Source organism: Oryza brachyantha, chromosome 5, assembly GCF_000231095.2.
Source record: "Oryza brachyantha chromosome 5, ObraRS2, whole genome shotgun sequence".
Classification (NCBI taxonomy): Eukaryota; Viridiplantae; Streptophyta; class Magnoliopsida; order Poales; family Poaceae; genus Oryza; species Oryza brachyantha.
In genome coordinates this window covers 3,237,992-3,376,731 of record NC_023167.2, presented here as the reverse complement: position 1 = coordinate 3,376,731, position 138,740 = coordinate 3,237,992, and the positions used below count along the sequence as shown (strand labels likewise).

General features: G+C 38.4%; 12 protein-coding genes across 15 annotated transcripts; 6 read left to right on the top strand and 6 right to left on the bottom strand.

The window, feature by feature from the left end:
* The first annotated feature begins 14,910 nt into the window (after positions 1 to 14,910).
* LOC121054396 (UDP-glycosyltransferase 75C1-like) lies at positions 14,911 to 17,271 on the top strand. Of its 2 annotated transcripts, none has more exons than XM_040523822.1 (2): positions 14,911 to 15,213; positions 15,319 to 17,271. In XM_040523822.1, exon 2 carries the CDS (start codon positions 15,523 to 15,525, stop codon positions 17,062 to 17,064), a length of 1,542 nt encoding a protein of 513 aa, XP_040379756.1. In that variant the 5' UTR covers positions 14,911 to 15,213; positions 15,319 to 15,522; the 3' UTR covers positions 17,065 to 17,271. The 2 variants fall into 2 exon arrangements, with proteins under 2 accessions (XP_040379756.1, XP_040379757.1); XM_040523823.1 differs by having other exon boundaries at positions 14,911 to 15,503; positions 15,588 to 17,271.
* Positions 17,272 to 24,168: 6,897 nt separating this feature from the next.
* On the top strand, positions 24,169 to 24,993 carry LOC102709566 (strigolactone esterase D14-like). Its single transcript, XM_006654991.2, has one exon. It carries the CDS (start codon positions 24,169 to 24,171, stop codon positions 24,991 to 24,993), a length of 825 nt encoding a protein of 274 aa, XP_006655054.2.
* A 2,933-nt stretch (positions 24,994 to 27,926) lies between these two features.
* On the bottom strand, positions 27,927 to 30,824 carry LOC102710403 (nucleolin-like). The gene is made up of 3 exons (XM_006654043.3): positions 30,196 to 30,824; positions 28,644 to 28,896; positions 27,927 to 28,459 (listed from the first exon to the last, which is right to left on the bottom strand). The coding sequence occupies exons 1-3, from the start codon at positions 30,520 to 30,522 to the stop codon at positions 28,095 to 28,097; spliced, it is 945 nt and encodes a 314-aa protein (XP_006654106.2). The 5' UTR covers positions 30,523 to 30,824; the 3' UTR covers positions 27,927 to 28,094.
* A 5,202-nt stretch (positions 30,825 to 36,026) lies between these two features.
* On the bottom strand, positions 36,027 to 38,404 carry LOC102710122 (60S ribosomal protein L19-1-like). Its single transcript, XM_006654042.3, has 5 exons — positions 38,189 to 38,404; positions 37,115 to 37,237; positions 36,719 to 37,032; positions 36,386 to 36,441; positions 36,027 to 36,300 (listed from the first exon to the last, which is right to left on the bottom strand). The coding sequence occupies exons 1-5, from the start codon at positions 38,298 to 38,300 to the stop codon at positions 36,276 to 36,278; spliced, it is 630 nt and encodes a 209-aa protein (XP_006654105.1). The 5' UTR covers positions 38,301 to 38,404; the 3' UTR covers positions 36,027 to 36,275.
* A 20,852-nt stretch (positions 38,405 to 59,256) lies between these two features.
* On the top strand, positions 59,257 to 61,261 carry LOC102709281 (acyl transferase 7). Its single transcript, XM_040524175.1, has 2 exons — positions 59,257 to 59,768; positions 59,861 to 61,261. Exons 1-2 carry the CDS (start codon positions 59,316 to 59,318, stop codon positions 60,710 to 60,712), a joined length of 1,305 nt encoding a protein of 434 aa, XP_040380109.1. The 5' UTR covers positions 59,257 to 59,315; the 3' UTR covers positions 60,713 to 61,261.
* A 16,232-nt stretch (positions 61,262 to 77,493) lies between these two features.
* On the bottom strand, positions 77,494 to 81,294 carry LOC102709842 (E3 ubiquitin-protein ligase At1g63170-like). Of its 3 annotated transcripts, none has more exons than XM_015837250.2 (6): positions 81,151 to 81,294; positions 80,782 to 80,861; positions 79,272 to 79,916; positions 78,745 to 78,870; positions 78,345 to 78,621; positions 77,494 to 78,253 (listed from the first exon to the last, which is right to left on the bottom strand). In XM_015837250.2, the coding sequence occupies exons 3-6, from the start codon at positions 79,859 to 79,861 to the stop codon at positions 78,026 to 78,028; spliced, it is 1,221 nt and encodes a 406-aa protein (XP_015692736.1). In that variant the 5' UTR covers positions 79,862 to 79,916; positions 80,782 to 80,861; positions 81,151 to 81,294; the 3' UTR covers positions 77,494 to 78,025. The 3 variants fall into 3 exon arrangements, with proteins under 3 accessions (XP_015692736.1, XP_006654104.1, XP_015692737.1); XM_006654041.3 differs by having other exon boundaries at positions 79,272 to 79,913; XM_015837251.2 differs by having other exon boundaries at positions 79,272 to 79,794.
* A 2,419-nt stretch (positions 81,295 to 83,713) lies between these two features.
* LOC102709562 (pre-mRNA splicing factor SR-like 1) lies at positions 83,714 to 87,787 on the bottom strand. Its single transcript, XM_006654040.3, has 5 exons — positions 87,512 to 87,787; positions 86,100 to 86,405; positions 85,615 to 85,695; positions 85,250 to 85,321; positions 83,714 to 84,628 (listed from the first exon to the last, which is right to left on the bottom strand). The coding sequence occupies exons 2-5, from the start codon at positions 86,385 to 86,387 to the stop codon at positions 83,834 to 83,836; spliced, it is 1,236 nt and encodes a 411-aa protein (XP_006654103.1). The 5' UTR covers positions 86,388 to 86,405; positions 87,512 to 87,787; the 3' UTR covers positions 83,714 to 83,833.
* A 9,695-nt stretch (positions 87,788 to 97,482) lies between these two features.
* Positions 97,483 to 98,325, top strand: LOC102709277 (auxin-responsive protein IAA15). The gene is made up of 3 exons (XM_006654039.3): positions 97,483 to 97,801; positions 97,893 to 98,101; positions 98,207 to 98,325. The coding sequence occupies exons 1-3, from the start codon at positions 97,605 to 97,607 to the stop codon at positions 98,323 to 98,325; spliced, it is 525 nt and encodes a 174-aa protein (XP_006654102.2). The 5' UTR covers positions 97,483 to 97,604.
* A 10,239-nt stretch (positions 98,326 to 108,564) lies between these two features.
* Positions 108,565 to 112,345, top strand: LOC102708995 (serine/threonine protein phosphatase 2A 57 kDa regulatory subunit B' kappa isoform-like). Its single transcript, XM_006654038.3, has 2 exons — positions 108,565 to 109,957; positions 111,690 to 112,345. Exons 1-2 carry the CDS (start codon positions 108,875 to 108,877, stop codon positions 112,056 to 112,058), a joined length of 1,452 nt encoding a protein of 483 aa, XP_006654101.1. The 5' UTR covers positions 108,565 to 108,874; the 3' UTR covers positions 112,059 to 112,345.
* A 5,724-nt stretch (positions 112,346 to 118,069) lies between these two features.
* Positions 118,070 to 119,707, top strand: LOC121054448 (gibberellin 3-beta-dioxygenase 1-like). The gene is made up of 3 exons (XM_040524179.1): positions 118,070 to 118,641; positions 118,713 to 118,868; positions 118,952 to 119,707. The coding sequence occupies exons 1-3, from the start codon at positions 118,130 to 118,132 to the stop codon at positions 119,424 to 119,426; spliced, it is 1,143 nt and encodes a 380-aa protein (XP_040380113.1). The 5' UTR covers positions 118,070 to 118,129; the 3' UTR covers positions 119,427 to 119,707.
* Positions 119,708 to 120,981: 1,274 nt separating this feature from the next.
* Positions 120,982 to 126,958, bottom strand: LOC121054410 (coleoptile phototropism protein 1-like). The gene is made up of 2 exons (XM_040523909.1): positions 126,107 to 126,958; positions 120,982 to 121,981 (listed from the first exon to the last, which is right to left on the bottom strand). Exons 1-2 carry the CDS (start codon positions 126,956 to 126,958, stop codon positions 121,373 to 121,375), a joined length of 1,461 nt encoding a protein of 486 aa, XP_040379843.1. The 3' UTR covers positions 120,982 to 121,372.
* Positions 126,959 to 136,243: 9,285 nt separating this feature from the next.
* On the bottom strand, positions 136,244 to 138,396 carry LOC102708720 (UDP-glycosyltransferase 73C3-like). The gene is made up of 2 exons (XM_006654988.3): positions 137,734 to 138,396; positions 136,244 to 137,393 (listed from the first exon to the last, which is right to left on the bottom strand). Exons 1-2 carry the CDS (start codon positions 138,204 to 138,206, stop codon positions 136,406 to 136,408), a joined length of 1,461 nt encoding a protein of 486 aa, XP_006655051.1. The 5' UTR covers positions 138,207 to 138,396; the 3' UTR covers positions 136,244 to 136,405.
* Positions 138,397 to 138,740: the final 344 nt, after the last annotated feature.

Sequence of the window (138,740 nt, the reverse complement as noted above, 5' to 3'; positions counted from 1 at the left end):
TAAAAATTACCATGTCATATTCATACTTACACTTATACTAAGAAAGAAAAAAAATAGAAAAAAAATGAGAGAAAAAAATAGTCTATAAATTTACAACGAGATACACCACGAGCTCTGAAACACCACAGTATATATAAGAGAGGTGGTTTATATATTAAAACACAGTATGGTTTATATATTGATGATATAGTATATATTTATGTGTAAATATTATATAGGTTGACTCTATATTAGCTTTTAATGACTTGAAAATATTTTGGAGCCAGTACTATTAACCTTGCTATTATGCAAATTGTTTTGGCGGTTAAGCAAAGCTTGTCGCTTTTGATACCCCCTTCCGTTCTGGGATTAAATAAATTACTAAACATGTGGCCGTACCATGGTTGAGAGCATGCTAATTACTACTACATGCAGTGGGGTTTATCTCTGACAAACAATCATTACCTCACCTCAATCAATAATCTTTTCACTCTTACTCCAGTCAAGACCGCTATACGGACCAACTACTTTTATGTTGTGACAAAAAAGAACTATGTTATTTCATTTTTGTTGTTTTTTTCTCAGAAAAAAATTCCAATTGACCCCAGCTTAACACAAGGACATGGGATTGGTAGAGAGGAACAAGGGGATGACTAATTTGGACATTTTGGAGAACATGTTTGAGCAGATAAAGTGACCGAAATAGACTCAAAGAGTATATCCGAAAAAAAAAAGGAAAAATGCATTTGAGCCCTTTCCTCCTCCTCGAGTTGTCGAGTACTTTAGTTACTAAGGCCTCTTTGTTTAGAAGGGAATGTAAAGAAATTTTTAAGATTTAAGTTTCTATAGTAATTCCAAATTAGCAAGAGCTGCAACCTTTTAAAAAAACTTTTCTGTTTATTTCTCTCACATGATTCCTATGTTTGTTTTTCGTCTACTCAAATGGTTTTTTACATATTTTTTTTAGTGTTTTTAAATTATCTATTTTCCACTTACATTTATATAGAATCCTATATATTTTATATTCCGGTGTTTCCAATGAGCCCTAAAGAAGTGTGAAATGTTCATCGAAGTTCTATCATGGGCTCATGGCTAACAGATATGTAGTGGTCACTCTCGGCGCATCCGTTGACCTAGTATGATTTTATGATCTGGGTAAGGTGTCATAATTTCTAGCATAGTATTTATACATCTCAATAATACTTCAGGTAATAGGAATACTAAATTTTACGTTGAAATTTTTAATTCCTCTCGGTGTGTCTCAAGAGCCATAAAATTTGTCGCTATACATAGTTCATCAAATAATTAAAATTTGAATACAAGTTATATATATTTATATTTAATTCAACTAGGCTGTTGGAACCACAAATTAATAACGACGATAGTAAGCAGTAAGCACGACCAGTGGACAAGAAAATGACAAGTTGTTGTTATATGTATGTAGGAGTACATGATCAAGACATGGACTATGGAGGTGTTTGGGACAAGTGGCTAAATTATTATAAATAGTAAATGTAGACTATTAATAAAACTCACTCATAATATTGGGCTAATTCGTGAGACGAATTTATTGAGCCTAATTAATCCATGATTAGCCTATGTGATGCTACAGTAAACATATTCTAATTATGGATTAATTAGGTTTAGAAAATTCGTCTCGCGGATTACCACTCATTTATGAAATTAGTTTTTTATTAGTCTATGTTTAATACTTCAAATTAATGTCCAAACATCTGATGTGGTACGGGGCTAAAAAGTTTAGCCCCATCTAAACAACCCATATTACACAACTTTGTCTTTAACTCAGATTTGTACAATTCATCTTGCCGCAGACGCGTTGGCGACCTGTTGTGTTCTGCCAACCATTTATTGATTTTTATAATGCTTGTGTACGTACTAGCCATATTTTGGGACTTTGTGTTAGTGAGCATAATCACTGTTTGACATTTTCCGAGGGACACTAGACTGTTGTTTGTACAGGTCCTATTCAATGGACTACTGGAATATTTAAGAAATTGCCACTATTAACAAGAGTTACATAATACGTATGATATTTTTTTACAATTCAGTTACGAACAAACGCGACGGCACGAGGACAACGCTGTTTCCGCTACGTTGCCATCAGCAGAACAGTTCGGCTCCATTCACGCCGCTCGTTCTCTGTACGATAATCGTAAGCTAAACTACGTACGCACAGCATTTTCCTATTAACAATGGTGTTTATTGATTTTTCCACATTATATGCATGTATATGTCATAGAGACCTGAATATCAAAATTTTAAGGGTTAATTAGATCCATGCCTTTATAAATTTGCTAGTTTTAAAATATGCTATTACTATTTAATTAATTGTAAGGATGTAATTATAATTTTAGAATTATTTAAAATATGCCACTTCATACCCTTTCGGTGTATTTTTTTTAAAAAAATTGGACCATATTGCCCCTCTGCTGTTCAATGCGCCCTTGGTATGTGCGAAGGGCAATTTGGTCTAAAATGGTATATCTGAAATAGTTCTAAAATTATAATGGCATCCTTATAATTAGTCGAATAGTAATGACATATTTTAAAACTGGCAAATTTATAATGATATAAATCTAATTAACCCAATTTTTAAAAGTAGTAGTATAGTAGTGACAAAAAGTTAAATGGCATATTCCTATAAAATTGTACTACTCAAATGAAAAATATTATTGTTTAGAACAAGATTTTGTTAAACTTTTAAAATTTTAACCATTAATTGTTTCTTAAATATTTAGTTGAAAAGGAAAAGAAATGATATACATGGATTTTCCTGAAAAGATACTATCATAAAATCAGTAACTTATTTGACTTTATAAATTTACTTTAACAAAAAATGGTTGTTAATGTTTGACTAAATCTTGTCATGAACGACAAATATTTTTGACCAAAGGAAGCATTACAGATGTTATACATATGGATGACATAAACAATGTTCTTAAATAAATTTGCTTTACTATGGGTCTATGGTATGTTTGGGGAGCTTCCAACAGCTATAATTTCTCATAGATTCTACAACTACTAAAAGCTCTCCCAAACAATACTCATATTTTGAGAATCTGTATTTGCAATTTAGAAAATGAATAAGAAAGGAACCTAGCCTTTTTAGATTCTTACAATATAGCTTCTTAGCAGCTGCTACTTAGAATTTTAAGTTCTCCAAACATGGCCTCTAGTAGTTTCTGCCAAATTTGCACCTAGCGCATATTTTCTAGAACCTCTAACACTTCTGGTAATCCTCATTTTCGTATCAATATTTTGTTTGAGAGTCATAGTCTGGACCATATTGTATTGTCAAGTTTCATTTTTGACCACCTTTACACTAGTCATATTTTTATTCTTTGTGCCAATCAAATGCCTTTTCTGGCTATGTGTATCCTCCCCTCCGATGAATATATGGCATGCACATACATGGGGAGTTTGTTGGTGTGTATAAGTTGATATACTTGAGGCCGTCGATGTACGACGAAGACGTTGTTCAGAGTGGTCCAAAAATATAAGAATAGAAAAATTACCTGCTTCAAAATCAAAAAAAAAAAGTTTAAGTATGTAGAAAGTGAAACCTTGACAATGAAAGATGTTCCAAAGTACACTTCACTCTATTTTTTATAAATTGTAGAGGAAAAAATTCCTTTTTTGCAAGAAGTGTGACTTGTGAAAGTAAGACTTTGCAATAAAAAAGTTCTAGTTAATAAGAATGAAGACACGTGTTGTTACTGATAAGGTTTTCTAGAAAAATGTGATTCAGGAGTGAAACCAAGCTAAAAGCTTTTCTCACTGCCACCAGAGGTATTCATCGAAGATGGGCCTCAAGAAAGTGGTGGCAGGGCCATTGCGGACTCCAATGACGGTGGCAACCTTCTAATGACGCCATCAATGAGTAATAGAGAGGTGATGTAGGTCTTGGCATGGTGTGCCTGTAGCAATGAGGGAGGAGGTGGGTTCAGCCAGTGATGAGGATGAACTAGTGAGGTGTGGAGATAAGAGGGGCCGACCGACGAGGAGGAGTCAGCATGAGAAGAGAGACCTAGAGCAGGGCCATCAATGGTGTTGTCCTAGTGGAGGCGGAGAGGTGCTCAACATGTCGTAGGGGCTGAGGGTGAGGCTAGTTGATTGTGCTAGGATAGCTGGAAGAGCTAGTAGCATGGGGTCATGCCATTGCCGTCGATTTCATCCCTAAGACATGCTAGTGGCATAGGGTCATGCTTATTCGTCAAGCATCCACATTGAAGGTTGTTGTCGTCAACTCTAGGGCCTACTCCTATATCACCCACTAGTCGATTGTGGTGCAGTTGCCAGCTTTGGCTATAGCATGGATTGGGATGACTAGACTTAGGGGTTATGATAGTATCCGACTGACATCGGTGCCATCTCTAGGTGCTACAAAACTCTTCTTGGAGGTAATATCGTGACACACTACGTCACTTTTGTGCCTTGAGTGGATTCTCTAGGTAATGGCCTAGTTTTGGATCCTTGAAATAGTGACAGTGGCATCTTACATGGCGTTACCTTCTTGAAGGTGTCGCATCGAAGATCTCTTATTGGTGCTGCTCCTTGGTGTTACAATCTCTATTAGATTGGCTTGGTTAGTATAATGGTGGTAATATCTGAACGAATGTTTGATTTGCAACTCAGTTACTCTTTGACCTTATCTTTCACTGTAGGACGATGTTAGTCGTTAGTGGTGATGTAAGTATAGTTCGATCGATATAATGATCAACCGTTAATTTTAGAGATTATGTTGGATGGTTTCAGTACAATTTACAAGCCATTAGGAAACACCAATTATAGGGATTCTTACTAAGATTATCCATGTATTTAGGTAAGTTTTTAAAGTAGTTTTAATTTTTTAATCAAGCTTGATTTTGTAGTTCGTAGTTGTTTGACCTAAATTAAACAACTGTGGTATTATAATTCACGGTTGTTCAACATTCAATATTTGTAATAATTGGTTATAGTTTGTTTGAAGTAAAGATCAGAATGAATTATTATTAACATAAAGACTTGGCAAAAGTCCGGTGCTTTAACTACACGTAAAATGTCAGCCCTCTAGCTATTTTCCACTACAAGCCTGCCAAGGACCAAGGTTACAAGGTTTGCCAGTGCTCTTATGGCATTTAATTTGGAAGCAATTAAGTATTTTACCTCCCTCTGTTTCATAAATACTCCTATTTGGCAACTTTAGCACTTAATGGTTCTAGTTTAAAATTGATACTTTAAAATCGTTTGATTACTATGAACTTGATTTATATTTATATTCTCCAGAACTATTCTTGACTGGAAGGGACACAAAGGCTTCTGCCCTTCCATCTCTTGGATACATATAATTTTGCTATGGCTATAAGTTTATTTAAAGAATAGGAGACTAAGACGATAAGAAGTCAAATATGCCAAGTACCCATTTTCATTTTGTTACGCTGGTTAGCTTAAAAGTTCGTACATTATGAAACAGAGGGAGTATCATGAAACACATAGAGTAGTTATTTAGGAGAATTTGATGAAAAAAAAGATGTTTGAATAAAATTTTACGATGTTCCAAACATGGCATAATGTGTAGGATAATTTGATCATTCCCCACTGCACCGAACCAAGCTAAGTTAGGATGAGGTGAAGATGGGCGTCATGTGCACCAAGAGACGGCATTGCTCAAGTGCATGCAGGCCAGACAGTAGAGAAAGAAAGCTCCATGGAGAGATTAACTTTTGGTTTCCATAAACCCCGCTTGCTGCTTCTCCTTGACTCTCTCTCTCTTTATCTCTCATATCTCTAGACTATGGCCCTGTTGAGTGGTAATTTTTTTTTTGGAAAAACGTCACATTGACGCGTACGGTTATATATTTGAAGTATTAAATGTAGCCTAACTATAAAACAAATTTCAGATTTTGCCCGAAAACCGTGAGACGAATCTTTTGAGTCTAATTAATCCATCATTAGCACATATTGATTACTGCAATACTTATGACTAATCATATACTAATTGGGCTTAAAAGGTTTATCTCACGATTTTTCCTATAACTGTGTAGTTAGTTTTAATGTTTATGTATATATTTAAGGGTTAATTAGATACATGCCATTATAATTTTACCAGTTTTGAAATATGCCATTACAATTCGACTAATTGTGAATATGCCATTATAATTTTAGAACTATTTCAGATATGCCATTTTTGGACCAAATTGCCCTTTGCACATGCCAAAGTCACAGTAACCAATAGATGGGCAATATGGTCCAAAAAATACACCGAAAGGGTACGGAGTGGCATATTTCTAATAGTTCTAAAATTATAATGTCATTCTTACAATTAGCCAAATTGTATTGGTATATTTTAAAACTTACAAATTTATAATGGCATAGATCTAATTAATCCTATATTTAATGTTTTATTTAAATGTATAAAGATTTGACGTGATATTTTCGACAAAAAACTTTATAAACTAAACTGGGACTATATATTTGTGGATTCTCAACATGCCAGGACGGGTAGCTGCCTTCCAGTGACAGGTGGCTACCAACAGTGCCAAGTGGGGCCCGGCCAAAGGTGGCCACCACTGTTGCCTGCAGTGCAGTGCAGTGCAGCTAGTGACCATCGATCTGTGCAGCAGCTGCAAATGCAAGTGCACGCGGTCGTTAAACCCCAGCCTTAATTACCACAGATGAAAACAAAACAAGATCTTCCATGGAGAAAGGCTATCAAATGATCAAATTCGCCGGGAGAACTAATACAGGCTTCCAAATCCACATTGCTGGCCAAATATGGACCGTCGCTCTGGCCCCACCTCCCTCTACCCAAGTAAATAATAATAATAATAATAATAACAACAATAATAATAATAATAATAATAATAATAATAATAATAATAATAATAATAGCAGCAGCAGCAGTAGTAGTAAATCATATTGAAATACACGATAATTATGTATAAAATGAATGGTTAAACTTAAGATTTAAAAGTAAATCACGTCATCTATTAGAAGAGATTATATTGCTAACTGTTATCCGAAAACGCCACAACCGACATAGTAAGTTTTTATAGAGAGAATTAAATTAAGGCGTCGACGATAAGGCCCTTGATGTTTTGCTTTTTCATAGAAAAATCTGAACGGTATATATTTATAATTAAAAAAATAATTTATGAATAAAACTTCTTGCTAATATAAAAGCAAACACTAAAAAATAAAATATGATAAAAAAACTCTAAAATCAACTCCAAATTAAAGGCTAATTAAAAAATTAAATTTAGCGAATGTTTAATTGGCAGAAATATTTGCCCAAAAGCATCACATCGAATCTTTCAACACATGCATGAAACATTACATATAGACTAAAAGAAAAACTAATTGCACAGTTTGCACGAAAATCACGAGACAAATCTTTTGAGCCTAATTAATCCACGATGAGTCATAAGTGTTACATTAACTAACATATGCTAATGACGGATTAATTAAACTTAATAAATTCGTCCGGTGGTTTATAAAATTAGTTTTTTTATTTGTGTCCAAAAACCCCTTCCGATGTCTGATCAAACGTTCGATATAATACCTAAATTTTTTTTCGTACACTAAATAGGGTTTTAGTATATAAGCATATCGAAAAGCGAAATGGTTGAAAGGACTATCAGATGAGGTGGAGCCGTCGGTGCGGGTGACAGGTGACAAGGATCGGATGCGTGAACATCCGTCACCTGTGCGTATATTGGTTGGCCCTATCATTGCCGCTAATTTTGTTGTGCAAACAACTGGCAGCCATCAAGTTGACAGAGGTCGGTTTACTCATCAGTTGCACCCGACGTACGAAAGGACGATATTAGGGACGCCCGCGTGCAGTGTTTCGGGCCCATGCTTGCTCGATCGGGTAAGATTGCATAGTCGAGTTGATAAAAGCCAATGGATGGAGAATTGACTGAAATACAAGCATAAACATAAACAGAAGTGAAAATGTTATAATGTGTTTTATTTATTTTATAACGTAAGACTTTCTGCTTCGGTCAAGTGGCTTTTTTTATGGTATGCTAGCTGGGTACTAGATCCTAGATATAATTATAATATTTAGCAGTTTTAGTCTATATTTATCATGTTGAAAATAAAAATATTATATGTATAATGACACCTACAAAACCTCTGATTATTTTTGTTCTGGATTCATCTCTAATCTTGTCTATAGATGATAATAAATTTGATACATATATAAACTAGTATATATTGTGATCAATAGATTAGTATAGATAAGTCTATAAAGATGTATGAAATGGAGGAGTATATTTTTAGTCTACCAACAAATAAATGCAAAGTCACAAAGACTGGAACGTTTTCACTTTTTGAATGCCAATTCTTTTGTCCTCTACCTTTTTAAATTCTAATATATATGTTCTTCATTTTACTAAATTAACTATAATGCAATAATTACACACATATGTATACACATATTTATACATATATGTACAAATATATGAAAATATATAATAGAACGTATTTTTCATATTCTAATATGGTGCACATATCGATATATGAAGGGCTAAGATTGTATGTGCACGTGAACATATGTTCTTAACATCCACACACGCACACACAAACATATGAAACTTCTAGAAGGTTGAATGAAACCAATGTTCAAATGTCATGGTTAAAAGTTAAAGCGATATTATTAAGCTGGTTCTATTTGAACGAATGAATTTTAATAAAGGGTTTTCATCTGGTTAGTTTAAGCTCCGTTAAGTTCTGGGAGAAGTCATACTCCGTTCTGAACGAGCCGTGAAGTGTGGGCTCTGTTGAAACACGTTGCAGGCAAACGGAACAATCACAGCCAACTTTACATCTGACAGTGCGATGCACTACACACAAAGGCAAAGGTATATATTCTACATTTCTACTGCGCTAGCTTTTGGGATTTGCAATCGCGGTGTCCATGAACCAGGCATACATGCATGCATGCTATTGCTAGCTATAGCCTGCTACTTACACTATACTCGGTCTGTCCCTAAATACTCGACGATGTTGATATTTTTATACATGTTTGACTATTTGTCTTATTTAAAAAAATTACATAATTATTAATTAATTTATTGTTAAATATACTTTTATGTATATATATAACTTTACGTATTTGAAAAAAAAATTAAATAAGACTTATAGTCAAACGTGTATAAAAGCGACGTCAAATATTTAGAGACGAAGTCCGTAACCGTAAAACGAACACGTGGTTCCCGAGCTCACTCGTGGATGACTTGGCTTTGCTTGTTTAAATTTGTTAACGAGTTGAGATAGGATTATTCCGTCACCAAGTTCTAAATCATCAAGGAACAAACACTTAGAGGACCCTGAGCTAGCCATTCTCTTCGATGAAAGGACCATGATGTCGCATAGTGTGGTGAATAGGCGTTCCGAAGAACACTCGCAACAAATTTAAATTCTTCATCAAAGTATCGGTCCCAAACACCAGACTCCGACCAACACGTTATGGTTGATATATATAACTGGTTGATAGGATTTCGTGGTTTTAAGTACAGGATATTCCGCCCCTAGGCGTATCCTTGGAGGGTGAACTCCTTTAACGGAAGGTTGGTCGACCATATTTTCGTGTTCGGCCCAAGTAGCATGAGAAAAGCTGTGGGCTGCAGATACCGTTGGATTAAATGTGTAGGAGAAGGAGGATATGAGGGAAAAAAATCCCATGAGCAACGCGATTATATAAGTTCGAGCCGTGCGGAGACACAGTACGCTACTCTCGTGGTGTTTATATGTTTTTTTGTTGGAATTATATGTATGAGAAAACTTAAGGTAGAGCTCCCCGCTCTATCGGTTATTTTTTTTCTCTTTTCTGTCTTCATTCAGGGATCTCCTCCCCCATAGGCATGGCCCTTGTGCATGTTAAATATGCATTTACTCAAAGTTTTCATCTTATAACATATCTATGGAATTTTAGTTATCGATTTCTTAATATTGATAGCTAGTTTAACTTTTTTTTGTTTAAATAATATTGTTTCGATATGCTAAATTTAGATGAGATTTGTATAAGGTGGTGTTCTGTGAAATATTTTGGCTATAAAACATACTCATAGTTTTTTGAAACTTTGACCGTAAATCATGGATCGTTTGAAATTTACTGTTATTTGGCGAAAAGAAATTTGCAAAAAATGAGAGAAAAGTAATTAGGAAACTTGTAAAACAATTTAGAAAAGTATGTTGTCAAGTGAGAGAGAAGGTATTTTTCTATCCGTTGGGCTTAAATGGGCATTGTGACTTTTTTTTCCCTCTTTGTTAGTTCCACCTCGTCTAAACAATTGAAACAAACTTTGTATTTTCATACCAGGTTTTCACCCGAGAGCACTAGAAATAGGCACTACTTATAGGAATTCTTTTGAATCTCTTTACTTTTTTGACTTTCGAATTCAAACAAATTTCTCCTAACAACCTTAGACGGTAAGTACGGTTACCGCGATAACCACCACAACAAAAACTATTGTCATATGTGTAGCTGCAGCTGAGGCCTGAGCATTTGGGTGCTTCGGCCCGGCCCATTTGGGTGCATCATGTAATATGTGTAGTCATAGCTGAGTGAGGCCTGAGCTGTTAATTAAGGAAGGCCAATGACAGCCCAACTTCATCCAAGTAATGGGCCGTAATTAATATGGTGGTAACTATCCTAGAAACGCAGACATTTCTTCATTTTTATATTTTATTTTTTTAATATTTATAAAAGTATATTTTTGTTTCATATATTTACATACCTATACCACACCTATACCACATTGACCTCTGAGAGTCTTCGTTAAGAAAAGCCCCATCTCAGATGACGTTTTTTTGGTGACGTGGCAGACGACTCTTAGGGTAACTTTAGATGTGGCGAACAATACGAGTGAATTTTGCAGGCAGTTCCCTTAGGGTACCTCCAATGCAGTGCTAAAGAGAGGTGCTTGTGTGAAAAATTGATATAGTGCTTAGCTTAATTATATTGTTAAGCACTTCACTAAGCACTCTGTATTGGAGGTGCCCTTAGAGCCATTTGTTAGGGTGGCAAAGGGCCTTTGTGTGAAATTCATGCCCTACTAATTTTGCAATCTGCATCTTGTTGTCCTTATACAGGGATGCAATGGGGCTGCGTATAGAATTCAAGCCATATCAGTTTTGCAGTCTGTACCTTGGCTAAATTAAAAAAGTCTTTTGCTAGGGTGGAAGGGTGGCACCTGCAAAATTCCCCGTCCCTTATATAGCTCGCCCAACGCCATCTGACATGCCACGAAGAGCGCTCTTTGAGAGTATGTTTTTTTTAAAAATAACAAGACCCTCAAATAGTGTTGGGGCATGGATATATAAATATATGAAATAAAAAAACATTTTTGTGTATTAATAAAAGAAATAAAAAAAATTCAAAAAGCATACTATTCCCTTCAAAGAAACATACTACAACTTCCGTTTCAACAGATAAATACATCGTATATTTAAATTTTATACCAAAATATAAGTATTTCTCCGTATTTACTGTACTTTGTCTAATGCACTTTGATTCGAAATTATTCCTATTTTATTCTCACCTACGCACGGCCACACCGATCAATTCATCATTTTTTAAGAGGGAATATATTTTTTCTCCTCAACTTTAATAGCTACTAAATAATCTAGAAATATTTATATTTTAGGACGAAGGTGGTAGTAGATTGTAGTACAACATATTTACACGATTCAAATTTTGAATCCCAGTATTCTTTTGATGCCAACGCTAAGTTTCCCGATTGGTTTCCTTCCTATATCGGTCTTATTCAAAGCAAGTAATTAACAAAAATACAACGATGCTTTTTAAAAAAATAATTGACATGATTCTAAATATAAATTCTAAATTTTAATTTGAAATGATCTATCTGATTGTGTCATCGTCACCATTTTGCAAATTATTCGCATGTTCAATAATTAATATTCAATTGTACACTTGTTGTACCGGACAATTCCTATCTATGATATGTGCGTATAAAAGTTCTTGGATTTATTCCTATGAAATCTGTAAAAAATATTCAGTCCTTCCAAATACCACCTTAGCTTTCAGTGAACCAGAACCATAATTAGAATCTTTAACTGAGAGTGAACCATTACAGTAGTTCTTGCCTTTGTATTTTTCCAAACTGTGTTCTCAAAAGTTCTATAAACAACTTCTCCAAAGTTGACTTCAAAAGGCCAAAACAATCCACTAACATGTTAATCAATCAGTCTGATAGAGCTTTCATGGCAAATGGCAAATGTCCCATTAAATTAAGGGATAGTAGTCAAATTGATCTTTTAAATTTCTTGTTCAGGTTATTTTGGTCTCTAATGTTTAATTTTGTTCAGACATGAGAGAGAGAGAGAGAGAGAGCATTTAATCTCCATGTTTACAATTAAAGAATAATAATAAGAGTCACAAAACCTTGACAAAAAAACATATCACAAAAGAGTTGGCTGACGGTTTAGAAGGTAGTCCACTGTTATGCAAACAGCGACAACACCAAATTCCAGCTAGCCCTGTTCATTAATACCTGACATTTTAGAAAGTATCCGACCTACTTTTGAAGCATTAAAACATTTGAATACTTTAGTCTTGAAAAGTACTTCTAGAGTCTCTTAAACTTTTAGATTTCATAAACTTATCGTGATATAAAATTCGGTTCAAGTAACATATTGGACTATGAGCATTGAAGAAGATGGGATGGCCAGATATTTACGACTAGAGTGTAGAGGTAGCAATTTTACCATTAAAATTGTAACCAAAGATTTTTTAAATTATCTCAAACTAAATACGGTCAATTATATTTCAATAAGTAAAAGTAAAGACATAGATGGGTTAAAAAGAAGACCTTCACCAAGCACCAACCCACTGACAATCCCAAAGCAGAGAATTGATGATGAGCTCGCCGTAAAAGTGATATAACAACTCCAATTACACTACCTGTGTAATCTTTGCTAATCTTACCACCAAAACAATCAATAGCTCCAACTTTCCAGAATGGGCGTCAACCAAAACCACCAACGTGCAACTTTCTCCCTGTGACTAACACTAGCACACATGTAAGGATACTCCAGCATGTCATTGTTACCAAGTTTCGTCGCACCGCAACAAAAAAAAAAAACAACCCTAACTCCATGTAGCAAGCCACGAAGAAGGAAAAATGCCCCGACGAACTTCCTAGGCCGGTAGAACTTACCCCTCCGTTCCAAAACAAAACACATTTTTACTTTTTATCTATAATATTTGACTCTTTCTCTTATTTAAAAAAAATTTACAATTAATATTTTTATTTTTATTAGATGATAAATCATGATAGTCAGGGACGGAACTAGGCCTGGGGCAGTTAGGGCCCAAGCCCCACTCATGGGCCTGTTAACAGTGGAGGAGCCCAGGTATATTTCTCAAAATTTTAGATTTAGTCTCACTCATTTGGGCTCCCAATCTTCAATTTCGTAGGCTTACATCCTAACTTCAGGCAGGCCGCACATTTCTCCTTAGCCCAATAGCCCATCGGCAGCCCAAAATAACAAAACCCTAGATCTCCACCCAAGTGCTCTCTCTCCCTCTCAGCAACTCTCTCTCTCGGGCGGTGGTCATGGGGCAGGGAGAAGCCGGCGGCGAGCGCGACCTCCGAGCGACGGGCGGGGGTTGATGCGCAGCGGTTGGTGGGATCGACGGGGCAAGCGCGTGGTGGCGCGCGGCCCGGGAGCAGCGGAAGGTTGGCAGGTGCGCCAAGGCAGGCGGCGGCTGGCGGGCGCGTTGGGAGGTTGGCGGGCGCGCGACGTCAGGAGGGAAGCTAGCGGGCGCGCGGCGGTGAGCGGCCGACGGGATCGACGCTGTGAGCGGTCAGCGGAGCCGTGGAGGCACCGGCCGTCGGGCTTCCTTTCCCCTTTCTTGATTTGATTCCCTTTCTCACAAGTCACAATACCATTTGTAGTATTTGATTACTAGTTAGAAGTTGGTTTGAATTATAGATGAAGAGAAATATATCAATTAAATCTTTCTAACGAGCATAATCCTCAAATGAGTCCAATACAACCTAAGTAAATGCACAAACATATACTTTTAACCTTCAATTTGAGCCTTCCCAGCTGTATGCTAATTGTGTTTTCTTAAGCTATTTTCATCTCATTTTCTTGTTATAGACAAATTGATTTATTCATTGGTTAATTAGTCAGATGAATTGGTCTTAATTTTGCCCACTGCAACCACAACCATGAGCCTTCTCGGCAATTAATGTCATTAGAATTGATATTTTTTCTGTGCCATGGATAGTTTTAAATTGATTTTACCATAATTGTATAGTATTTTGGTATGCGGGGGCATGGCATGGGTAATTTTAGGCTTTCAGTTTGAGCCCTAGGCTTGGAGAGATCCTAGTTCCGCCACTTTGAATAGTACTTTATATGTTACTAATTTTTTTAACTTTTTAGAAAAGTTCAAATAAGATGAATGATCAAACGCTACATACGAAAACCGAAAGATTAATTTAGGGCCCGTTTGGTAGGCTCTAAACTCCAGATCCTAGCTCCAAACTCTAACTCTAGTGAAAGCTGCTCCTGTAGGAGCCGGAGAGCAGATCAAAACTGTTTGGCTAGCTTGGTCTGCTCCAGAACTCCTAAAAGATAGAATACGAAGTAGATTGACTATAATAGCCTTGCAGATTATGTGGAGTCATGATTAACCACAATTTAATTATGTTTCTTTTCATGTAATTAAATATTGATTATGTTTCTTTTGAACTTCAACAACACAACAACATACGGTTATAAAATACTATATGATATAGTTAACACACAATATAAATATTTACTAATAATATATAGAAGCATTAGTGGTAGATTCAAGTAATTATAATAAAATAATAAAGGGCAGTGGGTATTTTGGCGTGGAGTGGAGCTGTAGAGCAGCAAAAACATAGCTCCACCCCTGTAGTTCATTTTTCAGGAGCAGCTCCGCCAACTCCGCTCCAAAGAAATTAGAATCTGTGCCGTTTGACATAACTTCGGCTCCAGTTAAGTTACAGTTAGGAGCTGGAGCTGTGCCGAACGGGTCTTTATTTTAGGACGAAGGGAGTAGAAGTTAATACAAGAGGTCACTAGCGGCCTCCAAAATGGTACCTCACAGAGGATATGATGTGAAACACTGCCACCGCTCGTAGCTAGGCGAGAGCATGATTGCCACCCGGAGATTGATATGGGTGGAGGGGGATCCATACCACAACAACGCTTCTACTATGAAGGGTACGACATGACGGTCAAACTGCCGATTGTCGCTTAAATTAGCATAAATCTTCGACGATATGCAAGGCTGTTCGTCCTGATCAGTGATCATCACCACGCTGCCAGCTGATGGATCCTGAATCGGATGACATGACGAGATGATGGCAGAGGAAAAAAAATAGAATTTCTGATTAGTCCATCAAATCAGAGAGCAGCTAAACAAACAGGAGCAAAGCGGATAAAGATTTCGATAAGGCAAGGCAGCCACAGCAACAGCTCAAAAGCAAAGCCGTAAAGCAAAGCGAGGCGAGGTGAGATTCTTCTCCTTTAATGGCGCGCCCGCGAACCGTGTCGAGTCGCCACCACTCACTCCACTCCACTACTGTTCGTCACAGCGAGCGAGCCGAGGTGATCACCATGGCGGCGGCGGCGGAGGCGCACTTCCTCATCGTCACGTACCCGTCTCAGGGCCACGTCACGCCGGCGCGCCACCTCGCCGGCCGCCTCGTCCACGGCGGCGCGCGCGTCACCGTCTGCGTCCCTGTCTCCGCGTTCCGCAAGATGTTCGACACGGACGGCGAGGTGGTGGAGAGTGGTGGTGGGGTGGCGTATGTTGCGTACTCCGATGGCTACGACGGCGGGTTCGACCGGGCGGCGGACGACCACACGCGGTACATGGCGCAGGTGAGGACGGTGGGCGCGCGCACGGTGGCCGGGGTGCTCCGGCGGCTCCGCGACGTGGGGCGGCCCGTCACGTGCGCCGTCTACACGCTGCTCCTGCCGTGGGTGGCGGACGTCGCGCGCGACCACGGCGTGGCGGCCGTCGCCGTGTTCTGGATCCAGCCGACCACCGCGCTCGCCGCGTACTACCACTACTTCCGCGGCGGGCGCGACGCCGTCGTCGCGGCGGTCGAGTCGGGCAACCCGTTCGCCGAGGTGAGCCTCCCGGGGCTCCCGCCGCTGCGCGTCCGCGACCTCCCGTCCTTCCTCGCCATCACCTCCGCCGACGACCCCTTCGCCTTCGTGCTCTCCGAGTTCGAAGCGCTCATCGACACGCTCGAACGCGGCGCCGAGCCCCCGACCTATGTCCTCGCCAACACTTTCGACGCCATGGAGCGCGACGCGGTCCTTTCGCTCAGGCCACACATCGACGTCGTCGCCGTCGGCCCGGTGCTCTCCTTCCTGCACGCCGACGCCGACGAGACCAAGACCGTCTCCTCTCCCAACGACCTGTTCGACCACGACGGCGGGGGCTACCTCGAATGGCTCGGGACGAAACCATCCAGGTCGGTGGTGTACATCTCGTTCGGGAGCTCGTCGGTGATGAGCAAGAACCAGGTCGCCGAGATCGCCGCCGCGATGGCGGCGTCCAATAGACCGTTCCTGTTGGTGCTTCGGAAGGACAACTGCAAGGACGAAGAGGAAAATGCGGCCATCAAGAAGCTCGTCGCGGCGGCCGCGGCGGCCACAGACGGCGGCGGCGGCGGCGGCATGGCGGTGGCGTGGTGCGACCAGGCGCGCGTGCTGTCCCACCCGTCGGTGGGCTGCTTCGTGACGCACTGCGGGTGGAACTCGACGCTGGAGGCCGTGGCGTGCGGCGTCCCCGTGGTGGCGGCGCCGCAGTACTCCGACCAGGGCACCAACGCGTGGCTGGTGGAGCGGATGGGGGTCGGCGTGCGCGCGGCCGTGCGGCGCGGGGCGGACGGCGTGCTGGAGGCCGCCGAGCTGAGGAGGTGCGTGGATGCCGCCATGTCGGAGACCGTGGCGTCGCGCGCCGCGGAGTGGAAGGAGGAGGCGCGCGCCGCCGTTGCCGGCGGCGGGGCATCGGAGAGGAACCTGAACGAGTTCGTCGGACAGTTTATTTCCAAATAACTGGAATTAATTTTTTTTCTACCAGGATATAGATAATTAGTACACTATTGGAGAATATTATTGTAATAATTGATTAAGAGTATGTATCTTGGGAATAGATGCTTTTGGAATCAAAAAGTAAAATAAAACTGACTGACTATCCCCTCCGACCATGATAAGTTATGAAACAAATGATATCATTCAGTATCACGTGATAGCAAGATTAATTGATTTTTTTTTAGAACGGGACGTCATTGGGTAGTTTTTCTGAAAACAAAATTCGTGGTATTTGGAATGATTGGTTCTAAAGAAAAGAGTTTTGAAGTTTGATTTTTAATAGTGATAAATTTTTTGCTAGCGATTGTTGGAAAAAATTGTTCGATGAAAACGACGAATAAGAATCCTCTAAAATTAATCCTAAATTCAAAGACATAATTTAAAGTTAGCTTTGATTATGATAAAGACTTACGAAGCAGAGCCTATTGGTTTGTCCTGTAACCATTGGTCACCATACGAATTGTGAAAAATTCCACACTGAACTAGTACTACGGCAAACTGTTTAGAACACACGTCCACCCATTTTTCTTATTTTACCTAAATATTTATTATGAAATTTGAAAAAACTTGGTACGATAAGATTAGTATGAGCTATATCACTCTATAAACATATAAAGTTAAATTCAACTTTTACAAATTTTAGCAAAAGTAACCGATATAACTTTGAATGTGCATATATTAGTTTTAGTTTAATGTTTTTTGTTGCAACTTATATAAGTTGAATTGAAAATTACATGTTTATAAAGTGATATATCTTATATTAATGTATTTGGTTAAATTTTTCATCTACGGGCAAATGTTCACCCGTGTGCTGAAAGTCTTTTCTTACTCATGTTTGTTTCATTTGCTCTATATTCTGTGGAGTCCATGCCGGTGTGTCATCATCGTCAGAACACAAGGACAGCAAGTTTTAGGACCGCTTCTGAAAGCAACATGATCCTCATATTAAACGCCATGCGACTAGCCGACTAGGGACCAGATTTCTCTCGTGATTAGTGGGGAAATTTGTCCAAAGGGCATTTTTTTTCTGAAAAAAATTGTAGTTATTTAACGGATTTTCATGGGATTTAGTTCAATTTCATCAAACTTCGTTTATTACAAAAAGAGATATACGAGATGGATATAGAAATAGTTTGTAACCAAAAGAAAAAGGTCTTAAAATACAAGAGATTTTCAGCCTCATCCTTTGGCTTATTTTTAGCATAAGAAAAATGTCTTATTAATGATAATAAAATAATTTATAAATAACACTTTTATATACATGTTTTTAGTAATCTAAAAACAATATCTAGAAAATAATCAACGATGAAACAAATAAGTGGAGATACTATTTCCTCCGATGGTTAATATTTGACGCTGCACAGTTAGTTGTTACTTACGCTGTGTTGCGTCAATTATTAGCGACCGAAGGTAGTAAAAAAAACGATAATCAACCATCAGAAATTGATCAAAGTTTTATCAAGCATTAAGGTATCTATAACTATGTGCTGGGAAGAAAATTTTGGGAGAAGAATCGTCCGTGACCAAGACGGAAAAATTTAATTAAAACTGGTCGATGACATTAAGAAAAATGGCCATACATGATAAAGGTTTTCCAAGGAATTAAATCAATAGCCTCAAATGTTCATCAACATCTCTATCTTTTTAGTACCATTGGACGTTTAGTATAAGCTATAGTAGCATCTTGATCCGCAACTGATTACTGATTACGCACTAGACTATTTTAGTTTGCTGGGATGGAGGGGCAATATTCATTCCACAATCCAATGTAACAACTTGCCTTTAAGAGAACCGACCAAAGCTTGGGTGGCTAGTCACGTGGGTGCACGAGCAGCCCATGCGAGTTCGATCCTGGGATCGCAACTCGCGTGTCTCATCCGGGAATTTTTTCCTCACATGCATGTGTACCCAAAATTCTAAGTGTGTTGTAAGGACGTGCACGCGTATGTTCGTGTGCGTCTCGAGTTATACCCTAAAAAATAAGTTGCTTTTAAAATCTACATTAGATTGTTTTACATACGTTTACATAGTATCCCACTTACACTTTCGTTCTCGCTTTGTATAAAAGAGTTTCACTGTGAATCACCCGTAAATTATTTTTTCATTTTAAACCTGGTAATTCTATAATTATTATAGTTTGGACCACCCAAACAATATTCAATATACATCAATAATTTCAAGCACACCATCTCAACACAAAAGCAAACTCGTACATATATGGACATGAAATATCTTTGCTTGAGTGGAAGATATGCATGGTGGAAATTATAGTTGGATAGATTGTGAAAGTGCATCCCCTAATTTGTTTTGGTGATTAATGACAATCAAATGATGAGGACTAATGATGTGTGTGAGAATGTGAAGGTATAAATAGTCCTCATGAAAAAGTTGTTGTTGCGCTGCCCACGTGAAAAGAGAAGTAAAGTCGGTATATTCGTGTTGGCATGTATATTTACTTTGAATTTGAGTCAACTAGGAATGTCGTACTATAAAGAGGGGTGTGCAAATGAAATCTAGGAATGAATCCGGTGCTCGGAAATATTTTTTTAAAGTGCATCTTTTGCTATCTTTTTGAAGTTGTGCTGGAATTTACGAAAGTTCCGAAGGTACTGTCGAAACTTTCGAAGGGGACAAAATCGGTTCTGCATGTTTCACGGAAGTTCCGAAGGGGTCAGAATCGGTTCTGTATGTTTCACGGAAGTTCTGAAGGAGACCTTCGGAAGTTCTGAAGGGGTCAGAATCGGTTCTGTATGTTTCACGGAAGTTTCGAAGGAGACCTTCGGAAGTTTCGAATGGGCTAGAATCGGTTCTGTAATATTCACGGAAATTCCAAAGGAGACCTTCGAAAGTTCCGAAGGAGACTTTCGAAAGTTCCTAAGGAGCAGAATCGGTTCTGTAAGATTTAGGGAAGTTCTGAAGGTCTTGACCGGAACTTCCGTTGACTTGACTTTTCGCAGTTGACTTTGAATTTTCTAAGTTTTGGAGGCTGCTATTTTGAACTGACCGGAAGTTCCGAAAGAGACCTCCGGAAGTTCCGAAGAAGGAATCTTTTGCCCCCAACGGGCAGAAATTGAGAGGGGGGTATAAATACCCCCCAACCCCTCAAGCTAGGGTTGCCGCTTCACATCTTCATCTCTATGCCCTTGGCTTGCTTTTCTTGAGATTCACTTTGAGCCTTGTTTTCTCACTTCCTCCTCTCCACGGATCTAAGTGATTTGGATTTTGTGGGTGTGAGAGTTGGTTGTTTTGAGTTGGTTTGAGTGCTTAGTGTTGACTTCGTGAGAAATTTCATGAGCACTAGATTCATCCCAAGATCTCCTTGCTAGCTTGTTACTCCTGGTGGTTGAGAACACCTAGACGGCTAGACGTCGTTCCTCGAGCCACCGAAGCTCTTGCGGTGTGCCGGGAAAAGGTTTGTGAAGATTAGATCTCACCTCCGAAAGGGAAGAGATAGCTCGAGTGAGGGGGAGTGCACGAGTGCAACCCTGAGGAAAGGGTTGTGGAACCTGGCTCAAGTTTGAGCTCCTCAACGGAGAGTACAATCCCCTCAAGGATTGGAACTTCGGTAAAAAGTCTCCGTCTACACTTGTGGTGAAATCTCTCTAACTTGTTATTTAAGCATTACTTTTGGTTGCCGCGCGTACTCTAGTTGTTGTTTGTGCAAAGCTTGGAGGTGGTTTGCTTATTTGAGGTTTGGTTGGCTAGATCTACTCCTTTCTCGTTCTAGATCTAGTGCTGTCGAAAGTCCCGAAGATCAACGGAACTTTCGAAGGCCGAAAGTTCCGAAGCCACTGACCGGAACTTCCGAAAGTCTCAACTTCCGCATTTTAGGTTTAATTTTTAAATCGTCTATTCACCCTACTCTAGGTCTTGATATACTCTTTCAGATTGAACTAAAAAAGGGTAAAATTATTTGGTCTAAAATGAAACGATTTATTTAAGGGTGGTCTAGTGGTGGAGCTAGTATATAGATAAGGGTTTTTAGATGTATACCCAATTTTTTGTGTAAATAATTCGATCTATATTTATATATAGATGCTCTTAAATATTTTTCGTTGCATCCAAATACCCCTTTTGGGCCTACCTAAGCCGGAAGTGCTTTTGTTTTAGCTTCTCTAGTTAAACCATTACCTTTGTCCGTATAAGCATTGGTTTCACACCCATATTAATATTAATTAATCCTGTCTCTGCCGTTGGGTTGGTCCAATGCAAAGCTTTCATATAATACAAAATGATATAAATTGACACTCTTTTAATCTAGTGTATTGCGCACTAACACAATTATTATATTACACACAAATCCTGGCGCTAAGTACATATATATGTCTGGTTGGTTGGTCCGGCTTAATTAATATTTTTTTATATAACCAGTTAACTTTTGAATCTACGTTTGACTGTTCATCTTATTCAAAATTTATATCTAAATATGTAAAATTATAAAATATATTTAAAGTTCCTATAATCATAAATCATATTATAACAAAATAACTAATTATATATTTTTTAATAAGATGAAAGATTAAACGTGGATCTAGAAGTCAACGAGGTCATTAAAAAAATATGGAGGTAGTATATTCCTGATTATGTAGTGCGCGCACAGGTTGAAATGTTCGTTGATTAGGACATTAGATCGTCAATCATTAATTAGCCGCTCATCTAAATCAATTTAATTAATTGTCATAGATCTGTCATTACGCATCGCAAAGTATTTGCTTACAATTAAGGACAAGTTGTTCCCAGAAAAGTAGCAACCATGAGAACGACTTGTTGGGTAGCGTATATAAAGAAGATACCTGGCCTTGACGTGCAGCTGCGATTCATCAATGTTTAGCTTTTAAAAAAAACACATTAAAAAAGCTATCTATTTTTTGTCTTATATTTCTCAACTTAAAATTCAGCTTATATATGAGCAAGATTCATGATTGATTTACTAATCGACTGGGCTTTGTTGGCCATGTGTTATGTGTAGTCATCTTCGGTACTTACTCCAAAGTTTGTGGATACAAAGCTAGGTAATTTTTTAATGGCACAGGAGAAAGATGAAATTTATAAGTGAATATTATAGCTATATTTAATTCCTGAATGGCATTTGAATTTAATTTCTCTTATCCAAAATATTGCAACATGAAATTAAGCGTATGGGGCATGTAGTGAACCTAGTAAACACGAGAGGTAACGTATAATTGATTATATTAACATAATATATAGAACTTGTTTATATCTATCCTCCTTACCGGTAGAAGGTTCTGCTGGGCTTTCACCGTCAAAAAATTCCGTTAATGGTAATATTATAAATAGTCACCATAAAGGCTTCCGTTGTCTAGGTTGACGATGTCGTTGCGTCTATCATTGGTGTCATATTTAGGGCTAATTGTTCGGCTATATATTTACTAACAAAAAAATAACATGGAATAAAATTTTTATATATATGTATTCTTAGCGATATAAAAGCAAAGGCTGGAAAATAAAGTATGGTAAAAAAAACCCAAATCAACTTTAAATTTAAGGTTAAAAAATTCAAAATTTACTTTATAAATATAATCATAACCGAAAAGATACGGGCGCAACTCTATATTGTAAAGTTAACAACACCTGTGTCATACATAAACAAAATAGAAAAACAAGGCCCCCTTGCTTAAATTAACTCATGGCAAACTGCGACAAAACCGGACCATCAGGAGCCACAACCTTGGAGTTGATGAGAATCTCTCCATAATTAATCATCATTTAAGCATAATAAGCACGAAAGAAGCCAAGTGACACCTTTTTGCTCCCTTGTTGTCGTTGTCGATGCACACAAGACTACCCATGTAAGCAATTGTTGAGACATGCAAAACCTTCTCTTGTGATATCTTTGTTGCCACCCCAATGGCTCATGCAGCTATACACATCTTCAGAATACATAATTCACAATCCCATATCATTGCTCTCCCTAATGTCCATTTTGATCTTATCTACTCTCTTTGATTTGATTTGAAAATGTAAGTTGTTTTGGTCCTGCTTAAATGTAGGTTGTTTTAGAACTTTGGCGTACTCTATTTTATCTTTTCTTAAATAAATATTACCTAGCGGGATACACGGGTGGTATAGTATGCGTGTGTGGTTGCGTGGCTACAAATGTGTTTATTGTGTAATTGAGAAGTAATGATAGATAAATAAAATGGACATAATCATTGAGTTATTTTATTTATGTATGAATTTAAGATGACTTAGATTAAGAATTGGAAAGGGTATGTTCCGTTCGTTCTCTCGGCAGATTGGGTAGATTATATGGATGGAATTGTGTCATAACCATAATTTGTGGCCACCAACTATTGAATTAAACGGTCAAAAACTGATAAGATTGTTTAAGACAATATCATAATTTAGAAATTTAAAGAAAGTTTTCTAGGCAGTTGGGAAACGTGTTCATGACGATAATCCATAGATTATAATTAACTGCTGGTTGCCTTCTTCTGTTAGATTAAGCTGGTTCACGATAATTCACAGATTATAATCTACTACGGGTTGCGCTTTTTCAGTATAGTATTTTTAGTTTTTTTTCCTTGGTTTTTTGAGACATTTTCTGATCTGCTAAAAAAGTTTATAATCTCACCTTTCTAAAATCTCTATTTTAAACATTGTAACAGTTAATTATGTCGTTTATACCACTAAAGCCGCGTTCGGCAAAGCATGCTGCTAACCCATATTCTCTCTTTTTCTGTGCCCACAGTTCTTAAACTACTAAACGGTATTTTTTTTACAAAACAATTATACAAGAAAGTTGCTTTAAAAATTCAGATTAATCTATTTTTCTAATTTTTTATAGTTAATAAGTAATTAATGGTATACTAATCTGTTATTGTTTTCTGTGCCAATAACAAACCAACCGCGCCGAATGGACCCTAAACAGTTATCACAAAAATTAGGTAATGTTTCATTTTTTATGCTTTAACAACAAAAGAACACCTAGCTAGATGAATTATCATTGCATATAAATTGAGGCCAGTGTTAGTTGTTTGTAGTAAGCTAGTATACTAGAAGCCAGCTTGATTGGAGCAGCAGTTAGCTTACTACTAGCCAGCTAGGATGAACGTCAAGGTGTTGGGCGCCGGCGGCGAGGCGACGACGGTGGTGCTGGCGCACGGCTACGGCGGCAGCAATCACATCTGGGACGACGTCGCCCCGGCGTTGGCGAAGACGTTCCGGGTCGTGGTCTTCGACTGGAGCTTCTCCGGCGACGTCGTCGTGGACGACGACGCCGACGTCGACGAGGGAACGATCTGCTCGTACTTCGGCTTCGCCGATGAGCTGGTGGCGATGATGGACGAGCTGGAGCTGAGGGAGGTGGCGTTCGTGGGCCACTCCATGGCCGGCATGATCGGCTGCATTGCGTCGGTGGCGCGGCCGGAGCTGTTCAGCCGCCTCGTGCTCGTCGGAGCGTCTCCTAGGTACATCAACGACGACGACGACGGCGGCTACGTGGGCGGCTTCGAGCGCGCCGAGGTGGACGCCACGCTCGCCGCCATCGAGGCGGACTTCGCGGGGTGGGCGCCGCTGTTCGCCGAGGCCGTCGTCGGGCCGGACGCCCACCCGGCGGCCGTCGCCACGTTCGCCAGGCAGCTGGGCCGGATGCGCCCGGCCGCCGCGCTCCGCGTCATGCGCGCCGTGCTCACCTGCGACGTCCGCGGCGTGCTCGGGGACGTCGCGGCGCCATGCACCATCGTGCACTGCGCGCGCGACGCCGTCGCGCCGCTCCCCGTCGCGCTGTACATGCAGCGCGCCATGGCCGGCGGCGGCGGCGGCGGGGCGGCGCCGACGGTGGTGGTGATGGAGTCGTCCGGCCACTTCCCGCAGCTCACGGCGCCCATGGAGTTCGTCCGGGTGGTGGAGGCCGTCGTGCTCGACCACTGATCGATCCAGTCACCGTACTTAGTTGATGATGATGATGATGATGATGATGATGATGATGATGATAATAATAATAATAATAATAATAATAATAATAATAATAATAATAATAATTTGTATTTGTGTTTGAGTTCTCTCCTTGCTTTTTCTGTAATATTTAGTTAATCAGACTAATTAATCGTCGTCCATCGGGGTGCCAGCTTGATGCTTCTAACGTCAGTGTTAGAGGTGAAATCTGAGCAGTAATTAAGCATTCTAAATTTCTAATATCAATAATGTCAGATTTCTAATATTCACATGTCACTTGGATTTACTGTGTTTTTCTGCACAGTAAAATATAGGCGCTTATTTTACACAAACATACTTATTCTCATAGACACATAGACACATATCCATATAAGCACTGACGTGTTACTTGGGGAGCTGCTAACATGTGTTGGCTTGTGCTTTCTTCATCAATAATTTTATAGTGGCTAAGAGCATCCCAACAGATCATCTAAATTTAGTCATCTATATGATCATCTAAATTAGGTGTATCTTTTATATCTTTTTCTACTCCACTAGATCATCTATATATGCTATCCTCTATATCTCTTTGGAGGATGGATGACATCTAAAAATAGATGATAGGATGGCCATTTGTAGTCTTCATCCTCTATTTTCTGGATAGAGGATAGGATAGATGAGCCAACAGCTCATCTAAATTTGGTCATCCATATCTTTATTTGGATGATCATCAAAAACACTTTCATCCTTCATATCCTTTGTACTCCAACAGATCATCTATGTATGACATCCTCTATATCTATTTGAAGGATTGAAGAGAGAACATTAAATATAGAGTTTCTCTCTTCTAATATGGATGACATCCAATAATAGATGATGAGATAGATGTTCTGCTGGAGCTCAACTTTTACTCTTCATCCTCTATTTCTAGGATGAAGGATGGGACAGATGAACTGTTGGGGATAATCTAATGGCGGTGTAGACTCACCAATGAGCTGAAAACAGTAGTGTAGATGAGAGTGTCTAAGCTAGTGGTTAGGAGCCAACGGGCAGTGATTGTGTGTTTCTCTGTTGATGACAGCCCTCGGAGACAGGGATGAAGATGAAGGCTAGCATAGCATATATGTTTCTAGTGGTGGCTCCGCCTCCAGTATTACAACAGAAAGAAGGCCGATGGATATTTTTTTAATGAAAGATAAAATATTATTTGATTATTTGAAATCAATTTAATAGTATAAACGATGAAATTAACTACATGTATACTCTATAAATATGAGACGGTAAACTTTGATATATAAACTTTTAAAAAACATACACCATTTAATAGATATAGAGGAATGTGCAAGCAATAGTCGAGAAATAGTCTAGGCTAAAACAATACAACCCATGATGTGTGTATTTGGGTAGAGGGATGCCCTTTCAACGGTTCAGATTTTGATTACTCTGTTACACGATATAATATTTTTTAGTATTATCTAGATTCATATGTATGTTATTGATTTAGACATATATACAGACCAAATATATTGATTAATTAATAAATATAGACATGATCATAAAATTTTCGTCTTCTTCCCAAATAATTTGAGTTCACGTGAGTTTTTTTAGGCGAAAGTTCATGTGAGTTATCACCATACAATAATGTACTAATGGTTGAGATGTTAACAAAGAACAATTTTACTAATAAAGTATATGGAGATACTATATTTAGTGTAAAATTAGAGTAATTTTATTATCCTTGAGAAAGTATTAGAAGGTACAACTGTTTTATATGTAAAATCTAATACATATAAAACAGTGATACCTCGTAAGATCTCCTTAAGGATGAAAAAAATGCTCGTAAAATTAAGATACTAAAATTTTATGCGTAAATTTTGGTATCTAATGAACCTTTATTGGGAGGGTAAAATTAACCGTGAACAAAAATCAATTGCATCCTCGCAGCCAAATCATTGCTTGTTCCTTCGTTCTAGCAAACTCTATTCGTCCAGTAGAAATTTTTTTTTCCAAGACGTCGAAAGACTATTTAGGTCACTAATTAAAAAACTAATTACATATGATGTCAGAGAATCATGAAATGAATTTTTTAAGCATAATTAATCTGTCATTAGCATATGTACGTTACTGTAATAGTTATGGCTAATGATAGGCTAATTAGATTCAAAAGATTCGTCTCGCAAATTTCTTAGGAACTATACAATTAGTTATTTTTTAAACTATATTTAATGTGTTATACATATGTCCAAAAATTCGCTCCGATGGGTGAACTCGAAAATTTTTGGAAACTAAACAAGACCTACTTAATTGTCTACACAGAGGGTATACATGTTTCTACGCAAATGAAAAAATAGAGGAGAAATCATTTTGTCCTCCACTATTTATGTTCCAGTCAAGAGTTGCTCGTGACTGTTCCACCCAACCAAATATAGTACTATAGGCAATCTCACCTACTAGCCCATATGAGATCTGCCTAGTGTTCACCTTATAGGCAAGTAGGAGTAGGCAAACAGATCATCTTGAATTCCTGATCCACACACTCTGCACCCAAGAGAATGGACCAGCCTGCAACAAAAGTATTCAGGTGGATTTTGTTTTTATAAGATGTGTGTTCAGGTGGAGTTTCTTCCAACCAAACATCCGAACACCCCTGTACATTCACAGCAACAAAGGCTCCCATCGGTTTATTTTTTGGAGGAATAAGCGAAAACACTTTTTTACAAACAAAAAATAATTTATAGATAAAATTTTTATATACGTGTTCATAGCGACTTAAAAACGAAATTTATAAAAGAAAACGTGATGAAAAAACCACAAAATCAAGTTTTAAATTAAGTTCTAAAATTCAAATTTTGGCTTATAAACAGTTGCAACTGCAAAACGATGGAGCCCAAAATGACACCGACAGTGTGCAACATTTTGCAAACCCAACGAAAGAAACCACGCACGAAATGTAATGTATTTTGCATGTAACCAAGATTCAAAAGGTTTCCTGTGATGAACAGTCTAGAGCTCACTTCACTACATAGTACTATTGTGAGTCCGAAACGAGAACAAATATTGTATCAGGAGTTCTCCACATCCAAAATCTGGGCTGCAATTCACCGCACAGGTTGCTGGTTGTAATGGCTCTTCTCTTTCTTCTTCGCTGCTGCAAGCTTTGCGTTCCTCGCTGCGGCCTCAGATGCGGCAATCTTTGCTGCTGCGTCCATCTCTTTGCTTGACTTCTTTTTCCTCGTTGGCGCTACCTTCTTTATCCGCTCCTTGACATCGACCGAAGCTGCCTGTTCATCAGGCTTAGCACCAGCAGCATCTTCTAGCCCACCATTAAGTTGCTGTGGTTCTTTGGCTTCCTTTGCAGACTTGTCTTTCTTAGCTTTCTTCTTCTTCGATGTCTTGCTCTCCGAGGGGGCAGGTGCATCATCTCTTTTCTCTCCATCGGCACCTTGGTCTGCACCTTTCTTGCCTGAAAGATAAGTACAAAAAGGTGCACAAGTTTTCAATATTAAGTGTTCAACCCAGCAAAAGGTGGGTCATAAAAAACTGAAGAAATGCACCAATTGCCAATACCAAAGGAGATTAGTTTGGTTTTCAAAGAATGTTGCTTTCAGAATAATTCCATGAAAGAGAACAAAACATGTATAACTTACCGTTTGTTTCATTTTGAGCAGCATTGTTTGACTCCCCAGAAAGTCCTAGCTCAGCCAAAACAGCATCGAGCTCTTCCAGTTCTTTTTTCTTTAACTCCTTCTTGGAGAGTTGTCTTTCAGTATCTTTAGGCGGTGCAGGAGCTGCAGCTTTATTTGTTGCAGATTCAGAAGAGGCAGCGTCCTCTGCTTCATTTTCATGTTCATGTTCATCCTCAGCATCATCATCAACCTCATCATCTTCACTCTCAATTTCCTGCAGTGCATGGAGGGAGTCAACACTTAAAACTACATAATACAAAGACATCAAGGATGGTTTACTATACTTAGAATGAGCTGCCATTTTCATTAGAGAAAGTACTGTCTTTGTACTACTCAATTTTTCATGGATCTCACAACACAGAAGGGCTACGAAAGCTGATGTGAAAAGGAATGTCAGGTAAAAACAGGATAATCAGACCAGGACAAGGCACTATGGCAAAAAATAGCCATGGCTCATAAATCCACAATAATAAACTTTCAACACCATATGTTCACATAGGCATGACCTATGGTGTCTCCTAATGACTTTTATAAGGCCTCTTAACATCTCGTAACATTGCATACAAAAAAAGATTTTGATCATGTAGAAAAATTCAGACTCAAACACTGATACAAGATGCCATTCCCAACAGTGCACACGATGTCTGATGTTGCACATGAGCAATGCTGTCTGATAGCAATAATGGGTACTGCCTTTTATCACCTTGTTTTCTTCTGATAAATGGCAGGAAGTAAACTAACTGGATTTTATGGAGTGACTAAACTGACAAGGATACGGATCTAGAAAAAGGAGATGGAGTCCAAGAATAATTGAATAAAATATGTCCAAATGCTTCTTGACAACCAACAATTTGAAGTGCCTAAAAGTGCGTATTAACAGCAGGATATATCAGATACGGAAAGACACTAGTAATGCCAGAATCCCAATCTGCCAGCAACATATACTCGACTGATCAAGAACACTGCTGGTGCCCTACCCAATCCTCCAAACATAGTGAAAATTTATAACTTATTTATTCAATATAGCTTCAAAATAGCTTGCGTGATCATGCTGTACACGTATCATTCAGACAACCTAATAAATCAAAACCGTATAAATCTGTAATGCATCCTCACAACATTCAAGTAACCGAAAAAGGGGAATAATCAATTTGGCGCCAAGCTAGCACGCTAAGCGCACGGTGAACCTTATCCATGATTATACCCACCCGGACAGCATACTTACAAGCAACTCTTCATGTGCTCTCAAAGAACCCATGTGAACGAAACATCGCTCCAAGTAGAATTCATAGGTAATACTAAGCAATAACAAGAGTACGAAACATCGTTTCAGGTAGAATTTCATATGAGTGGCCAATAAGCACGCATAAATCACATGGATCGATAGGCATAAAAAAGATCTTTATGGTGTCTGAGTTGACATTCTGATTATTGAGGCAACGCATAGTATACGCAAGTGGATTGGATAGCAATAGGTTATAGAAGGGGAGGCAAGTGAGGAAGCGACGAGGACCTGTTCAAGGGCAGCGTTGTCGTCGTCGTCGTCGTGGGCGGCGGCGGCGGCGTCGTGGCGGGTTCCCCAGACGGGGCGCGGCGGCGCGGTGGTGGCGAAGTAGTCGTCGTCGTCGTCGTCCTCGACGTCGGCCCAGGACTTGGAGGTGAGCGGCGCGGGCGCCCAGAACACCTCCGGCTTTCGCTCCTTCTCCTGCTTCTTCCCCGCCGCCGCCGCCGGCTTCTTCTTCCTCTTGAGCGTCTCGAGCGCGGCGAACACGTTGGCGGTGCCGATCCTCACCTCCTCCGCCTTAGCGGCGCCCCTCCTCCTGCTCCCTCCCCCCGCCATCTCCCTCCCTCCCTCCCCGCAACCACCCCGCAACCAGAACTCCAACAAAAATCCGATCTTGCTGCGAAAATCCGCGTTCTTTTGCCACCGAGAACGCGAAGGGCAACCAGTACTAAATAAATAAGAAAAAGAGGGGGTTTTTGCTGCTGCGGATTCGTGTTCCTCTCGGTTTCGACTTGCTAGCCGAGGAGAAGAAGAGGAGGAGGAGGCGTGGTGCTCGACGGCGACGGCACGGCGTACAGAAGTCGGAGACGGAGTAGAGAGGCTTTCTTTCCCAAAGCCTCTCCTTGGCTTATCTGAAGTCTACTCTGATTCTGATTCTGAACCTGATGGCATCAACAAAAGTGAGTTGCAAACGGACACGTGTTCTGAATATTGGCCTGCTTTGGCAACTGTTAAAAGGATGCCCGCCTCATCCCAAAACCGCTTAGACCTGGGCCCATCTCTTAACTACAGGGACAATTACAAATTTGTCCATAAAACTGTCGCTAGAAAATACAAAAATATCATTGGAAGTGTCATCCTAGTGGTATCTTTACGATTTAGAAAAAATCAGTGACAAGTTTGCAAAAGCTCATATCTATAATGTTAAGGAGTTTTTTAAAAAACAAAATAGCTTAAATACATATGCGTTATGAAAAGTTATTAAAAATAGAGAAGTTAAGTATAATTATTTTTAATTGTAAAAAAGAATGTCATGCTTAGAAAGTTTATCTGGAGAGATATGCAAGTAGGAAGAGCAGCTGTAGCATTCACATATATTTTGCTGATATAATAGCTAACTTGGTAGTGATGGTGTAACAACAAAGGTTTTCAGCTCTCTAACCAGTCTAGATTTTATCTAATTTTTAGATTAGTAGAAAAAATGTTGTTCGCTGCACTGGGTCAAGCTAATTATAATTGTGTAAATTAAAATAAATTTTAAAAATAAATTATGCGTTGAGTTGAGAATAGTAAAGTGTGAGCAACATAGAGTACTTGGGAAGAATCGAAAAACTTATAACTAATAATAATAAATTATTATCAACATTATAAATAAACTAAATAGCATGGGTTGTGTTTTGATAACGAAGCATGATGGAGGCACACCTTGTTACAGCATTTCCAACCAAGTTATTTGTGTTTTATTCCCTTTATTTTTCTATTAGATAATTTTAAACAGTACACATTGAAGGCTAATAAGAGCCTTTCAATTTTCTTAGTGGTGATGGTGGTAGTGTTGGGGTATGTCCGAAATCTGAATTGCACGTGAATTTCACATCATATTAAAATAAAACATGTTCTTGTTTTCTCTTTTAAAAACATATAAACGACGTCCTAATGTTATTGCGGCTGCAGGTGAACATATAAAGGCAAAGCACAGGCGCAGATGGCAGGATGTGCTCCGGCAAATTTATCTTTCAGTTTTGATTTTTTTAATCACATACTGTAGCATCTCAATTCAAAAAACACTGTGGCATCAAGTGCGAATATAACGTAATTCACTCTCGTAATTAAACCACGTAAGAATACTTGGTTGCCAAAGTTAAAACGATGATAATCATCATTGACAAGTGTTCTAAAAGTGTGGAGGTTTACTGTTTAGCATCTCACTTGTTAGAAACAAACTTGAGTCCAGAAGCATCCGAGTTGTCATCCTCCCTCATTTTGGATTTTTTTTCCCGTGCACAATTTGTGTCACGGTTCCAACAATATGATTTCTTCATAAACGTTTTGCATCAGCAATGCTCAGCTCTCCGGTTCTACGCTATTTTCTTAATTAAACCGGTACTGCCGTACTGAACCGTTCCTTTGCAAATATAAAAACAAAGCTTACACATTTTCAGGCCTTGTGTGTGTTTGATTTTTTTAAGGCCTCCAACCTAAAATTATTATACTTTGACCATTAATTTATTGCCGCATATATCACCAAAGATTAACATAGTATAAAAGTACTCTGAATTACTCCCTTCGTATTTTTTATATGACATCATTTAATTTTAGGGCTGCGTTTGACTGCTCGTCTTATTTAAAAAAATATTTGAATATGCAAAATTATATAAGTCATATTTAAAGTTTCTGTAATAAAAAATCAAATTATAATAAATAATTAATAACTACATAATATTTTTGAATAACACAATAAATTAAACATAAGCATAATAGTCAACAGTGTCATGTAAAAGACGTGGAGGGAATACAAATCTAAGAAAATGGATGGCTTGAAGTTTAGGCCTGTTGGAGCAGTACACGGCCAAGGAGAATTGATATTGTCTGCAGTAACACACCTGCAATACTGTAAACAAATATGTGGGCCCTATGGCCTGTGAGGCCCACCTATTAGTCTGTAGTACTGGGTGCACTGGGTGCAGTACTGCAGAGGAGGATGTGCGCCCAGCTAAGGATTATATATTCATATTTCACTGATATATCCACCACACAAGTGGACTGTGTATTGCACTTCCGTTTCCTTGCAAGCAACACCGTGCGTCCATGCCTACGCTATCAAGGATGGTTGTATCCACCAACGCAAGGCTAGGGGTGCCAAACGTTAAGTTTGTAAACTATAAATAATTTAGAAATAAATTTTTTTAATATATTCTTAGTTATATAAAGTTAAGGCTGAAAAATAAAATTAGATGAAAAACTATAAATCAACTTCAAATTTAAGGTTAAAAATATAAATTTTGGTATATAAATATAAATAAAAACGAAAAGATGAGGGTGCTAATTAGTTTGCAAAACGAAATGGATTATACTGCAAGTGGAAAAAGGAAAACCTCAGCGACTTTACGACTTAGCATTTCTACCGACACACGCAAGATTCCTTGAAACGGACATGGCCAGGCCAGTTCCAAAATCCAAGTTGGAACATCAGTGCTCGACCTATCAGTAGCTATCAGAAATTAGGCTGCTTACTTACAGAATTAAAAAAACGTTTTGGGTGTTTAGCGGGGAAAATGAAAAATTTTGGGTGTCACATCAGACGTTTGACCAGATGTCGAAAAGGATTTTTGGACACGAATGAAAAAAACAAATTTCACTGCTCGCCTAGAAACCACGAGACGAACCTTATGAGCCTAAGTAATATGCCATCAGCGCATGTTGGTTACTGTAACACTTATGGCTAATCATAGATTAATTAGACTCAAAAAATTCGTCCCACGATTTCTCCTATAACTGTGTAATTAGTTTTTCATTTTATCTATGTTTAATGCTCTATTTAGATGTCCAAAGATTCAATATGATGTTTTTAGGAAAAAAAATTTAAAAACTAAATAAGGCCTTACCCAATATGTTGCCATCCATCTGCGTGTCATAATCGCTCCTACCAAGTAATATTGTCAACATGAAAGAAAAAGCAAGATGAATATGTCTGATTTCTACACAAATAAAAGATGTGATTGTTTGGTTTTTTTAAAAAAGTCAAACGTTATATTTGTAAAAAAATACTTCATAAACTATTGTATACGTGTGGTTAGCAATCTGCTCCCTCTGATACATATTATAAGACTTTCTGTGTTTGTCTCTCTATATGTGTGAGAAAGTCTTATAATATGAAAGAGAGAAAATAAAAGCCAACGTTGAAAAATATATTACAAAAAAAATCCTAAATCAACATCAAGTTTAAAGGTAAAAATTTCAAAATTTAGCTTATGAGCATAATTAGAAGGGAAAACAAAGGGGCGATGATCTCCCTAATCAACGGAGGCAACTAAATTGAGATCAAACAGTTGCAACGGCTGCTACAATCTGACCAACACAGGTGTCAAAATTTGATGTTTTCCCAACAGCATTGCAGGTTTTCCACTGTTCTTTGAAACAAAAGGGTAGAACTGTTATTCTGTCTGTTCAAAGACTTTTGCACCTATGTTTTGTGAATTGAAGAGCATGAAACGGTGAGTTTTACTGTCAGCGACGGACCTTTCCTGGGAGCGTGGGGCCTCGAGCCTTACTACGAGCTTTATAAGGACTAGGGCCACACGCCGAGCCAGCTCAGCTCGTTTGGTTAACGAGCTAGAGCCAGCTTGGTAGGCTCGTGAGCCAAAACATTTAGACCTCATTAGTTTCAAAGGATTTTCACAAAATATTTGTAGAATTAACTATTTAGAACCGTTCATGCATTCGTTTCATAGGAATGGTATGCAGAAATTTCAAAGGAATACTGTACAAATCCTATGAAAACGTAGGAATTTCAAAAGATTAAAACATCCATTCCTACTTTATTTGTTTTGGTTGACATAGGATGCATGCTAATTCTTGTGGTTTATATTTCTGTGTTCCGAATGCTTCATACCATCACATTCCTCTGTTTTTTTATCCTCTGTTTTGTATATGCAAACCCATGATATTACTGCATTTTTTCTATTCCTACGTTTTTCCTATATTTTAAAACGAATAAGCCCTTATATGGATTCTTTGCACTGTAAATTTGCAATGACCATAAAAATTAAAAATAAAAAACATAATCAAAATTTAATTCAAATATGAAAACACTATCTAAATTTAATTTAATGCCTCCATAATTTTATGATCAAGATTGCTTAAATTATAAGCACCAAAGCATAAAGTAATCTAGAATTACTTTGATGTGGCTTGTTTAGCTCACGACCCAGTTGTTATAAAAAACGAGCTAAAACATGGTTTGACTCGTTAGAAATTAAAATGAGTTAGCTGAGCGTGATCGAGCTATCTAGCCACGAATTTTTCGTTCGAACCTCTAAACTTTTCTGTTATAGGTATATAGAAAAAGAGGGAAACTCCTCAATCTAGACATCAAAGTCATGCGGAAGAAGGCTACTATTATTTCACCCTTATTTTTTTCTTTTGTTTCTACGTATAAGTTAAGATTTGATTTTTTTTAACCTTAATTTTAATTTTAAAGTTAATTTTAAGGTTTTTTCACCGAAATTTTTTTTTGTATAGTTGGCTCTTACTACCCTACTAATGAAGGAGCCAGACAAAAAAGGGACATAGTTTCTTGACTTAGGAGCCATGTCAGCCTCCTGAGTCTATCCCAGTGCTAAACCTACTGCCCTATTGATGGAGTCAGACTGAAGACATAGGCCCTGATTAGTTAACAAATTTTTTTTCGAAAAACACATCAAATTTTGAATATCTAAATAAGACATTAAGCTATGTATAGTTTTATAGTTATGTAAAAAATCGTGAAACAAATCTTTTAAGCCTTAGCCAGAAGTGTATAGTTACTAAATAACAAGCCAGATAAGTTTCATAGGGATTAAATTTCTCACGTCTCATGAAACCCCATTTATGATCCTGTATAGCATCCCATTAAACATGCATGCATTGTGACTAGCCTAATCACGGATTTCAGGTGGTAGGACCCGCTGGCTTTGCAAACACTGGCAATCATAGTTTCAGTAATAGTGTGAACTAACTCTCTTCCTCTTCAGTTCTGCTACCCTCCCCTGAATTCCATTTCTGATGAAATGGACCAACCAGGACTTTTCTGGCCGGACTCAATACCAATGCAATTTCTCGGTATCTGAAACACTACCAGATGAACAAGGTGCCAATTTATCATCCCAGGCACGAAGTATTTCGAAGCAAACAAATTAAAAGGCTAAAGACATCACCGTCAACTTTTAAAAATAACATCTTTGCATAAGCATCTACTACATCCAGGAGCACAACGTATTGTTCAAGGTACCGGACTTGGAAGATACTTAAATACTAAGCCAAACGATTTGTATTTCAAAATTCTGCTAGCACCTTCAAATACTAAGCAAGGCGCACGTCACGCGAGATGTTCACTTCTTCGCCTTCTTTGGTGCCCTGCATTATTACGAAAGCTATAGTTGATAAAACTTTTTGAAATCAAGCATATATGATAGCGAATGAAAGGTTTCATTTCACTTACACCGCAGTTTGAGCAGGAGCTGCTTGTGCTGCTGGAGCTGCCGGCTCTCTTGGGCCCTGTTTGCATACACAAATAATTACACCACATGGTCAGAACCTAGCGCTCAAGCTTGCCAACACTTCCACTTGAGAACCAAACCAGTCAACTTTACAGCATATACATTTTTCATGATCTTTGAACCAAACCACATATGTAAGACTGAATGATGTGTCAGTATCATACGCACAATATTGCTTGACTAGTAATATACTTGTCAGTAAGATATATTTCAGTCATGAAGTGGAATTACTAACCATTCCATCAGGAAAAAATACGCAACCATAGACAACTCACCTGAGCCAACCTCTCCTCCCTCCTGGCAATCTTCCTCTCGCGGCTTGCCTTGCTCTTGGCACGCTTAGCCTCAAACTGGTCAGACAGAGTCTTCTCTCTTGCCTTCTCGGCCTTAGACTTGTGGATACTTTCCATAAGGACACGCTTGTTCTTGAACATGTTACCCTTAACCTTCATGTACATGTCGTGATACATGTGCTTGTCAATCTTCTTTGCCTCACGGTACTTGCGAAGCAAACGCCTGAGCACACGCATCCTCCTCATCCACAGGATCTTGGTGGGGAGCCTGGCCTCCCTTGTACCCCTGCGCTTACCTGCAAACATGGCATTTTCAGTGATACACAGACTAACATAATTCCACTAAAATGCCAATAAACTTAGTTGAGCACAACGCACCATAGCCAGAGTGGCGACCCTTCTGCTTGGCCTCATGGGCTCTCCGTGCACGGGACCTTGAGTGAATCTTCTGGGGCTTCTTGATGATGAAGCCATCCTTCACCAACTTACGGATGTTCTGACCTGCAAGCACCAAGAGAACATTAGATAGTTTTCCCAGCACTTCAGGCATGTCTCAACAATAAGCGTATAACACCAGCACAGAACAGATATAAACCACAAGGAAACAAAACTTAGCATCAAGAACATCGATACTTCTTTTCAAAATAATGGTAAATAACAGCTAGACTGATGGGATCATTTCTTGGTTCCAGCAGGAAATGAGTCTTTGGCTACTCCAAACAAGTCCATACGTTACCCAAATTTTGAGAAAAAAAATGGTAGCAGTACATCGTACAATTAAGATACAAAAGCTTGCAGGTAAACTACACCATGATTAATACACTCAAACAGCACGCCTCGCCTCAGACGGTGATTCAAAACTACAAGGAAATAATTCATACACTAAAACAGCACACCTTGCATTTCTACAGACGGTGATTCAAAACTACAAGGAAATAATTAGCTTAGAAATTCAAGGAAATAATTAGCTTAGAAGACAGTTCTGCAATTGCTAAACTGACAAAGAACTGCTTTAATGGAAAAAAAACAGTTTGGGCATGAATTGCATACAACCTGCATCCTAACTGACATATGTGACCCAACTGTCCAACTGAGACAATATTCTACAGAAACACAAATGCACATGGATATCTAATGCGCAAGACGGTATCTTGTAATAGAAGAGACTAGACACATCCCCCGAACAAAGCCGCAGATTAAGACAACTTTGATCGATCTAAGCAGCAAGCCCTACTACGTCGATGCATTCACCATTCCCTTCTCTTCAAAAGCAAATCCATCACAACAACCCTAGAAAACTAGAGCATGCAAGGGCTCCAACCCCACGAGGACTAAATCAAACATTACACCACCTAGCACATATCAAAACTAAAACTAGTCTCTCTAATCTAACCAAAAGTTTCCATCGATTAGAGCATGATACGGGAAGGGGGGGGGGAGAGAGGTTCTCACGGGAGTTGGCCATGGAGATCTCGTTGACCTCATTGGGGTCGAGCCAGACCTTGCCCTTGCCGCACTTGAGCACGCTGGCGGAGAGTCGCTTCTGCAGCTTGAGGGAAACCATCGCCGCCGCCGCTGAGGAGGTTCCCCTTCCCCTCCTCTCCTTGCCTGTGTCTGTGTGGATAGAGTGTGTGGTGGAGGCGCGAGGGGTGCAAGGGTTGGGGAGAGGCGGCGCGTGCGGCTTATATACTTTGAGAGGGGCTAGGGTTTCATCCGGGAGCTGGCAGGCAGTCGTGGGCTTCTGGTGGGCCGGGTTTTGGGCCCATCAGTGGCTGCAGCTCGCAGAAAGGCTCGGCGCGAGTGGTTCGTGCCGCGGATGGGTTAGCATGCAAGTTTTGCACTTGGTCGCCGGCTGCTGCAGCATCCCAACAGTGCCGTTAAGGAAGTTTCTAAAAGAATTTTTTTTGAATTTACTGTAAAATCAGACCTCCAACATCGTCTCAATCGTAGCTCAAAAGTGAATTAGATTTGGGAGATCAATCCACATTCCTAATCGCTCATTCCTAATGTATTTTCCTCCATTTTCGCCGAAATAGCACCCACCCCGCAGGGAAGTGAGCCGTTTTTTTTTCTGGAATTAATGATATTTATGGATAGGGCATTATCTTGGTGTTCCGTTTTTCTAAATAATAGAACAAGATCAAATAAATTATGTTATCACTTCAAAATATGATATGATGGTGAAACAGTGGCCGACGTACTTTGTGCGGAAGGGGAAAAGGAAGAGAAGGATCCAACAACCTGGTCTCACCTTAATTATGTGACTAAGCAACCAATTAGTTGGATCTAAATTTTGGGTCTCCGATTGAAGTAGGAGGTAATTTTTAGTCCCATTATTTTTAGGAGTGATCCAATATAAAATTTTTAGGACTTAGCTATCTTTGAAGATGCTCTAAATAACTTTGTTTTTCAATGAAGGTTTTAGTGCAGATCATGAGGAGAGAAATTTCCTGAAACTCTTGACTCCGCACAGTCATGTAGTTTTCATAAACGAGTATGCAGTGATAGCTTTATAGTGCCAGGGGTAATTGTTTGGCTCTTTTGTAGAAAAATCGAAACTATATATTTGCAAACAAAAAACAATTTATGAATAAAACTTGTATATACATTTTTTTTATCTATCTAAAAGTCAAGGGTGAAAAATAAACTACAATGAGAAATCCAAAATCAACTTCAAATTTAAGGTTGAAAATTCAATCTTGGCTTATAAACATTATCATAACTGAAAAGATAAGGTTGCTAATATTTATGAGATGCTACTTCAAGAGGTATTTGTTGATGCCCAAATTTGGTATAATTCTTTGGTGAATTCAGTTAAGGGAATAAGTCCGTCTATGTATGAAAGGACTGAATTCAAAACTAATTGAGAAGATCACGACAAGACAATTCTATACATTCCTATCTTGTAATTAGGCATGATTAGTTATTTCCTTTTATTTTGTTAGGAAAGTCTTATCTTATGTTCGAGTTGAACTCTTTGACCCAATGATATAAATATGTGTACCCGGGGGCCATGTGAATCATCTCAACAGATCAATATAATTCAGTGCATCACTATCCTTAGAAATAATTTTTTTCGACAGAGTGGGCTCTCAGTTGGGCTGCATCGATTAGGTTTGGCCTCCGGCATGTTTGTTCGTCCAGTCACCATGGTAGTCGTATCAACTAGATCAAGACTTTTTTGGTTTGTTCCGATATTCTAATCTGTTTGTATGGCTACTAGTTACCATACTAGTTTCAGTCTAAGGTATTTTTTGTATCTTTGATTGTTCCACTTAATTATTTAGTAATCATATCGACTAGATCTAGACTACCTTTGTTATGTTCAATATTCCAATCAAAACACGCATTGTTGTTCGTGATTATATCGGTTCGGCTCGAATCTAAGTTACTCTTATATCTTCGAGTGATCTAGTCGACTACTTTGAGTGATTTACTTTAACTTGATATTTGTTGTTTGATATCTTCAATCTCATACTATCTTGGTTAGGTTTGATCTATTAGATTGCGTTTATCAAATAGTTTACATCAAGTTGATTTATCTTGCCTACTATTTTATCAGAGTTCCAACCGACAAGTTATCAGTCATCAGCTCGTCAAGTTGATAGTCTACCTAGGTTTGCTAGCCCGTCAATCTATCTCTTATTTTAAGCGCGATCTGATGCTACATCGGTTCGATCCGAACTATTAAGGTCATGCTTAATAAGCTAGATTAGATATATCATATTGGTGGATATATGCTTGCTATCCTTAACAAGTGGAAAGTGATAATCGAATTGTCCTTCGGCAACCTCCTGAGAAGCCTGCATTATTACCTTCCAATGATTGGATCAAGGGCATACTCGATATTCACCTTTAAAAACCAAATGACCAAGTGATGAATCCTCCAAACATACATAACACTTAAGCATAAAGAACATAAGAAATGTCATGAATAGCTTAACATGAATTAATCTAAACCAAAATTCAGACAACTCAAATAACGCATCAGAAAGCATTGCTTTTGTTATGAATAAAAGTATAAGATTGTCACAGTAGAAGCGTTATTATTATTATTTTTTGACGAGCACAAAGTACAAGGTTAACACAAAACAAGCATTATTTTTTATGAGTACAAAGTATAAGATGTACTAACAAACTAACATTTCTTATCTCCAGCACGGGAAATGTAAATGATTGGAAATAGAATGAGAAACAAGGAAACAAAATGCTTGTTCCCCAAAAAAACATACTCCATACTAAACGTCATGCATTTTTTTACAACTACTTTCCACAGCACATATAGATCACTTTCCAAGTTTGCCATGCTCCACACTCCACAGGATCACAAGACAAGGCCATCAAATATTTGAAATGCATCTATCCACCCCAGACGCACAGGAACATGGGGCATTTACTTTGGGAAAATATTTTCATTAGTCGGTTGGATATTCGCTCATTTTTTATGTGTTATAACAAATTTTAAAAAAATTAATAAGGTAGATTAATATAATATATATTAGTTTTACAAATTGTATAAAAATAATAAAGATAACTTTTAATGTGTGCATACTAGTTTTAGTTTAACAAACTTTTTTCCACCAAAAGGCGAAAAAGTTTGAATATTTTCTGTGAAAAAAGTGTTGGCATCTCTCCTTTTGAGAGAGTTTGGTTGTACCTAACTTTTGATTTGTTTTTACCTTGCTCAACACTTTAAATTTCCCATAACATGTCGCACTCGCGGCAAGGAATGTTGATCCTCTGATGCGTCAATAGCATTGCACTCACATTATTTTTCTGAACTGAATTTTATATGTTGTGCTCAAATCTATTATTGTATATAGAAGCTAAAGCTCATTCGTGTTAGACTGCCAATATACTACCTCTGTCTCTAAATGTTTGATGCCGTTGAGTTTTTAATGCATGTTTGACCATTCGTCTTATTCAAAAAATTTACATAATCACTAATTATTTTTATATCATTTTATTTATCGTTAAGTGTACTTTTATGCATATATAACTTTATATATTTTTAAAAAAATTGAATAAGACGAATGGTCAAACATATATAAAAAAGTTAACGACGTCAAACATTTAAGTACGAGAGAGTATATAAGAGCAGGCCCACATATAATCTTATACAGATTAGTAATTAATAATTAGTAACTAGATATGTTACTTAGTGGAGATATAAGTCTCTCCACATTGTCCTCGTGATGTATGCATTCGTAGCATGCCATTTATTTTATTTAATTTTAAAAAGTGCTGACTTTAAAAAGTAGGTCGGAGTACTGATAAATACTGTATCCGTTCTAAAACATAAACATTTCTAAGTTTATTATTAAATATTAGTATTTGGTCAAAATATTCTTTTAGTCATTTCAATAGTCATTTTTGAACTGATATGATTCCCTTTTTAAGCACCACACCGAACTGGCTATAAAATCGTTGCAATGGCTAGAATCATGAGAAGCAATGTACAAATAATTATATTATTGTACAATATTTCTATCCTACAGATACTTATATTTTGACACAGAGAAATAATAACTACAGGTAAGCTTGAAATGAAAAGAGAGAAAAAAGTCACTCATTTTCCATGAACACGCCTCCTGAAAGACAGTGCTTTTTAAAAATATATATATAGAAAAGGTGCTTTAAAATATCATATTAACCTAATTCAAAATTTAAATAATTAACACTTAATTAATAATATGTTAATGCCTTACCTCATTTACGTATCTTCTTAGTTAACCCCTCCCTTTCAACCACTAAAGTCATTTCTAGTGGTAGTTTCATTCTCATCAAATATAGCTCCATGTCACCACTTTTAACGATGTAACCAAAAGTTAACGAAGAGGGAGATAAAATAAGTTTTATCTCGATAAAATTTTGTTTGCTCCTTTTTGAATTTAACTTACCTCTTACATATATTGTCTATGAAACAACAAAATTAAATAATGCACTATATAGGCTATTTGAATCATCCATCAAATATATGGTTGCTTACGCGGGGGCATTCTTGGAAACGAAATAGTTTAAGTGGCACACCAATTTGAAATTTTGACGTCAGAAATCGTACGGTGTAACATGGTTACAGAAGATGTGTCGTTCAGACTAGGGGCTCGTGGCTCGTTAGCTCGCTCGACTCGTGACAAACTCGGCTTGGCTCGGCTCGGCTCGTTTCATTTTTCTAACGAGCCGAGCTAGCATTTTAGCTCGTTAGAGATAATGAGCTAGCTCAAGCTGGCTCGTGAGCTGCTCGCGAGCCTAACGAGCTAGACCAAAGATACGCGATTCGTCGGTATTCATTGATTCTACCCCGGAAAGGATGTGTTCAATACTTTATAGGTTCACCATGTGATTTGTTCAAACTTTAATATTTAGATACAATTTCATATGATTTGCATGTTTGAACTAAAAATTTGCTTATATAATCTATTAAAAAATTGTTTAAATTAACTTTTCATGCATGGCTCGCGAGCCTAACGAGCCAGCTCGAGCTTTGTAACAAGCCGAGCCGAGCCGAGTTGGCTCGTTATCCACCCCTAGTTCAGACAAGTGAAACTGGTACATGAACGCCTAGTGAATTACTCTTTCGGCCATAAAATAGATCAATTTCTAGAGTTTCATTTTTTCTCAAAATGAATCAACTTCTCTACTTTTACTTACCTACTTACCAACAATTAGTTCGCATATCGAGAAATTTTATCCCTCACGTACCTATCCACCAACATTGTTTTGCTATTAATGATAGATATTTTGGTTATTTGGCTAACTTCTTAGTTCTTTTCTGGGAAGCTTTTTCTGGGAAACTGGGAATTGCTTTTTTTCTATAGAGGGAGTATGTCAATTAACATTATATTACTGTGATAAGATAATTTTTGAATTATACAATGACCCATCCACACTGTTACACGAGTATGTCATCTAACACATATATACTCAAAGATACCAAGATCTACAGCGAACTATCTCTCACTAAATTTATAAAAAAAAGCTTCAATCATATTTATAGACACTATGATTTAAATCTTAATTTAGTTGACAGAGTCATGCAAATATCTAAGCGTGACTGCCATCACACTTTTTAAAGTGTATTCCTTTATTGGTTTAAGAACAATTAAAGAGTAAGGCGTCATTATGAGATCACAGATAATTAGTTCAACAAAATCTCCTTTACAAACGTCATACATTTACCCATCTTTTGCAAAGATATATACGGTGGGGCCCGTGAATGCCCTAATTGTATCTCTACCAGAAAAGGGGCAGTTTGCATGGCAAAATGGCATGCATATTTTATCCTAGTATCTTGCTTGCCACTTCCAAGTGACAACTAATCTAGATAGAGGGTTGTTCAGATTCATGGTTCGAAGAAGTGTTATATTTTTTTAGATTAAGGCCTTGTTTAATTCTCGAAACAATTTTTTTTGCGCTGTTACGTTAAATGTTTGGACACATGCATGCAGTATTAAATATAGACAAAGAAATTGATTATATAGATTGTATGTAAATTGTGAGACAAATCTCTTAAGTCTAATTGCGTCATGATTTGATAATATGGTGCTACAGCAAATATTTACTAATGACATATGAATTAGGCTTAATAAATTTGTCTACAAAATCTATAATTAGTTTTGTTATTACACTATATTTAATGTATGTCCGTTTATCCGATGCGATAACCAAATCGAAAAATTTTCCCGACTAAACATGCCCTAAGTTTTTTTTGGGAGGACGAGGAAGTAGACATTGCAGCAGCAGCTAGGTAAGCCAGGGCACCTGCTGATTGAGTGCAGTGGTTGATTGCTCCAACTAGTGTAATGCGTGCTGACCTCATCTCCAAGCAAACATGCGTAAAGTATCCATCCTCTCTCATTAGTTTCTGGTTAGTTAAGAGAATGTCTTGTTACTTATACTTTTGGACGGTTCTGACTGCTTTAAGATTGGTGCAAACATGAGCGGTACTCGAGATATATAAGGCAATATCATATTTTCTAACGTAAACTCTAATAAATTTTAGATTAAAAATTTTTATACCTTTGGATATCTCTCCAAGAATGTAGTATTTTTTTTTCTCTCGGTCTCACCCAAAGTCACTCCAGTGCGCTATCCATGCCTTATTTTATTCCCCTTCTTCGATGACTTGTCATTCAACCTGTGTGCCTCCTTCGCAATATTCTACGGTTGTGCTTGATATAGTTGGAAGATTGAACAACTTTTTTATTTTTTTCATTGCCATGTAATGCTACGAGCAATAAAATTAATTAATAAAATTAACTACTACAAAGTTAAAATTTTATTTTAAAATAATAAGATAATGAACTTATATAAAACTTTTCTGGTTAAAAAATGCACCGTTTAAATGGTTCGAAAAGTATGCACACAAAAACTAAGCAAAATCTAGACGACAAATGCATAGTTCATCATCTTGTCTTTGTAGAGTAGATTTAATTTTAACTTTTCATTAGTTAATTGCATTGTTTATATATTAAATAGTTTAAAAAAATCAAATAATCTTTTACCTTTCAGAAAATAAAATTAATGATCCATATTTTAACACGATCTAGCTCTAACCCATCATCATAACTACTTAATTAAGCTCAAATCGCCGCCAGAGAAGGCACCATGCCGATCAATGTTCACTCTCCTTCCCATTCAGCTTGAAGACGATACCCTGACCATTGAGATATAAAGTTATTGATTAATAAAATAATCCCAGCTAACTGAGCAACTACATTCATGGATTAGCAATATTAACTTCTAACTATGCATCCGATTACTAATGATCATGTCTCTTTTGTAATGAAAATATAACTTTCGATCTGTGCACCAACAAAAAAAGAGCAGAAACTATATTTGTGGACACCGAGGGGTGATCGTGGTATATTTATGAATAAAACTTTTATATAAGTATTCTCAGCAATCTAAAAACCAATGTTAAAAATAAACTATGATATAAAACTCTAAAATCAACTCTTAATTTAAGTTTGAAATTTAAGTTTTATCTTATAAACATAAGCGAAAAGATTCCGTTGCAAAATTTGAACCACCCTGTTAAGTGGAGTCGTTCACTCTAAAAGTTTTGGCTTCTAATCATGATCATGTATTTGTTGTCATATGCCGATGTAAACCTTTTCCTTTCATGCATATGCTGAATTGCTGATATGCCATGTTTTATTTTTTTTCTCGAATATGCAAACTTTAACCCTGTTTTTTTTGTTTAAAAAAACGACTCACGGTTGCACCAATTTAAGTGTATCAAATTATTTCTGTTTGATAACAAAAAGTTTGTAAGTCCAGAGTTTAAAAATTAAGGGGAAGAGTTTACACATCTTTCTGCATTTTTTTTAAAGTGAATCCGTGTTTACATCTTTACTTTGAATCGAAAGCGAAACGATCATCCATGCTTTTTTGTCATCGTAGCAGATACCTCTCTCTGTCCCGAACTTGTGCCAAATTCTTGCCGTGTAGAATTAGCAACTCACCATCTGTTCGTCTCTCTTCCTGTCTTCGTCGGTCATTACCAATTATTTTGTTGTTCTTTCCGTTACAACTGGAGAAAAATATTAATCCAATTGGATGTACCAAATCCCTAGCCAATCAATTGCCTATTTAATTTGCGAATAACTATATAGAAGGTATAGATGACCAACCGAATCGATGCGTGGTGACAGGTCTAACGGAAAAGCTCGAACAAAAGACGAAATATATATATATATATATATATATATATAAATAAAGATAGGAGTAACATATTTCTTGCATGTCATCCTCTCATGTGATGTACCACCGTATCTCAGTTTCCTTTTCACATGATGCTCTAGGTTTTCAATGGTATATGGTTTCCAGTTGTGTATTGTTCCTTATGACAAAAGTTTAGAGTGGTTGCTGTGTGTGTCTTTTAGAGTCTAACATCCTAATTTTTTCACTTCTGCTTGTCCTTATTAGCCAAAAATTTAAATTTTCAACCTTAAATTTAGAGTTGATTTTAGATTTTTTTCATCGTATTTTTTAGTCTTGACTTTTAAATCATTAAGAATATGCATATAAAAAAATTATCTACAAAATATTTTCGTTTGTAAATATGTCGTTTGGTTTTTTATTCTGAAAAAAAGCAAAAGATCACCACTTGAAAGTCTGAACACCACCAAACTCTGAAGTCTGAAGAACAGCTAGCTCAACAGAAAGATGATGTGTGCGTCAAAAAAGGGAGAGACGGAGACTGCCAAACCATTCAAGAGCAGATAGCAACTCTCCTAGCTATCATCCTAGCTTTGATATACTCCTAGCTTAAGAAAACGTAATTTTGAGGTCATGTATGCATCACATTTTAGCTAACACCCTAGCTAGCAATCTGGCTCCAAAATGTGATGAACAAGAGAAATTAAAGCTAGCTAAAGAAAGCCAATTTTTTAGAGAAAATTTAAAAAATAACATTGGCAAACACTTAATTCTAAGAAATGACATCGACGAACGTGAGTTCTATAAAAATACCATGATCCAAACGAATTTATCTAATAAATATCATCGCCGTTAGGGTCCCGTCAACTTTTTCCATTAAGTGCTATTATATGAACAATGTATTTAACAGTAAAAAATGGACGAAAACCTAACGGCAATGGTATTTCTATGGCATTTTTTAGAACTCGCATTCGTCAATGGCATTTTTTGGATATTCTCATTTTTACCGAATTTGTGGCGTCGCTCTTAATTAGTGAAGGCTAAAATCCTCAGTTGATTTAGAATTCATCTCGAGAGGTGATTCATTTTCGACCTATAATTGGTACTGAACCAAACATAGCCGAGCCGATAAAGAGACCGTAGTATTATCATGCTCATCTTTTCTCTTTCGTTTATGCTTATACGCTAAAACTTAAAATTTTAAATTTTAAATTTAAAGATAATTTTGAGGCTTTTTACTGTAGTTTAATTTTCAACCTTTATTTTTAGATCGCTAAGAACACATATGTATAAAATTTTAATTTATTTATAAATTATTTTTTACTTACAAATATATGGTTTTACTTTTTTTTCTCTCAACATGCCAAACAATCACCACCTGTATCGGATGATCCCCATCCACTCCTTAGCTATTCCTTCCTGAAGTTTCCATGAATACTCATTCCATTAAAAAAATTAAGATGTATTAGTACATTATTAGTTTCTGGTTGCTTTCTGAAGTGGATCAGTTGGGTTTCATGGATGCGTCCGTCCGCGGAAGTCGCCGAGATGATTGGACGCAAATCTGGCGTGACACAGCGACACTTAAAATTGACTCCCTCACGTATGCCTGTTTGGTTAGCTGCTAGCTCACCTGCAACATCACTGCAAGCTGGCACTTTGCTCTCACATGCTTTTTTATAACAATTTCATTCATCTTATTTTCTGCATGTATCTAACTTAATTATATATGCTACTACATGGATATGATTTGATGTAGATGATTAAATTAAATATGCATAAATAGATAGGCATGGGACAGGGTTAAGTAATGAGGTGTTTATGTATTATTAATTACCTTAATATATATTATCTGGATGAGCTGAGCTTTCATTAAAAGTAATTAAGGCAGACATTTTTCACTAGACTAGTTAAATACACATGCTTTGCTACGGATTTTATGATATGTTATTAAATTTTCACATATGAAATAGTCACCTTAATTTGAATTTATATGTAGATATTAATCTATATTTAACTGGTTTTTAATCTCAAAAAATTTGAGCGCTAAATTATAAAACTATTGTGAGGATAGGTGGTGGTGGCAGACGACTGCTTCTTTTTATAAGAGTGTAGAATAATTCTGGACGTCCATCTCGAATAGGGTCAAAGTCAAGCTATTGAACTTTTGACTACCAATAGCTTTGAGAAATATTTAGTTTAACACACTACACTTAATGCGTAGATTAATATTAGAATATATGATTATAAATTTAATTTTTTTATATTTTTATATATTATAATAGAAAATTATAGTTAGAGATATATTGTGAAGACCTGAAAATGTCGATAATTATAGAACCAAATCAAGCCAAGGTTTACCCAAACCTTGCAAGCTTTGCAAAAATCCAAAAAGGGTAGTTGTAAGGAAACCATCCAAAGTCACACACAGTTCCACACCTTCTCTGCGATGGTCAAAGGTTGCAAAGAGGGCAGTCCTAACTAACAAGTTAGGTACAAATTAAGCAAAGAGCTGAAGAACCAAACAGAGAAACAGTCAAGGGGAAAAAGGACTGTTTTTAACTCTATCAAGGAGCCAGCTTATTGGACACTGTCTCAGTTAACACAACAATTAGATTTTCTTTAATTTTTTGCAGTCAAGAGGGCATGCATGCATCATTTGACCATAGATAGAAATTGACAGCTTTATGCAAGAACACTTAATTGACAGCTTTGGTTGTTGCTGTATTTGTTACTGAAAAGTGAAAAGTACTTTTCCACTGAACTTCTGCCTATATACATGTTAGCATGGACGTAATTGGGTCAAGACAAGCTTAAATTAAGCAGCCATCAAGAACTGAAATTAAGGTATTTGAAAGAACACAGCATCAGCACATGATCCCATGTGAGTTTGAACCATGCAACTAGCACATATACGATGGAACAACTTCTTAATTACCTTACATCTCAGCATATGGCTTAAAATTAAGTGCACAATCTCTGTGAACCTCTAAAAAAACATAATCTCTGAGATATCTGCAAGTTTGTGTACTACCCCCATCTCATAATAACTCTATATTTTTCGACTTCTAAGTCCATTCGTTTGACTGTTCGTCTTATTTAAAAAATTTATATACAAATTTGTATAATAATTTTAAAAAATTAGTCACGCATAAAGTACTATTCATGTTCTCATATAGTAACAATAAAAATATTAATCACAATTTTTTAAATAAGATAAAAAGTCAAAACATGGTATCTAAAAACTGAAAAATAAACTTATTTCGGAACGAGGTACTCATCTTGATTGGAATATATTATCTCAACTTGGACATAAGCGTGACCTCCATACTGCTGTCATGTTGGAATCTTTTCGATGCCAGGGAATCCAAATTAACACATTTTTTTGTCTCACTTGCATGATTAACACTAATCAGGACGCAGCAACATGAACTGGCGGCTTACTCTGAAATTTGAATTAATAGGTAATTAGTTACTGGTTAGTGTAAAGACAAGCATGGTAGGTAGATAATTAAACTGATGATATATCTTCATCATATAGCAGTATAATAAACAGTGGCAATTTGATCACATGAATGTGTATATATCATAAAGGCAGGAGTCCAAGTCAAGCTTAACAAAACTACTATACTATTGCGTGCATGTGTAGCCTCCAAATTGCGTGCTTATATAAATTAATATCATGTTGTGCCTCCAAAGCTTCTTTGTGTGTGATATCTTGGAAGAAAGGTCATATGTTAATAGGACGTGAAGGACACCAATCATTTTGCTATTCTACTATATGTCCATCTGTTCAAACAGTCGTACACACATTACATATATGAGATACGTGATGTGATTGTTTGGCTTATTCATAAAAAAATAAAACGTTATATTTGTAAACGAAAAATAATTTATGAGCAGAACTTTTATATACGTATTTTTAGCGGTCTAAAAGTCAAGACAAAAATAAAGTACGATAAAAAATTCCAAAATCTACTCCAAATTTAAGATTGGAAATTTAAATTTTGACTTATATAAGAATAAGCAGCGCTAGTCTTTTCCTCTCACATATTATAGATTATCATGACCATATTTTCTAAGCTCCTAAATAATAATTTTTAAGAATATATACATATATATTTCTTAAAATAACAATCAAAAATAAATTTAACTTGATAATAGTTAATTCATTCATTTCTATCCTCAAAATATTATTACAAAATTAAATAATCTATCATCTACAACAATAAAAACAGTGCTTATGCTATACTCAATTTTTCTGATACCGTTGACTTTTCGATCCAAATTTGATTATTTATTTTATTCAAAAAATTTAAACAATTACTTATTATTTTATCGTGATTTGTTTTGTCACTAAAGAGGCTTTGAGCATTATTTATAATTTTGCATATTTAATAAAAATGAATAACAAAATGGTCCATCATAGATGTAAAAATTAAAGATGTCGAATAAAAGAGGGATATTTATGGGTTGTTGAGCTGGTCCCAACAGGATATAGATCATCAGTAGCTAGGCTCTTGCTTCTCATTTTTCTCATGTTCCATGTCAAATCGCCCTCAAGTATCTTTCTCAAAAATAATTAATCAATTATCTGCCAGCTATACGGTCAAAACCTCTGGAAAAGTCATGACAATATGTCTAGGGTGTAGCTAAAGATCAAAAACACTAATATCTTAGATTAGACCTAAGCTAAAACTAACGTCCAACGGGGTACTCATTAAAAGGTTACAGTTCCAGGTCCACTTTTTATTGGGGTGAAAAGTTCCACTTGAATTTGTTTCAGTGATTAATGACAGGGTAAGAACTCCGTTGAAATTTTGCGACGAACCCAAAATGGAATCAGTAAAGGTTTTTGGAGTAATCTTTTGATAAAATTTAATGGAAAACATCTCAATCGAACTCCATATGAAGTTATGCGCATTTTACTCAAAGATAGTCTTTGATGAGCTAGATTTACTTAATTAAGTCATGCTTTCTTTGGGGCCAAAAGTAACGTGCTTATGTATGACTCCTAGTACAGCTCCATGATGTGAAACATCTGAACACATATGCATATCCATTTTCAATATAGGTCGCATTATATAAATACATTGCTAAAAATTTCATGAATACTCTGCACAGGGGCAGAACCAGGAACAAATCAGGTGTAGGACTGAGCTAGCATGTTCTTTCATTATTTGTAAAATTTACATGTTGAATTGATAAGATATAAGTGAGATTATATAGCTAAGACTAGGGCTTAAGCCCTTAGCTGCCCTACCCTTGATTCCGCCCATGACTCTTCGTATCTACAATATAAACACTTTAAGGATATCGGCACAATCTTTTCAATATACTATTTTGACCAATAATATTTATAAAGATAGAGAACTTTAGATAGAAAGAGTTACATATCTTGTTTAATGATAAATCCGGTAGGATTATTTTTATTTAATCAATCTTTATAACTCTTTTCTATTGATAGTTGAAGTTAAAAGGGGGGTTTTACTTAGCACTATTCCAAAAGTGCTGATTTTTATGAATAGATGGAGCAACAAATTTGTTTCAACCATTTGATTTAATTATATATTTAGAAGATGGGACAATTTCGTTCATGCTCTGATTTTCAAGTCTAATATTGATTTTACCCCTCCGTTTTAGAGTTTTTGTTTTTGCCCCTTTTTTATTTGAACCGAATGAATTGTTTACCTCTATTTTGGATGGAAGTTATGTTGACCGTTAATTGACCAATATATTTAGTTTAAAAAATAAAAGATTTAATTTTCAAAATAATTAATGACAAAATTACCCCTGTTTAAAATTATAAGTTTTTAAACATGTTATTTGAATTAATAATATATTGCTTTTGTATATTTCTATGGAACTTATAATTTTTTTAAAACAAATTGACATAGTTTTGAAACTCTGTCAAATATTTTAAAAAAATTACAAGTTTTTAAACATGTCATTTGAATTAATATTATATTGCTTTTGTATATTTCTATGATTTAGAACAGAAGGTAGCAACATAAATGACTAAAAGATATCAAAATGATATTCTCGTGCAGCGGTAAAATAGTATTTTAACATGTTATTTAACAATCCAAATAAGGGGCAACTGGTTCGTTCAATTAAAAAAATAAGGGCAAAAACAAAAACCCTAAAAAGAAGTGACAAAATCAGTATTAGAACTTAGAAAGGGGCAGAAACGAAATAGCCCCTTAGAAGATATAGTAAATTATGATTCTAATTAATCACAGTATGTCACATCTGTATTCTTAAAAATTGTATATAAAATAATGCGGTGTTTCTTTCCCCCCGTCATATCTTAATCAAACTCAAACTTGTTACCAAACAAATTCTCTTTCCAAATTCGCCTAAGCTTTCTCCTCTGATTTGATCTTGTGAATGGACACTCCACTGAAAAATCATGAACAACGACTATATAAAACCATAGTCAATGCACAATGCATCCTTGTGAAAAAAATGAAAAAAATATATATAGAGAAAAGAATGGAAGAAGTTCCTTCTAGAAACTAATGCTACATGTAGCCTAACACGACAAGAGGGTAAGCAGTAAGTTGGCACATCGATTTCAGGTAGCACAAACTTGTTCTGCTCATGCTTTGTCCAGTTGGAAGTTCTGCCACTATATAGCTTGCAGCATCTAGCAACTTGTACACTTGTACTACTACACCAGCTAATCTGCAGTAGCAGTAGCAGTAGCAGTAGCACATTGTGGAGTTGGTGACAAATGTCTTGGCTTCCTGTGCAGCAACACATACAAAATGTAGAAGCTATCTTATTGTCATCAGTTTGTGCGTCGACTACTCCCTTCGTCTCTAAGTATAACTATTCTAGGGTCTCAAAATAAACCTATTAATTCTTCGCTCTTTCGTACCGATGGATCATCTCAACCAATCATAATAATATTTTGTTTTATTTCTCCATGTACCTTTTCAAAAAATCATAACCATCTTCATTTAATTTTAGAGGTATATATATATATATATATATATATATATATATATATATAACTGATAAAACTTTTTGGTTATTTGTTCTCATGAGGTAAACTGCTTATATTATATAGTATATGGGCATGCATCATGGATATGGCAAGCATGACGTCTACTTAAGCTGTCGGGCATCCATCCACCCATCGATAGATAGACGTGAATGTCGTTTCATTTGCACGCAAATCGGTTGTAATAGTATATATAATGTTTTAACAAATGTATCATGTGCAATTAACAAAAATGACAGGCGATCAACCATCTAAGAGAGCATAATTAAATAGTCAATATATCAGTAAATTAAACCGACGTCAAAAAGATATCAGTAATAGCCCCCAATCTTTTTCACTTATACATATAAGCTAAAATTTTAAATTTAAAAACTTAAATCTGCAATTCATTTGAGGAATTTTTTATCGTAGTTTAATTTCTAACATTTGACTTTTACATCGCTAAGAACATATATAGAAATGTTATCCTTAAATTATTTTTCAATTTTTAATAAGTTGTTTTAATTATGTTTAATTTTAGTGAAACAATACCGGAATACAACGTGTCAGGAAGCAAAATACAATGTGAGAGGCTATGCGTTTCCTCGTGCAAGTACCCATGTATTTTAAATTTCAGTTAGACTACAAAATAGAATTCCATTAAAATATAATAAAATTATGAACCAGATAAAACCAGTTGGTAACATATGATACCAATTATCTAATACCAGATAATATCAACGGGTACGATCACTACGATACAATCAAAGAGCGTAAGCAGGTGCATGGCCACAGGGGAGAGCACTGGTGGTAACGGAGCGTGGAGTAGCGAAGCTGTGCACGCGGAGAAGCGGCATTGCAGCCGGCGAAAAAGACTCCCATCCAAGACGAGAGTGCGTTGCGTATTTTTTCTGTTTAAATTTTGGTGTCCAAATGCCTTAGGGCGACACATACGTGATGAAAATTCAAGAGCGTTGGCACGCAATAATTTTTTTTTTCTTCATACAATCGGTTCTACTGTCATCATGCGTCTGTCCTAAAATATAGATACAATTTAATCACCGCAAGCAAATCCAAAATCTAAAATCTTATTTTAGATAGCCATATTTAAGGCAAGCGCGTCAAAGATTGATGAGGCCGGGACACCCAAACACTAGTGAGCCTGTCTGCCTGCTGCTGCGGCGGCGGCGACGGCGGTCCGTCCGATGGGCGGCGGATCGACGCGGATTTGTGTTTTCTGTCGTCTCGCTCTCGCCGCCCTCCCCTCCGCGTGAAAGCTTGAAAAAGTGGTCGCGAACGGACGAGCAGCTGCACGTACGTACTAGTAACGTCGTGTGTCCGGCCAAACCGCTGGGCTCCACCTCTGGCGATGCACATTCCCTCTCGCTTAGAGCGAGGCTAATTAGGTAGCCAATAAGCTAGTTATAAAAAGTCTTATACTCTTCTCTTAGCGCATCCAGTTAGCTCTTCATCGTTAATACAGGACTCACATGTCACTCTCACAGAGTTTCTTAGTTCCTGTGTCCAAGCTGACTACAAGCTAACAGCCTGCTTACACTCTCTCATCCCCTCTCTCCTCCACATAAGCATATAGCCAGCTTATAACCTGCTATTATACTTGCTCTTAGAGCAGGTGTGATAAAACCCAATTATAAACATATTTTAAGAAGATAAGAGTGAGTTACAAATTTATACCCAGCAGCAGCACGAACTCCAAGACACAATGTGGATATGATAGGCAGGGTTTCTGTTACTGCGGTAACCGGGCCCTCCGCGGGAGCGCGATATGGTATGTACCGTGGATTTGAGTTTAAATTTGAGGAGGATTTAAAATTTTTGAGGAAATTTAATGGAAACAATATATGTTGTATATGTTGATATATAGTATGGTTTGTGTCAAAGAAATTCATGAAAAAGTGTATTTTCGGCGGAATTAAAAATCATAACAGAATTCCGAGGAAGAATTAAAAAATAACCTATTGCAAATGATATTTCATAAGAAGATGGTTAAGGATATTTTGTTGTTGAGTCATTATTAATTTGCACTAGACACATATTGTACATAATGTTAAAATACAATATACAACGATGGATATACGGAAAATATGTATGGAGAAAAATTATATGTGCATGTTAATACATGCATAATAGTTTTGTTCATGATAATGGGTAGACCGTAGTAGGTATATCTGTGACGCAACAATTAAAATGAAGTTGTTATTACTTGTTATTGATGTGAAGGGTTATACGCGGTGTATGTTTGTATCTTACAATTAAAATAAAGTTGTTATTACTTGTTATTGATGTGAAGGGTGATACGACAGTGTATGTTTGCATCTTGCAATGTTAAGAATTTAGAAAATATCATGTCAAATTTTTTTTCCTATAGCATGTCCTACATGTCACAAATATAGTCACAAAATATTTTTCTTATTTTTCATCAGATTTTTAAAGTTTTTTTATTTAACATCTCATAAATTTTCTTGTTTTTAAATCTTCTTCTCCCCGCGATTTTCTCGCGGTAACCGCGGTTTCGCTGGGAAAACCGCGCGAAAAACCATAGTTTCCGTAGTATGCGTTGTTCCGATAAGCATTAGCCGCGGTTACCGTGCCAAACCGCACGGTAACCACACAAAACGTGTTGTAACCGCGATTATCGTAAAGATTTGAATTCAAATTTTTTATTTTTAAATTCATCGTGGTTTTTACGGCATCCGCGGTTATCGTGCGATAACCGCGTTAACGGTTACCGCTAGGGGGCGGGAAGTGGAACCCTGATGACAGGTGGAACATGATAGTAAATATTTTGTAGGTGGCTATTATATAAATTAGCTACTAGACTAACTATAGATGAATCATGCTACTAGTTGGCTATACTATTTAACTTGCTTTTAGGCATTCATACTCCATAGTGCGTGTTCATCTTCTCAGATTATTTTTAGTTTTTTCTTCATTTTTATGGACACATTTTTCTAACTGTTAAAATATATTTAGAAAAAAGTTTCTAAATAGATTTCATCGTCTCGTATTTTAAAATAGATTTTAACTTTCCTGGTTAATTAATTTCATCGTTTGTAATATTTAATAGCTAAAAAATCAAATAAGCTTTTTATTTTTATCAGTAAACGACCACAGCCTTAGGTTGTTTTCTTTTTGCACAATTTATTCTTATTTATTCCTCATCTTTTGTGCACATGTTTCTCGAACTATTAACATGTTTTTTATAAACATTTTATATATAAAAGATCATAATCTCTTATTTGTAAAGTATAATTAATTCTATTATTTATAGCATCAAGCTATGTTCTTTTGTGAAGATAAAGTGTTCTGATTTGAACGATAACTATTTAATATTATAAATAATTGCTCTAATTATTGTAAGGTTTAGAATATACTTTAATATGTGATATATAAAGAAACATGTGTGTAAAATAACTATTTAACATTGTAAATAATTGCTCTAATTATTATAAGGTTTAAAATTGATATATAAAGAAACATGTGCGTAAACGTCGAGGGAAAAGCTAAGGAAATTCTATAGAGGAATGCAACCTTTATCATCGGGTACTGCGGTGATGTCTTGGCTTATAGTTATAGTATGATAATGGTAAAATCTAGCTGTATCAAGTTTATTTTTTTCTAAAATATAATTTATTCTTTTATAATTTATAACAATAAGCGGAGTCACCATCAAGGTATGATAAAACATAAGGATGTGTATACGCCGATCCATGGATAATCTAGAGTCTAACTCTAGTACAATAAAATAAACTAAATTTTTATTTAGTTAAACTAAAGTTGATTCTATAATACCCACGGGTTGAATTAAAAAGATTTACTGTAGTCCAACAAAAAGTATCTTCTCGAAGTACCGGTACCTTACGGTACCAAATTGTTTCAGATCGTTGGATCTAACGATGCTCATAGATCTAATAACGAAAAATAATTTAGTACCGTGTGATATCGGTGCCTCAAAGATATTTTTTTGGGAACGAAACAAATCTCGTAATTAAAACATCCTCAAAGCGGTAACGAAAACTCTGCTCTCACCTCATCTCGCCTCGTCCTCTCTGGGAAAGGTTTGGAGTTTTGGTTTATTCCTGGCCTTATTTAGATGGCAAAGTTTTTTTAAAGGAAAGGGTCATATCTAACGTTTGACCGGATGTTCGAAGGAGTTTTTGGACACAAATGAAAAAATGAATTTCACAGCTCGGCTGGAAACCGCGAGACAAATTTTTTGAGCATAATTAAGATGTCATTAGCACAGGTTGTTTACTGTAGCACTTATGGCTAACCATAGACTAATTAGGCTTAAAAGATTCGTCTCACGATTTCTCACATAACTGTGCAATTAGTTTTTTGTTTCATATATGTTTAATATCCTATTTAAATGTCTAAAAATTCGATAGTGATGTTTTTGAGAAAACTTTTTAAAAACTTATTAATGAACGTGTTTGGGACATATATCATCTTCCTCTCTGGGAAAGTAATATAATTCCCTTGCCTTTTCACCTGGAATAGAATATAGGAACTCGATCCACCATGAGTCACGTTTTCATGCGATGTTCGATCAACCATTATTTGATTTTCTGGTAGCTATTTAACAGTATAAATGAAAAAATTAATCATAATAAAATTAAAAGTATACTCTCAGATAATGAAATGATAAACTTTTATATATAAGCATTTTTAAAAACTACATGTGCAAAAAATAATAATCTCGCTTAAAACAACACAGTATACATACTATGTTTATTTAGGTGATGGAATCTCTCTCATATCTTGCTTTTCTGGCTGCGTTGTAAGCCCCTCATGAAGATAAATCATCAATCGCTAAAGCATTTGGATTAAAGCTTACATGAACAATAACAATTAGATTTCTCAAATAAACCTCACATTTCGTTTATTGAACATGTGTTAAGTGACAATCACATTTGCTGCTTTGCATGTATGTGTGCTTGTGATGTCTGTGGATGACATGAGCTTCGTAATGAAAAAAAAAAAAAGATGGTTGATGGCATTTCTGTTCTGTAGCAAAGCCGCCAAGGTAGCTGCTACATCCACACTCAGCACAGACGTCCACGTGTACTATTGGTCACGTCTCTTTTAACACACGTGTTAAAAAAAAGGCTTACGGTTATAAATTAGATTTTTAATTTTTAATATTAAATTTAGAATTGTTTCTAAGATATTTTTTTGTTGTAGGTTATTTTCTAGTATTTGTTTTTGATACATAAGAATATACGTATACAAGTTTTATTTATAAAAATAGTGACGGGAATTCGCGACGGACCGAATATACCCGTGTAAGCGATGCCGTTTTCCACCAATTTTTTAATGCTAACTATATAGAATTTATATTATTTTCATGTCTTTTAGCACCACACTGTAGTCGACGCCAAAATTGTAAATTATTAAATACTCCATCCATCCCTAAATGTTTAACGTCGTTGACTTTTTAATACAAGTTTGACTATCCATTTTATAACATTTTATTTATTATATATATATATGCATAAAAATATATTTAATAATAAATAAAATGATAAAAAATAAATAATAATTATGTAATTTTTTAATGAGATGAATAATCAAACTTATATTAAAAAAATCAACGCCATTAAACATTTAGGGATAGATAGAGTAGTATTTAAATTTTCAATTTAAGTTAATTTTACTATTTTTTATTAAATTTATTTCAGTAATATCTTTTAAATTTTTAAAAATACGTATTAAAATTTTAAACACAAATTATTTTTTATTTATAAATACGACGTTCGTCCGTTAATCACGCGTGCGGCTGCTCTGATCGATCCTCCGCCTATATAAACACCGTATCCACCCCTGCCACCCACCTCATTCAATTCACTCCAGCTGCCTCCTCTCTCTCTCTCTCTCTCTCTCTGCCCAGCCAGCTCCAGCTCATCCATGGCGGGGGCGGCGGACAAGGCGGTGGAGCGCCTCGCCCAGCGGCTGGTGCTGCCGGCGGGGCCCACGCCGGCGGGGCCGCTCCGCCTGTCCTGGCTCGACCGCTACCCCACGCAGATGGCGCTCATCGAGTCGCTGCACGTCTTCAAGCCCGACCCGGCCAGGGACGGCCTCGGCCTCAGCCCGCCGCGGGTCATCGAGGCGGCGCTCGCCGCGGCGCTCGTCGAGTACTATCCGCTCGCCGGGAGGCTGGCTGTGTCCGAGGAATCCGGCGAGCTGCAGGTGGACTGCGGTGGTGGTGGGGTGTGGTTCATCGAGGCGGCTGTTCGGTGCCGGCTCGAGGACGTGGATTACCTCGAGTACCCTCTCGCCATCTCCAAGGACGAGCTGCTCCCCCACCCGCGCCCCAGGCCTAGCCGCGACGAGGAGGACAAGCTCATCCTGCTCGTCCAGGTACGTCGCCGTCCGCCGCCGGCGCCGCCGGCGCGCGCATTTGGAAGATGGGTTGGTGTTTGTGAGCTCACCGGCGGGCGGCGATAATGCAGGTGACGACGTTCGCGTGCGGCGGCTTCGTGGTGGGGTTCCGGTTCAGCCACGCGGTGGCGGACGGGCCGGGCGCGGCGCAGTTCATGGGCGCCGTCGGTGAGCTCGCCCGCGGCGGCGGCCGCATCACGGTGGCGCCGGCGTGGGGGCGCGGCGCGGTCCCGGACCCGGCCGGCGCGGCGGTCGGCGCCCTCCCGGAGCCCGACGGCGCGGCGAGGCTCGAGTACCTCGCCATCGACATCTCCGCCGACTACATCGACCACTTCAAGTCCCGGTTCGCGGCGGCCACCGGCGGCGCGCGCTGCTCCGCCTTCGAGGTGCTCATCGCCAAGGCGTGGCAGAGCCGCACCCGTGCGGCCGGGTTCGACCCGGCCACCCCAGTCAACCTCTCCTTCGCCATGAACGCCCGCCCGCTCCTCCACTCCCGCCTCCCCCGCGGCGGCGCCGGCTTCTACGGCAACTGCTACTACATCATGCGGGTCGCCTCCACCGCCGGGAAGGTCGCGACAGCCACCGTGACCGACGTCGTCAAGATGATCAAGGAGGGCAAGAAGCGGCTCCCGTCGGAGTTCGCCCGGTGGGCCGCCGGAGAGATGGCCGGAGTTGACCCGTACCAGATCACCTCCGACTACCGCACCCTGCTCGTCTCCGACTGGACGCGCCTCGGCTTCGCTGAGGTGGACTACGGGTGGGGCCCGCCCGCCCACGTGGTCCCCCTCACCAACCTGGACTACATCGCCACGTGTATCCTCGTCAAGCCCTGGGCCCACAAGCCAGGGGCACGCCTCATCACCCAGTGCGTCACCGCCGACCGCGTCACCGCCTTCCACGACGCCATGCTGGACATCAACTAATCCGCCCCCCCCTTTTTTCTTCTCTCTTTGTTCTTTTAATTAATTAATTAATTAAATTACTAGCTTAATTAATTAATTCATAGCAACAAACTAAGCAAGAAATAATGATATTTAAGGTTAAAAGGAGAGAGAGGTTAAGAAAAGTGAAAGAGCATGTAGATATAGATAGACAGGTAGATGGTAGAAGTTGTTGGCATTAGTGGGATTGGTATTGGATTCCTTATTATTATTATTTTCTTTTTGTGTTTGTTGGTCAAGTGTATACTGATGTACTCCACTACTGCTACTACTACTTGATATTCTCTTTTTTTTTTCTCTTTTTTAATTTTTTTCTTTGGGGATCAAAGCTGCCAAGCTGGAATTGGTGGGAAGCCACCAACTAACCAGTTTCTCCCCTAGATATGTGTACTCTATATTGTATTTAGTTTTTATCTTGTTTTCAGAAAGAAATAAGCTGGCAATGAGTACAGCGCTTTAATTGTATTTGGATCGATTCAAAATTAAGTGGTGGTGCTCATCCTTCTAAATTAAATTACTGATTTTTATATACTTTATCGTTCCGTGCTCTCTCTGGTTTTCCGTAGATAAAGCCGTTGCAATCTTTTTACACGTACGACCGTTCGTCTGTTTTAATTTTTTATGTTAGTAAGTAAAATATAATTTATACTTGATATACAATTAAAAAATAAATCACAACAAAATGAATGGCAGTTACATAAGTTTTTTTTAAACATGAGGATTGTGCAATGTGTAAGTAAAAATCAAGGATATCTTCTATAAAAACAGAATGTAGTATTTTTTAATTTTTAAGATTTTCCCCTTCTCTTTTAGCAACCATTCATTTTTACACCTAACCACTTATATTTTTTGCAACAAATTTGAAATGTATGCCATATTATCGAAGTGTGCCACGGAGTACATCAAAAACGTAACCGTACATGTATGTTCATTACGATTTAATCATTGATGTTTATTATGAATTAATCATTTAAAAGCTATCGCGGTCAAATTGAAACGGCAATAGTAAACGCTGACAACGAATAGTTGAGACTGTGAGATAGAAATATATGATGCTAATTTCACGCGTATCTCTTGCAATAATGTAATGGAATGTTCCATTCAAGTGATGTGTACTCATTTCTTTTTTTTTCTTCCTTTTTTTTGTGTGTTCGGAAATACTCCGTATTATCTTTTCTTCAGTATAATTCACCACCAAAGTACATCCAAGTATGACAACTATGTACTGAAAATGATACTACTACTCCATTATGGTCCCATGATAGATTGACTAGTCCACGTCTAGATTGTGATGCAGTGAAAACGAAATTTCGTAAAGTTTGTTTATGTTTTCCTACAGCTACATCAATTCTAAATATAAGCATTTCTGTATTGTTTAGCAAAGACTAAAAAACGGTTAAAAGATTTACTTTTAGTTAATTCAGTGGTCTAAGTTTTAAATTTTAAATTGATTAGATTGCCTTTCCAAACTCCCAATTGACTATAGAATCATTTAAACAATCATGATTATAGGAACCAGGACAGAAATACTTATATTGTGTTCCAAAATTCGAGCATTTAAAATACTTATATTTTAGAACAATATAAGATTTGACAAATAATTACATGTTACTTTGGTTTGTTAAGTTGGGGAATAAACACCAATCCTAGGGAGCCTTAATCAATAATTAAAAAAAGACTAAAACACTCCTAGAGCAATGGAATGACAATAATGTAATATCTGTTGCATATGAATATGTAATCACTGCAATTTGCAAGCATGATCGCAACCACACTACCGTTTGCCGCTGACGTCGTAGCTAACTAAACTTTGCTGTAGCAATTAAATTGCAATCGATCAATTCATCTCGTCGTTTTCATCAAGCTGGCATGCATGGACTACAGTGCAGAGATGGTCAATTTTTCTCTTTGGAAAATTTTGTAACAATTAATAATGAACCTCGATTTTTCTCTGGAAAATTTTGTAACAATTAATAATGAACCTCAATTGTGCCACCATATATGAGCCCGACAAAATTGGACAAACTCACTCGTTGACGGGCTTGATTGTTAAGAGCATTCTTAACAGATACTCTACCTCATCCCCTATCCTAAAATAGAGTATATGAGAGAGAAATTAAATGTTGCTCCAACATATACTCTTTCACATCCTTAAAAAATAGAGCATATTAGAAAGAGAAACTTTAAATATGAATGTTCTCTTCCCTCCCTTCATGTCTTAACATCCCATCATAAGAGAAGAGAACAACAATAATATAAGATAAAGAGGTTACAAAATATTAATAAATTATATATTGATGATATATCATATAATATGAATGTTCTGTTAGAGTGAGAACTAATATGAACAGAAAATCTGTTCTGAATGAGAACTAATATGAACAGAAAATCTGTTCTGAATGATCAAATTTGGATAAGTTGTTGGGATACTCTTACTCCATGATGTTGTCGTCCACTCACTAGCTACATATCTGCCCTAACTGTGTGGTTTCGTGTAGGTTTTCATTGTATATAGGCCTCGTTACTTTCATTTACTTCACTGGATTATTGCCGTGTATTATTTGTTTTATAGCTTTAAAAACATATTTTCTTAAGAATATTCTTCTACTGGATTTTACTTATATCATTTGTCTTAAGCTAATCTGTTACATTTATTTCTCAAAAGTATTTAATTTTTTCGTAGATAATAAAAGGGAATAATCTAACTAAAACATGGCCTATAGTTAGTTCCTTGTCAGGAACATGTAGCAAGGAGAAGTGAGAGATAGCTCTGATAATAGGGCCAGTTAAGTAGAGGTGGAGAAAAAACCTCTCATGATCTAAAAATGAGTGACAACGAATTTACAGGAGCATAGGTGGTCCATGTCCTAATTTGATGGTGTGACACGATGGGGAGACTGCGAAAGAACACAGTAGAAAACAAAAGCATGTTGTCGGTTACGTATTACTTGACGCTACTGACCCTTCGCTTTATTTAAAAAAATTTAAAAAATATGTAAAGCTATATATATATATATATGCATGAAAGTATACTTAACAATAAATGAAATGATATAAAAATAATTAATAATTATATAATTTTTTTGTATAAGACGAATGGTCAAACGTGTATAGAAAAGTCAATGGCGTCAAATATTTACGTACGGAGGTAGTACAAATAAAACTAAACTAGAATGTTCGTGGTTAATTGACATTACCGTGGAACAACAATTTCTCGTGTTCTAAATGAGCCGGTGACAGAATGAAGTAGCAAAGCCGGAGTGTGTTGTCGGTTGTATGTAACAAAGAAATCTAAGTTACAACTGTTTGTTGGTGGTTTGTGAAAATAATTCTCATGTTCTAGCCTTATATGCAGAGCATGATGAGGTTACGTACCATCGTCTTTTCGCTTCTGTTTATACTTATAGCCAAAATTTAAATTGTGAATATTAAATTAGAGTTAATTTTAGGGTTTTTATTGTAGTTTTTTTACTTTGAATTTTAGATCACTAAAAACACATATATAAAAATTTTATACACAAATTATTTTTTATTTATAAATATGCAGTTCTCATGGTACCAAACAATAACATAGAGAGAAACAAAAGAAACGTTTGCCAACTATGTGTTGGGTAGTTAAGTTTTTGACAAATAAGACATTGGTGAGATGCCTGGAGAGAATGAAGTAGCAAAGCAGCAACGGTATCTGATCCTTCTCTTGGTTAAGACAAAAGATGACGGATGATTAGCTTGTAGGATAGATTGTTTTTGTTGATGGTGCGAGGACAACTGACAACCTACTATCAGGGGTGTTTCTTATCGTTTTGATTGGGGTTTTACCGCTATATATCCGACGGTAAAATATTTGTTTGTTGCATGCTTCCATGGAATCTAGTAACCTGAACAATACTGAAGACAAGGGAGTATTCTGGGAGCACTGTACAACTGTGGCTGCAAAAGAACCTGAGCTAGCTTTATGTCCTTGTCTCCATCGCCATTACAAATTTTATTAGGTTACACATACCAATCATCTGGACTTTGCGAGTACAGTGATTAATATCATATTATTCAATCAGTAAGCTCTGATTAGTGCCCTAAAGGAGACTTATGGATTTTTATTGACCAGTACTTCAGTATGCTGCCTACCAAGTCTTCAGAAAACCTAATAGGGATTCTTGATAGGTCAATTTCAGTTTGTACCTAATGTTACTAGTTCCATGACAGCAACCTTTTGCCAACCATGACTACAGGGCATTATGATCTTAAATTCTATTGTTATGTTTCCAAATAAGCTGTACAACTTTAATATTTTCACTGCATATGGAATATATGGTACACCGAAAGTCACACAGCATTGTATAAGTGACCAGCTTAGCTTGTGCAAATTTTTGCTCCACTGTTCATTTTTAACTACATACGAGGTCAGCGTTAGTGTCGTTGGTGCCAACGCCAGACACAGAAAACGCATTAGGCTATTAACGTAGATTAATTAAGTATTAACTATTAATTATAGAGTTAAGAAATAGAATTATTTGAATTTTTAAGGAACTTATTGTTTAGAGAATTGAAAAGTGTGCCTATAGTAATATGAGGAGTAGCCAGTCAAAACAGCTGATCTGGATGGGACGTAACACCCTCGTATTTTCACTTCTGGTGGTTATAAGCCTAAATATAAATTTTAAACCTTAAAATTGATGTTGATTTTGGATTTATTTATCATAGTTTATTTTTTAACTTTGACTTTCGAATCAAACACATATATAGAAATTTTATTCATAAATTATTTTTTATTTACAAATATTCCTAAGTTTCTGCTGATCTGAATTCCGTGCCAACATGGTAATGTTCTGAACGCGAAAATAAGTGGCTTTGACATGCTCGCACTGCCAATCCAAGAACAACAATGCTACCCTAACAATTTAGAGTGTCAGTGAGAATTTGCTCATTCTCTTCATTGACCCTAGATTTTACCTTATCTCTTATATACTCATGAGTTTTTAGGTACTTTAGTTAAGTTATATTTCATTTAAGTTACATTTCAAAATTTTAAATTCATAACAAATATTTGGTATTTTATCCCTATTTTCACAACCGAAGTATGGCACGAAAACATTTCTAACTTAAGCAGTATGCTAAGGACAATAATGTCATTTTCACAAAAGCTAGCGGTGAAATTAATGGTCAATTAACAGAATTGTCATATAATAAATCTAAATAAAAACTCAGAGTATGCAAGGTACCACGAAAAATCTTAGGAGGATCATGTGAAATTTTAGTGCCACGCAAGGAATTGACTCTTCAGTTATACCGGAAGAGAACCTCCCAGAATATCCAAAGTATAATTGCATTGCTTAGTGTGTCATATGAAATTTCTTTGCAGTATTTCAAACAGCTTGTTCCAACAACATTTGCAATTTATAGTTGTACATAGATGTGGGCCTCATTTGTTAGTTGGTGTAGATAAGTGATAATAATGATATAATTGCGTACAACCTCCGTCCCAAAATAAACGAATTTCTGTGTTTTTTGATAGAATTTTTGACTCTTCGTTTTATTTGAAATTTTTTTATGATTTATATTTTTATTGTTATTATATGATAAAACATAAGTAGTACTTTACATACGACTATTTTTTTTAATTTTTTAATAAATTCTTTAAATAAAACGGATGGTCAAACGCTAGACATACAAAACCTATAAATTGTCTTTTTTTGAGATGGAGTAGTATCCGTGGCAGCCACGTCAATGCCACGTTGGTTTCCAAAGAGATCACTACGGTTATAAGGACGAGCATAAATGTGGGGCTTGACTCTAACCACTAATTAGAAATATTTTTTCCATTTTTATGCAACAAAATTTTCGATTTCCACGAGACAGACCTCCAGTCCATGTTCATGCCGTTATTAGTTAATCGTTCATCGCTGAAATCACCGTAATACGCGAAATCAAAACATTCTGGTGATGCTGCTCTCTCACTTTGAGCTACAGTACGTGATTTGATTTTGTTCGAGAGAAATGACCATTATTATCAGTAGAGAGTAGTAGATGCTACAAGTGATTAAATGGAAGAGTTAATGCTAGTAAACGTTGGGCCATGGCCCATCACACAAAGCCCACATACACACAAAGCCCATTGTGAGTAATAATGGGCTGCCCTGACGGATGGGCCTTTGAAAGGCTGGCAAAGGAGAAAGCCCATTTGGCCTCCCTCGCCTCTGACCTGGGTTCGATTTAGCTCCCTCGATATATTGCATTCTTCGTCTATCGAAATCAATTCATTTTTGCCCCCCTTAGCGGTTTAGTGGGTTTGTTGTTTTCTTTTCCTAACCTAGCTATTTGCCAAACTAATACTAAATTCTTTGTTTTACAAGCCTAATTACTTGCACCCAAGAGATAGAAAAATGAAAAAAAAAAACGCCCAGAAAGCCAGCATGTCCTCTGCCTGATTCCTCGACTAGGAATTTTGACATTTTGGCCTTTTTAAAAAATTTATTTTATAAATAGATCTGTGAAGAAACTTATTGCATAAATAGATCTTTTTAACCGTGCTAACGTCATTAGCGCCGTCATTATATAGGACGGCACCAATGACATTGGCGCCGTCCTCCAAATGATTTTGTTGAGTTCATGTGGCAAGAGGATGGCGCCAATGTCATTGGCGCCGTCCTATACAACGACGGCGCCAATGACGTTGGCACGGTCAAAAAAATCTATTCGTGCAATAAGTTTTTTGACGGGTCTACTTATAAAATAAGTTTTTCAAAAGGCCAAAATGTGAAAATTGCAGTTACTCGACGGTTTGATGGCTGATGCTGTCCAGCACTTCCCTAATCCCTAATCACAATTCGTAACCTCTGTTCGTTTGCAGCAGCAAGAAACCCAAAAACGTAGCAATTTCAGATCGGAGCAAAGGTACATCTATCTGTATCCATCAGTCCGTCCCATGAGTTCATTGTGCCGTGACAATTGACAACTATTTTTTTTCTTGTTTAACTAAGTATAAAATTCATGTTAAAGACATGAGTTTAGTTTACGTGGTCATCGATTTGCTTTTAGGAGAAAAGGCGAAACGGCATGTTTGGAAAAAAAATAATTTATGGATAAAACTTTTATATACTTGTTCTTGGTGATTTAAGAACAAATGCTTAAAATTTTAAAAAACAAAATCAACTCTAATTTAATGTTGAAAATTTAATTTTTACCTTATAAGCATAAATAGAAGAAAAAAATATGATTGTTTTCTTGGTTACTACATTTACTGTTTTAGATTAAATTTTGGCGGGTCCCAAATAATGGTACAAAATAACATTTATTGATGTTCTATAATTAAGCGAATGTACACGTTGTTTAAGTCGCATTTTCAAATTTCAGGGGCTTGTTACGTGTTTCGCACCGGTGTATTCAATTCCTATACATGATCATGTTTATTATTTAGAATAAGATTTGGTTACACTTAGTCAACGGCACAACCAGTACCAACCAACCAAATTTGATGTGTTAAAACTTGGTGGGTAAATTGTGTCTAATCATTGCATGGGATTGAGATCCGGTGCAGTCCTAATGTCAACTACATATTAAGGACTACACCGGATCTCAGCCGTCCATTTTTTCAACCAAAGGCCACGATCTGATGGTACAGTACCCGCACTATAGTATCATCTACCGTGTTTTTCCGCATAAACAGTGCTGTGAATTTTTTGGGCCATTGGATTAGGATCAAACAGCTACAGTGTGACCGCATAAGTTACAGTCACACTATAGACCGCATGGGATCCAAATCCCATTACATGGTTATAGGGTAGAGCGAGTAAAAAACATAAAGATGAGGCATATTTAGAGGGTGTTTGTTTCCCTCCTGTTTTGTTTTTTAAGTCCCTGTCACATCAAATGTTTGGACACTAAAGAAGTATTAAATATAGACTATTAATAAAACTCATCTCAGAGTTCTGGACTATTTTGCGAGACGAATCTATTGAGCCTAATTAGTCTATGATTAGCGAATGTGATACTACAGTAAATATTTACTAATCATAGATTAATTAGGTTTAAAAATTTTATCTAATAAAATAACCTTTATTTATACAATTAGTTTTGTTATCTATTTATATTTAATACTTATAATTAACGTCTAAATATCCGATGTGACAATGACTTTAAAAAGTCACTGGATTGAAACTTGGTGGGCAAACTGTTTCTAGACTGTGTATTGCAGACGTTTCTAAGGTGCAGAGCAGAGCAGAAATCCAACTCGATTACAACACTCCAATAGAGTCCAAGTCTATGTCATTATTCAGAATCAGAGCCACACATGTTCCTCGTGCCGCCACAATCTTTAATATCCGCCCCTTCGCCTAACATTCTACTGCATACTACTATCATTTTATTTAACCAAAGACGTGCTATTCATTGTCTTAAAAAATTAATGTAATTTATTTATGCTTGGGCTCAGGGAATACATTTGCTTGTCAATTTGTGAGATGCCAAATTCTCCTGGCCTCATCTTTTTCTTATATTAAGTGTAAGGGGAAGGGCTTATTAAAAATTAAAACATAATTTATGGGTAAAATTTCTATGCTCGCTATGTTCTAAAATATAAGTATTTTTATAATTTAAATCTTGTATAACAATATAATTATTTCTGCACTAAATCTCATTATTTTAATCATTCCAATGATTGCAAAGCCAATTAGATACCTAGAAAGAAAATCTAATCAATTCAAAATTCAAAACTTGACTACTGAAGTGATTAAAAGGAAATTTTTGACGTAACCTTAGTCTATGCTAAACAACTTATAAATACGTATATTTAAAAACAGAAGTACTATATGTTCTTAACGATCTAACGATCTAAAAGCATTGACTATAAAATAAACTATAATAAAAAACATAAAATCAACTTAAAATTTAGGTTTTAGAATTTAAATTTTAGTTTATAAGCATAAACGAAAAGACAGGGAACTCTACTAACAAGTTTAAGTGTTTGCTCAGGGCTCCTTCTTCCAAACACAGAAATTTTATGAAAAACAATTCAGTTACTCTGAAATACCCGTGTAACTACTCCAACCAAATAAAAACCCTAGGTCCGAAAAAAATACGACTCCCAGCTAGCTGTTTCCGGATTTGCTTTTGACTATTCCGTGGACTATTTTGATACTTCCCATGCATTGTCTCACTAGAATAGCTAAAGAAGCAAAGATAAAGAAAAATAATGCTACCATTTAAATCTAGAAAAAAATAGTATTATAACAAGAATTTCCATGTGTTTTGAATAGGTTCGTCGAGGTTCAAATCCAATTATCCAGAACTGAAGATTAGCGCGTGTATTTAAAGTTGATACATGAAGTTATAGTAATGAGGTTAGGTAAACTTGCTTCGAGCTAAGCAAGAATTATATGTTGACCATGGCACAAAAGCCAATTTGCTCTTAGCAGCCCATCTGTCAAACTCGAAACTCCAGTATAATGCATCATGTCCTATTACTTATTATCTTTATTTCATATCGTAAATTATTATATCACTAAAAGTACTATTAAATTTAGTTATATAAATAAAATATACGCATAATTATATAGATAAAGTCTCATCTTTGGGATCGTAAAAAGAAAAAGCCAAACATTGTATTTTCATATGAAAAACTAATCTGTGAATAAAACTTTTATATACACGTTCATATCGATCTAAAAACCAAAACTAAAGAATAAACTTCGGTGAAAAAAATATCAAAATCAACTCTAAATTTAAGGTTAACAATTTAAATTTTGAATTATAAGAATAACCAATAGCCAAAAAATGAGGGTGAAATCTCATATAACTAAACATCCTCCTATATAAAATGGAGAACTCGATATCCAAAGCATCACATCATCTCATTCTCCACTCATGCACAACTAATTAATCCGAATTATAAGTTAATTAATCCCATCGTTTGATCCCCTCAACAAGTCTGTTTTTTTGTCACTCCACGTCGTTGCTACAAATCAAACAGACGAAAGAAAAAAGAAAAAAAAAGAAAAGAGGGCCCAGGCCAGCGTAAAATGCCGCCGGGCCGTGGGCTGGGCTGGGCCGGGCTGGCGGCCCGATCAGTCGGAGAGGTCGTGCTGGTGCCAGCAGAGCAGCATGGAGACGCACCGCCGGAGGATGTACAGCCTCGTCCGCTGCTGCTTCAGCACGCCGTAGCACCGCCGCCGGAGCTCCGCCGCCTTCGTCCTCCGCCGCGACTCCGAGAGCTCGGAGGAGGAGGAGGTGGTGGAGGGCGGCCGCAAGCCGCTGCCGGCGGCGGCGGCGGCCGGCGTCGAGAGGTGGCGGTACGCCGAGCAGACGGAGAAGGAGACGGCGGAGAGCTCCATGGATGAGCTACGCGAGCAGAGCAAGAGGAGGATGGAGATGAGAGCGAGCTCCCGCTGGAAAGGGTTATTATATAGGCCCGGCACGTCTGATTCCCCGGGCCCACATGACCGTGACTGCTCGTCATTGGAAGCCGACATCTGTGCCGTCTAATGACTCTTCTGCCCCCTTAATACTTAACTGCTTTTCATATTTTTATGACTTGTTTAGCCGAGATTAAGTTTAAGAAAAGATAGTTGTATCTCTTAAAAAATAATGAGTTTGATGTAGATGGGAGCATAGGTTGGGATAAAATGAGAAGCATTTTGAACCAAAAGTGATTGATATTGATAAATGGTGCTAGAAATGTTTATATTTTAGGATAAGATTTTGAAACAGAGAGAATACTTCACTTCATTTTTTTTTTCAATTTTGGAAAACATAGTAAATTAAGTTTGTGACTTTTTTACACATACTACAAATGTATGTACTTATAATGTGTACACACTCACCCATCCTCTGTCTTTACAAGTATCTCCAAAGACTATATTATGGATGCCTCAATGTACATATATGTATTACTTATCACTGAAAAAATAATTAATCGTAAATACGAGCGAATGAATTAAGTCGAGAACTCCAACCCGGACAGACCAGTTCCTCTACAAGAAGCTAACAAACTGAGCACTTGTCATATTGGTTTACAAATAATTGATGACAGATTAAATTGTACTACATTTTTAAATCTCTTTGTCGCCAGTACGGATATGGTGGTGATGAGATGATTCAATTGTCATTTAGGGTTTGTGTGTTTGTCACACATATATACAGGTTAGTGCTATGATTAGGAGACATTTGTCTGTACGCTGAACTAATCTATAAACTAACAGATGATCAGTGACGTTTTGCTAATGGTGACGCTTGGCTGGCTCCAAGGATCAGTTACAATAATTGCTTCCTGACTAGGATCTGATGCAGGGCGAAGGTGATTCACAATAAAAAAAACTTAAAATTTTGGGCTACGTACGTCACAACTTGATTAGTTTGGGCATGATAAAGTGTTCTAAAAGTGATTAAAAATATTGTGGAATTAATTGACGTTAGGACAGGTAAGCAAGCATTTGATCGATCGGTTTCCTGAATTATCGGTGGCATGAATTAAGTTGATTTCAACCAAATTACGCAAACCCGTTATAGTTTTGATGCATTCGTGGCACTATGTTATGACATCACTTATCTTGCCAGATTAGTTCAGCTGATGATATGACGACAGAAATGAGGTCCTAAAATAAACAGAGTGGTCAAAACATGGACTAAGCAAAATTTGGTTTGCCAACGCATCATGGTCCACCCACTATATTGCTTTTAGGCTAGAGCTAAAGTAAGGAAAAATCCTCACCACTTTTGGTGAAAGAATTAGTCGATCTAATTTTTAATAAATTATGTCATTGATTTTGGATATTACTTTATTCATTCATCTTATTTTTACAAAATATGTGATTATCATTTATTTTCTTATAACTTGTTTTATTATTAAAGGTACCTTCAAGGTGACTTGAATTTTTTTTACATTTTTATGGGAATTTTGAATCAGATAGGTGGTCAAATGTATGTCTAAAAGTCAATGATGTTATCTTCTAAAAACGGAATTAGCTGATGCTTATAGTTACTTAGATAGCAGGGGGTGGAGACAGTAGCATGTTGAAACAAATGTCGTGGATGCTTATACCATATATTGTGACAATGTCCAGACGTTGTTTGAATAGTATGCCTATATGCATAGGATCTTTTCTTTTCCCCATAGAAAATGCAGTGATGTGTGGCCCTCATGTCTCAGCTAGAAAATAGCCCTACATATTAGCTCCTGGTGTGCAGCGATAAATCCCCTCGCTCTTGTGAAGACACCTAATGTGCCAAGGTGAAAACACTCGTGAGATGCATTGGGGAGGTTTCGCCCCTAGTGGTGCCCTCCTAAGCCCTCCACCATCGTCATTAAGCTACATCTAGTTATTGAGTTGTCATCATCATTAATCTTAAGTTATCACTGAACTTTCATCATTGTCACGTAGATCCAATGAGCTTGAGCAAGATTCAACCAGTCCGAACTCAGATTGAAATGGTGCTAGTACGAGGATGAGAGAGGGCAATGATGGCTGCCCAAAGAGGAGTGGTGGTGGCACCTAATCTACTCCGAAGAAAGGTGAGGAAGGGATGCCAGCGGAGGCGGGTGGAGCAAGTGGTTGGTAGAGGTGGTGAGACAGAGAGCAGCAATAGAGGTAGGGACGGAGAGTGACAACGAGATAGGAGGGTGTTAGAGTATTGGAGAGGTGAGAAGGGGAGGAAATAGATTTTACTTTCTATATTCCATACTACCTCCATCTCATAATAATTTTATTTTTCGTTTTTCCGTGTCCAACGTTTGACCATTCGTCTTATTTGAAAATTTTAAACAAAAACTTAAAAAAATTAGTTACACATAGTAAGAATAAAAATATTAATCGTAAAAAATTTTCATATAAGACAGAGAGTCAAAACATTATATCAAAAAACTAAAAAATGATCTTATTTTGGGACGGAGGTAGTAGTGTTTAGTGTAAAATTTTAGACTTGTAACTAAATCGAAAAATAAGATGACTGAAATAAAAACTGTTATGGGTTAACATGAAAAGTTGAAGACATTCTTAGAGCCACTTTGTATCTGGAGAAAATCATATCTAAAACGTGTTATCCTATATTGTGAATGGCATAAGAAAGCATATGCCCAAACTTCTAAAAATTACCCAATGGTGTCCAGTGGGTGGTTGAAAATATCCTAGATGACATTTGTCATGAAGGTCGGTGTCATCTTAATTTATCAGAACATATCTTTTGTATCTTTGTTGCCTACTCTTTGTATTCAATTCCCCTTTAGAAGACGACCCATATGTAACTGTTCATTTATGTTTCTTCCTTCCTCTCCCCTAACAACGATTCCCTCTCCCTCACTCTATCAACGGAGGCGATTGCAACAACAGTATAGGTATAGCTCATGCGACAGTGGCGCATGGAGAAGGTTATGAGCTGGTGACATCTAGCACCTTAGGTTGCTCTAGCAGCCCAAAGATGGAGGATGCTACATGCCCCAACGTAGAAAGCCCATAATCCGGTTGGCCTCATTTCTAGAATCCAACTATCCCTTGGGTCTATGTCGAAGCAAAGTGGCAAGGGGAAGAAGAGCACTAGACCTTACAACGTTAGCCTCCCCTTGTCACCGAGCGGTTCCTCCAATGACACATGACTGCTCGATGTAGCTGAATTAAGGTGGCGTGGCAGACAACAGTTATGCCCCTAGGTATGCATAGCGATATTCGTCGTACTCGATGCACCTAAAAGTTATGGCTGAGACCTAAGAGTGATAGAGCCACAAGAAAGCTCAACAAGCATTGGTCAAGGCCAAAGAATAGTGCTATGGTTGTTGTCCTATGGCAGCCTACAGCGGATCCCCTTATGCCTCCTTCGTTGCAATGGTGGGTACTAAGTGCATCAGAAGGATGCAATGGTAGTGACAGGTAGACCCATTATTTTTTCCATGCTAGAATGTCATGTCAACTAGCCTAGCCCAAAACCAGCTAAAACTGTATAAGGGGGTATGCGTCCAGTTTGAAGAGTTGGAGGTATCAAATGTCTGATTTTTAGCTTAGGAGATAATTCACATTGTTGCAATAGTTTATGGGTAAAACCTACCATTTTCCCTTTTTTATCTTCCATTTCTAATTGGCATGGGGAGTAGTTGATCGACATAAGTATTCTCATTGGTTGTGTTCTTTTATGTAGACTATTTCTTGTCTTTGTGCATATTTTCCAAATTACTAAATGGTATATTTTTTGTGAAAAGTTTTGATATATAAGTTTATCATCTTACCTTTCTAGAGTATATTTAATTTTGTATAAAAATCAAATAATATTTTATCTTTCATAAAAAAACACAATGATGTCCATTGCTCTATTAATGGCGATGGCACTGACCAAATTAATACTTAACCAACAATTGCTCAGTGCAGAGATGTTAACATAGTACATCATGCTGCCCAAATTAACAAGGGATTAGGACATAAAACACAATTAAGAAAACCTATTCATTTCTGTACAGCAAATTACTACGGACTTGTCATATTTTTTTGTTCGAGACTGACAAGGCATTGATTGTTCGTGAAAAAGTCAAATGACATATTTATAAACAAGAAAAATAATTTATGAATAAAATTTTTATATACATATTCTTAGTGATCTAAAAATCAAGGCTAAAAATAAACTTCGATGAAAAAACTTCAAAATTAACTCTAAATTTAAAATTAAAAATTTAAATTTTAACTTATAAACATAAGTAGAAACGAAAAGATACGGTGAAAAAGGCAGCGCTTTCAACTTAGTTGCAGTCGTCGTATTGTTCTTGACTTCTTGTTATATTCTCTCTCTTTTTTTGTCCATTTGGATATGTGAATAGGGTTTCTGGAATTTTCAGACAGTTTATTAGCACATTTACATACAGAGGCTTTGCTAGCTAACAGAGGAACATAAAGTATCTGAATATCTGTAATGAGCTGTACTGTCTGCAGCAGACGAGGAGCAACAATGATTGTTAGGGTTTTAATTTGCATATGTTTTGTTTTGGCAGTGGATAGGACAGAACACAGCATTAAGTTAATGCTATTAGTTAAGAAATGCTCCTACTGAGCTTTGCTAGACCACCCCCTTAATTGGTTGTTTAATTCTGAAACCAATCCATTGATTAAGATGTACAGCTCCTGACACTGTATCAGGTTGGATGCTCCTATGCTACTTGTGGCTACCATCCAAAGATTACCAACCTAGTAACATGGCACCCTTGGAGTTAATGATTGTGTTAATGGTGATTACTGATCCATGTGCTATGTTCTTGTTTGGAATGTAACAATTTTCCATTACCACTGTGCATCTAAAGTGAGTAGTAAAAAACAAAATACAACTACTATCAGATTGTATACATTATGAGAGTAGTAAGTAGCTAATACCAAGTTATATACTTACTACCTAGTCATAAGAAATAAACAAATAATTTATCACATATCTTTGTCTCAAGTTAGTGATGGTAGGGTCCAGCTTACTATCTACTTTTGTTTTTTTATCATTGTTGCTACAACGACAACTAATACCCACTGACGCAATGCCAACCCTTATTAACGAAGTAAGTAGTAAACATTGGTGATGAACAACACACACACATATATATATATATATATATATATATGCACTGTTCCTGCCATGGCATATCTCTGACCTGCCTTCAGACTGATGCTGCATCAGCCATCAGCATTCAGTCACCTGAATATGATCAAACAGCCGTTGATCCCATCCATTTCAGCCACTGATCATGATGCATTTGGACACCATTATTATCAAGATTCGGCTGCACTTCATTCTGATACGCCCACGTAATCTCAATCATTTGGCTTCCATTATAGTGCTGGTTAGTAATTATTCAAGTGTATCATGCTAAGATTCTTGCACGTTAATACAAATTGCACACCTTTGTCGTGCTAAAAGAAGAGCTTGATCGGTTCTTGTTTTGTTCATGCTGTGAGCATGTGCTAGAATGATAACGTCATATTGGGAGTTACCGAGCTCTCGCATCAGGCAATGGGCCTGTTTAGAGGAGTTTTAGATTCTGAGAAGCTGCTGCTTGGTAGCCAGCTTCTGAGTATGTGGAAAAGCTCCTAAACACAGTTTTTCCAGCTTCTAGATTCTTAGTTCATTTTCCAGAATATGTAACTACAGATTATCAAAAGTTGTGAACCGTTTAGGGCAGCTTCTAACAGAAGCAGCTTTTTCCAAAAGCTGCCGCGGGGAAAAACTCCCCAAACAGACCCAATATCTGTCAGTGAGTAATACTCCCTCGTTCGCTTTTATAAGGCGTATTTTAGTTTCAGCAAGTTAAAATTGGAAGATTTTGACCAGTAATTAGTTGGCATAAAAGTATATTTAGCATATGAAATTTATACTTAGACTCATAATTCAAAGTACTTTCGTAATACACCATTGGTTTTGCATCTAACAGAAATATATTTTATGATAAATTAATGGTCAAGGTTTAGTCTAAAAACTTTTTGAAACTAATGATACTGAAATACACCTTATAAAAATGAGTAAAGAGTACTAAGAGGTGAACACTAGTGCTCAGAATAGACAAAGCTATTGTCAGAGCGTGGCCAAAGGAAGAAAATAAACACTGTCAGTTTATTTTGTCAAACTTATATGCACAGGCAGTTAAATTCATGCCTGTATGTGCAAAGCATTCAAAAATGGACGCTGCTTTGGATCTTGTCACCATTTCTTTCCCCCAAGAAGCCTTAAAATGCATAGGGCATACCAACATAAATAAATAGGGAAGCTGTGTTCCTATCTCCGCGTGAAAAAATTAGAAAAATAGGCCTCCAACCATGGTGTTTCATAAATTTACCTCTGGGTCCATATTTCATAGACACTGATGGATCCACATGTCATACACTCAGAGACCTATTTTTTTACAAACACCACCTCCAAGACCTCAAGTTACTCAATTTCTCCCTTTCCCCAAAGGATAAAATGTTTCTGAATCTGGGAGGCAAACTGATCTCTCCTAGCCTAATGCATATATGGAAGCTGCATTGCACCAGCATATGCAGTGGTTACCATTCCTGGACAGCTTTGTGCTGATACTGGCCCTATCATGGCTCATGGTCAGCATATGGCAACCAATTCAGGGACTGTACCTGTTGCTGGAACATCTGACAGATACTGATGCAGTTTGATAAGAAATTTGGGAAGAAACTAAGGCTGGAATGGAAGCAATATATACTGACAGTGAGGCAGTAGTCATTCAGAGAAGAACTTTGTTGGATCGTAAGAGGACCCTTACATCTTGATGTCTACCTCTATAATTTACAGATTGCTGCGTGGATAGAGTTATCAAAGGCGTGATCCGATAGCAAGCAGGAGTTATAGTCGTGATTCGATGTCGTTTCCTACCCTGTTGTCATTGTGGCGACGCCCAAAGCCAATGGCTGGAGCGTTTGTGGGGACACCATCTATCTCGGCTTTGCAAAGGGGGCACAGCGCGTTAATCTTGAGCCATTTGTCCACACAATCCTTGTGGAAGAAGTGTGCGCAAGGGAGCTCTCGGAGATCATCGTTATCCGCATATCTTGCCAAGCAGATGCAGCAGACCTGCAATCCAAGAAAACCCCTTAAATTTAACTAAGAGCAACAGGGGGGAATACAGTTGTGGAGTATAAAAGAGTCTAGGAGAAAAACTCACAGCGTCCTCGGCAGAAACAGCTCGTTCCTTGGGTGTTCCAGCAGCCACAACCCCAACACCGACTTCGTTTCCATCTCCATCACGGACCTTCTTTGACTTGAACTTGCATGTTCCCAAGGCATTGATTGCTTCTGCACTAGCACCTCTGTTTTGGTTGAGATCTTCCCGGAACCCCAAGATAGAGATTATGCATGGTAGGCAGCAACATATCAAAGCACAGAGGATGAAAGGCATAGCATAGCCAATGCAGCTGAATGTGAGGAAGGCTATACACAACCTGGCAGAAAAAAATTATTACATGATGAAACATACAAATAAGTTGTAGATGTGCAAAACATTTAAATAACATGCCAAACAGATAAGTTACAAATCTACAGCATGTCGTAGGTAAGCAGCATACCTGTACAAGTTGGGTGCGTCATGAGCAGATGAATGTCCACCGAATACCCATACATTTCCGACAACAAACCACACAGCGAAGAAACAGTCCAGAGCCATTTTGAAGTGATCAGCGAAAGCTTGGTGCCTAAAACAAATGGTTGGACTTTAACTCAGAACTTGGACACAGGAAAAAGTTGGAGTACTTGAATCTCTAGATTGTTAGTAGTTTATCGCAGATGAAATAAAACCAGAATAATATAACTTCTGATAGAAGTGCAGTGATCAAATATTTCTATATGGATTTAGTTGTGATCAACCAATTTTTTTAGATAAAGGAAGCTTTTATTGATCTCAGATGATTACATCAAGGAGTTGTGATCAACCAATGGAACTAGTTATTCCTGTGTAGTCTTAATGTCCAAAAAAATGATAATTATACGTGCTGTTGGTTAACATGCCTTGTACTATAGGTTTTAGATATATGCAAACATATCAATTTCAAAACAATAATAATATAAAAAAACTCCAGTTGGAAGAATCGGTTACCTTGGATTTACAGTCACCTCATTGTTTACTGAGACTCCATTTGGGCCAACTACTCCATAAGAATTAGCTTCAGGAGTGTTGCTTGGGGGTATATTCTGAACTGTTGGGGCTTGCCCAGTGGTTGGGAGGTTGCGATGGAGATAGCGCCAGTAAAGATGAGGAAGTGTGGCAATACAACCTACTGTATAACCAATGATCCACTCAAATAACGGAGAGTGTGGATGTTCATTCCTTGATACCGACAGAACACAAATAGCTGCTATAATCTGGCTTACATTTACAACTAGCTCAACAGAGATCCAGCAAGCAGAATTCAAGGGACTTTGCTGACGACGACCACGATTATCATCTCTTCTTGCTAGAGGACCATTGTGAGAGTTAGATGGAGGTGTCCCAGAAGAACTTTCTAAGATACGAGGTAATTGATCAAAGCCATTATGATTATCTCGGCGAGATGTTGATGGTGAAGAATCCCATGGGATATCAACTGCATGTGCATGATGTCCAGTATTTTCCATGTGGTCTGCAAGTAAAGGGAAATTATCTGTTTCTTCACTTTCTGTTCCTGATTCAAAAGGAGGGACGGCCATCAACCAGAAGGTAGCATATGAATTTAGCTGGTTGCACCTCCCAGAAAAGCACCTGCTTTGGAATTAAAATTAAGATCACTCTATCAAATTCACTTAATCCAATTTACTTTCCCTATAGGGTCATGTCATCTTAACTCTAACTGAACAAAAACACACTGGACATCAATTATTACCTACAAAACTAGCCCCCCCTTAAACCAAGGAGGCCTGTTTATCTTCTGCAGTAAGGCATGGCAAACATAACAAATTGATCGTGATTTTATTGATTGACTTTTGGTCAATATGGTATGTACAGAAGCCTATGAAAAGCATTAGGAAATGGGGCAACTTGTCCATTTCAGCAGCTTGACATGAGATTAAGCTGTCACTAAGATATGATTGAGCTAGCATAAAAGAGCAAATCCTGCTTATACAAAAAGTGCTCTTAGGGTTAGAAATTATGCGCTCAGACCTGGTTATTCATACTAATGGTTTGATTTGTGAGGACAAGCAAGTCTGTGCACATGTGTGCCATAACATAATTGTTAGACTGTTGATGCCAAATACATGTGCTCCACCAAAAATTATGGAGAGGGTAATCAAGCAAATTTTGTCGCATATAGTCATTATTAGACTTCCTCTGGGATCACAGGTAACCAAACAGCAGCCACACCAGCTGGAAATACTAACTCATGTTATAATCTCCCAGATGAGGGTAAACGAAAACAACAATCAAATGGCTCTCATGAGACAGGAAATAATCCAATTGCAGCACACACGAAATCTACCGATTCCCCCCTCACATTTGCCCATCAACTAGTTTCACAAACTACCAAGCTTCCCACAAAAGACCAAGTAAACAAGATCAGTCCAAGAGTGCATGCATAGATAGATAGATAGATAGATAGAACAGTAATGAAATCTGCAGCTACCACACATACCTCAATAAACTTCCCTGCTCCAAGAACCGTTTCACCTCACCAAACACGCTAACAGCAGCAGCAGCAGCAGCCCGGATCGCCTGAAAGATCAAGGATCCATGAGAACCAAGAACAGCACAGCCAAGCAAGCTTAAAGCCAAATCAATGCCTCTCCTCGCTCACAAGCATCATCCACAAAGAGATTAGCATTAAACAAATCGGAAGAGGGGGAAAAAAAACAAATCACCCGGAGAGCTCAAGAAGCAAAGATTGATCCGGACGGAAGGAACTAGTACCCAACCCATCCATCAAAGCAAGCCCCTTTAATAATCAAACCAAAACCAAACATGGAAATCTCCGAACCATCGCACCAAAAGCAAAGAAATTTACCCGGTGGGGGCGAGAAGAACTCCAAAAAGTCGCCGGCTTGGCTCGAATTTCGTGGCTCCTCCGCCTCTCCTCTCTGCTCTGCGCTCCAGTGGCGAAGTATATTTGGGATATTTTTCTTTTTCTTTCTCTCTTCTTTTTCTTACTTTTTTTTAAAGAAATCTTGGATATGCTTTTTTAAAAAAAGTTTGATTTTTTTCTGTAAAACATGCACGTGATAGGACGTGTATTGACTTTTTATTTGCGTGCACATTTTTTTTCTATTAATTTATTTAAAGTGGAGCAGAGCAAATAGGTGGATGAGCTGTATCGATCGTCCACCGCTCGATGAAACGCGTCTCGCGATCGGACGGCGCGGATGGAGCGGTCGGACGGGCGGTGCGACTGCGGATCCTGCGAGGCCGCTCAGAGCAAATTTAATAATGCAGCCAAGTACTCCATACGGTTTTTTATTTGACGGCTTAATTTTTGGATCGGGTCTTATTAAACTATTTTTATAATAAACCGAGTTTAAAGTTTTTAATAATAAATTAAATCATAATAAAATAATTAAAAATTATATAATTTTTAATAAGATGGATGTTCAATCAGGTATAATAGTCGGTTATGTCAAATAAAAAATATAGCATTACCTATAAACATATGTTATATTATCTAAACCTAATTATATACATAAAATGTAGTATCATTTGGTTTACTAGCACAGTAAACAAAAGAGATATTATATTAATATATTTTCAATCATACTTTACTCTATGCATATTAACATGCCGCGTCCAGTAATACTAGGTCATATTCTCTTGAAGCTTTATGTGTAGCTTGCTAGCCCACTCATCCACTCACTCAGTTTTCTCCTCCACCTAAGCATATCATGTTTGTAGCTAGCATACTTATTTTTGTTAAACTTGCTCTGTTTGATCGGAAGTCCAGAATTGAGTCACAAGGCACCTCGAGAGTAGGGGTGGTAATGAATTAAGGCTCTTGGGTCGTTATATAACCTTACTATACCTCTTTAAAAATTAGCTTAATAATCCACTATAGATTAGACTCAAATGTTATAGAAAAAAAAAGACTAGTTTCTTAGCCACCCCTAGTGGAGAATGGTGATGGGAAGGGATGATATTTTTATAGAAGCTACTACTATATTATATTATAATGAAAAAGATCGGTTGGTTGAAAATAATATAACAGGGTTTAGTGTGTGTTTTCTAAATTAATTGTATGTTGACCATAATTTACTATTCTCAACTAATTTATTTTAATTTAGACAATTAAAAATAATATGACCATGTGCAACACACGAATATTTTTTTTTCTAGTAGGAGTTATAAAACGTGATGTACGGCTGTACGCCTTGATGATATTCTTCCAAGATAGTAAAAGCTTCATTTGTAAGAAACTTTAAACAGTATACATGAAAGTGTAGCAATCTAATAAAAACTGTAAGCTCCATAGTTAGAAGTAATACTCTATGCATGTTCTCTTAATGTCAGTGTCAGTGGAAGTTTCATAAACAATAAATATGGTGCCATGTAGATATTTTTGATGATGTGGCAATATATTAATGAAAAGAGAGATGAAACATTATATACATATTTACCTAGATAACTTGTGTCTTGTATGTAACTAGAAAACAATAATAAATAAAACTATGCAAGATATGTGTTTTATCCTAAATATTCAGATGACAAGTTAATCGTTTCCATAAAAGTTACGTTGAGAATATTGAGAATGACATAAGGAAAAAACTTGCTGGTAACAGAAAGCAGCAACAAACAGTTGGCAGTGCTAATTCTGTTACTTTTTTTACATAGCACTCGTCACAATTGCCATCACGATAGCTATGGGCCCAAGACCGAAGAAACACTAGCCCGTCAACAATATTAGCCAAAAAAAGTGACGTTCTTGATCCTTGTCGGACCTTGTTAAAAATAAACAAAATAAAGTCCTGGCAGATTTGACCCCATATCTTTGTCACCTAATATAATTATCATTCTTTGGAGCAGCTAGCGTGTTTAGTAAACCTACCGCGTGATACAAATTTTCCGTCCCTATCGTTTCGCTTTTGCTTATACATATAAACCAGATTTTAAATTTTTAAATTTAAAATACGCAATTAACTTTTTCAACCCCCCCCCTCTCAATTTTTATTCACCTGTGGCTCTCAGATGATGTGAGAAGAATTTATCACCAACACGCATAATGCATGACACTGGCATCGGCTAATCTAATTCGAATGTAAAAAAAAAAGAGAGAAAATTGCTTCATGGGCATAACAGTTGGTATAATAGAACGAATGGAACCAACAGGCACCTATGTCATCCAGTTTTTGACTTTTGAAATGCCAAGTGCTACCTCCGGCTCATAATAACATCATTTTTCGATTTCCGTCTTTAATGCTTTCATAATTCGTCTTATTTAAAAATTTTGCACAAACCTTAAAAAAATTAGTTAGCATAAAGTATTATTCATATTTATCATCTAGTAACAATAAAAATATTAATAGCAAAAAAAATTCAAATAAGACGAAGAGTCAAAATATTAAATCTAAAAACTAAAAAATGACTTTATTTCGCAACGGAGGTAATATTAACAAGGTTTTAAGACCCAACCAAGTTGGCAGAAGAAACAATTGTTCTGACAACGTAAGCTTCCTTGCGAAACAATATGGTCACACAACCAAATTCTATCTCCATCTTGGACCGCCCAGCCTGATAACCTCCTCCGCGCACGAATCACGGCGAGGGGCTTCACCTTCGTCCTTCTTCTCAGCTATATCACCGTACAAGTCCTTGAGCTTTGCTAGGTTGCTCGAGATGGCAGCAGTCTTCTCTTTGCCCGGGTCTCCAAAAGGGCTGGATCTCTCCTCAGTCCTTGCGCGGCTCCTGCTCCGGCTGCGACTCCGGCTTCTGCTCCTGTGCCGAGAGCTGGAACGTCTGTGCCTGCTACTCTCACGGTCCCTTCGGTCATCTTGTCTTTCCGATGATGAATGCCTAGACCTGTAGTCACGGTCCCTGCTATCATGATCACGCCGATGGTAGTCTCTGATGTCTCTGTCATGGTCCCGGTCACGGCTTGATCGGTCATAGTCACGACTCGAACGGTCCCGCTCATGGCTTGAACGATCGTAGTCACGACTTGAACGGTCACGGTCACGGCTTGAGCGGTCACGGTCAGGAACTTCGCGGCTTCCACTACGACGAGATGGCGAGGAAGATCTATGATGGTCATCATGGGTGACTGTCCGCCGAACTGGAGATGACTCGCGTGTGGATGCACGATGTGGAGCACGCTGTCCAAAGGAAACTGACAGTGAAGCCTTCACAGAAGGAGGTCGGCGGGCAGTATCTTCTGATCCATGACGACTGGAATCTCCAGTCGTCCCAGAAAGCTTTGTGGGCAACTTCATCTTCTCAAGATTGGATGTCACCTGACGAATCACTGGAAGAGGAACTCTTGGAAGAAGACTATCGAAGTAGTACTGCACCATGAAAATACAAAAAAAATAGGTTAATCAATATATATATATATATATATATATATATAAGAGCAGTAGATAAGCAGATTGCCCATAGAAACTAGGTAGCATGCAGTCGGAGGATCCAACTAATCTCGAACAAAATGACAGATGAAAATCAGCAGCAACAAAGCTTAAAGCAAATTTATGTGTACTACCAATATGGGGGAAAGGTAAGGAGAATGAAAACTACTAACAAGCTATATTGTGGAACCATGACTTGCCTGGCCAAGAAAATTGTCCAGTTAGTTGGCATAGTTTCTGAACATACACCAAATAGAATTAAGATTAAAAAAATGTTCACCAGAATTTGAACAAATGAAATGAACTTATCTGAAGTCACTGTAAAATACAGAAATTGTTTTAATATGTATGTATTATGATGAAGTGTATATGTGAATAAAATCATCATAGCATCAGCAGTTCAGCACAAAGTCATCAAAACACATAAACTTTCTTTTAATCATGCTAGCGTTATTCATTTACTACACAATATAAGTAGCACAGCATCTGTCAATTTGTCAGAGAAAAGGTGCGCTTATTAGTTGCTTCTATACTGAAAGCACAATGAGTGAAGCAACAGACCTGTCCAAGAATAAGATCACGCACATAGACACCCATGGTTGTCATGCGACCATTAGATCCAGGGGAGAATTCCTGCACGAGAAAATAAATTTCAACGAAAGCAGCTCATCTGTTTGATGTGATCAAATGAACTAGACAAAATAAAAGGTGGCAGAATGATTCTTCTATTGCACGGTTATGTTTCATAACTTTTCAACGTGCCCTTTTTAGGCCATCATATTCGCGAAGCTACTATGATGGCAAAAAGGTCTCTAATGGTGTCTCTTTTCTAATGTAAATTGAGTTTCACATTGTATCAACAGGCAGATGTCATTAATGAAAAGATTGGGGACACAAAGGAATGATATAGAGGAAAATATCAATACCTCGTCATCCTTCAAGTAGGGTTCATACCAGGTCCACAAGTTCTTTGGATCTGCAACATATCGAAGATACAGGAACCCTATCTGCAACACAATACCAGTTGGTCATTTACCGAAAGCATCATATTCTTCAACAGAATAAATAAAGACAAAAAATGCTCACAACTCCAATGAACAGACTGGAACACTATGAACTGCTTGCAAACTTTGTCATCCAAGTGTCCTAGGACCAAAACCGATACACAAGGCCATCCAACGAAGTAAGTCATAGGACTGTTAGTGGATATAACCAAAATGTAGAGAAAGATATTATGTGTTAGAACTATAATTTGAAGGAAGGAATTTGGATTGTTTGTATATAACAACTATATCGAGAATCTTATTAATCATTGTGCTCCACTAAAACTTGATAAACAACAGAATGCATGCATTAACCTTACACCTCATAAGTGTGATAAATAAAAGTTAATAGGGGCAAAGAAACTTACAGCTCTGATGTATGGGGAATCAGGATGCTTCAACAAACCATGCATCTGTTTGACGGTAAGCTTCATTGTGAAGAATTTGTAGAGGAGACAGAATGCAGTGGATGGGCCCCTGCAATTGCCAGTCATCCAAGGCTCCACATGATCAACTTGATTGTATATTTCATCAATGACCTCATGATAGGTCTTCAGCCTGTAGAGCTCCTTGAAGTAATCAGAAGACAGAATGTTCATACAAAGAACCTTCTCCATTAGAAGATCGATGGGCTTCCCTGAAGTTTGTATCTCCATCTTTCACCAAATACAAATCTGGACAGAAGCACAAAAGGTACTATTAGTTAGATTAGATCAATCTTAATGTTATTGAAACATAAATCTATTTTGCACTGTTACTATTATATGAGCTAAAGCTATAGCTATTGGGTGTTTTTCTGCTGATATTATACTTCCTTCTTAGACGCCAACTAATAACGTGTAGACTAGCCTGGGGCTCAAATGGCTAAAACCCAATTTCTCATGTTACACGTGAAATGCAAGACAAAATTGCAATATCAGTATATCAAACCAGTAATGACACCATAGCCTGCATACACCAAAGCTGATGCTAGGAATGGGCGTGGGCAGGCCTGGAAATAATCCTTGACCCACTCTAGTTAAACTAAATGAACTAAATTTCATGTTTGGTATTTAGTTAATTTAGTTTAACCAGAGTTGATCAAGGATTACCCATTGGTTGGCCCATGCCCATCCCTTCTGAGGGGGTTTGCAAAAAGTATTTTTATTAGAGGGCGCAAAGTAGGGCCAAACTAACCTACACCAATAGAAACGGTAGCATTAATTAGGTTGACCCGGAGCCTACTGTGCATGCCGCCTATACCGATTGATCTTCTCTCACTGCTGATTACTACTCACTTCTGGCATGTGTTGTAGCCAAAACAATACGTGCATATGGCGCGTATATGGGCACAGAAAAGGAAAGTAGGGGCTTTTCCAAATCTTTCATGCCCACTTTGCAAGCTTGCTGATCTGGCATGCAAATTCCAAATCAGCCAAATTAACCACATTGTCGGTTGTTTGTGCATGTTTTGATTGTTTCGCGCCAACTAAGGCCGCGTCCCAACAGCACGATCCAATTTTGCGTTTCCTCTTCCTTAAATAATTAAACCTTGCACATCTCGGTGCTGCAACCGACTGACCTTACACGTTCCCTCAATTCTAACCAGCTGAACAAAAAATTTAAATACCGTAGCCGATAGTCTACCACAAACCATCGATTTCACCAGAAATTCCACCGTTGCCTACATCATTCCACCCCCTAAAAGCATCGCATCCATCGCTAATTTTCAACAGCAACAAAAACGACAGCGGAGTAAATAAATCTAAAGCCGAGAGAGGGATTAGCTAGAGACACTCACACGCAAGGCGCGGACGCACGAACCCTAGGGTGGGAATCCCCTCGTCCTCCAAGGTAGGTAATGGCCCGCCTCCGACGGTGGAAGGCTTCACGGCGGAGAGGCGACGACGAGGGGGGTGCGGGGTGGGGGGGGGGGGCCTTCACGGCGGAGAGCGGAGGAGCAGGGGCCAGGGACGGGAAGGCGCGCCGCCGGAATTTGGGCGAAACCCTAATCGCCTTGGAAGGGGAGACGAGGCGGAGGCGAGCTCGTGGTGATCTGCTTGCGTAGGGGGAATAATTCGTTTCCGACTTTTTTTTTTGTTTTTTTAGTTAGGGGCTGTCTAGTTCCTACAAATTTTCACCCAAAAAATCACATCGAATCTTTCTACACCTAAATATACTAAATATAGTATTAAACATGGATAAAACGAAAAACTAATTGCACAGTTACGTGAGAAATCGTGAGACGAATCTTTTAAGTCTAATTAGTACGTGATTAGCCATAAGTGCTACAGTAACCAACATGCGCTAATAGCGGATTAATTAGGCTCAAAAAATTCTTCTCGCGGTTTACAGGCCAGCCGTGAAATTCGTTTTTTCATTCGTGTCCGAAAACCTCTTTCAACATCCGGTCAAACGTCTGATATGACATCATCACTATTCGATTAATTATAAGAATACAATTATAATTTTATAAATATTCAAAATATGACACTCCATACCCTTTCGATGTATTTTTTAAAAAAATTAAACCATATTGCTTCTCTACTATTCACTGCGCGTATGGTATGTGTAAAGGGCAATTTGGTTTAAAAATAGCATATTTGAAATAGTTTTAAAATTATAAAAACATTCATACGATTAATCGATTAGTAATAACATATTTTAAAATGGTAAATTTATAATAGCAGAAATCTAATTAACTTTTTTTAAAGTCGGTGAGAATTTTGTGGGCTAGTTGGGAGCTTGGGATGGATGGGCCTTTGTTGGGCTTTCATACGTTAGCGGGCCCGTTCTCTGCTCTCCAAAACTTAAATTTGAGGCCCGTTCGGTACAGATTTTTGGCAGCAGTCGCAGGACTGTGCACATTTTTCGAATTTGGGGGAAAATTTTGGTTTTTTTACGGATACATATTTAAAGTATTAAATATAGTCAAATAAAAATATAAATTATAGATTCCAAAAAAAACTATGAGACAAATTTATTAAGCTTAATTAATCCGTCGTTAGCAAATATTTACTAAAACTTATATATATATAATTTAAAACTTATATGTATATATAATTTAAAACTTATATGTACATATAACTTTTAAATTATTGCTTGTAAAAAGATTGGCCTAAGATGCAGATGCATATGTGCACTTTTTAATAAGAGAAGCTCAATTCAATTTATGGGTCCATTACTATCTTTATACATTATACAAATTAAAATAGCAAAAGACCACCTATATGAGTCATATACAAAGTCCATATACATTAGGATGCCACACAATATCTTGAAGCTTATGATGTATTTGATCGCAAATATGTACCTCGTTTTTCTTCTCTCTCATTTTCTCTCTGCTTCACGTAAGCATAAATATAATGTGTCAATTTAATTTTTTTAAATTACACTTATCTCACTTATTCTGCTCGCGCTATTAAAGGACCGGCAGCTAGATCAGCAAGTTCGACCCGGCTGCAATCTGGATTTATGCAGACAATTGGTTTCTGCATTCACCCCTGCGGGCAGACAAAATGCAAATCCAGATTTAAGAGGAAATAAATACTGCAAACAACAAAAGATTCTGAATGACCTAACATTGCAATTGGCCTCTATTATTTTAATAGGTGTAGGTAGGCAGGTGAGAGATTTAATTAAGGTGGTGTTTAGTTACCAAAATTTTTTGGCAGAAACATCACATCGAACGTTTGACTGGATGTTGGAAGGGTATTTCGGATACGAATGAAAAAACGAATTTCACGGCTAGCCTAGAAACCGCGAGACGAATCTTTTGAGCCTAATTAATCCATCATTAGCACATGTTGGTTACTGTAGCACTTATAGCTAATCATGGACTAATTAGGCTTAAAAGATTCATCTTAAGATTTTTTCCATAACAGTGCAATTAGTTTTTTTTGCATCTATGTTTGATGTTTTATTTAAATGTCCAAAAATTTGATGTGATATTTTTGGAAAAAAATTTTAGTAACTAAACAAGTTCGAAGAAATCAAATTTGTAGACAACAAGAAGTGGTTGGCAGATAAAGTTCCCATTCGCATGCATGTGTATACTAATTTGGAAGTTGACCTCTTTTAACGCGTATACTTTGTTCTGGAAACCGTACCATCGAAATTTTCTAATTACTCTGAAATTGTTAATTAATTGAAATCTGTATTGCCTCTGTGAGACATTTTGTACAGATTTGGTCGGAAAAGTTGTAATCAAGATTCACTCTCGTTAAACATGAAACTAGCTTCTCCCTCCATACAATAATACCTTGTTCTACGCAATTTATTGGAAAGTCAAGATCAAGATTTCGCACAGACCGACGGCTTCAGAATACCAGCCACACGATAATCGCAATTATATGCCCTGTTTGTTGTTACAGTAATAGTACCGTCGAATCGAGATATCTCTACTGCTTAAAATAATTGTTTTTCTAAAAAATACCAGTCACACGATAATCATACTTCTCACCGCACATGTCATGCAAAAACCACCTTTTCTACTTTTGGATTCTTTAGAAGAAAAACCGTTTATTTTCTATCCACACATGATCAATTATATAGACATGTTATAATTTGTGTGTACACATATATAACCAGTAAATTTAAGCTTAAGCTTTTAATACATTGTGTTTAAACTAGCCAGATCAATCGGTGATTAAGCGGTATCCGTGGTTATGAACGAAACCCATTGTCCGCACATCGAAACTATGGTCACACCACAGCAGTTGAATGCAATGAACCTGCCCTTTGGAGGGCCCCGTTGTTTCCTCCGGAAAGAACAACCCGTCGTTACCCTTCAACTTAAGGGCTCATTTGAATCACAGGAATTAAAAAAACAGAGAAATAGAAAAAATATAGAATTTTGATAGAAATATAGGTGTAAAATATAGGATTGCAAAACACATGAAAAACATAAGAATGACCGTTTGATTAGACCATAGGAAAAACACATGAATTTGAGAAGAGATATAGACTTAAAGTATTTTTTTCATGAGGTTCAACCTCTTGTTAAATTTCCTCCAAAACTTATATAGGAAGATGCATTTCATAGGAATTACATAGGATTCATTCATTTGATTCAAAGGGCTTTGTAGGAAAAAAATCCTAAAGAATGAAATCCTCTAAAATTCCTATAAATAGGGCCTAAAAATATTTGTTTTTCAATCCCTAAAACACACACTCCGTCTGTCTTAATGTAAGAGAAATAGTATAGTCAGCTACTAGTTCTAATTCATCTATAATCAATCTAATAGCCAATTTATACAATAGTTACCTATAAAACATTAATACATGGTCTCACATGTCATACACATACCGTGTCTTGGATAGGTGTGTTTGTGTAGATTCAGCTTCAAAATATAAGAGTATCTTATATTTGGAATAAACTATGATGGATGGATTCTTTTCTAGCAGAAGATAAAAGATTATCTTATTTTTATAGCTATTTAATGGTGTATACGATAGAATTAGCTACTACAAAGTTCAAAATCTATTTTAGAAAGACAAGATGGTGAACTTTCATATAAAAACTCTTTAAAAAAAATACACCGTTTAGTATTTCAGAAAACGTGCGCGAAAATCTGAAAAAAAATCTGAGAATAATTAAAGAAAATAACACAACCAATATCTTTCACTTTTTCAAACCTCCAATACATCTGTCCGATACCTTTTAAAATCTCAATACATATATCTCGTACTTTATCAAACTTGAATATGCAATAATCGCTAAAAATAAAATCTTGTGAAACAAATAAGGGTCCCTTTAGTTCCCAAAAAAAATTTTCCAAAACATCACATCGAATCTTTGAACACATAAATGGAGCATTAAACATAGATGAAACAAAAACTAATTGCATAGTTAAGGAAAAATCGTGAGACAAATCTTTTGAGCCTAATTAGTCCATGATTAGCCATACGTGCTACAGTAACCCATATGTGATAATGATGGGTTAATTAGACTCAAACAATTCGTCTCGCGGTTCCCAAGTGAGCTATGAAATTCGTTTTTTCATTCATGTCCGAAAAGCCCTTGCGACATTCGATCAGACGTTCGACGTGACATCTAAAAATTTTCTTTTGGGAAGGGGCCTAGGGAGACAACAATACTCTCTATGAGAGGAGAAAATTGCTATTTACCACTCTGAAAACATGGGTTCGTTATAATGTCACTTCTAGTTTTGCCTTATCATACCAAATTACCCATGAGATTCTAGGTAATAAGCTAGTTTAGTTAATCAAATGGTGTGGGCAATTAGAGAAATATTTTTGAAAATAAAAAAAACTGAGCATATAATATTAAATAAGGTGCTGAGCCAAGCCATATATTTATTACAAACTAAAATACATATAAAAAATAAAATAAAAAATATATGCACCAATACACCATTCAAGCATAATTCTAAGTGTTCCGATAATATTTGAGTAGTTAATTTAATCAACATTTCAATGAAGCACCCACAATTATAAAATTTAGGTTATTGTTTCTTTCATGCTTAAATTTACAAAGTGAATCAAGTTTCTTTAAGTAAATGGGCTAAGGGTGCAAATGACATTTCACCCAAAAAAAACACTCAGATTGAATTTTCCCAAAAACACTGTCAGATTGAATTTTTTGGAAGGAAATAAAATAAATATTATTTAAGCATCCTGCACTAGTGTGATAATAGTATTTTAGCGAATTTAAAACTAGAAGCCACGTTATAGGGAACCCACGTTCAAAACTAGTGTGAGGTGCATTGCATATGCCTTGGTTTGCTGCGAATGCAGATCCGCTCGATCGCCTGCCTGCCTGCCTGCCTTGCAGCGGTGGTAGACTGGTAGTAGTGCAGACTTTACTTTGATCCTACTCCTGTTTATATATGTCGCCGTTGAACCAGACAGCCTACAGATGCAGGCACGCATTCATACTCGCTGCACTTACACGTACGTGCTGACGTCCACAGCACAAACTGATCTGTGACTAGGGGCGCGTTCTCAAGAGCTGTTCTGATCTAATCTTGCTAAAGAGTGCGTCTCTTGCTAAAAAAAATTTATATAAAAGTTACTTCAAAAATTTAGATTAATCTATTTTTAAAGTTTAAAATAGTTAATACTTAATTAATCATATGCTAATGACAGTTCTTGTTTTGCATGCGCCATTGATTCCAATCCCAACCCATCCTTGCGTACCCGCTCTATGGAGCAAAGCTTTTGGGTTCTTTACAACTCTACTTAATTAAAGGGTTAATTTGTTCCATGCTGTTGAAAATATGGCTATTCAGAAAAATATCACTACAATTCATATATTCGGATGAGCGCCACCACTATTTTTTTAAGGAGTGAAGTGCATCAGCGGTTCCTAAAATTATGTGCACCGTTATCTAGGTCACTGAACTCTCAAAATGTATTTTTAGGTCCCTAAACTTGTCCGGGGGTGTCATATAGGTCCAAACGGGCTCCAACCCGCTCCATCCGCTGACACAGTGGCGCCTACGTGTTGGTGGGGCCATATGAGTCTCACATGTCAGTATCTCTCTCCTTATTCTTTTCTCTCCCTTCTCGTAGGCGCCATCGTGGCATGCCACGTTAGCGGATGGGTTGGAGCCCATTTGGACCTATATGACACCCTCGGACAAGTTTAGAGATCCAAAAATACATTTTGAGAGTTCAGGGACCTAGATGACACATGCACACAAGTTTAGGGACCGCTGATGCACTTCGCTCTTTTTTAAATTGCCACTCCGTCATCTCCCCCATACCCATCATCTCCCCATCCTGCCACCGCATCGAAAAATCCCCTCCTTGTTGACAGAGACCTCGCCGCCAGTTGCTGCACCGGAAAATCCCCTCCTGCTTGTTGTTCTCGTTGTCGCCATCGGCGAGCAGGGGGTGGCGCTACGACTCTACGACGCCGCCTCAGCCATCGTCGTCGCCTCTGAGCATCTCCGCTTCCCCGACAACGCGTCTCCACCGCCTCTCTCTCGGCCTCCACACTGATGTGCGCCGGATGAGTCCCTCCGCCTAGTCGACATTGTCTTGGCGGGTCCGACAGAGCCACCCGACCCGCTCGAGCTCGATGTCGGTAAGAGGAGTCCCAAGCCCGCTCGAGCTTACCACCAGTGGACGAAGTCCGGCATGGAGAGGGGCAACGTAGTAGCGACAAAGTCTAGAGAAGAAGGGAGGGGCGACGCGGCGCGACGACGGTGTCAACATCGGCGTCTAGATCCAGTGTAGACGAACGATTTGATGATGACAACCTCGTCTTCCCCCTCCTTCTCCACACCGGCGATGAAAGTGGTGGTGGCGGTGACGGCTGGCTCGAGGTAATGGCGTGGTCCACCATGACTGGCCCGACCCGCTCATGCCCCACAAGCCACCCCTTCAGATCGGTCTCCGAAGCCGCTGTCGGGCCGCCCATTCCGCCGATCGCCGACTCCGCTGCCGGAGCCACCAACTCCGTCATCGTCTTCGCGCTCTGCGGCTGCCGTCTTACCGAAGATGGTGACGAGTCCGACGGAGAAGGAGGAGAGGGAAGAAAATGGAAGGAAGAAGGCACATGGATGGAAAAAGTCATGGTAGTGGCATGGATCCAATTTAGAAAAATTACGTGGCACCTAATCAAATACGTGAATTGTAGTGATATTTTTCTAAGTAGCCATATTGGCAGTGGTATAGAACCAATTAACCCTAAATTAAACAGCTACTACCTGGCAGAGTAGACCGTTTCTGCATCAAAGGTTGCGGCGTGGTTCGCTTTAGCATCCCGCGTTGGTGTTTGATTCGGTAGTGTGCACATCTGTTGAAATATTTTAGGTTTTTTAGGATCACAATATAAAGAACGATATTACTCTTTAAATTTCTACTACACATAATATCATTTATAGTATAATTTAATTATAGTTATCCGATACAAATTGATCAACGATGTCAATTAAATTCTACTATTGGTAGAATACACCCGAGATGACCCATCCGATAAGACGGTAGAATGTATAAGAGAGAGGACCCATCCGATAATCTTTTGTCGAGATTGTAACAGCATGGATTTTTGGGGAGAGTTTGCTTCGTCTCGAAGTCTCTGAGTGAGCGGCGGAGGTGGCGAGGCGAGTCGTTCCGCCGCCCATAGCCCGAGCGCCCGCGTGTCGTGCTGCTCACTCTGTCGGCTCGCGCTAGCCGCTAGGCAGCGGAGTTCATCCGGGCCCCTTTCCCCTCCGATTCCGATGGCTTCGGTCGCCGGCGACGGGGAGAGATGGTCTAGGTAGTCGGGTATATCCCGTAGTAGGTTGTTTGTATTTTCCTTTCTCTGTGCAGCTCAAGAGGTCGTCGGCGTCACGTCCTCTTATCCCGGTGCAAAACCATGGTTGTTGATCTCCCGTGGTGGCAGCTTCGAGTTTTCCCATGGCGTCCTCAACTGGACGTGCTACAGGTTTGCGTTTTAGTGGGATGTGCCGACCTTCACCTTCTTCTCCGGCGATCCATTCGCAAGAACGTCGACCTTCTTCGTCACCAGAGATGAATCTTCAGGGAGTGGCTGAACTTTCTTGTTGCAGTCAATGAAGCCTCAACCTCCACCGGAGGCCCCTTTTGAGTTTGCTTCTTAGCGTTCATCTATAACTGCTTATGGTATTCAAATCATCGCCGTCGTTGCCATAAGTTATTTTTGTCCAAGCGGAGAAGCAACAAAGGACCTGATTGTTTTTTTATCTTTAAAATCCTTTGTTGCAAAAGTCCTAAGCTTAGGTTAATTTGGCCATCTTCAATGACCCTCTTTACAAAACTGCTGATGCATGCAGTTCAATCCTCGGTGTCGAGAAATACTCATGACATGTGTAAGTTTCTTTATTAAATAAAATGCATGAGTTCAAAAAGATACTCTTTTGTCTGAGGCATAATAACAACCCGGAAGAGAAGGGGGCATTTAACTTTTTGCCACTCTTACGAATATTGATAACAGATTTACTACTGAACTCATATGTCATAGACTTAGAAGAACCTATATATCATAAATAACGAGTGATTTCATCACTCGTAGGAAAAAAAAAAAGTTAAATTGACCGAATAGAAGAGGTGAGGCGGGAGGGGCCGGCCTGGGTCGCTCTCGTGCAAAGCGTGCGGGAGCGGAAAGCGATTCGATCCTGCCCGCCTGCCGTTAGGTCGGGACACGAGCCCCCGACAGCCCGACACGCCCACGTGCCGCCCGCTTTCCCGCCTGTCCCCCCCTCCCCTCCCCTCCCCTGTACTAGTGGTACTGCGGAATACGCTTTCCTCTCCCGTTTACGCCTTTATGGCCGCCGGCAGGCAGCCCGGGCCCACGCCCATTCATGCTCCTGCCTACCCTACCGGCACCCCGCGTTAATGCTTTGCCACCTGCACCCACCCCCGCTGCCTTTTACGTACGACCCCTCCTATTTCTCCCATATTTACTGACACATATATTATGTAGATGTATTGGGCTTTTTTCGAAATAAACTAGTAAAATGTCAGTATTTGCAACGGATCGTATAAAGATGGATGGCACTCCCTCGGCTTTCGGCCCGGTTGAATTTCGAGTCTATATTTAATAATTTATCTTATTATGTAATTACTATTAAAGATACTTTAACCTAACATCTACACATTTCTACACATTTCTTTAGAACAAGTAATAAGACGAACAATAAATATAAATAAACATAGACTTAAAGATTACCAATGTCAAATAAAAAACTGAGTATCGTATCAATGTTTTCTAGGTCTAATTTTTCCTTGGGCCGAATTTTGGAGGTGATGATATTAGTGTTCACGTGATATTTTCTGGTTGGCTAAAGAACTTGGTTTTGTATTTTTGGTTTTTGGGGTAACACGAGGAGGCTACGTTCTTTTGTACCGCTATGGTGCACGTTAATCTTCGGTTTCTATGTGTACATTTTTCTAAGAGCTAAACAATGACTTTTTTTTAAATGTTACGGGTAAAGGTTCATCATCTCATCAATTTTGTTAGAGTGTATAAAGTGAATTGCCCTACCTTTTTCTGTCAGCTTAAGTTTTTAGGTACAACTGATCGGATCGATGTGTACAACTTAACATGGTATCAGAGCCACATGTCTCGAATTTAAATTCCGACCGACGCACAATTAAATATAATAATTACAGCTCACTTCAATATTCCACGCTTACTTGGATTGTATAAAATGAATTGTCTCCCTACCAGCTTAAGCTTTTAGATGCAACAAGAGCTAGTAGTAATTAATTTTATCTTTTATATTATTAAATAGCTATAAAATACAATTTTTTATTTTCATCAAGAAAAGATCGAAGCTGAGGTGCGTTGCGTTTTATGTTGTTTCATGCTATGCACAAGGATAGAGATGAGAACGGTTAAAAATTAACAATTTCTATTATTTTGACAAAAATAGTTAGGATTTTTTTAAATGTATGAATTTAACTATTCAGTGTCAACTTTAAAAAATCTGCAGTTTTAGTAAACTACAAGTAATTTTAAAAATGAAAATGATTGCAAAAATATTATTTTTATATTAAATTTTAGCAATGGTATCGTATGCGAAGTTTCTGGACCAGTTACATTCATACGTACAGAGGAAGATGGAGAATAGAATACCACACTTTTAAATATCCGAGAAATATTGGGTTTAATATTTGGTTTTTGGATTAAAATTTGAAATTCTGGACATAATTACAAAATTTCCACAGAGATCTGTGCTTCGAGAAGGAGTGACACGTGTCACCGTATCATTGGTCGGCGCCGGGGGATTAAATCCCCAGGAGACCGGTAGACCGGTGACCGCACCGCGGCTATAACCTCCGCCGCCGCCCCACCTCGCAGAGAGAGAGAGACGCGGCCGCCGGCGGCGACCGGAGAGAGAGAGAAAGCGCAGAGCAGCGTCCCATCCTTCCGCTTCGCCTTCGCCGCCGCCCCGCCGGCCATGTCGGTCGAGACGGACCGGAGCTCCACGGAGTCGTCCGCGGTGTCCGGGCTCGACTTCGAGGACACCGCCCTCACCCTCCGCCTCCCCGGGTCGTCGTCGTCCGCGGCGTCCGAGCCCGACCGCAAGCGCGCCTCCGCCTCGGACGACACCGACCGCCGCTCCGCCGCCGCCGCCGAGTCTCCCCCTTCCCCCAAGTACGTGCGCTCCCCGCTCTGGGAATTTTTGGGCGATTTGAGCTTGCAGGCAGCGGCCGGAGAGCGCGGCTGATATGGTGCGTGTGTGCAGGGCGCGGGTGGTGGGGTGGCCGCCGGTGCGGGCGTTCCGGAAGAACGCGCTCGCGGCTTCAGCGTCGGCGGCGTCCCGCAAGGCCAAGTTCGTCAAGGTGGCCGTCGACGGCGCGCCGTACCTGCGCAAGGTCGACCTCGAGGCCTACCCGGGCTACGACCAGCTCCTCGCCGCCCTCCAGGACAAGTTCTTCTCCCACTTCACCATCCGTGAGTACATCAACTCCCCTCCCGCCCCCTTCGCGACATGCTCGCGTGCATCTCAGTGTGTTCTGAGACCTGGATGGGTTGCGTGCGGTGCGTGCGTGGACGCAGGCAAGCTCGGCAACGAGGAGATGAAGCTCGTCGACGCGGTGACCGGCACCGAGTACGTGCCGACGTACGAGGACAAGGACGGCGACTGGATGCTCGTCGGAGACGTCCCCTGGAAGTGAGTCTTGGATTCGATTCGTTACTAGCTTCTTTGTTTCGCTTGGGTTAAACTAAATCTGCAGATGCAGCTAGTGTAGTAGTACTTGTTTAGGTCGATCTGGAAAATCGGGTGCAATATATAGCATGTGAGATTTGGAAAATTTTAGAGCTTTGTGGTGTCCTTTTGTGTTTAGGTTCAACTTTCTCTTGCTTGAGGATAGTTAATTTCAGTTCTTAGTTCTAGTCATGATGGATCTGGTACCAGAAACGTAGGAATTTGGAATTTTCATGGTTATTGTGTTGTCGTGCCAGATAGAAGTTCTTCCTATATGGGAGTACGGATCATGGGGTAGCCAGCTGGTGTATTAGTGCTCGTTTGCAATTCCGACATAAAATGGTTGGGTATCATTTGTTATTTGTGGGTTATGGATCAGAAGGTGTTCATCACCAAGCTAACCTGAAATATTCTGGGGGAAGAAATGATTTGTTGCAAATGATGATGATATATTTCATTTGATGATTGACTGGGAGCCCGGTCAATGGTTTTAATTCATAAACTTAGGATGTAAATAGAACAATTGGAACGAAATGCCCAAATCATTCAAGGCATTTTAAGAAATGCAACTCATACTGATACTTTTTTTCCTGACATCGACCTACTTTCCTTTTGTTCTAAATACACCACATGTACAAGTCATTGCCCTCCTTCCATGTCAAACTGATGAACTCTGGAGGGTGGAAATAGTGAATTGAAATGCTGAATTGTACACGCACCTCTCAAAATTTTGGTTAATTGCTTAACCCAGACATTCTGAGTTTTGTTGGAAATTATAGTATTCCTAGGAGCTGCCACTTTGGTTCATTTTACATTATCTTCACATTGATCATTAGCAGGTTGAACAAACTTTCTTTTCTTTCCCCTTAAGAATTGACTGTAGAATATGGGAGTAAACATAAAAGATGTGATTTGGTTAAAATACCGTGCCTTTGATAAGGTTACATTTCCAGTGTGCTTGTTCTCGTCTCAATCTCTTGCTTTAAAGCTGATCTATAATAGACATTTCTTTTTCCTGTGGTCAACTGTATTATTAGATTTTTCTTTTCCTCCTTTTGCTTTGCATAACATCTTTTCACTAAAGTTAAATTCCTGTCACACTATTATTCACATAGACCTATAGGAGATCTGATTCCTATCTAGGAACACACATGAACTCTTAGCACTGATGAGATGTTACTTTTCCTTTTCCTTTTATTTGTCAGATCACAGTCAATTGAGCTCTACATGAAATTTGAAATAGTAGCTTAGAGGGATGATATTTTCTCCAAAAAAAGGTGTAGTCTACGAAAGTTCTGACATGCTAATTTTGCCTGCAGAATGTTTGTGGAGACCTGCCAGCGTCTTCGTCTCATGAAAAGCTCTGAAGCAGTCAATTTAGGTGCATATTCCTCTTGGTCTTCTGTGATGTTTATTTTGCGGGGAAGACCCAGGAGTGGTCGCCCAATTTCATTAAGAATGGAATCTACAAGTTTCTGTGTTGTTTCTCACAGCTGCCGCTTTAACTCTCTGTATGTTTCGAACTAAGTATTTTCAGGCAAAAATCTAATTTCTTCCCTCTTACCTTTCAGCACCAAGATCTGCTCGATGAGACGCAAATCCCTTCTCCTGTCTTTGAGCTTCTTGAGAGGAAGTGATCCTTGCTTGCTGGCTTTTCCCATGTCTGTGAGAGGAATGTGTACAGTCATCGACTTCGACTTTTGGTTCCATCGTGCTATTGAGTTTCAGAAAAAAAAACAAAGGTTTTAGCTTGTAGCTTTGTTATCAATTAGTAGTCTCTCCATATAGATGATCGAAGCGGTGATGCATAAAATACATCCATAGATTGTTTTCTTGATAAATAAAAATGGTCTCACTGAGCCCCTGTTCTTTGATATGCTTTGCTAGGTTTGTTCGATAAAGTGATATGCATGTGAGACCTGTGATTGTGTTTACCGCATGATGCCATATGCTATAAGCCTGATTGTCTTGCTCCGGCTACTGCGTGCAGCTTGTTTGCTGCTATTGGTGGATTCTGTTCAAGTGTTCATAGTGGCTGACAGTGCTAATATATGTAGGGTTGGATCTTAAGTGCAATATATGTGCTGCAATGCTCTTCTCATCTTCATGTTATATGAGAATTCAAAGGCTCACATCTTTCACTCTAAAATGTATATGATGCTACCAAAATTTGAATTTTTAAACTTAATTTTGGAATCCTTTTTGTTTTTTTCATCGTAGTATCTTTTTTGGTACGTTTAATTTGCTAAAGATACAGTATAACAGTTTTAACTGTATATTATTTATTATCGATAATACACCGTTTGACGTATTTTCGGTGATAGGCTAACCGATGGGCCACCCGAAAGCAATATCTTTTAACATCAGTTAGTAACGAAATCATTTTTCCCGATCTAGTATGAGTGAAAAGAAAGCAACATAAATTGTAGATACCTTGCTATGTGTTGGTTAGACTACTAAAATTTGTTAAACTTGAGTGCCTTTGTGGAAATATATCTCTAACTTGCCTATTGCCTGAAGCCAGCAACCAAAGACCGGTGGGGTGTAAGGGGACCGGTCGCGAACCCGCTTATAAGTCAATTAAGTGGGTAACCTAGTGGACTACTCGTTTAATTGACCTATAAACAGGTTGGCGGACCGGTCCACATACACCCTTACTGGTGAGCGAAGATCTCAACTCTCAAGTTTTTGTTATGACATCTCGTTATGACGTTATCAACTCTCAAGTGAAGATTATGAAAACGGTACTAGTTTTGTTCTAGAAATATGTCGTACAGTAAAAAATTATTATTTTTTATTTGTCATTTTAGTTACTTGGTTAAGATTTCACACACAGGGCATCTAAATTTTAAGTTAAAAGGAGACTCATATGTGCTTGCACCGTGTCTACTTTGCGTAGATGATATTTTTGTAGTGAAGCACCAAAGCAGGCTGGTTATTTTTCTTGGTGTGTACTTGTGGCAATTCGGTTGCATGATTGCATCGATTATCTCATCTAATCCGCCTGGCATTAATTCATGAATAATCTCGTTAATATTAATATGTCGAGACAACGTTTGTAAGCCCCTATAGTGATTCTATTCTTTTGGCTTCCTAATGTGAATTGTCAATGGATTGAAATATATCAGTCCAACAACTTACCTTAAGCACATCTTGAATAGGAAATGCTCTGCCTTAGTAGGTCGAATTGGCAGATATTACTTTCTTTTTGAAATTTTGATCTATCAATCAATAAATATATTATATACTTTTGGCATTAAGGGGCAGACCGGCAGATTGTGCTGACCGTCTTCCTTGTGGTTATGTTCATCATGCTTTTCGTGTCGGTGTTCTTGACATAGGTAGGTGTACCTGTCTACCATAAGTTGTGGAGAATAGACATAAATTATTGGGTTCGCCTAGTAATTAAACATTTAAAAATTTTTATTCCATCGATCAAATTCAGTTCAATGTCGTTGGATGATAATTTGAAGGCATACGTGCAAGTCAAAAGATCTATACACGCCCTTCCCTCAGCCCCATACATTACGCACATGTTTAAAAAAAACAAAAAATCAAATGTTTGATTAATAACAATAGTGTATATTATTTACATGACTTGTCCATCATTTTTAATCTTCTACACTCCTGCCTGATAGATGCTGCATCCTCGTTAAAAGGGCAACGGTAAATTTGCCACTAAATCAAATCATCATTACAAGACTGCCACTAAAAATTAAAAAAATAGCACTGAACGTGTAATTTGTGGAGGACATGCAGTTACTATGTTCACTTTGGGAGGTCGAAGGCGGAGCATTTTGTAATTTCCTTTTCTCCGAAGTTCAAGTTTGATTAATTTTGCATGAAAACATAATAAAATCTATAACATCAAATTATTTCCATTAAAATTTCTGTTAAATGTATTTATTTGGTATTGGAAATGGTACTGTACTATCTAACGTATTCCATGCATGTAACATTTGCTTTACACACACCAAACTTCATATTAAAAAACACAAAATGATATATCTATTCTATATTATTATATAAAACGATATTGATTCTGCCAGAATTTTTTATCCGTCACCTAGGGCATTTAACTTTTTGCCACTTTTAAAAATGACACATACTATATTTGTCACCCGATATCTATGACACGTGGACCCTTATGTGCCTATGACATGTGGATCCAATGACAAATATGTTAGTATCATTCCTAAGAGTGGTAAAAAATTAATTATTCCCCGTCACCCTATGGGGCGCTTCTGCGCCAGGCCGTCGGCCCGCTTCTGCGCGAGCACGCTCGCGGCCCACACGCATCGCTTCTGTGCCAGGCCGTCGGCCTGCCAGGCCGTCGGCCTGCTTCGCGCTCGCCATCAGGCCGTCGGCCCACTTGCGCCATGCGCGTCGCAAAAGATGGGGGAAAAAAGCACGTAGCCGGAAATTGGGTCACCGGCGTGACATGGGGAATACTCACCGCTATACTACAATAACCTTTTGAAACCAAGATGCATGCAGAGTATAATCAAAGCAATGGCATATATACTACCATATCTGGTTTAAAGAGCGAATCTCACTATGTTTTATTATTGTAGTGTAAGGATTACTTTTAATCATGGGGCTTTTTTAAGAGGGCATCATGAACTCATAAATTATTGATAGCTCATATTTCTGTTTTAGCAACATTCGAAGTTTATAAAATTGTTATTTATATAGTCATGGTTATTTTTATTCTTGATTAGATTTATATATTGTTAATCTTGAATAGAAGACGTAAGTTATTTATTTTTGATTGAGATGAAATTGATTTTAGGAGTTGGCATATCAGTATGCCAGTGTTTAAGAGATAAACATGGCAGAAACTCAATGAAATGCAGATATATATCAATCAATCTCAAGGAAAGCTAAGCTACTATATATTGATCATGGTAGGGGATAATCTCAGATTTTGAAATGAATTGCTTCACGGCATGTACAACATTCTTTATTAGAAATTTAGTTGTATGAGGTGGATAAAAAGTAAAGGGATAATAAAAAATTATTTTGATGTATTGATTATGAGACCATATATGACTCTATCTCTACACCTCCATTAATGTTGTTGTTGAAGCAGAAATTCGTGGTTACTTTACTATTGCAAAGGGACAAGTTTAATAAATTCTTGTAGCATATATAAAATGTTTCAATTGCATTTATTAAAAAAAACAATGCATGATTGAGTGCATGAAAACGGTAAAATTTATCTTACTCTTTTTCCTTAACCCGTTGCGAAGTACGGGCATTTTGCTAGTGTATATATATATATATATATATATATATATCAAAACTAATATGTGTACCTCATAGTATAAACTGTTCTATACCCCTTCCCCTCATAAGGCCCAAACCCTCTCCCACCCCCTCCAAAGACCCAAAACCTCTCTTCTAGCCTGGTCAAAGCTCTCTTCCGCTGGTCAAACCCGTCCTTCGACTTTACTCCACACCCTACCTTTATCTACTCTCGTCTATCTGAAAAGTACAGTAACACGACGATAAAAATACAGTAACATGCCTTATAAAATGCAGTAACAACGTCAAAATATAGGGAGATCTAGTTTTTTAGATCACATTTTTTAACTAATGTGGTAAAAACAATTTTAAAAAATAATATAAAACACATGAGATATTGCTCTCTAAAGATTGAGAATACAATATTTTAGCTCTCATAAGCATTAGTTGTACTGTAGCAATAGTATACAGTCATGATGTTACTGTACTTCTATTGTGATGTTACTGTATTTATATCACGACGTTACTATAATTGTGCAACACACATGTTACTGCACGTATATCACAATTTTACTGCACTTCTATCACGACGTTACTGTAATTGTACAGTAACATATTTTATAGCAACATAACGTTATTACTACATAGAAGACGCATAGTTAATATTTCTTAAGATTTTGAACTCTAAACAACTTTATCTCCCACCTCATATATTATTTTTCAAGAACTTTTGTACCATATTATTTGAAAAAAATTCTTTTAAAAAATAGATCCCTTATGGGTATGTTTCGACATTGTTACTGTAAATTAGTTATTAGTTGTTATGTCAATGCATTTTTGTCGTCGTGTTACTGTATAATTCCTGTGAGACGAGAGGTGAATTTAGATAGATATGAGGGAAAGCCCATAAGTGGGTTGACCCACAGGGTTAACACTTTGACCAGCCTTTAAATAAGATGGGAGTGACTTTTAGGCCTTGAAAGGAAGGGGTGTATAGAATAGCTTATACTAAGGGGTGCATATATATATATATATATATATATATATATATAGCAGATCAAATTAAAAGATAGCAAAAAACAATTATTCAGATATCGAATCTCAGTCTCATGCTGCATTAATGTAGTTCTAGCCCCTTTCACTGACCAGACTCTAGTAGTTTATATACTGTATAGTACTATTAATTTTCTACATACCATGTGCATAATAAATAAGCAACGCATTTTTCAACCGAGAAAACCCATGCCCACAATCCAATTATATAAAATTCGAAAATATTTGAACTTCTAGACTCTAGACATATGAGTATATCAACACACAAGACAAGAATAATGGTTGGGCCAACACATCTACTTTTTTTTATTATGGAGAGGTTTCCTCTACACTCTCTGGGCTACTTTTGGATCCCCATCCTTTCCGGAAAAAATATGTATGAAAGTTGATAGTTGGTCAATTTTTCCCGTTGGATCGGCTTGGGTAAAAGAAAAAGAAATACCCCATCCGTTTCAAAATATAATTTTAGCTTTTGAATATTATGGTTAAATATAAGTACTTATGATATTATTAATGGTACTACTTATCATATCAATCACTTCTATTTCAAAATTATTCCTATTTTATCCTCGCATATCCTCACACCTTCATTATTTATTAATGGACACTATAATATTTTCTTCTCGATCTTAATCTCTGCTAACTAATTTATAAATACTTACATTTCAAGATGAATGTAGCATATATATTATAAGCATAACACAAAGCTGGAACAAATGATCTAAGAAATGCAAATGTATAAAAATATTGAAAATCATACTTTTAAAACCATGGCACTAATAATACATAGATAATCCGGTTCAACAATCTATTTAGAATAGGGAAAGCAAAGATAATATAATCACAGATGTAAAGAACAGTAGAAGCCAACATAGGGATTTCACAGGTGTAAAATAGTAAACGTGTTCTATATTTTCCCAATTATATTGTGAGCATATGCACACACATCATTGTACACGAATATCACCACATGTGTATATTTGTGGACTAAGATATCAACAGCACTCAAAAGGTTATTTGGGTATTACATGTTTTCCAACTGAATATACACCTTTCACATAGTATACTCTCTTTGCTTTTTTTTTTTTATACCGTTGACTTTTGGATTTACGTTTGACTCTTTGTCTTATTCAAAAAATTAAAATTTATATTTTGCATATATGGACAAAAAAATTAAATAAGATAAATGGTCAACCGTAAATTTAAAAATCAACTGCGTCAATTTTTTTAAAAAATCGAATTTCAGTGGACCGAAATAAACACCTTCAGTCCCCACCATTAGACGTGGTCCGTCTGATTTGGCTGGCACTTGCTTATTCCATTCTGGCAACGATGGATCAACCACAATTCAATGAATCAAATGGGCATGCTATGCTTCCCTCTTTCTTGTTCCATGGTCTACCTATTTTCTGCCTTTTTTTCGTGATGACTTGTCGTTAAGGCAAGGCTACCTAGCTATAATCATCGCACTTTGGGGATTAATCAAGGGAGCAAACGGCCAAATGGCATATTTACAAATAAAAAATAATTTATACATAAATTTTTTATATAGATATACTTAGTGATCTAAAAGTTAAAGCTTGGAAATAAACTTTGATAAAAAAATTTAAAAATTAATTTTAAATTTAAGATTAAAAATTTAAATTTTGGCTTATAAGCGTAAGCTGAACAAAAAGATGTTGGTGCAGGAGCCTAAGATAAAAACGATCGTTGAATAATACAAATCAGTGCACCTATGCATTTTGTTTTCAGCTGACTTCTTGGAGATCCTTTGGATTTTTTCTAGCAGTTGGTCTAAATTTTTACTGAGTACCAAAAAATATCATAAAAGAATTGTTGCATCCATGCACACAGAAATTACGGAGAACACACACAAAAAAACATAGCAGACGTCTGCTAGGAAATACTGTACTCCCTCCATACGCAAACATATCAGGTTTGAACCAACCAACCACAAACAAACAAATGAAAGGGAGTACAGAGTAAGTAGCCCACATGTGTATACTATTACACATTGTGCTTAGAATGTCTCTGACACGGATACCTCATCTTTTCACTTCTGCTTATATTTATAAGCTAAAATTTAAATTTTAAATTTTAAATTTAGAGTTTATCTTGAGGTATTTTCATTGAAATCTATTTTTTAGCCTGGTTTTTAGATCGTTAATAATACATATATAAAAATTTTATTTATAAATTATTTTTCATTTATAATATATCATGAAAAAACCAAATAGTCACCCCATACTCAAAAGAGACATAAACTGGAGTCAAAACATTTTAAAAGTGAACCATCATTTGTAATATAGCTAAAATGTTTTTTTATAATTTATACTCCCACATTCTTTTCTAGTTTGCTAGATAGCTTACAAATGATAGTCTCCAAATGTTTTGATAACCACATGAGGCATATCCTTAATTTCTTATCTTCCGCTACCTATTTTCAATAGCTCAGCAAGGTATCCACCCCCACAGTAGCAACAGTGATCCAAGCACTTACATAGATATTATTAAAAAAAAAACTCAGACAATATTAGCAAAGTCAGTAATGCCATTTGAATAATATTGCACCTTTAGTGGTTATCACCATTCACCAGCATTTTATATATGTCTCATTTACAAAAGGTATCAACTTGTTTGCCCTTTCAAAGAAAACAAACGGTGATGGTTCTAAACATTGAACACTCACCCAAACAATAAGAATATATGATGTATAGAAAAGATAGTTTTGAAGAACTAAACATTAAAGGAACGATAATCTACAATGATTTTAAACATTAAAAAGCTAGTTAAAAATGTGTCCAGGTGGACTTCGTTTTCCTTCCTGGCAGACAATTAGATAAAAAGGAAAAAGGGAAAGAAAAGAAAAGAAGAAAGCAATGCAATAATGTACCTAACACAACATTCTTCCTCTCTTCTTCAATTATATTTACCTACCACATTCTTGCAGAAACCATATCGACAAGAAATTACGTACATCCACCTATAAATGCCTCCCATTCTTAAATGTACTTTCTGTACCATACTAATTGTTAATCACAAATGAATTAATCATGTGAGCTTGCTTTTCTTTGAAAAAAAAAATCAAAAGCACTTGTCACCCACAAGCCGCTGTCTCTAAATTAAGCAAACATAATGAACAACTTGAGGAAGAAGAAAAAAAAATCTGGGATTACCACTTAGATCCTTAGTCACTCAGAAATTATATTAATGACAAAATTAAGCATCTAAGCTGAAGAAAACTAAACCATATTACCGCTGTAATAATAGCATGCCTACTTCCTCACCACGATTTTCTCTTGTACGGGTTGTCCGATCTTCATTATTGTCAGCATTAAGTATCAACCAAAACACTTTAGTGATCAGGATTGATATTTCTCACTTTACGAGCAAGTTCTTAGTAATGAATTTCCTAATGAGAAAAGCCAGCCATCATGTATTTCCTAGATAAATGATTTATGATGATCATCCAAAAATATAAACAAACAAATTAATTGTTTAAAATACTTTTAAGATAGTACTATAATAAGTTTAGATAGAGAAGGTGTTCTCTTCGCACCGTCTAAGAGCTCAGAAAAAATACATCACACTGGGTAAATAAACAATACATTTTTTTTACAACAAACCCATTTCCATGATAAATCCAGAACTATTAAAAATCTCAAAAACATTGAATTGCGTAACGCCTGCGTTTGTACTGTGTTTCACGAGAAAGAAAAAAAAAACCCCTCGAAACATCGAAAAATGTTTCAACGGCCGATGCATCATCCTCCGCCAAAACGGACGGCCCAGATGCGCCGAGCCATCACCACCTTCCTCTTCTTCTTCCGCAAAAACTCGAGCGCTCTCTCTCTCTTCCTCCTCACCTCGCTCGTCCTCTCCCACTGCCCAAAACGCCAAAAAGCTCTGCGCTTTTTGCCCCCCCCACCCCTCCCCTCCCCGCTCGAGATCCCAATCCATGGCGCCGCCTCGCCCCCGGATCTGAGCCGAGCCGCGGCGCGTAGCTATATTGCACTTGCCGCTGGCGCTGCGGTGCGGGTGGAAAAAACGGGTTCTTGGGATTGCAAGATTTGGGCTTTTCGTGTCTTGGGGGTGGTGGTGGTGGACTGGTGGTGGTGGTTGGTTGGACTCGTCGATGGGTTTCTTGAGAGGGATGGGCGTTTGATTCGTCGAGCGGTTGGGCGCGACGGCGGTGGTGCTGCGGTGCGGCCGCCGCGATGTGGAAGCAGTTTCTTGGGAAGATCTCGTGGAAGGCGCCCAAATCCGGCGGGGGTGGCTCGCCGACGGCCAAGTCGCCGCCGTTGAAGGGCGCTGGGAATGGGAGGGAGGCGGAGCAGCCGAGCGCGTCGCCTCCGCCGGCGGTGGACGGGGTGGAGACGAGGGAGGACGTGTTCCTCCGGAAGCTGAACGTCTGCTGCGTGGTGTTCGACTTCTCCTCCGCCGCCGAGCGCGGGAGGGACTCGCCGGAGAGGGAGAGGAAGCGGCAGGTGCTCGTGTCCCTCGTCGACTGCGTCGGCGCGGCGGAGGAGCCCCTCACCGAGGCGATGGTCTCCGGCTGCGTCCGCATGTTCGCCATCAACCTCTTCAGGGTCTTCCCGCCCAAGGTCCGGTCGGGCGCCGCCGGAGCAGCGGAGGCCGACGAGGACGAGCCGTTCTTTGACCCCTCATGGTACCACCTGCAGGTCGTGTACGAGTTGCTACTCCGGTTCGTCATGTCTCCGGTCATCGACGTGAAGATTGCTCGGAAGTACATGGACAATTCTTTCGTTTCGAGGCTGCTTGACTTGTTTGATTCCGATGATCCGAGAGAGAGGGACTGCTTGAAGACAGTCTTGCACAGGATATACGGCAAATTCATGGGCAACCGGCCTTTCATTCGCAAGGCGGTGAGCAACATTTTCTATAGGTTTGTATTTGAGACCAATCATCACAATGGGATCGCTGAGCTATTGGAGGTGTTCGGGAGTGTGATTAGTGGGTTTGCGAAGCCGTTGAAGGAGGAACATAAGTTGTTTTTGTGGAAGGCATTAGTTCCTCTTCACAAACCGAAGACGGTGTGTGTGTATCTCCCACAACTGACATATTGTATTATACAATTTATCGAGAAGGAGCCAAAGCTCGCAGGGACTGTAATCAGAGGCCTACTGAAGTACTGGCCAGTGACGAACAGTCAGAAGGAGATGATGTTCCTCGGGGAGTTGGAGGAGGTTATGGAATTGACAGAAATGCCTGAGTTCCAGAAGTGCATGGTCCCATTGTTCAGAAGGATTGCACACTGTCTAAATAGTTCACATTTTCAGGTAAAATATATTCCTTGACTTCCAGTTTGAAACATCCACTAATCAATATGTGCTCATTGTTTTAAAGCTTACGTGACTTCTAGTTTGAAACATCCACTAATCAATATGTGCTCATTGTTTTAAAGCTTACGTTTGCTCTGACGCATCACTGCAACAAGCACCTAGCTTAGGTGATAAAAATGATGAGAAATCGTCAATGCACATATTTTATAATTCATGAAGTTATGAACTTTCATTTCATGATCAGGATCCTTTTATGGTGGCATCTGTATTCGTAAACAGACTGCATCTTGTGTCAAGCATTTCACAGTTGGTGTTGTATGCACAAAGAGTTCCCTTTAGGATTCTTCAAATGGCCATGCGTTTCTTGAACGCAAGATTATAAACAACTACTACTTAGTTCTAAAATGTGGAAGTATTATTTTAGCTTTTACTTTTCCCCCTTCTCTCTGCATGACATGCTAAAGTGGGAATTGCATGTTATGTTTATAGGCAGCAAATACTTCATATTGTATCTGAACAATTAGAAGCTTATTAAAATTAATACATCACCTTAAAAGATCTGGCCCTTTGCATCTGTGAAACTTGCAAGTTGGATCCATGTAATAAGGTGCAAAAAGATGCTAGTGACTGGTTTGTAAGGAAAGCATAGATAGAATAAAATTTGTGCTACGCAATTTCTTATGGAGTTTTGACCCTCCAATCCGCTCCAAGATTTGTACTCCATGAACTTCTCCTGTTCTGATGACCTCGAGTCCTCGATGATCTCCGGCAATGGCCAAAACAGCCCCAACTCCAGCAGAGGACCTATGGATTTAGGTTTGAGGTTGGGGTCGAGGTAGGAGGGGGGAAGAAGGAGGGTTTGCCTGGGCTTAAGAGGGATGGCCGTGGGAGGAGGCAGTCCATGGTGGCTGTTCGGTGTTGGAATGGGTGAGTAGGTCGCCAGTTAACGGTGGACTGGTGTTGGTGGGGGCAAAGGCGGAGGGGCGGTGGCACCTCACTGCCACTCGGCTTGGAGTGAAGGAGGGAGGGTGCATGGTGGCGGTGAAGGAGGTGGGGGATTGGGAAATGTCAATGGGGGTTTTAGGTGTGTTTTCTGTAAAATGTCAGATTTCAAATAGGCAGTCCCTAAGATATACTTGAATTGGAACATCCAAACTACTGAACTGGCAATGAATCCTATAATATGAATAAAAAAGATAAACGTTTTCTATTCTTGGTTATGGTTAATAGCTAGAGGGAAGAAAACAAGTAAACTTTAAATGGAATGGAGGGCATAGATGATTGAACTTGTCAATTGAGCAGTTAATATAATGATTGATCATGGCCCAGGTTATGAATTCTGAAACTGTTCTTTCTCATCTTCTGTGATGAAATTTTGCTGAGTAGCTCACAAACAACACAATATGGATATAGCAGAAAGATATTTTTGTAGGAAGCTTAATGGATACAATATTTCTCCTTTCTTCTGTTTATTGGAGGAGTTTGCTATAGGATTATACGAGATTTGAGAACTTCAGATAATCTTGTTCACATTCGCACCAAGTAACACTGGTGCAAGCTCAATGTCTATATGAGGTTTTAGATCAACCTAATACTTTTATGTGCCATCCAATGACATGACAAAAAATGACTGTAAAATCTTGGTTGTTTCTCATATGCAATTTTTCATAATTTGTAAAGTGCTGACTTGCAGTGAAACTCAAGAACATTTTTTCATCCTTGTTAACAGGTTGCTGAGAGGGCACTATTCCTGTGGAACAATGAGCACTTGTTCGATTTGATCTGCCAAAACCGCCAAATTATTATGCCAATCATATATCCAGCGCTGGAAAGGAATGCACGTTGGCACTGGAACCAATCAGTTCTAAACGTAACAATGAACGTCCGGAAAATGTTCCTCGAGATGGATGAGGGATTGCTGTTAGCTTGTCAGAGAAATTTCCAAGAGGAGGAAGAAAAGCGAGCTGCATCCGAGGAGCGGAGAAAGCTTATATGGGAGAACCTAGAGAGAAACGCGTCATTCCATCCAGTGACTGGAGACATTGGTTTTTCTGTTCTTCCTGCATCTGCTCCGTTGGTAGCTCCCACCATGACATAATATGACATGCCTTCAAATGTAGTATTTCGTTTCAGTCTGTTGTTTAGCCATCCATGGGTTCTGTGCAGGGCATTTTGTTATCTTTGTAAAAGCCCCTTGTGCTCAAGTCTGTAATTAATAGCTATATTGGTTTGGACGAACTCTTGATTCTTTTAATGGTGTACTCTCTAGTGATGGATGTTTCTCTGTTTGAGAAGATAATGTCCAAAAGCTCAACTGGTCTGTGAACAACTGAGGATACTGATGAGATTGATTTCTTGGAGAATTTCCAAGTGTTCCTGTTCTTTTTTGTTGATGTCAAGTGGATTCTGATGGATATGTTCAATACCTTACCTGATGTATGAACAAAGTGAGGTAAAGTCCCCAGTGCTTTTCATGAATTGATAACTCAACCGCATTATTCTCCTTTTGTCTGCTTAATCAGCTGAAAAGCATAGGAAATTTGGACTGCACACTAAAAAGCATGGCTAGGTGTTTGTGGTATTGTGCATTTTGCAAGCTGATATTGTCAGCTTCACCACTTTGCAATCCACTCTTAACCCCATAGAAAAGCCATATGAGGGTAGTAATTAGAACGCATCAAATGAAGATGATTGGCCTTGGACATGATAATATATCTCAAACTCTTATGGTCTTATTTACAGTTTGTCATGTATTTGTTTATCATGAATTCTCTGGGTTTGATACTACGAACTATCTAAAAAAACATATTATGAATTATCTCTGTAAAAGTTCTACCTAGAGAAACTGTTATGTAATTTTATGCAAGTCAAGGTTAATTGGTGAAATATATGTTGAAAATTTTTCTTATATAGCTTTCTCCCCAACATGTTTCCCATGCCTTGTCTGTAATCATGAACAGATGAATGTTGCAATTCCTAAATAATGACAGATGGACGGATGGTATAACCATCGGTCGATGAAATACTAGAGGGACCCCATTTCACCTAAATCTATTCAATGCTAGTCATTTTCATCCAACTATGAGCCCCCCAGCTTTCATTTTCAGCAAGAATGCTAGATATATTATACTCAAGAAATACATCTCCCTCATAAAATCATTATTGATTTGTTCTGATCCAATTCTGATGTGATCTGTCCAGTTATCCATTTTTTTAAAGGACAACATGGCATGGTAGGGTTGATAACTAAAAACTACTCCTTACTAGTTAAATTGACCTGGGTACTAATTGGAAGGGTCTGAAATAGTACATATTCTGGTTAAAAAGTAGATAAATTTGCTATTTTACGCGCTTAAGATATTAGTGAGCACAACTGTCCTATTTAGGTATCCATTGCAATGACAAATTTCCACAATTATTGTTCCCTGTCAAGTCTTTATTATTGTTTCTACTGGTGTGTCTGGTGCTTGGAACTGGCACATTGGAAGCTTGAGCTGAGATGCTCTCTATAAAAGAAGCCCAGAAGGCTTTCACATCCACACAGATAGCTGCTAGCCACTTCATATCTTCCAGCTTTGTCATAGGCCTATTTCCTTCTCTTCTTGTATAATTTGGTCTGGGAATACTTGAACAGGGAGGAGAAAGGCAAGATGTATAACCCTCCAAGTGCACAGGAGATGTCCTACAGCGATCATGTTCAGAGGCGCCATGAGGAGAAAGGCTGCTTATATGCATGGTAAACTTCTTGTCATGATCTTTTCGGTTACCATCAACCTCTTTAATGTATTTTGGGCTGGAGTTCTAATTCACAATGATAGGTATCATTGATGAATTTCATCTGGATTCTACTGTAAACACACTCATAACCATGCTCTTTTGCCTAGTTTGTTGGATGAACACAATATAATTAAGCAATCAAGTTTCTTTAAAAAGAATTCATATGGATATAACCACTTGTATCCCTAATTTGCTTTAAGCAACATAGGTAAGATTTATGTGTTAAAACTCATATTCTCACAAGATCAGACTGATATATGCAATTAGTTAGGTGGTCAGTGTGCTCATACTGAATATCCTTGGATATTTCTGTGAGCTCTCAGGCCAAGATTTTCAAGATTCAGAACCTGAACAAGTGATATGGTGTCAAATTTCATGAATCTGATAGAGATACCCAACCACACAAAGTCCTTTGGTTTTAGGATTCAGAGAAAAATGCTTACTGAACTTTCAAATCATTGTGATTTGTGAACTCTCGGGTTGAGCCTTAAATATGACAATCATAACCAACTGCACTATTTGCAGAAGAAAAAAAATCTGCCTTTTTTGAGGAAAAAAACATCTGAATTGGCTTAAATTATCTCCTGCTAATTTCACCTTTTTGTGAGCATTTGGTGTAGTTTCTGTAGTCTATCAAGATATACAGAACATCGAAAGGCTGATACATACTCCATAGATCAATATCCAAAAAAGATATAGAGAGCGAAATGGTGTCTACTTTCTAGACATCCAACTCACAAATCATCCATCACTCAAATAGTGTTTCCACCATGCTAGCTTTGGCTTGTCTGATAGAATGGAATACGCCATCTGATTCTGATGGACAATATGGTAGTTGCCAGTCATTTTCATGTAACTTTTTTCTAGACCTAAAGGCTAAAGCCTTCAGTTAGGAATTTAGTATTGTCTTTCACTCTCCAGTACTAAGAGCAGTAGTAACCTGTGCTGCAATCCAAAATGGAAGTAGCTACCAAATTGCACCACATAAATTAGTGAAATACATCCAGTTCAGTTGAAATTCTCCTCAGATTTGTGAGCAAGTGTTTCTTCCGACACTTAAATTGTTCATTTGTTTCGGTTGAAATCTTTGTCAGTTCCACAAATGCATTGCTTCTCTGCAGCCTCTTTACACTCTGCTGCTGCTTCTGCTGCTACGAGACCTGCGAGTGCTGCCTCGAGACACTCTGCTGCTGCTGCTGACATCTTCGCTATGAAAGTGATGCAGATTGTGGTAGCCACTGCGACAGTCATCGTTGTCCATCTTGTCTGAATAAGAACTGTATTTATGGACGATTATGTACTAATGTACGTCCTGTAAATCTGTAATGCGTTGTGTTGATGTGTTTACCATTGGCAATTGTCTCGAATACAGCTCCTTTTCTTTAAGCCACGAATGGAAATCTGGTGCATATGCTCATCAAATAAATACACTATTCAGTGTCTTGGACTGAACAAAAAAAAAATGATTGTAGAGATTTCGGATACATTGGGTAACTTCGGATGGATTTTGTTGTAAAATTTGGTGACTTTTGTCCTCTTCTTGGCAAATTTTATGGGGCTCCGTAGTGTTTTCTCAGGGAGGAGTGCTGCGCGAATTTTTCTTTTTCTAATTTTTCTTGGAAGAGGACGCGTTGCGCATGAGGCGATAGGAAGGACGGACAAATACGCTTTTATGTTTTTACCCACTTAAAAAATACGAAATGCTTCCTGTCATCATCCAGATCTCACCCCTATCTCTGTTTATGTTTATAAGCTAAAATATAAATTTTTAAACCTTAAATTTAGAGTTCACTTTTGGAGAGTTTTTCACCGAAGTTTATTTTTTAACCTTAGCTTTCAGATCACTAAGAATACATATATAAAATTTTTATTCACAAATCTTACCCATTTTTACTTTGCCCTTGAACTATAACTTCTCTTTCTCTCAATAGAAGCTTTAAGGACTTTGCCACCTAGAAGGCTAGAACTAACAGCGGATTGTATTTTTTTTTTAAGTAAAAAGAGGCCGGTTGAATCCCCATGCCACCAAAAAAATACCAAAAAAGTTTTATTCCTTGAAACTCAACCACGTGCAGTGGCCCATATAGAAAAGGCCCACTAACCACTTTTAACTTTGGATGACATATACTGCATTTTTAAGTTTGGCCAGCCCATAAAGAGTTCTTTGATAGTTTTGAATTTCCCTTTTCATTTAAGTAAATTTCACGTAACTATTGATAGTTTCATAAAAGAGAGAATTCCTGTGTACCACTGAAATTATACCTGATTTTTTCATGTCATGTAAAAAATCAAACTCCCTCTATGCCATTCACTTAATTTTTTTTCCTTATGTGTCACTGCCGTTAACTTTTTCATCCAACTCCGTTAACTTATTTTGCTTATATTCCTTTTATGCCACTACATGCCAAATGACCCGAAACATATAATTGAAAATTGATATTTTTGAATAAAATTTAAAATTAAGACAACAGAATTGAAAATTGATATTTTTGAATAAAATTTGAAAATTAATATTTTCAGATAAATTTGAAATGACCCGCAACATAGAATTGAAAATTTGAAAAATATCAATTTCCCTACATTGATTTTTTCAAAGATTTTCTGTCACTTTGTTTACTCATTTAATTTTTTTCAGAGATTTAAAACCATCTTAGTTTTTGAAATTTTTCAAAAGGTTTAAAAAAGATACCCAGGTTATGATAGTTAGAGAATAAGGTCAAATATTGCTCTTTAGTACTCTTCAAAGTAGGGAAATTGATATTTTCAAATTTTCAATTCTATGTTGCGAGTCATTTCAAATTTATCCGAAAATAAAAATTTTCAAATTGTATTAAAAATATCAATTTTAAATTTTGCTGTCTTAATTTTAAATTTTATTCGAAAATATCAATTTTCAATTCTATGTTTCGTGTCATTTGGGCATGTAGTGGCATAGAAGGAACGTAAGCAAAATAAGTTAATGGAGTTGGATAGAAAAGTTAATAGCAGTGGCACATAAGGAAGAAAAAAATTAAGTGAATAGCACAGAGGAAAATTCGATTTTTTGCATGGCATAGAAAAAACCGGGTATAATTTCAGTGCCATACAGGGAACTCTCTCTTCATGAAGCTATCATAAACATATAGATTCAAGGGTGTATCACAAAACTAAAGATTCAACACAAATTTTTTTTCATAAAACTATAAATTTATGACATTGCATCACAAAACTATAGATTTAAAACCAATTTTATCCCCAAACTATAACTTTTATAATTTTAAAAAGACAATAGTGAAACTCTAAAACATATAGTTTTTTTGATAGCTACACAGCAAAGTCTATAGTTTTTTGATAAACAAATATGTAGGTCTCTAAAAAGTTTGATTCTAAATCTATAGTTTCGTGACCCACAACCTTAAATGCAGTGTTGCGATAATTTGATCAAATTTCGTATAGATTAGTCAAATTTACTCTTTTTATTCTGATGCAAGGCCAATTCAACATTCGAAGCTTGCACCTTAATTTGCTATTTCTATATAAACTAATAACAAGAGTAGTCGCTATAACACGGGATGATCGAGACTTCTCTAACTTACTGTCATCTAACATGGGTCACTAATAAGTGGACCCGCTAATTAGTGTGGGATCCACATGTCATAACTCAAAGTCAGAGAGTAGTAAATCAGAGGATTTGTTTCCTCACAGCGCCCCTTGTTGTGTCTAAACCACCACTGGTTCTAATGCTTTGTCACCTTACCTATCATCTCGTCCCTCAATTTTATAGGTTCAGCGTGTCGTACCATACGAATTGATACCATGGGCGAATCAATGGATATAGTAACGGTAGCTGATAGTATTTGAGTTGACATAGGTAATTAAGGGTCTAATTAAATTTATACTCAGTTACTCATGTAAAGCTAAATGCACATCAATACATGCTTTGCAGGACGGTTACCTAAATGGAAGGGGTAGAAATGAAATAAAATTAAAAGAGCAAACCGCTAGTGCAAAGAAAAGAATGACAGATTTAATTTAGTTCGAAAAAAACCCCTAAGCCTATCCATTTCTGATTAAGTAATTTTACCGTCTTTGAGAATGTATCCACCATGATGTATCAAATTTCAATGTAAAATTTTGGTACCTACGTACTATGAGGTACCAAATTTTACATTAAAGTTTTTTACCTTATCTACTCAAGTACTGTAAAATTACTTTTTCTGATTAATTTCTGCTAGAGGCGCGACATGGAAAGATAAAAAACCAACAAAAGAATGGATTAATTTTGTAGATAATCCATATCCAAAATTAGCCTTGACTTGAACTCACGACAAAAATGCTTGTGCCAACCACGTGTATATAAATCACTCGGCACAGTTTGTGCCGACGAGTTCATGCAGATCAAGACGTCGCGCCATGCCGTCGTCGCCGGTTGAGAACGACAATGGCGCCGCCTACTTCGACTTCCGCGCGGCGGAGTGCGTGCCGGAGTCGCACGCGTGGATGGGGATGCACGAGAAGGACGCCGCTCCGGTGGTGGCGGCGACGATGCCGGGGGACGAGCAGCAGCACGGCGACGACGCCGTGCCGGTGGTGGACATGAGCGGCGGCGACGGCGCGGCCGCCGCTGCGGCGCGCGCCGCGGCGGAGGAGTGGGGCGGGTTCCTGCTCGTCGGCCACGGCGTGCCGGGCGAGGTCCTGGCGCGCGCGGAGGAGCAGGCGGCGCGGCTGTTCGCGCTCCCGGCGCCGGAGAAGGCGCGCGCGGCGCGGCGGCCCGGCGGCGGCTCCACCGGCTACGGCGTCCCGCCCTACCTGCTCCGGTACCCGAAGCGCATGTGGGCCGAGGGCTACACCTTCCCGCCCGCCGCCGTCCGCGCCGAGTTCCGCCGCGTCTGGCCCGACGCCGGTGACGACTACCACCTCTTCTGGTACGCACCCACCACCACCACCACCCGATCCCCGCCATGCGTGCAATGCAACTAACCTAGCTACTCGATAGCTCCGCCATGGAGGAGTACGACGCGGCGATGAGGGCGCTGGGCGAGAGGCTGCTCTCCATGTTCCTCAGCTCCCTCGGGCTCGCCGGCGGCGACGGCGACGGCGAGGTGGAGCGGAAGATCCGCGACACGTTGACGTCGACGCTGCACCTGAACCTGTAACGAAACCCCGTCCTCATTCATGCATGGATCCATGCACACGCGCTCTGGAGCTGACACGTGGCGGCGTGCGCGCGCGCAGGTTTCCGAGGTGTCCGGATCCGGAGCGGGCGGTGGGGCTGGCGGCGCACACCGACTCGGGCTTCTTCACCTTCATCCTGCAGAGCCCCGTGCCGGGGCTGCAGCTGCTCCGCCGCCGCCCGGACCGGTGGGTGACGGTGCCGGCGGCCACGCCGGGGGCGCTCGTCGTCGTCGTCGGCGACCTCCTCCACGTGCTCACCAACGGCCGCTTCCACAGCGTGCTGCACCGCGCCGTCGTCAACCGGGAGCGCGACCGGATCTCCATGCCCTACTTCCTCGGCCCGCCGCCCGACATGAAGGTGGCGCCTCTCGCGCCCGCCGCCGCCGGCGCCGGCGGGTCGCCGGCGAGCGAGCCGGTGTACCGGGCCGTGACATGGCCGGAGTACATGGCCATCAGGGAGAAGATGTTCGGGACAAACGTGTCGGCGTTGACGATGATTCGCGTGGCGAATGAAGAGGATCATGAGCAGACTTAATTGATTGAGCCTTGCAAGTAGAAATTAAGATTACTTGTAGGTTTAAAAAAAGATTATTCGTGGGCCAAAACAAGCAAACAAAATTTTAATTGCGAGGGATTTTATAATGTTTGCAAGTTGATTATAGGTACATGGAGGTGTTGCGTCATGAGCTATTAGTCTGCGAGGGACAAAGTATGGAAAAAAAATTATAATCGATAACAGTGATGCAAATATAATGGTATTACAATGGCAAATGTATCTTATGTCTATATCTTCCTATGATTATGGAGAGGTATTAACCAGATTGGTTGTGTGTGTTCAATAATTCTCATCAGATTGTTTACGTGGAGTTCAATCTATTACGAGTTAGCTAGGGGCAATGGTGGAGATGGGGCCGAAGGGGGCAAGGGGCGGAGGAGGAAGAGAGGCCAGAGGAAGATCCGTGGCACAGACTTACTTAGTAAGTCTCTTATATACAATTACTTTTTAACTCTTAGTATCTTTATACCTCTAATATATTTCGTAATGTATCTTTTGCCATGAGCCATCGCAGCTATATCATTTAGGAATGTAAACACCGTAAAATACCTCTTTAATTATAAGCAGTAGATATGAGTTCATCTCTAATAATTATATTTTATAGCAACTCTCGTAAAATGAAAAGTAGGGACCCTCGACACGATTAAAGAGGGAGATTTTAAAGTAGGCCGTCATCATCACATATAACGTATCACATATATTTCAAACAAATTCAATTTTATGCACATATTTACATAATAAACCAAGGTCAAATGAGTAAGGACATATGTATCTTTTTTTGGCTCTATTAACACCATCCGCGGGGATTAACAGAATATGGCCAAACGATTGGTTCGATTTTGAAAACGAGGCGAAATGAGCACAGTAAAAAAATATGGTCATTTTGTTAATTAGGCTTCAAAACAATGACAATAGAGCAATTGCTTGTTTTTGGATGGAACGGTATGATTGATCTTATTCTATAGTAGTGGAAGGAGGTGTTTCTAGAGGTGGAAGACAACTTTATCGGTGACTATACTCATCTCGTCAGATCGGGGACAGAACTAAGAGCATCTACATCAGTACATATATCCCATCCCCATATTAAAAATAGAGGATAAATGGTAAAAATTAACCTCCGTTAGAAGATTCATTTTATTCTATATTTTAGATGTCATCCATATTAGGAGAGAAATTGTATATTTGAATATTCTGAATCCATCCTCTAATATAGATATAGAGAATGTCATATATAGATAATATGCTAGAGTATAAAGAGATACGAAAAATAAAACTGGTTTAGATCACCTAAATGAAGATATGAATAACCAAATTTAGATGAGCTGGTAGTAACTTAAAACGTAAGCCCTAAGAGCAAGTATAATAGCAGGCTATAAGCTGGCTATATGTTTATGTGGAGAAGAGAGGGGATGCGAGACAGTGTAAACAGTCTATTAGCTTGTAGCCAGCTTGGGCACAGGAACCAAAAAACTATATGAGAGTGACATGTGAGTCTTGCATTAATGATAAAGAGCTAACTAGTATATGGGTGGACCAAGAGAAGACTATAAGAAATCTTATAGCCAACTTTTTAGCTATATTATTAGCCTTGCTCGGCTCTATAATCCTACTAAAATCTTTATCAATTTATGGCGTAAAATTACGAAATGGTGAAGGACGCTCTAACTCAGCCCTAAACATGATCAGTTCCCGATTCCGGCGGTGCATCGGATACACATGGAAAAAACCAAGCAAAAGAACTAAGCACACTCACTCCAAGCGCCAAGGAGCAGCGAATCGATCGATCACAGGCACACGAACACGAAGATAAATGAACAGATTTAAAGAAACAAAGAAGCCAACACGTTTTGTCTTGGGATGAATGAATCTTTGATCACCAGCCACCCGTGCTGTGCACGCACGCACGTACACGACACACGCGGCGCTCACGAGTGCGACCTGCGCCACCTCGCCACCGCCGGTGTGCCCGTCGCCGGCGTCGACCCGGCGCCCGCGCGGACGCCCTTCTTCCCGCTCAGCGGCGTCCTGTCCAGGCCGCTGTCGGAGTCGTCCACGACGACGGCCGCCGCCCCCGTGGCGCCGGCGCCGGCGCCGCCGCCGAAGAGGAGAGCGCCCCACTTGAACAGCCCGCGGCGGCGGCGGTGGTCCGAGCTGAGGCGGTCCACCTGCGCCTGCAGCGCGTGGCACTGCACCTGGAGGCGGGAGACGTCCTCGCGGAGGCGGCGGAGCTCGTGGTGCTGGACGACGACCTCGCGCTTGGAGGGGCACCGCGCGCCGCCGCCGCCGCCGCCGGCGGAGGCCGCGAGCACGACGTCGGCGGGGCTCCGGGCCTGGAGGGAGCGGAAGGAGCCGGTGGTCCACTCGGCGAGGCGGGTGAGCTTGCTGCCGTGCTCGGAGAAGAGCACCTGGACGACGCAGCGCACGGGGAGGCGCTCGTTCTGCACGGCGTGCGCCGCCGCCTCCGCCGACAGCTTGCGCGCGTCGATCAGCCGGCACAGCGACCGCCTCTCCTCCTTCCCGGCGTGCGGGTGCGCCTGCACACACCAGTACACCACCAACATTATCTACTCTCTCGCATATTCCTTTTTATCAAAATATTTGCAAAAGCATTTTTCTATCAATCAAACATTTAATTTTTTTTCTTTTAACAAATACGCGTGCAATAGGAGACTGGACGTGGAGGACGTGTATAAGATTTTTAACTTATATGTATGCCTTTATATTATAATCCAACAACAGTGATCGAATTTGATCGATAAAATTAAAATTTTCAAACATTTCATCGCTAGGCGGATCCTTACAAAAGGATTAACTAAGCTGGTTTAGGATGAGTTATATCATTTGACAAAACGTGTAATATTAAATTCGATTTTAATAAGTTATGACAAAAACATATTCAAAGTTAAAATTGCTATTTTTTTACCATGTATAAAAATCAAATTTAAATTTCTGTGTTTGTGGAGTATATATCTTATATTAATTTATCTGGTATTTTTAATGATTATTTGGGTGATATGCAAGAAAGAAGTAACTATTTATTACTGGTAGAACTATGCATACTTTCCAGTTAAATCTTTGAGAAGTTTTCACTAAAATTCATACAGATAAATGATTAACCAACTAGAGAATCACACAAACGCCAGCATGTAAAACATGCTAAATTAACAAACCCTATCAGACTACTTAAAAATCGATTGATCGTAATATAGAGATCAACGGAAGAATGAGGCAAGCCTAGGTCCTCTTTTGAATGCATGATTCAAAAAACATAAAATTAGAAAAAACACAGAGTTTAGGTTGACATGACAACCTGATTCTACGGAATACCAAAACAAACACATGAATTACTCATTATGTTATTTGGTTGTTTCACATGAAAAACATACAGGAATTTCAAGAGATAGCGACACAGAGGAAATTTTCCAATATGCATGGGCTCATTGTAGATTCCCTCCAAAATTCCTAGCATGTTTTAAGTTAATTCAATAGGAATTCTAATGGGTTAATTCCTTCTATCCAAAAAAGCATATAGAGATCTTCTTTTCCAATGTATACACACCCTATAAAATTTCTGTAAAATTTCAATGTTCCAAATGGATGAACAGGTAGCAACTCTGTCTTGTTGCTTAGCACATCAGCACTTGCACCAGATGGATTAGATTGTTCAAAGCTGATGCTGTTGCAATGATGTTATGCTAGGTATAGATAGCTCACGTGAACACAACTGCAGTTCTGATTTGTTTTTGTTTCTTTCAGAAGAGTGTCACACACTCACACTGCACTGCATGTGTGATTAGTACTACTACAGTTCTAGCTGGTGAACTGCATGTGTGTACCAAAACATGGCAATTGCTAGGGCGAAAAAACAAAGTGACTTTTGCCAACCGATGTGACTGGACTATATATGTGTCGCTGGTAATCCATACAAACGAGTTGGTGTCGAGTAATTTTGCATTGGTCTCGTATCTTCGAGCAACGACAAGTGAAGGATGCATGCACAGGGGAAGAAGATAAATGGGAACTAAAGAGATTCTTTTTCAGAACATTTTCAAACACAAGAGAATGATTGAGTAAAGGCCAATAGATGCCACCGATATAATAAAAAAATAGTTTTTGAGTGAAATTTTTATATTTACAAGTTACGGCCCGGGCATTGCAATAGATTGTTATTCAGTTTACTAAAAGAATTTGGGCTGAATTGGTTGGGTTTTATAAAAAAAGAGAGGACGTTTTCACGTGAAAGTAGGGTTGAAGAGGCCAAGGAGCACGACTCCCCACTTTAAATAGTGAAGAGATTCTTAAAGGTCAAAACTGAGTGTCAAAAACCCTTAAATAAATTTTAAATTCAAAATTACCTCAAGCAAGCAGTCTCAGATCCTACAAAACCATGCAACTGCCATTTCAATCGCTTACTCCATGTAAGCACTAATGATCAATTGAGCTTAATCACACGAGGACAAAAACACTCCGGAGCAAACTGATGATTAGGAGGAATCCAAAAATTTCAGATGATTAGCTAGGGCGATATGATTGACGGTCCAGCATGAACTACCGTGCGGTCAAACACGCAGAACACACAGCAGCATATGGTTACGACGCCGTACTGAACCTGAAACTGGCCTGCTCTTACTTCCATGGTTGTTTTTTTTACAGTCACAGTATACCGTCGCATGCTTCCAACACAGTCACATCGCCGGCCACCAGCAGCATGCATGGAAGTACGTGCATGGAGTACTACTATTGCACTGGACCCCTAGACTTTTTTTTTTCACTTGGATGATTGGCGTTAATTAGATTTATTAAATATAAATGAATAATAAAACTATCTGTATGGATAAAGGTTATTTTATTAGATAAATTTTTTAAGCCTAATTAAGATATAATTAGTAAATGTTTACTGTAGCATCACATTCGCTAATTATGGATTAATTAGACTCAATAGATTCGTTTTGCGAAATAGTACCGAACATGGGTGAGTTTTATTAATAGTCTATATTTAATGCTTCTAATTAGTATTCCAAAATGGACTTAAAAAAATCCTAGGGAAACAAACACCCCTATATCATGTTTATAAAGTTGACATGCTCACCCTGGATTGTGTTTCTTTTACACGTACCTTTTCTATTTTTTTTAAATTTGCTAAACAATGTATTTTTATTAAAAAAATTTATATATATATATATATTCGTTTATCATCGTACATATCGTTTTTTACTTTATAATAGTTAATATTTTAACTTTATAATATAATAGTTAATTTCTCTGTTCATATTATATCATGGCAATCATTTCTCCTCGTCTATCTTAAAGAACATGTCTAGAGTATTAAGATAATAGGATATTTGTGTAGGAGAAGTATGATGAGATGATGTGATGGTTCCAAGGAAATATGTGTTACGAAGGATCCTACTAGTTGTTATGATCGTAGGAGTTCTGTATAATTTAAAGAGAAAAATATGACTAAGAACTTTAGAAGTAGCAGTTTTTGTATGTTCTCGTGTTCTTTTTTTTTAAAATTCTTAAATTTACAGAGGACTTAAGGATAACATGATGATAGAAAATTACTAATTAATGTGTATCTGGCTTAAACCTTGTAAGAGTTTTTTTTCCATTTTCTGAATCACAGTCTCAGTTTCTCTCCATGTGTTCTTTAAATCCATTTGCTCTAAAGCTTTCTTAACATTTTTTCTCAAGTTCAGATGCATGTGGGGATATTGCTTCTGTTATTTTGTACTCCCACATATTTTTTTTATATATGACTCGTTGACTTTTATGTTCACGTTTAATCATTCGTCTTATTTAAAATTTATATCCAAATATTTACAATTATAATGTAAACTTAAAGCTCCTATAATAATAAATCATATTATATCAAAATAATTAATAATTATATTTTTTAATAAAACGAATGATCAAACGTGGACCTAAAAGTCAACGGCGTTATATAAAAAATACAGAGTATTATTTTTTCTGAAATAAGTTTTTAGCATCATAATATTATTTATGACAAAAAATAGCTAGTTTTCCCAACAAAATTTATAAGTATAGTGATTTTTGTTCCGTTTCACCAAACCAACATGGTAGGCTAATTAACACCTCTAATTGTAAATTGTGTTAATGAAACCATTAGTGATCAACGAAGGCGATTCATGAAGTCATGGATGCATCATGTTCTTGTACTAAAAAAAGAAAAGAAAAAAAGATGAAGCATCATGCCAACATGTTCTCAAAGACATATAAAGCCATTGATGCATGGTTAACCGATTTAACGGCCAGACACCCTTTTTGTTCCTACCAGGACAGAATGTACTGCTGAAGACTAATTTAATTACTCTCTTCAATTTTATAAGAATATCGCCTTTTAATTATATGTTTGATCATGTATCTTATTAAAATATATATAATTAATAATTATTTTATAGATTGATTTATTATTAAAATAATTTAATCATGATTTATAACTTTAAGTATTTACATAAGAATTTCAAATAAAACGGTTAAAACATACCTATAAAAAACAATGGCATCAAATAAAAATATAATGAGAGTACTGAACTAATCAAATCACCCAGACATAATCATCATTAGCCAAAGTGAGATTGTGATGTAATTGTAAATGATTGTGTCCATGGCCTGCGACGCGAGGCATGTGCACTCACCTTGAGGTAGGTGTCCACGGCGCGGTACAGCCCGTCGTCGGCGGCGCGGGCGTGCGCCGGCACGGCGCGTGCGAGCTCCTCGAACTCCGCCGGGCGCAGCCCGGCCTCCAGCGCCGCCTCGGCGAGGTACGCGTCCACCAGCCTCGCCACCCTGCAGGCGGCCGCCGCGCCGCCGCCGGCCTTGCCGCCCTCGCGCAGGAAGCCGCGCACGAGGCGGAGCACGAGGGGCACGTCGAGCAGCGTGGCACTGGCGCCCGGAGGGTCGCCGCCGCCGCCGCCGCAGCGGAAGGCTGGGATCATGACGGCGCCGAGCGACGCCTGGTCCAGCCGCCGCGCCGCGCGCGCCTCGAGGTCGGCGAGCAGCGCCGCGTCGGCGCCCGCCATGCTCCCGGCGCGGAGCAGCCGGAGCAGGAAGTCGCACGTGACGCCGCCGTCGTCGTCGTCCCCGCCGCCTCCGCCGCCGCCCTCGGGCGGGAGCGCGGCGACGAGGGACTCGAGCAGGAGCCGCTTCCTGATCCACGTCGCCGTGGGGCTCTGCGGCGGCAGCAGGAACCGCCCCGACGGCGACGACGCGACGTCCGGGAGCCACCTGGCCGCGTAGTGGGACAGCACGGTGGCGAGGTGGTCGCCGCCGCCATCCGACGAGGACGAGGCAGCCGCGGCAGGCTTCGACCTGATGCTGGCGATGGTGCGCGCGAAGGCGTCGACGTCGTTGACGACGCACGCCGCCGCGTCGTCGCAGCTGCGGCGCGGGGGCGTTACTGCGGCACCCGCACCGGCGGCTGCAGCGACGGGCGAGGGAGGCACCAGGCGCGCGTCCGGCGAGCCGTGCGGTGGCGACGGCGGGGTCATGGTTGGCGAAGCCGAAGGCAGTGGAGAGTGAGGTGAGTGATAAAGCTTTTTGTAGAGAGCAAAGGTGCTCGTGCTTTTTTGGGAGAGCGTGAGTGTTGCGCGCGTCTACGTTATACCGTTTTCTCATAAAAAAAACTATCTCGAGGTACCGGTACTTCGCGGTACCAAATTATTTTTAATCGTTTAATCTAACAATATACATTGTACTTAGCTAGATTCAATAATAAGAAATAATTTGATATCTTGAGGTACCCGCTACTTTTTGTTGAACGAAGCAAATATGTCTTGTTGACGGTGGATGGTACATGGCAACGGACAATCTCGCAGGGACTGCTCACTGAGAAGTAATCTACATGGGCTACATGTCAGTCACTATTGCAGAGAGGATCTCAATTCATCTCATGAGGTACGGTTTGTTTTTTTTCTTTTTCTAAGAAAAACTAGCGTAATGACTCTGCGTTGCAATAAAATTTTATTAAAAGTATTATTAATATATTATTAAAGTTAAGTTAATAAAAATGGTTTGATATATAGGTATTAGTTACTTTTTTAAAAAATGGAAGAAGTTGACGGTGAACTAGTTAGTATAGTAGATTTATCACCACCGATTGTCACCACCAGTACTGCTCTTTACAGGAGTACACATGTCAAAAAGTTGAGCATTTCACAAACATTAACATCCTCATGTTTTAGCTTTAAGTACAAGCAAAACAACTTATTGATAATTAAAAAAATATAGACAAAATTTATATTTATATATATATATTCTTAACGATTTAAAAATAAAAGACTCAATAATAAACTATGATGTATAAAACTCAAAATCAGGTCTAAAGTTAAGTTTTAATATTCATTTTTTTCTTATAAATATAAGTATAAATATAAGCGAAATGGTGAAATTGTAAAATAAATATGAAGAGTTTATTATATATGTAAATTTTTATTTAAAATAATTTATTATCATAGATATTATTGGTCGAAACACCACAACGAAAACCTTGTCGTTGTCTAAAAATACTTATATTCGTTGAACAAAGTAACTATGTGTTCAAAGAATAATGCACAGTTGAGTTAAACGGGGGTACGGTACTTCTTAGGCTTAGGGTGCCTATGTTCCCAACCTTTTCTCTCTTAATTTCCGCATGCATATTTTTTGAATGATTAAATAGTGTATCTTTTTGCAAAACTTTCTATTTTAAAGTTCCTTTAAAAATCATATTTACTTTTTTTTCTAGTTTTTTAAGTTAATAATTAATTATGCACGAATCCGCACCTTTTGTTTTGCGTGCCATTCCCAACCCTCTCGAAACAAACAGAGCAGTCTGTAGTTCTAAAATTTGACCTTTATTTAAAAAAGATATTAGCCAGATTATTTACTTGTCTTATTAGCTATCCTAAAAAGAGCTGGACAATGAAAATGATGAATAAAACATTTTGAATTATTTAACATCGATTTTCAGTTACAATCGGAAGACTAATCAACCAGGCAGTAATATTACTCTTTTTTTTTTTGAATCAACAGTAACATTACTCAAGAAACAATTGTACGGGCTCAATAGTAGGAGATGCACTGATCATGCATGGTCTCACAACACACTCAAAAAAGTCGTTGTTGGCCCTGTTCATGCGTTGTGGTACACGCCCCCCCTGCTTGACCCTTATTACTACCACGGTTAAAGGTGTAACTTGTCCTCTAGCTAAGCTCTTTACTACTCCCCTTCGATAACCTATTGATTGATTTGGACAAGATTAATGCCAAACTTTAGCTATAGTTTCTTTAAATATTTGCTTTAAAATTATGGAGACCATATCTATATATTCATATTGAAAATTTGCATAATTGGGGTACCACGTCGGTTTTGAGGTACTGCACCAGCTGAACAATGTATCAAGTGACATGTCCCTTTTTACAATGTATCAAGTGACATGTCCCTTTTTCTCTACCTTGCCGGCTGCGCATTTGGACTCCTGTATCCTTGTGCTTGGATTATTGTCTCTGCGTAACAAGTGAGTGGGGTTGTCATGTTATGCATACAATATGCGAGTTTGTAATTTCATTTTTCTTATATATGTTGGAATTTTTGGATCAATTTTAGATTCGACTAAAATTTCACAACAAATGAGTTATTTTTTTCCGAAATTTCGGGCAAAATGGTTTCACGTTTGGGGGTGAGAGTTAGGGCTGTTTCGGACCAAAATCGTAAACCCTAGCTAATTGACTGCGTACAATTGAAGTAATGTTGCACATAACAATGCTGCACTTTCATAATGTTGAACAGAAATGCACATTGTATACATGTGCATACATAATGTATGGATACAATTGTCATCCCATTGCCTCTACTCTAGCAAGCTGGGCCGGTTTGTTCCTGTGTGCGTTGCCAGAAAGATTCTGACAGACACGATGAACAGACAGAGAGAGGGACCAAAAAAGTGGAGCACCTTTTCGGTAAATCTGGTCGCCAATCCCAGCCAACATTTGGCTCTACTTGGCTCCCCTGCTTCCTTACTTTTTACGGCAGATCAATGCGTTGCTAGCTTCACCTTCTTGTTCATATGTGTGTGCAGATTATCATCATCATGTTCATGTGCTGCAGCTAGCAGCCCCCTGGAGGAAGCAGTAGTGCGATATCGTAATTATGGTATGATTATAAAATTATGTGATTTTACAAAAAGAATTATCCTGATCATATATAGGCTATCCCGTAGCAGTATTCGTTAAATAGCCCCACGTTGCTCGTGGAAAGACAAATGAATATATAAGTGGAAGAATCGATCCTTCACCTCATTTATGTAGCTTTGGGTGAGAAGTGGTATTTACAATCCAATAATTGATATCGAAGTATGACTAGTTTAAGATTTCTAGCCTGATGTACACTAGGGTGTGAAGTCTTGATGAATCGTGAGGGGTCTGCGGAGCTGTATACTCGTAAGAGATCATGAGCATATGATGGAGTGGTGAACGGATAAGAAGACACCAATGGTGAAGGGGGCAGATTACTCAATAGTCGCACATTAATTGTGAAGAGGCAATGCAGAGGAACTTCTTACCCTATTGGCTAACTTTTGGTATAGGAAAAGACTCTTTACGATCTAACATTATTTAAAATATTTTCGTTGAATTCTCGTATTTCAAACAAACAATATTCACGGAGTACTTTTAACGTTTCATAAATATTTTTCAAATGCCGTACGTTGATGAGTAACGGCTGGTTAATTATTCCGGTGCTCGAAAATGGTTGCTTGGTCATGTAACTACTGGTTTTACCTGAATAAAACGTAATTTTTTTGGCTTTCTCGCCGGGCGCTAGTGTGTGTTGGAGACTTAGGGAGTACTCCATGTTGCATGATTGCATTGTTGTGCTGTTTGCAGTCCTCTTGATGAGGTACACCCAATAATAGTGGTGAATCTTTATCCCTCCATGGGCCACCATGCATAAGCTTATTTACAAGGCCATAATATATATAATTGGGTCTCCAAACTAAATTTTAGTGGTAAAACATCAAATATAAATAACCACATGGAGTATGGGTTAGCGACTACTCCCTCAATTTCATATTATAAAATGTTTTGGTTTATCTTTAAGTTAAACTTTTTATATTTTAATCAAGTCCACTATTCTAAAAAAAAGGTGTGGAGGTGGGTCTGGTGTTAGTGGGCGTGTTCTAGGCTGTGTTCGGTAAGAGAGGGGAGGGGGTTAGTTATCCGGCGTGAAAAACGTTGTAATAGATTAGTACATGATTAATTAATTATTAATTATTAAAAAATGAAATAGACTAGTATGGTTTTTTAAAACAACTTTTCTATAGAAAATTTTCGCAAAAAATACACCGTTTAGCAGTTCAGGAAGTGTGAGCGCGGAAAACAAGGGGATAAGATAACTTATGCCCCTTGCCGAACACGGCCCTAGAGTGATGGCATAATTGGTGCCAAACCACACACGCAAAATGAAAAATATGATTAGGATATGATTAATTAAGTATTAACTATTATAAACTTGACAGATGGATTAATTTGATTTTTTTAAACAACTTTCATATAAACTTTTTTAGCTAACTATGTATCATTTAATAGTTTAAAATGTGTGTACTCGGAAATTAAGATAGGCATTAGCCGGTGAGGCCTTTGCGAACACAGCCAGTGAATCTACCACATGCCAACTCTATTATACATTTTTTACCAACTATTTCTTCATGTACTTTAATATTATATAATAGTCTTATTTAATTTCTAAAATACAAGTTTATTATGCAAATATGTCTATAGGCTAAAAAAACTCAAAATCAATTTATTATCCAACAAGACAAGTGTGCCTATAATTCATATTTATCTGTAGCAAAGCACGATGGTTTAGCTAGTTCCTAGAAAACACCCAATAGCATTTTCAACCCAAAACAGATTTATTAAAAATGTATTTAACAATGTATTAAATTAAACTAATTTAGTTCTTATATATTGCCATGCTTTTTTTTATATAAATTTGTTAGGTTTACTTAGCACAACCCACAACATCCAAGCAGGCAGCAAACGTGCGATCTTCCCTTCGCTACCGAAAAAACACCATGTAAAATTCACCATTCCAACTAAAGCCATGTTTGTTTCCCCCTTAGGATTATGGTAAGGTGGCTTATTAGAAATAATCTAAAACAAACAGATAGATTATTATGACAACTTATTATAATCTATAAGCTAGATTACTATAATCTGATAAGCGTCTCCATAGGTGCTTTTTTCGGATTATTGATTGGCTAAAGACCCACTGTCCTTTGATATTTCGAAATAATTACCCACCTTGCCACTGCTTAGCCCAACTCGTCCCGTCACCCTTCGGCTCCCCGCTCATCTCAGAAATCTCCGCTCCTGATGATATCGAATCCAGTGGAAAGCGGCGGCTGCAGACTGGGCCGGCGACGCCCTCGCGACTACGGCGTCGATCCATCATCAACATGCGATGCTGCGTCGTTTTACAGTACGGGGAAATACTCTGTAAAACCGATATGATAAATCGATCCATCGGCAGCAGTGCAACCTTGATTAATTATGGATATCGTTTAGTGAACCAAGGTCAATACAATGACGCTCGTTAGCTGTGTGCCTGAAGAAGGATGACATCTGTTAGTTGGCATTGATTTTGTTTTCTGCGAGGGCCTGATTGACCATCATATGTAGCAATTTTTATTTAGCTAATTCAAATTTTTATCCAGCTAAATTCAACTTTTTATTGGTTGTATAGAGACACAAGAATGGATAATGCATCCAAAATAGTTGAGGGTATTCCAGACTTTAGTCATACAAATCTCGTAATCTAGCCTATCCAATAATCTGATAAATAAACAAATTACAACTTACTCTTCGCCAGCTTATCATAATCCATCTTATAGTAATCTATCTTAATAAGCCAGCTTACAATAATCCTAAGTAGAAACAAACATGGTCTAAGAGTATCCCAACAGCTCTTCTATTCCATCATCTATTCTAAAAATAGAGGATAGAGGATAAAAGTAGTGCTCCAACAGAACATCTATTCCGTCCTCTATTTTTAGATGTCCTCTATATCAGGAGAGAGAACATCTATACTCCATCATCTAAAACTCAAATGTCCCAACTTTGGTAACTATAAAATATAAAATAAATGCATGGTAGTTACATGTATCAATAAAATATACTCCCTCTATATTCGTATGTATGACACCGTTGACTTTTAGAATCACATTTGACCATTTGTCTTATTCAAAATTTATATCCAAATATGTAAAATTATAATGTATAATTAAAGTTTCTATAATAATAAATCATATTATAAAAAATAATTAATAATTATATAATTTTTTTGAATAAGACGAATGGTCAAACGTGGACCTAAAAGTTAACGGCGTCATATAAAAAATATGGAGGGAGTAATAAACTAGAATATAGATGCTCTAATATGGATGATCTGTTGGAGCACATGATGAAACTGTGTTATAGATAACCATCCAAACTAAGATATAGATGACCAAATTTAGATAAACTGTTGGGATGCTCTAGCATAACAATCACCATCTGTAAATCGTCGTCATTGTCGAGCAAAACTAATTGATCACCGAAAAACACTGCTAATAGTCCATGGACTGCTCTCACCTTTGACAATGTGTTTGCATGTGTATGTGATAGAGCTCAAGCATGGTGGATCAGTCCATGGGGGTGGTCACCTTGACCTTGCTCCTGCCCTCTGTAACAATAAGACTGTAACTCTGCTGTCCATGTCCATGGCAGCAGATGCAGCAGAGGTCAGCCACCAGCAGCAGCAGTTTGGCTGTGGCCGGCCTAGCCCTAGCTAGCTGCAGCTGACCGCCATGGAAAGCAGGCAGGCAGCAGCTTAGCTCCAAAGGCTGCAGCCCAGCATGCCCCCACACTGCAGTAGCTACCAGCATTCATGTGGTCCTTTCTCCCAGTTGCTCTTGTTGCCTTGTGATTGCATGCTTGCAGTTGCTGCACCACCACCCCCACCCCCACCACCATTGCCGGCCGCTGGCGGTGCTGGGTGCTCGGGGATCGCCGAGATCCGGAGGAGCTGACGGTCAATCATTGCCCCGTCTTTCTTTTTCTTCCGCCGCGGCGGGGGCGGCGGTGGTGCCGTACGTGCGTGTATTGTGCCCGCCCGCGACCTGTTCGACGGAATTCCCCCACCGGCGGAGGGCGGCTTTACCGGCTACCGGACATGGCCGCAACTTCGCCGTGCGGTGGGGGTGCGCTCCCAGGCCGCCGTCGTGCGCCGAGAGGACGACGCCATGCCGGAATGTCTTTGGCTGGCACCTTTGGCTGGCGATTCTTGCAGTTCTGAGCACGGTGTACTGGATGGGAATTGGGAAGACATGGATTGGTAGTTTGTTACACTGACTGCATTCCTGCAAATGCAGGGGACATGAGACGCGGCGGCATTAGCCTAATAATCCCGCGGATTTGGATGATTAATGGTCTGAACCTCATTCAGGCAGGCAGGCTGGTTCAACGTGGGTGGTGGGTCAAGCAGACAACTTCACCATTGTGGACACACACAGCCCGATCACAAATCCGGCATCCTTAACAGAGGAGCATGTGCAGCTGATTGCAGGGGCAGGAATTGTGTCTCTGGGATGGCATGGGTAATCTCTCTTCAGGTCCTTATGTTAATCCATTGCTTTCATTGGCCTGTAAAAACTGTTTCCGGAGTAGTGACGGCTTGACTGAATGTCACGTGATGCGTGGCATGTCATGTTGCATAATGTGCTCTAGGATTCCCAGATTGCAGATTGCGTGAGAAATCCGGTCGGCGTTCCCATGGCTCTGTGGCTCTGGTCTGGTTGATAAAGGAAGATACTGAAACATGATTTGTTCGAAGACTGCATTAGCCTGATCAGGACATATGTCTAATCTCGCTTGGGTTTGGACTTGTTCATCATGCTGAATCTGTGGAGGGTTATTGGATTGGATTATGAGGATAAGGTGGGGCGTATCCTTTTTGTCCAGTACTATATGTGCAAATGTTGTACATGGTTGTCTCTTCTGCTTAGACAAGCAATAATGGATGCAGCACCAAAGGAAGATCCATTTTGTACAATAACTACCAGTTGAAATGAAAGATTGATGTACATGGATTTTAGCTAGTGATAGATCTCTTTCTTAGACCAATGCAGCAGTCTGGGGCCTGTAAAAGTCTGGAAGATAAGTGCATTTCAACTACAGTCTATGTTTATAAACCTCATATGAACAAATACAATTTATCAAGGTCATGAAGAAGAGCAAAGAAATGGTGTGTGTTAGATGAAGAGCGAAGAATACAAATTGTCAATTTGCTAAGTTCTTCAGTGTTTGTCAGAGAAGCAATAGGTACCAGGTTACTATATATGTGAAGATATTCTTTTGTTCTTAATCTATTAAGACTGCTTGAGTTATTGATACCCAATTATTGGTGGTAAAACCAACAATTTCTAACTCCATAACTGAATACAAACAACCTATGCATACTATTTTCTGTCATTTGACAAAGAAAATACTACCTCCATTCCATATTATGTTTTTTTAGCCTTGTCTAAATTTATCCATTAATCAATGTACAGTGATTTGCATATATGTCTGGATGCATTAGCATTCATATGAATCTAGACAAGACTATAAAGTCTTATATTGTGAAATGGAGGGAGTAAGATAGTATTTCTAATAGTTTTTGTACAAAGTGCAAGGTTGAGCCTCCTACCATGGTGTGCCATCTAGACTCAAGATCTAAATTTTGCCCTTATTTTTCCCAAATAAATCACAGTTGCACATGCACAAACTTATTTCTAGGTACCTTGTTCATTTGATAATTCATACTAGTATATGGCTACTAGTTAGTGGTTACTATTTTCTGATCATGCTGTGCAGGATTGATGTTGGAATATAATGAATAGCACATGATTATCTGATGATCTAATGTGCTTCAGTTTACTATGAATGGGCTTTTTAGCAGTAAATATGCCTTATCTACTAAACTTGTGCCACATGATTCGAATGTTGTCTTCTCAAGGATATGCAGAAGTTCTTAGCAATTGTGTGTAATCCATTGCTCAGATAAACCAGGTAAATTACTTTTTCACATCTTCTAGCTTTAATCTATTTTATCCTCAACCTTGGTTACCTTTTTTAGGTTCCTTTCCTGCTATTTCCTTAAGTGCTGGTTGCTTCTTAAGTTAGTGAGAACAATCATGAAGCATCCGTTTTTGCTGCCAGCCTCTAAAAATATTGTGGCATTCTGTTTATTACTATCAGTAAAGTTTATCTGAATTGTTTCATTTATACTACTTGTGCCTGTTTACTAGGATTTGTCTAAATTCTTTCATTTCTACTTCTAGTGAATGAATCGGTTGCAAGTAATTACAATTTATTACTCAAATCCTTATTATGTGAGTACAATGCACTATTTCTGGATAATGCAGCTTGATTTTTCGAATCAATTCTGGTGAGCATCGTAAATGCTTACAGTAGGTGGCCATTAGATTCAGAAATAAGAAGAGAACAATGGTTAGTTTGTGCTTAATGTTCTGTGTTGTGCCCTTTTTATAAGCTACTGAAGAACTGTTGTAGTTGGAAATCAAACTAAAGTTAAGCAAAATCGTTATCCTATTGTTGTTTCTTCTACAATTGTTTCTTTTTTATCGCACTAATAACTCTGTTGCCACCCAACTTATATTATTAAAATACATTACGCAGTTAGCCAGTTGCACCAAATGAGTATCACAGTCCACCTCAATGCACAATCGGAGCATAATACAGGAAGGACAACAATATTCAATTGTAAGAGTGGCATGTTGGAAGTTGGAACTTTCTGAGTACACCAATATGTCATCATACAAGAAAGCAACTGATTTGGATGTGTAACATCAATTCTTGTCAAAATACTATTACTCTAAGAAAAGGTGATACGGAAGAATAGATCACTAAACATCTGTTCATGTTACCCTGATCGAGATATATTCAATCAGCTGCCTTATATTACTGTAAGATGAACCTTCATCTATAGCCTTTCTAGCCTTTTCCTTCAGTTCCTTAGCTCTTGTTCTTCTCTCCTTTGCGCCGGCATCTTCGCCCATTAGTTCTACCACAGCTCTCTCTATCTGTTCCCTCTTCACTATAGAAATTTCATGAGGCTTCATTGTCCTGTTTGTTATGCTCTGCACACCCACAGCCAACCCTACTTTCAGTACATTCACTATCAGCTCCTCATTCAAGAATTGCTCTGCACAATGTGGCCATGTGATCATTGGCAAACCAGCTGATATTCCTTCTATTGTTGAGTTCCACCCGCAGTGCGTCACGAAACCCCCAATGGATGGATGGGAGAGGATCATGGCTTGTGGTGCCCAACCTTGTATTATGAGACCTCTGCATCTTGTTCTCCCCTCGAACCCTTCAGGCAGCAATTCATCAATCTCAGTAGTCCTATCATCAGATTTGATCACCCAAAGAAATGGCCTCTTTGAAGCCTCCAAACCCAGTGCAATCTCCTCAACCTGAGAAGCCACAGTACAGGCCATGCTACCAAAACTGACATAAAGAACTGAGCCATGCTGCATGGAATCAAGCCATTCCATGCAATGCTTCTCATTGACTGATGCCTTAGCACCCCTGTCTGTCATTGTGCCCCTGTCAGCATTGCAGAGGAACATTGGTCCAATGGTCCAGACTCTCTTGCCTATTCTCTTCTGATAGGCATCCACATACAATGGCTCCAGCTCATAGAAGCTGTTGGTAATGACACTGTCAGCTCTGCGCTCCTCATCGAGGATCTTCTCGCTGAATTTCTCAAACCCTGGTGAATTGAAGTTCCCTGGTGACCTTGCCTTTGATACCTCAAGATGATGAGGGAACCCAGGAAGGACAACGAGTTCATCTCCATCATCCACATTCTCAAACACCATATCTTGATGGATGAGATACCTAGAAAATTGGCACAACTTGAGAAAGAAAGGAGAAGAATGTTGATGGTGGGGATCCCTCTCCGGTGCATTTTACTGGTAGTATTATACTACCAGTAGAACTAATCTCAGTCATTGATTAAAAAAGGTATTTTTGTACTTTGTTAATTAATTGATTAGTAGTTTGTAATTTTGTTCTTTCAATAAAGATCACAATAAAAAGTACAATATTATCCCTTCAAATTTCTACTAGACCTAATATATAATTTAATCACAGTTGTCCGATAAAAATAAAGCAATGGTATTGATTAAATTCTACTGTCAATAGAATGCACCGGAGACGGATAGGGTGACTAAGTTACCTGCAGAGCGAAGAGAAGGCGCAGAAGCCATTGAACATCAACCTTGGTATGCCAAACTCCCTTGCAACATCTCCTGTCCATGGCTGACACAGGTCTGAAATTATGCAGGAAGGAGGGACAGTCTGCTGACGAAGATACAACACAAGAGGCTTGTGCAGCATGCTGTAGGCATCGGTCAGCTTCTTCACCTGATCCTTCTCCAGTACCCTGTCAACGTTCTCGCAACCGTCAGGCAGTCCTACCTGGGCACAGGGGAGCTGGAAGGGCACGAACTGGATTGGGATGTCGAGCTCTCCTGCGCTGTCAATGGTGGATTGAATCCGCGACGCGTTGACCGGGGTGGTGATGAAGCTGACCATGGCGCCGTGTTTGGCGAGGAGATGTGCCATGTCGATCATGGGGATGGTGTGGCCTTGTGCCATGAATGGTACCAATACAAAGTGTGGCTTTGAAGCATCTTGCAAGCAGTTCATGGCTACCTGTGCAATCTTCACCCAAATGCAGAGGGGGAAGAAGAGATTGGGTATCTAGCTAATAGAGAAACTCAACATTGGCATATGGATTCTGCACCCATGGGTATGCAACTTGCTAAAAAGAGGTAAATATATTACTGTTGTCTTCCATGACAGGTATGCAACTTGCTTAATCCAGTTCTTTAAACCCATTGACCCCTTGACTAATGTAGAGTGGTGATGACATTATCTTTCTGAGCCATTATGATCTTTTCTAATAGCCGTATTCCCTTGACTAAAGTTTTCTTTTCATTGAAAGTTAGTCCACTAATATAATCTTCTCCTGCTCTTAGTATAGTAAATATCCATTCACATATGACAAAATTGTAAGAATATTCAATAGCTCACAAGTTTGAAGTAGCATAATACTTTATGAATTTTTCTAGAAGGTCTCTCGTCTAGAAGAGAAGAGGGACCTACATTAAGGCGCTGTTTAGTTCCTAATTTTTTTCAAAAACATCACATCGAAGCTTTGGACGTATAAATGGAGCACTA

Excerpts from the sequence above, each read along its gene's own strand:
- LOC121054410 (XM_040523909.1), bottom strand. The coding sequence starts at position 126,958 with ATGACCCCGCCGTCGCCACCGCACGGCTCGCCGGACGCGCGCCTGGTG. Across the intron at positions 121,982-126,106 it reads CCGTGGACACCTACCTCAAG|GCGCACCCGCACGCCGGGAA; the intron begins GTGAGTGCACAT and ends TGGTGTGTGCAG.
- LOC102709566 (XM_006654991.2), top strand. The coding sequence starts at position 24,169 with ATGAACGTCAAGGTGTTGGGCGCCGGCGGCGAGGCGACGACGGTGGTG.
- LOC102709281 (XM_040524175.1), top strand. The coding sequence starts at position 59,316 with ATGGCGGGGGCGGCGGACAAGGCGGTGGAGCGCCTCGCCCAGCGGCTG. Across the intron at positions 59,769-59,860 it reads AGCTCATCCTGCTCGTCCAG|GTGACGACGTTCGCGTGCGG; the intron begins GTACGTCGCCGT and ends GCGATAATGCAG.
- LOC102709277 (XM_006654039.3), top strand. The coding sequence starts at position 97,605 with ATGTCGGTCGAGACGGACCGGAGCTCCACGGAGTCGTCCGCGGTGTCC. Across the intron at positions 97,802-97,892 it reads GAGTCTCCCCCTTCCCCCAA|GGCGCGGGTGGTGGGGTGGC; the intron begins GTACGTGCGCTC and ends GCGTGTGTGCAG. Across the intron at positions 98,102-98,206 it reads CTTCTCCCACTTCACCATCC|GCAAGCTCGGCAACGAGGAG; the intron begins GTGAGTACATCA and ends GCGTGGACGCAG.
- LOC121054396 (XM_040523822.1), top strand. The coding sequence starts at position 15,523 with ATGGCGCGCCCGCGAACCGTGTCGAGTCGCCACCACTCACTCCACTCC.
- LOC102708995 (XM_006654038.3), top strand. The coding sequence starts at position 108,875 with ATGTGGAAGCAGTTTCTTGGGAAGATCTCGTGGAAGGCGCCCAAATCC. Across the intron at positions 109,958-111,689 it reads TAAATAGTTCACATTTTCAG|GTTGCTGAGAGGGCACTATT; the intron begins GTAAAATATATT and ends CCTTGTTAACAG.
- LOC102710403 (XM_006654043.3), bottom strand. The coding sequence starts at position 30,522 with ATGGCGGGGGGAGGGAGCAGGAGGAGGGGCGCCGCTAAGGCGGAGGAG. Across the intron at positions 28,897-30,195 it reads ACAACGCTGCCCTTGAACAG|GAAATTGAGAGTGAAGATGA; the intron begins GTCCTCGTCGCT and ends CATGCACTGCAG. Across the intron at positions 28,460-28,643 it reads TGCTCAAAATGAAACAAACG|GCAAGAAAGGTGCAGACCAA; the intron begins GTAAGTTATACA and ends CTTATCTTTCAG.
- LOC102709562 (XM_006654040.3), bottom strand. The coding sequence starts at position 86,387 with ATGGAGATACAAACTTCAGGGAAGCCCATCGATCTTCTAATGGAGAAG. Across the intron at positions 85,696-86,099 it reads ATTCCCCATACATCAGAGCT|ATAGGGTTCCTGTATCTTCG; the intron begins GTAAGTTTCTTT and ends ATTGTGTTGCAG. Across the intron at positions 84,629-85,249 it reads GTGATCTTATTCTTGGACAG|TACTACTTCGATAGTCTTCT; the intron begins GTCTGTTGCTTC and ends TTCATGGTGCAG.
- LOC102710122 (XM_006654042.3), bottom strand. The coding sequence starts at position 38,300 with ATGGTTTCCCTCAAGCTGCAGAAGCGACTCTCCGCCAGCGTGCTCAAG. Across the intron at positions 37,033-37,114 it reads GGGTCGCCACTCTGGCTATG|GTAAGCGCAGGGGTACAAGG; the intron begins GTGCGTTGTGCT and ends CCATGTTTGCAG. Across the intron at positions 36,301-36,385 it reads GCTCCTGCTCAAACTGCGGT|GGCACCAAAGAAGGCGAAGA; the intron begins GTAAGTGAAATG and ends GTAATAATGCAG.
- LOC102708720 (XM_006654988.3), bottom strand. The coding sequence starts at position 138,206 with ATGAACTGCTTGCAAGATGCTTCAAAGCCACACTTTGTATTGGTACCA. Across the intron at positions 137,394-137,733 it reads GCCTTCTCTTCGCTCTGCAG|GTATCTCATCCATCAAGATA; the intron begins GTAACTTAGTCA and ends CCAATTTTCTAG.
- LOC121054448 (XM_040524179.1), top strand. The coding sequence starts at position 118,130 with ATGCCGTCGTCGCCGGTTGAGAACGACAATGGCGCCGCCTACTTCGAC. Across the intron at positions 118,642-118,712 it reads GACGACTACCACCTCTTCTG|CTCCGCCATGGAGGAGTACG; the intron begins GTACGCACCCAC and ends GCTACTCGATAG. Across the intron at positions 118,869-118,951 it reads TCGACGCTGCACCTGAACCT|GTTTCCGAGGTGTCCGGATC; the intron begins GTAACGAAACCC and ends GCGCGCGCGCAG.
- LOC102709842 (XM_015837250.2), bottom strand. The coding sequence starts at position 79,861 with ATGGCCGTCCCTCCTTTTGAATCAGGAACAGAAAGTGAAGAAACAGAT. Across the intron at positions 78,871-79,271 it reads GAGGTGACTGTAAATCCAAG|GCACCAAGCTTTCGCTGATC; the intron begins GTAACCGATTCT and ends CATTTGTTTTAG. Across the intron at positions 78,254-78,344 it reads CTGTTTCTGCCGAGGACGCT|GTCTGCTGCATCTGCTTGGC; the intron begins GTGAGTTTTTCT and ends CTTGGATTGCAG.